At 38.3% G+C, this 144,179-nt stretch overlaps 1 protein-coding gene and 8 non-coding genes across 9 annotated transcripts; 5 read left to right on the forward strand and 4 right to left on the reverse strand.

Moving 5' to 3' along the window:
• The first annotated feature begins 6,119 nt into the window (after nucleotides 1–6,119).
• On the forward strand, nucleotides 6,120–6,193 carry Trnan-guu (transfer RNA asparagine (anticodon GUU)). The gene has a single exon. It is a non-coding gene; the product is annotated as a tRNA-Asn (tRNA).
• Nucleotides 6,194–27,900: 21,707 nt separating this feature from the next.
• Trnad-guc (transfer RNA aspartic acid (anticodon GUC)) lies at nucleotides 27,901–27,972 on the forward strand. Its single transcript has one exon. It is a non-coding gene; the product is annotated as a tRNA-Asp (tRNA).
• A 2,873-nt stretch (nucleotides 27,973–30,845) lies between these two features.
• Nucleotides 30,846–30,917, forward strand: Trnad-guc (transfer RNA aspartic acid (anticodon GUC)). Its single transcript has one exon. It is a non-coding gene; the product is annotated as a tRNA-Asp (tRNA).
• A 238-nt stretch (nucleotides 30,918–31,155) lies between these two features.
• On the forward strand, nucleotides 31,156–31,227 carry Trnad-guc (transfer RNA aspartic acid (anticodon GUC)). The gene has a single exon. It is a non-coding gene; the product is annotated as a tRNA-Asp (tRNA).
• A 4,145-nt stretch (nucleotides 31,228–35,372) lies between these two features.
• Nucleotides 35,373–88,046, reverse strand: LOC129244261 (homeobox protein 5-like). The gene is made up of 6 exons (XM_054881878.1): nucleotides 87,117–88,046; nucleotides 86,560–86,834; nucleotides 80,931–81,329; nucleotides 42,108–43,582; nucleotides 39,832–40,013; nucleotides 35,373–35,422 (listed from the first exon to the last, which is right to left on the reverse strand). Exons 4-6 carry the CDS (start codon nucleotides 43,193–43,195, stop codon nucleotides 35,373–35,375), a joined length of 1,320 nt encoding a protein of 439 aa, XP_054737853.1. The 5' UTR covers nucleotides 43,196–43,582; nucleotides 80,931–81,329; nucleotides 86,560–86,834; nucleotides 87,117–88,046.
• On the forward strand, nucleotides 59,359–59,432 carry Trnan-guu (transfer RNA asparagine (anticodon GUU)). Its single transcript has one exon. It is a non-coding gene; the product is annotated as a tRNA-Asn (tRNA).
• Nucleotides 88,047–125,065: 37,019 nt separating the features above from the next.
• Nucleotides 125,066–125,139, reverse strand: Trnan-guu (transfer RNA asparagine (anticodon GUU)). Its single transcript has one exon. It is a non-coding gene; the product is annotated as a tRNA-Asn (tRNA).
• A 6,527-nt stretch (nucleotides 125,140–131,666) lies between these two features.
• On the reverse strand, nucleotides 131,667–131,739 carry Trnar-acg (transfer RNA arginine (anticodon ACG)). The gene has a single exon. It is a non-coding gene; the product is annotated as a tRNA-Arg (tRNA).
• Nucleotides 131,740–143,920: 12,181 nt separating this feature from the next.
• Nucleotides 143,921–143,993, reverse strand: Trnak-cuu (transfer RNA lysine (anticodon CUU)). The gene has a single exon. It is a non-coding gene; the product is annotated as a tRNA-Lys (tRNA).
• Nucleotides 143,994–144,179: the final 186 nt, after the last annotated feature.

Here is a 144,179-nt window from a genome sequence, read left to right on the forward strand (position 1 = left end):
CCCCAGTCCCATATGTCTAAGCTTGGGTTATGATGTTTAGGCAATGTTAGAATCGACTAGCACACACTGGTGGCGGCATATATTGACAAACAGCGGGAACTTAGTTGAGCACCTAATATAATTCATAATGCACGTCTACGCGAATTTTAAAAAGCCGCTCAGTCTTTTGTCAGCAATATCCTTCAAGGATGAAAATATGTTGATCCTAGGCACATATTTCGAGTCCAACAGAGAGCAGGACAGTGACAAGGTACCCCTGGCATTCGCTTCGTTGCACGTGTTACACGCATCGCTCTGGACTAATCCCATTGTGGCTGTGCCATTGAGGATGTGGAGTGAGACAGTGTCCCGTCAGTACTCCAACCAATCATTCAGTGATAAAATAAAGTTTGTAGTTTTGGTATTCCAAGTTCTTAGCATAATTTAGGTAGTTTTGTACGGGGTTGAGTGTTCCTATATGAACTGCGTCGCTAGAGCTAGTTCCTCATTTAGATCCATTTTCAGAATGGAGAATGATGGGTATATGTCAGACGTGCGTACTCAATCTCAGCAAGCAAATACCTGCCTTAGCAAGCTCATCAGCTCTCCCATCCTTCCTTCCATACCTTTGTGTCCTGGTATCCAGTAAATAGTGACCTGCCCGCTCCGCAGAGTTCATCTCTTTTGGATCGGCATTGTTGAACACATTCCGAGTTAGTGCAAACAGCCATATTTGCTTTAATAGCCGCTTGACTGACAATGAAAATATATTTCCGAACAGCAAGAGAGCTAACGAACACCCAGAGAATACAGCTGCTTTTGTTGCAGCACAGATTTGAGCTTGAAATATACTACAGAAATTTGGGAATCTGAAAGACTTTTGGAGATCAAATTACGCACAAAAGACAGCCGACCCTACTCCTTCCGCCATTTGGGACCCATCTGTAAAGAAACTGTATGAATGGCATTTGGATTGTAGACCTTTCTGCCATCCATTTTGCTCTATAATGACGCTGGGCTTTATGAAGTAAGTGTAAGTTTGAAGCAATTTTTAAATAATTTTGCGTTTACTACTGCTGAGGTATGGATGGTGCGCTGTCGTGATAGAAAAGGAAAATCACTCGACTTGAATCGAGGATCAAACGAATGCCAAACACAAATAAATACACCGATCTGGCTGAAACTTGGTGTGTGTTTTGTTTGGTTTTTGCGTTTGTTTATTTTTAACTGGTCCAAAACTGGTTATTTTAGAAACATATTTGACTAGGCATTTTATGGCTAGCATGAACTGATATTTAAACTGGTATTTAGCTAATGCATGGCCGAACAATTGAAATTTCATATCACATCGCCCGGCTAAAAATACCGTTTGCTAACATGAAAAAGATACAAAAAGAGCTGAAAAGTGAGCTGCTAATATTCTAGTTCACAACCAGTATTTTTTCCTGCAGGGGTGCTTGTGGTACGAAATAAGCGAGGCAGTGCACATAAGCATTTAATGAATGCATACATATTTGTCTGTAATAAAAACATCTACATAAATACAGTAGGTTCTGTTTTTATGCGGTAGATACGTTCCGCAAGAAAGAGCATAAAAAAAAACAGCATAAAAAAAGCTACTAGTTCTATAGTAAAACTATAGATACGTTTCAAATGCTAAAACCGCATAAATCTGAAATAATGTAATAAAATCGCATAAAAAAGGGCACTAGTCCCATATTACATATAACTATAGATACGTTCCATAGACCGCATGAATCTGAAATAATTAAATAAAATCGCATAAACAAAATATTGTATTTTTGAAAATTATATCTTTATTTAAGAAACGTCAGAATCGAAAAATAAATTTAAGTCAGAAATAGAATCAGACAATACCCATATGTTGCGCGTTCGTTTAGGATTTGGCGTAAAATCACTTTCGTCACTTTAGGAAATGTACACGTCTGATCTAGATAGTTATGCAGGCGGTTCCATACTTGTAGGGTTAGCATTTCTGATGTAATCTGTGATGAGTTTTTGCTTAGTTGGTTTAGAATCTTGTTTATATGTACAATTCCCGATAGGTCGACATGCATTTTGTAATTTAAAAAAAAACCGCACTATTTCAAAACCGCATAAAAAAAAGCCGCATAAAAACAGAACCTACTGTATTCGCAAACGAGGGTTGTTGTTGGAAGGGTCAAGCGGACTGCAGTGGATTTTTTGCTGATATGCATGTACCTATATGGTATTCCGAGTAAGCTCAGAGATTAAAACAGCTCGTAGAAGCAGATGAGTTTAAAATTTACGTTCATTTAAAAAATGATGTCTTTATTTTTATTGCAATAAAAGCTGTTTTAAAATATCAAATAATCGCAGGCATACAAATTCGGCAAATTGTAAGCTTGCGTTTAAAGACACAAAATTTGCTGAGGGACCTACTTCGTGCACAAATTCGAAATTCACAAAATTATATGATTTATATGGAGTATTTTACTACTTCTTCTTCTTTTTGATTGGCGTGGTACTACTGTTACTGCTAATTTCACTTAAAGAAAGATCATCCCTTTCTTTGCATACTCCACTTAAACCCTTATAAGGCTTTATAATTGTAAATGAGCTAAGTATGAGATACATCCTTGAAAACCTGAAAGTCGCACTAATTGAAATATTTTTTTTGTATGTGGCTTCCCTATCTCAAAATAAATCTGGATTAAATTTATCCTAACCACCTTTTGTTGGGTACACATATTTCAATAATTTTGTACACAAAGTTAATTCATTTTAGTTTTTGATAGGTGGCAACTCTGTTCTATAATATTTCGCTCCTTTATATATTTATACTTCGCTACTTTTGGCTCCTAAATTTGTATACAAATTTAATTCATTTTAATTTTAGATAGCTGGCAACTCTATTCTATAATATTTCGCTCCTTTATATGTTTATACTTCGCTACTTTTAACTCCTGAATTAGTGAAAAAATTTTATTCATTTTAATTTTAGATAGGTGGCAACTCAATTCTATAATATTTCACTCCTTTATATATATTTATGCCAAGCTACTTTTAACTCCTGAATTAGTAAACAAATTTTGTTCATTTTTATTTTAGATACGTGGCAACTCTATTTTAAAATATTTCGCTTCTTTATATACTTATACTTCTCTACTTTTAACTCCTTAATTTGTATGCAAATTTAATTCATTTTAATTTTAGATAGGTGGCAACTCTATTCCAAAATATTTCGCTCCTTAATATACATATCTGTACTTCGTTACTTTTAACTCCTAATAATGGCAATTCAATTTTAAAATACTACTGAATTAAATTGCCCCCTTAAACTTCTTTTGTGTAATAACCATATTGTAATATTTTAATGAACTACAAATTTAATTACTTTTGCTATTTTTTACATATGTATGTATGTAGCAATCCCATTTCAAAATAAATCTGGACTAAATTTCTCCTAACCGGGTTTAGTACACATATTATTATACATGTTTAAGCAAATTTAATTAATTTTAATTATAAATATATTAGGTGGCAACGCTATTTACAAATATTTCTGAATTAAATCGAATTGAAATACTTGTGAATTGACACACACACTACAATATTTTAATTAGCTAATATATTTGGTAGATAGGTGGCAGCCCCCTTTCGAAATTTTTCTCGGTTAAGTTTCTTCTAACCACCTCGCTTTTGACACTTTAATACATTTTTAAACAAATTAAATTAAATTTCATTGTAAATAGCTGGCAACCCTATCTCAAAATATTTCTGAATTACTTTGCATGGAAATACCTTTGAATTGACGCAGATATTGCTATATTTTAAGTATGATAGCTAATACATGTAATTAATTGAAATTTTGAGATACTTGGCAACCCCTTCACGAAATTTTTCTCGTTTAAATTGCTCTTAAATACAATTTTAACAGAGCTATTTAATACTTTAATTAACAGTAATATTTAATTAATTGTAATTTTTTTAGATGGCAATCTCATTTCAAGATAAATGAATAATTTTGATATATACTCTATTACTGTATTTTTAATCATTTATGTTTAATTAATAATTACCTCTAGGTTAAATTTTTTTTGCTGAATGTGGCAACTCTGTTTCAAAATACTTTTTAGTTGAGTTGACAGACATAATAATTTATTTAATTGAATTTAATTTAGTTGCTTCGAATATACTTTTGGCTAGACAGGCATAATATTTTATTTAACTAACATATTTAATTAATTTAACATTTTAGATAGTTGGCAACCCCCTTTCGAAATTTTTCTATTTTAAATTGCTCTTAAATCTTCTGTCAAAAATAAGAAATACTTAATACTACTGTGTCCAAAAAATAAGGTGACATTGTATTTATTTTGAAAATTCTTTATTTATTCTTCCAAATCAATTTCATCCCCTTCAAAGTAATCCCCTCCCGACACAATGCACTTATGCCAACGTTTTTTCCAATTTTCGAAACACTGGTTGTAGTCACTTTCCGGGATGGCCTTCAGTTCCGTCTTCGTTGCGGCTTGAATCTCCTCTATCGTGTCAAAACGGTGTCCCCGGAGCGGTCTTTTGAGCCTGCTGAACAGCCAGAAGTCGCACGGTGCCAGATCAGGTGAATACGGTGGTTGCGGAACGATATGGGTTGAGTTTTTGATGAAATGATCACGAATTACGAGTCCAAAAAATTCAATGTTTTCGGTACCAGTCGAGATTTGACGCGCTTGAGGCCCAAAACATCCTTCAAAATGGTATTGACTGAGCCTTTCGATATGCCAACATCATCAGCAAGGTCTCTAATCGTTAATCGATGGTTTTTCAACACCAAATCTTTGATTTGTTGGACGTGAGCTTCGTCAGTTGAGGTTGATGGTCGCCCAGGACGCTCTTCGTCTTCGACACGTTCACGACCGGCTTGGAACTCACTATACCACTTGTAAACATTTTTTTTAGACATAGCCTCATCACCAAAGGCTTTCTGCACCATCCTCAACGTATCCGAAAATTGATTCCGCAAACAAAATTTAATGCAAATTCTTTGCTCAACAAATTTCGACATTGCAAAAAACGAGAAACTCACTTTTAGCAGCTCACAAAACGACGCGTATCTCAAACAGTAAATGAATATTTCACATGAAATTTGACATAGATGTCACTCACAGTACTACCAACCTAAAAAAAAAAAGAATTCTCCTAATCCTTCAAAGCGCGCAGTTTAAAATCAAATGTCACCTTATTTTTTGGACACAGTAGTACTTTAATTAACAGTAATATTTAATTCATTTTAGGTTGTTTAATTTCTCTACATTAAAATTTCAAAATTTCTCTACATTAAAGTGTTCTCAAAAATTTTGAAACATACGGCGTTATTTTGCATATTTAGTTATTTTTAAGTGTTTATATAAGTGGCAACCCTATTCCAAAATTTCGACATATGCAAACTTTCCTTTACTCATCTCATTTCATGCCAATGTTGTAATATCTTCTTCTACTTTGTTGAAATCTGTACCCTTGAATTCATTCGATTTTTGAAAACAAGCATTTTCGAAGCATTTTGAAAACATTTTTCGAAAAGTTTCAAAATTTCAAGTCGATCGAACTATACTGTATATACATACATACATATGTCATATATATGTACATATGTTTGCACATACATATGTATGTATATGCGGCTATTTTTGAAAGTTTTCCGCCGACAAATATATTATATTATGCTGAGTTTTTTTATATAAAGATTTAAGAATACTTTGTAAATAATGGACTGATTCAAGATTTCCAAAAAAAAAGCTATTTCAACTTCGAAATTACTTAGAAACTTACTTACTTAGAAAATTCTTAGGGAAAACATAATTATTTTTTAATACTTTAAGCATTAGAGACTTTTGAATTTCATTGCAGTTCATGAATATTTATTATTTCTATCCCTCAGCCTAACAACTTGGCGGCAATTTTAAATGCATAACAAACACAAATACACAAAAAACATATAAATTATGCGAAAACAAGGACAGACAGCACTTACGCACTAATTCCTCGGTTTACGCTTAGCGCTGTTCCAACTCAATGTTCTTGTTGTTGGTTTTGTTATACATTTCTTCTGGCCTGACCTATAATCCGTTGCGTGCTGGGAGTATTTTATTAACAACGCCTCCGTGGCGCAATTGGCTAGCGCGTTCGGCTGTTAACCGAAAGGTTGGTGGTTCGAGCCCACCCGGGGGCGTCGGAAATTTTTTGAATAATTTAAATAAAAGAGGGATTTTAACATTTTTCTATTTCGAAATATTGAAAGAAATAAGTACGTACTTATGAGCAACGACGAGTGCAAGTTGTTTTCATTAGACAAATTTATGTACAGTGGTGTTGGCGCACCAAAATATGCAAATGATTTGCATGTTAATAAGTATTAAAACCTATTGGCATTAACTATAAAAATAAAAAAAGTAAAATACACTCTTCTCGTTGAATATAGGGCAAGTTGGTAGAAATAAGTGAGATTTTATGTGCAAGCTTGTGGAATTTTGTGTGCTGCTGATTGAAGAGCTGAACGCGGGCTGGGCGCACGGCATTGGTCAAACGGACAACAAAGTCATGTTGCAATAACTACGGAGGAATAGAAATCTAAGGAAAGAGAAATCGTTTTACTTTTTTACCTCCTCTCCTTTATCGTTCTATTGCCTCGCAAGTTCTTCAGCATTGGCTGCTTTGATCCTTTTTGAACTGAAGACACTTGCGCATAATACCTTTCGCTTTTTGTTCGTTCTTGTTTTTTGTCATTAGCTTCACAAAAATTTCGCATGAATTTCAAGGACAACCAGTATGCATGAAAACATATCTACGAGTACTATGTATGTATGTATGTGTGTAGCGGTAGTTATACACTAAAATTTGCCAAGGAACGATAACGTTTTTGTACCAAGTGTTGGGTAGAGAAATTTCGGAATGAAAAACGGCAGGCAATCAGTCAAATTTTGGATTTATTTAATATTTATACACTGCGTTAAGCTTATTAACAAGTTTTGGCAATTTATTTGTTTCTCATTTTATTTACATAATTTTTGTATGAAAATATAGTTCATTCTCCCACAAAAACCATGTGGATATAATTTTCAAAAAGTGCAACTTAAGGCCCTCGCCTCATTTGAAATAGTGTTTTTTGGGTGTTTCTTTAAAAGCGTATAAAACGGAAACAAAACAAGAGTTTTTATTTTTGTTTTCAGTATTTTATTTCTTGATCCATTGTTAAAAAATGAAAATATCTTTTTTGGCCATACGAGGTTCGTTCAAAATGTTGTCAGCCTTCAAAAAATGGTATTCACATGGAAAATTGACACAGATACAGGCGGTTTGAGTAATTTTGCCCACCTTTCAAGTTAAAAAAAATGTCCAAAAACGGTTTTTATACATGGAGAAAATGCACAAAACCGCCAGCAATAAAACGAAATGTGAAACTATGTATCAATTTCAGCACACATTTTTGTATTGTAAATCTTGTTCTTTGATTTTCAATTTTTGACTCCTTCGAATTGTTAATTTTAATGTTCTTTACTTAAATCCGCTTGAAATAAGTTGCAGAATTCCTGACTTCTATTTCAGGTACATCGGAATATTTGACCAACACTCAGGGCCAAGAATAAAAAAAAAATACTAGATTATGCAGACTGAAGTGGAATTTTCAGAGTCTACATCGCGCGAGCCAACAATAGATGGATCACGGAGAGTCCACTTATGAGACAACTAGACGAGTTTGGCCAAGAAGGAATGCGCGGAGGTTGCTCGTCAATCTAGACCGGCCTTTCAGTAAAACCGTTGTACCAACCAACCGGGCATTGCCTAATAAGAACAGCTGCACGAATAAGGTGCAGGTGGAAAGCATTGAAAACTTCCTCTGCCACTGTACCGCTCTTGCCACAACGCGATATCGCTACCTAAACTCGCACTTCTTTAGATGTCTGGCAGACTTGGAATCGGCAGTCATCCACAATATTTTATAGTTTATCCGTTAGACGAAGTGGTTTCCCCACATTGGGAATTAAAGCGGACACTTGAATTCAAACTAAGGGTATCACAATGTGCCTTTAGACCTAAGTAAGCCCCTTTAACAGCCTTATGGAGAGCAGCAATGGCAGCAGTCTAACCTGATATACCATGAAATACTTTTCATAGTATGCTGATGCATGAACAGGGTGGTCCATCGAACATGAAAACTGGAATTTGACCAATTGGTTTATTTTCTACTTCGACAACGAAAATAACATCCGTGATGTATCAGAAATTTAGTTTATGGTAAGACAATTACAAAATGTGTCACTTTTCGCTTGAACAAATGTACTCGAGGCGTAGAACGCTCCCACAGCAGTTGGTTCTACGTTACCGGAACGACCAGGACTAATATCCTGGAAAGGATTTTCACACCAGCAGCATTTCTCGTACATGAATTGGGAACGTTTGTGCTGCTGCAAAAACAACAACAACAACCCTTGATGTAAGGTGAGCGTTTGTACCGAAACATTTTTTAAATTTCAGATAGAGCTCGTTTTCCCGTCAGCGGCTTTTTTAAAAAATCAAATGGACCGAATTTGCGGTTGGAATTTCCATTCATGTCATATACAGCGAGCGACTGTTTGGTGCGATTTTGGGCGGGTAGCAATAGTTTTGGTACACTTTTGGTACACAAAAATTTTTTTCAAAAAGAATTTTAATATTCGCCGATAATGTCTATGGCACCGGCATATGCTTCTAGCATAGTGCTCTTGTGGAAGATAGTACCAGTGGTAGAGGTATCAGCAAGAGGTTGAAAAAGTCACAGGATAGAGAATCACCTCGTCGGAAACCTCGTTTGGTATCCAATGGCTCGGAGAGGTTACTGCCAATGCTAACGCAGCTTGCGGTGGCGTTCAACATCATCTTACACAGCCATATTAGTTTTGCGGGGATACCAAATTCAGGCAAAACGGCACAGAGGTGATTTCTATCTGTGCTACCAAAGGCGGCTTTAAAATCAGCGATGTGTTGATGAGAGTTGATGTATGTCGAGTTGTTTTTCATTGGTCTTCCTCAGGATTTGGCAAATATGCTTTCGATATACAAAATATTCCCTGGGGATTTTTTATAAATATTCTGTTTAGTTAGTAGTGAAGGATACCCTACGTCCGTCTGCTAGGTTTAAGCGTCGATACTTGATTTATCTCTATTATGTGGGTGTCATTATTTGTCTAGAACTTACAGCCACGATGGCAGATTGCTCCTACATTTCAAATGGCGAAACATCCGTCACTGCTAACCTCAGAAATCGTTCCTGTCTTCAATGACTAATAGGAAGAATATTTTTGAAAAAAAATTTTTTTTTTTTAATTTTTATTTCATTTTTTTCGAAATTTTTCTAGAACAACGTTTGATTGAAAGTGAACCGATGTACAGAAAAATTTTTGAAATTTCAGATAAAGCTCATTTTCACCTCAGCGGCTTTTTTAAGAAACAATAAGGGCCGACTTTGGGGATTGAATTTTCCATTCATCGTCATGGAGAAGCCGCTGCATTCACAACGAGAGCCTTTTTGCTACGATTGTGGACGGGTAGCAATAATTTTGGTGTAAGGTGAGCGTTTGTACCGAAATTTTTATTTAAAAATATTTTTTTTTCTTTTAATTTTTATTTTTCTAATTTTTTTTTTTTTTTTTAAAATTTCTAAAAAACCGCCGTAAATTTAATAAAAAACTTTTTTGTTTTTAAAACTTTCAAAAATTTTTTTTTTCAAAACTTTCAAAAAATTTTTATTTTTCTAATTTTTTTTTTCGAAAATTTCTTAGAAACCGCCGTAAATTTAATGGCGAGCACCACTGCGCCATGTTAATCGACTTTTGATTTCCCAAAACTAAAGACGATGATAAAGGTTACACTTGGTCGGTGCTACATGGCACGGAGCCAACCTTACATTCCATCTTTTACCCACTGTTTTCGAAAATTGGAAACGACGAAACGGTTATGTTATATGACCACCTGGTATCTACAATTTGATTATATTAGACAATTTTTGCTGGGGATCCATCTAGAAATCATTCAAGGGTTGAAAATCTAATGAAAAGTTGACAGTCCTCGACGGCTGTTATTTGAGTGAAATTGTGCACTATAATTAATGAAAATATTTACTCTTTCCAATAAAAGAAAAATTTACTAAAAAATATTGACGTCTTCTTTATTTATTTTATTTATAAATACCAAACGGTAGTTGGACCACCCTGTATTTATACTTAAAATACCATTAAACAGCTTCTCTACAAAAAATTAAGCCCGCACAGGCACGTATGCACATATATACGTAAGTGTGTAAAGTTCTCAAAAGGGAATATGCACAAATTTCAGGGTCACATGACGCTTGATTATCCACATACAAACTCATACTAACTAGCATGTGCAAACATACACTCATACATACATATGCACGAAATTAAATCGTATGTGCTTTTATATTTTCTGTGGTTTTTGTCAACATAAACGCTGCAATATTTGCCGTCCCGCTGGCTTTGCTGCTGCTGCTATTGTTGTCGCCACCACTAATCAGGAAATGCAGCGCAGTGCGGTAACAAAAGCTTGGCGAGCAGCAAAACGAGATTCAATAGCTGTTAGATGTTTGTTGCTGAGGTGGAGTAGCAATGCGTGCATCCATTCAAAAGCAAACTTAAGAGCCGCGAACTACCTAAAACAGCCGCAAACCGGTTCTAAGTCAGAGTTTTTAGAATGCCTTAGTACAAAAAGGAAGAGAGATAAAAGCAAATGTGCATATGGGATTATATGAAGATCAGTGATACTTAACAATGAATATTTTTAAATTGTAAAAATACGTTAATTTCACTGTGGGATGTTCAAAATTTAGGCAAAGGTTTTGATGTTTGATGCTATTTAATTGGGACCTTCTAAATACAATGGCGTCAGCACTTAAACGGTACCTAAAAATTTGCCTAGAAAAATCTTAAAAAAAAAAACAGCTGAATCTGTTAGAAGAATACCTCTTGGGAGACGTTAATTGGCTATCCGTAATCCTGTGTCATGCTGGATAATATTTCAAGGCCTCTGAAACCAGCTCTAATCTCAACATTTTCTAGGTGTCAAATGTCAAATAACTATTGGGTTGGGGAATCAGTTCATAGCGTTTTTATATTTTCTTTTATTTTACGACGATTTGTTTGCTGTTTGACAAAGGGTATGTATTCATTCGATAGAGCTCTTTCTGCTCGACAAAACTATGCTAATTGTATTTTTGTATTATTTAATTTTTTAATATAATAGTTTTGAGACTTAGAAATGAAATACCCAGGCGGCAAAAAGCAACATTTTCGACACCTGCTCTTCTTTGCTTTTCATCGAGGTCAAAAAGCTGCCGAAGCTGGCCGAGACATTTGCAACGTTTAGGGAAAGGGTGCCGTAGGCGAGTCTACTACTACACGGAAATGGTTTCCAAAGTTCAAAAGTGGCGACTTTGACGCCTTCTGAATTCGATGAAGAACGTCTCAAATCACTTTTGAAGGTGAAGAACGGTCGCCAAACCAGTCGTGAATTGGCGGAAAATGTGAACTGCGATCACAAAACGATTCTCAATCACTTTCGTTGAATGGGATTTACCGAAAAATTGGAAGCCTTCGCGACTCACGAGCTCAACGAGAATCAAACCGGATCTTCATCCAAAGGAGATCATGATATGTATTTGGTGGAAGTGGGACGGAATGGTGCACTGGGAAAGGCTCAAAAAGAATGTCACGGTCAAGAAGGAGCTTTACATTGTCCAGCTACACCGCTACACCGCTACACCGCGTGAATGAGGCTATTCGACATGGTCAAACCATACTCCTTCACGATAACGCCAGGCCCCATGTTGCACAAGTCTCAAGAGCTCGAATGGGAGGTCCTTCAGCATCCGCCGTATTCACCTTTCACTGACCGATTAACATCTTTTCCGCTCCCTGTTAAACCATATTAAAGGCGTTACCTTCAATAACAAAGAGGTCCTTAAAAACTGGCTCAACAACTTCTTTGACACCAGACTAGGCGATTTTTGGCGGAATGGCATCTTCTTCCAGTATTACAGTTTTAAGCGCTGTTCGATTTTTTGGTTGTCTTTCAGCGACCTTTTTCTTTAAATGGACCCACAGATTTTCGATGGCATTTAAATCGGGACTCTTTGCAGGTATATCTATGACTTTGCCGCAGTTATATTAATGGTGATCAGATTGGAGGTACTTTTCCAACAGGATTTTTGTGACAAATCACGCGACACTTCTGTCAAACTAAATACATAATTTTCTTCAGTATTCATTGACATTTCATCATGGAAAGACTTAAAGCCTCAACAACGTTTACGAAAATCGACGCTCTGTGAAAAGAGTTCATCGCGCGCTCAGACCAATAACTGTCCTCAAAGTGGAGAGAATATTGCGGCTGCAAATGAGAGTTTTGCCGAAGACCCGGAAGAATCGATTCGTCGCCGATCTCACAACAAACTTGGCTTATCTTATGGCACTAATTGAGCGATTTTGCGCAAATATCTTGGTTTGAAGGCATATAAAATACAACTAGTCCAAAATTTTAAGCCCGCCGATCTTCCAAATCGTCGTTGGGCTCTTGAAAAATTCGACGAAGATCCGCATTTGGGACCCGAATTTTTTTCAGCAATTCGGCTTAGTTTTGGCTTATTTGATACGTCAATAAGCAAGCTTGCCATATTTAGGCTGAACAGCAACCCGAAGCCATTCAAGAAGAGCCATTACATCTATTGAAAACAGCCGTTAGGTGCAGCCTATGGGCAGGAGGAATCATCGGTCTTTATTTTTTCAACGACGAGGCTCGCGCCAATGTAACAGTGAATGGCGAAAGCCATCGCGCCAAACGACTTTTTAATGCCGGATGTCGGTAATTGAAGTCCGTGATCTTCATACCATTTGGTTCCAACAAGACGGCGCTACTTACCATGTAAGCCGTGAAACAATGGATTTACTGCGTCCTCGTTTCGGTGAGCAATTTAACTCTCGTCTCGGACCAGTGGATTAGCCACCAGGATCGTATGATATCACACCTTTGGACTTTTATTTGTGGGCTATATAAAGTCTAAATGCTTTGTGGTTAAGTCAGTTTCGATTGAGGCATTGGCAGTCAACAGGTTACTAAAGTTATTCACGCGATACCGACCGAAGTCTTCCAGCGAGTCATTCAAAATTGGTGTTTACGACAGATGGACGAATTACGGCGCAGCTGCGGCCAACATTTGAAAGGGATTAGCTTTAAAAAATAAATGTCATGAATACTTTGTTCTTCACAAAAACAATAAATACAGTCTGTGTCAGAAAAAAGGAATCGCAATTATTTATGAAGTATAAAATATATATGTAATATATATTTAAAAATTTTTTTACATGAAAGATTTTGCGAACTTGACGCACGAGTTGCTTTAAATCGAGGGCCGGCTTTCCGGCAAGATGAGTTTTCAAAGTTTCCCACACATTTTCCATAGGGTTGACGTCTGGTGACTGAGAGGGCCAGTCCAATACTGTGACACCATTTTCTTGTTTTGTTGTTTCTCAATGTGTTTTTCTGAGAGCTGTGGTTTTGATGATGTAGGACAGTAGGATATGGTCGCCTCCTTCAGTCGACGTTCGATGGTGTTGATACTCACATCTATTCCCTTTTTAGCAAGAACTGATCGTGCTTGGCGTAGTCACAAAGAAGGGTCCCGCTTAAAAAATTGGACGATCACTTTATCCTGCTTTTTTGTCGTCACTCACTTCAAGCCGCTGATTCCACATCACAACAAACTTTTTTGATTTTTTAATTACTTTTGCAGCGGCGGCGTAAGATAAGTTCGGCCCTTTCGAATGCCTGCATAAAAATATCACCTCAAAACTCTTCGCGTACTTCTCGCTCATTTTTGTTTGGTTGCGTTTACAGGAAAGTTTCGAACGACACTAACCTGAGTTAGCACTAGCGTCGTAGCCCTTGAGTGGGACTATGTATTACGCAGCAAAAAGCAGAACGAAATATACCTTAAAGTTACAAGAAACAAACCGGTTCTTTCTTCAGACACAGTCTGTATTGCCCAATCAATTTAAATTCTCGTTGTTTTATTTCAATTTACAATCGGTTACTTCTAAATTTATCACCCTTTATATTTCATTCTAATGTCCTTTTGAGCTCCGCAGTCGTTTTCAAAGAATTGGGTAAGCTATTCAGAGTTTTTCCACCAAAAAAAATATCCGCTTTGTTCCATCGAACTCAAGTATGTTCAAATTCATTAAAAGTTTATTTTTAAACTGGTAAATTAAGTAAAATTTAATTTAAAAAACATTTATATTTTCAATTGAAGCATTCTAAGTCACTTTTTCCTGCTCCGCTTTTGTTGCCTGCTTAAAATTTTTCTTCAAAATTTCATTGCATTTGTATTAATTTTTTCCTTAGAAGTCACTTCACTTCCTTCTCACAAATATATACGAGCATCGTTACATACACATTTACATATGGAATAACTCCATATTTTTGGTTTTGCGTTCAAAGTGTAGCTCAAATTTCGAGCGCATATTGCCACAACATGGCAAGCATGGACAAGCAGCAACTACAAAAAAGGGCAAAGCGAAGCTCAAAACAGGGGAGCAGTAAATAAGTTGCTCGGCCATAGTCAGACGCAGCTACAAACACTAATTTCAGGGACCTTGAAATTGTATATACACGCAGGCAGAGCGAATTGAGCCGCACACAATTAACTCCATCTAAGACAGAGTCTTTTACGCATTTCGCTTCCTTTTTTTGTTTGCATATTTTTGTGTAAACATTTCAAGGGTAATTTATGCATGCGCCGTTGTGTTGCATGTTGCAGCAGCATTGCGTGGCAATTCGGTGTGGCATGTCGGCATGCAGACGCGCCTAATTGTCGTCCTCGAGAGAGAAGTGACTAATTTATGCGAGCTTTAAATGTTTTCTTATGCTTTTTATTTAAGTTTTTGATTGATTGCATCTTTCTTGTGCCTGTGCCTTAACGCCTTAGCGGACTTCTTCGTTTGTTTTTATCATACCGTTGTTGTTTTTTGCTTTTTTGTACGATTTTCATTAGCAACTTGTGCCCAGTTTTCTTAAGAAAAATATGATTTAACATTTTTTTTTGTTTTTTGTTCATTCGCTTATCGCTCGATTGATTTTCAGTCAAGCCCAGACAATCTTTCATTTGTAATTTGAGCATTTGACGCAAACTTAGATTCACTTACTTATTTTGTTTTTGCAAATTTGTGGTTTGGCGCAACAAATTTACCGTTAGTTTGACTTCCAAGGAAATTACAGCCGCTGGCAATTCGAGCTAATTTATGACAGCAGCTGGAGTCCAGCTATCAACGGAGTCAAATATCAGTAGGGGGATGATGTGAACTTACCTGAAAAAACAAAAACAAAAAAACAACAAATTTCAAATTATTTGATATGCTGAAATTGAAAAATGTTCAATAGATTGGTTTTAAGAACTGGAGGCATTAAATTCATAGAAATGTACAGGCAAATCGCTTTTTTGGTTTTCTTATAAGCTTTTTAATATCGTTAGTTTCCGGCACGTCATCTAAGGGTAAGGTGAAAAATTTTCAGGCTGGCAATGAAATACTGCGGCCGCCGTAGCCGAATGGGTTGATGCGCGACTCTACCATTCGGAGAGAACGTCGGTTAAAATCCTGGTGAAACACCAAAATTAAGAAAACGTTTTTTCTAATAGCGGTCGCCCCTCGGCAGGCAATGGCAAACCTCCGAGTGTATTTCTGCCATGAAAAAGCTCCTCATAAAAATATCTGCCGTTCGGGGTCGGCTTGAACCTGTAGGTCCCTCCATTTGTGGAACAACATCAAGGCGCACACCACAAATACGAGGAGGAGCTCGGCCAGACACCCAAAAAGGGTGTACGCGCCAATTATATATATGTATATATATAATGAAATACTGCATTTTTTGTTTAAAAATGATTTTATTATTCCAAACAATCTGGCGAAGCGCTTCGCGGAAACAAATTTTGTGAAGTTTGTAAACAAAAGAAAGTCTGAGGCTGTTAATGGCGGGCACACGCAGAGCAAACTTAATGACCTAAGCTCCCAAGCCAAAAAGGTTGAACTATGTCTATGTCGGGTAAACTAAGTCTATCGAAATCAGGACCTTCCCACAAAACAGGTTCCCAATTCATGGGGAACCCATTGATAATGTAAACAGCTACACCAACATATCTACGAAGCCAAATTACTCTGGCCGGTAGAGCAAAAAACGATATCGATGCGAGAACCAAAAAAGCCAAACCAGATTTTGCAAGCCTCATACAAAGCAGATTTTGCACGCCCTATGGCTGTGAAACCTGGTTGCTGCCTATATCTGCAATGCGGAAGCTGCAGGCATTTACGAACCGATGTCCAAGAACAATTCTCCGTATCTGGTGGCCCGACAATTGGATTTCAAACGAACAACTCCTCTATGGAAGCAGACAAACACCAATTGACATTGAAATACGAGCGCGCAAATGAAATTGGATTGGTCATACCCTATGACCAGAAAGTACCGGGAATGTTTAAATAAAACAAAACAAAGTTAAATTTCAGGCAAATTTATTTTATCGCCTTCAAAATATGACCCGCCTGAAGCAACACCCATGGGCCAACCTTTAACCCAGTCCTCCTGGTTCGCGCCGCAAGGGACGTCCTAAAGGCTCTTTGCGACGTAGCCTTAATGAAGAATTTTGGAAAACGAGGAATACAGTGCCGCTCAACTGAATAGGTTTGAAAATTATTTCTTCTATTTTTTCTTCTCTCTTTGTTCCTATGGCATTTTTTCCTTCTTTCTTGTTTGTTTTGAACATTCATTTGTTTACTCATAATATGACAAAAAAATATAACGGGTTCTATGCAACGGTAAATCAGAATTTTGCTTTCATCGTGCAACTCGCTAAATGTGTGGTCTATTTTTGGCTCGTCTGATTAGGTTTGACAACTTTCACTTCACTTTTTGATTGGCTGCGTGATTGAAAACATATAATTTCTTTGATAAAACGAGTTATTCGGAGTGCTAAACACTTAAAGAGATTATAAATTAAAAAAAAAAAACCTCATCTCAATGATGCACGGAAGGAAGCTCGACTTCGATTTGCGCGGGATCACATGACATGGAACAAGGAGTGGAAGGCTGTGGTCTTTTCCGACGAAACAAAGTTCAATCTCGACGGACCGGATGGCTACAACTATTATTTTGACGATATGCGAAAAGAGGAATGCTATTGGAGTCGTCATCACTCCTGTACAGGAGGCGTAATGGTTTGGGGAGCCATATCGTTTTATGGAACTTGCGTGCTGCAGTTTGTTTCATCAAAGATGAATGCAAATGTCTACAAGACTGTGTTCCAAAAGGCTTTTGCCCAGTTTTCCGAAATTTTTGGACCTATTCAATGGACGTACCAACAAGACAACGCCCCCATCCATACAGCCCGGGTTACAAAACAGTGGATTAAGGACCAGAATGTCAACTTGCTCGAGTGGCCGCCATACTTCCCAGGCATAAATACTATCGAGAACATTTGGGGGCTTTTATCCAGGGGAATGTATGAAGGGGAAAGACAATTTCAAGACTCGGCAACCCTGGTTGAAGCGATCAAAAAAAGCCTGGTCAACTATTTCACTGAGTGAAATTGAAAAATATTACGATTCCTTATCAACTCGAATGTTTGAAATAATTAAGAATAAGGGTGGTCATACCAAATATTAAATAATGCAGAAATAGTGCCTTTTATTATTTAAGTTACCAAGTGCCATGAAATATTGCTGTGAATAATTTTTTTTTTATAGTTTTGTTGGTCAAACCTATTCACTTGAGCCAAAAATAAGGTAGATTTTCAGCTATGTTTTTGAAAATATAATAAAAAAATCTAAAACCAAACCAAAAAAACAAAAAACTTTTGTATTATATAAATAATTGATCGTTTTACTTAACAAAATTTATTTGGTTTAAATCCGAGTGCTCGTTATGAAGATATTATGTTCTAAGTCTAAAAAAGAAGTCAAACCTATTCAGTCGAGCGGCACTGTATCTCTCATAGACCCAAATAACGACAAAAGCGGGAAGTAGACAACATTAGAGAGCATTTGTTTCTGCATTTTGCGCCCAAAGATGGCGCAATAGCAACTAATACAAATAATAATAGCCCCTTTGTAATCAGATGCGCTGTTTTGCTGAAGAAGTTTTTTTTTCTTTGCCTTCAATCCAGTTCTCTTCGTGCGAATTTGGGCAGTGTAATATTCATCTGCAATTATTGTGACTTCTTCAAGGTAATCAATTAACAGGATCGCTTTTGTATTCCAAAACACACCGACTATGTAAACCTTTGCGGCAGTTGCAATCGACTGTACTTTCTTTGCGATGCGGAACCATGGGCTTCCAAACACTGCTTCGACTGCTTTTTTCTGGCGTGTAGTTGCAGACCTCTGTCTCATCTATGGTGACAAATCGGTGCACGAAATCGGTCTGAGCGCTATTGAATAGATCTAAACATTGCGGCGAAAGTCGTTTACGCACCCATAATTGTGTGTGCGAGAAGTTTCGCACCCTTTGTACCGATATCCCGATGAGCTCAGCTATCTCACCCATTTTCACTCGCCTATCTTCCAGCACGATTTCGTGTAACTTTGCGATGGCTGCCGGTGTGATTGACGTTTTCGGCCGTCTTTCATTTGGATCGTCTCCGAGAGACGTTTGACGACGTTTGCATTCAGCGGCCTAATTTGCAGCAGTTGACTTTGAAGGAGCAGAGTTGCCGGAAGCTTTTGTCAATTTGGATGAATTTCCTTAGGAGAACCCTAAATCTATCCAAAACGAAGAATTTTATGACCGCAAGATACTTAAGTTTATCCATTATCCGCAAGACGTCGACTTATTTCAAAATTCGTTTTAAAGAAACTATTTGAGTTGAAACTTATCGTATTTGTCTCTGTGATAAGCCGAAAATTTTTCACTTTACTCTGTACGTGTGGTAAGTAACATTCAAAAGTAAAATTATTTCTCGATTTCCAGCAAAATTTTTTTTTTATTTGTACAAAAAAAGGATGTAAATCCCACAAATTTGCCGTTGGGTATTTTCAACAGTTTGAAGACTCAGACGTAGTTCCATGGTGACACGCTTTGAGCAAAGTAATTAAATTTAAAAGTTTTTTTAGTTATCGTATTTTTATTTTGTATGCTCAAGGCGGGTCTACCAATAAAACAACAAATTATTAGGTGCGCAACTAAGTTCTCGCTGTTTTTTTGATGAAAATACAACTTTATTCTGAAAAAAATGGTTACAAGTGAATCATTGAAAGTATTGCCCAACGCTGGTTACTACTTTTCCCCATCTTTCTGGTAGATATCGTATACCGTCGCGGTAAAACTGTTCATCTTTTGAGGCTATCCTCGGATCAAGCCATTTTTTGATGTCTTCATATGCCATCGATCGGAATATCTGGAGAATATGGCCGGTGGGGCAGGATTTCTCATTTCAGTGCTTCCAGGTAGGTTTTAACGGTTTTGGCAACGTGAGGCCGAGCATTATCATGCTGTAGAATCACTTTTTCATGCCTCTCCGCGTATTGCGGCCGCTTCTCTCGCAGTGCTCGACTTAGCCGCATCAATTGAAGTCGATACCGATCCCCAGTGATGGTTTTGCTTGGTTTTAATAGTTCATGATAAATAACACCAGCTCGGTCCCACCAAATACATGGAATAACCTTCGCAGCGTGAATATTCGTCCGAGGCGACGACGTAGAAGCATGACCGGGCAGTGCCCAGGACTTTCTTGTCTTTGGATTGCTGTATTGAATCCATTTTTCCATTTTTCATCACGCGTGCGATGAAGAACACCCTTCCTTTCTTGCCGCTGGAGCAGTTGTTCACAGGCGAAAGAACGACGTTCAACATCCTTTGGTTTTAACTCATAAGGAACCCAAGCTCCCTGTTTCTGAATCATTCCCAAAGCATGCAATCGCTTGGAAATGGATTGGCGGAGAACTCCTAATACTAACTAATACTAAAGCAAGCTCTTCTTGCGTTTGACACGGATACTCATTGAGCAATGCCTCCAATTCAGCGTCTTCGAAGGTTTTTGGCCTCCCTTCACGCGGACGTTCGTCAACATTAAAATCACTGTCTTTGAAGCGACGGAACCGATCTCGGTACGTTGTTTCACTGAAAGCAGCATCTCCATAAACTTTTTGTAGCTCTCGATGCGCTTCAGCCGCCGCTTTTTGTTTTTTTTTTTTTCGAATGAAAAAGGAAAATCAACAATTCCCGCAAATGACGATTATTCGGCACGAAATCAGACATTTTCACAAAACCAAAATTTTATGATACCAAAACAAAGTCACTAATGTTTCGAAGCAGTGTATTTACCATATGTCTAAGCTTGGTTTATGACGTTTGGGTTATGTTAGAATCGACTAGCACAAACTGCTGGCGGCATCTATTGACAAACAGCGGGAACTTAGTTGCGCACCTAATAATATTGGCCAGATTTTTAGAATTATTTTTTCATTAACCGCAATCACGTACTCACAGCCATACAATAATCAATGAAAAAACTGTTCAGGCAACAAAAACTTGTATTGCATCAACTTTTCTTTCCGAAGCAGGTCAATGCTACAAAGCTTTCCCACCTCACTTCAATTAGCACGCGACAAAAACCATGACACACTTCAAAATGCCACAAGAGCTTACGCGTTATTGCCAAACACATTTTTTCACCACCCACTGGCACCCATAACCCTATGAATATGACCCAGGAGCAGTCAATCACACCTGCATCCCACCTACAATCGTGCATAGCCAGGCCATATGAAGTGTATTTAATTAAATGGCCACCGTTTGTAGGCGGTCAACGCACTGACGATTGCATGCAGGCGCACTATATTGACAAGAAATCTAATAAAAAGTCTAAATTAAAACGATAACGCCAGACGCGCATAAAACGCATGAATGTGCCGAGCAATAAACTGGCAAGTAGGCGCGCATGTTCTAAATTTATTTACAATAAACAAAAACTGAAATGCTTTAATGGCGCAAACTAATGGCAGGCAGTCTGGCAAGCGAACTCTGCACACACACACACACACGTAATGGCAGGGATTCAATGGTGTCACACCAAACACCAAATGCGCTACTAAAAACGTAAGCTATCAGCTTGAAAGTTTATCAAAGAAGACGCACAAAGTTCGAAACGACCCAATGACCCAACCTGCCGTAGAGAGGAGTTGAATAAGTGGGCGTTTCGCCAGCTTGCCGAGTCACGCGGCGCAAGAATCGGTCAACGACGCAACACAAATGCACAGCTTCGGCATTGGAAAACGGAAAATAATCTATGGTATAAACATAAACACACACACACACACACACGCATACACATACACCTTCATCCTTTGTAGAGCCAACCATCTGTGTCCTGGAAACCGAAAAAGGTTGAAGGCCACCAGACGTCTTTGTCGTCACGTTTAATTGCGAGCTTTCGTTTTATTTATTTTTATTTTGGTTTTTCTTGCCATTCTACGAACGTACGTTGCCATTTAACTACCAACCAGACAGTCACCCTACCCACCTACCTACGTATCCAGCCAGCAACTAGCTGCTACAACAATGCGCGGTCGTTACCATGGTGAACTCCTCATACCCAGAGAGGCTTGAGGACATTATAGACATCAGCGTCAGCACCGTCATCATGATCCACATTCTTACTTTCCATCCCGACAGCTACGCCATTGCGAACCCTATTAAGTCTAAGACCAGCGCAGCAGCTGAGGTATGCAGGCAAAAAACAAAAACAACGAGCATAGCATTTACATACGCAAGTATCTTTTGAGGATGTGTGTTGGGTACTACCATATTTTTGGGTGTTGAAAATCGTGCATAACGGCAAACACGCGATTGTTCAACTTTCCCTTCGGCAAACGCCGACTTTCGCCCAATTTCCTTTTCGTCCACCTACTCGCCTAACGCAATGCCGTGGACGCCTACTCAACCGAAGCGTACGAACCGAAAAACAAGCGCCATGTGGAATACAAAAGTCAGGCGAACCCGCAATGGGGAAACGGGGAAATGGTGGATGATGGCGCCCCCGAGAGCAGTTGATGCGTGGGAAACTCCATGTCTGGGTCATATAACTACTTAGCGAAATATGTATGTATGAATGAATGTGAATGTTTACAGACAACTTCTATGTATGTATGGAATTCGTATATATATGTACAGAACACACACACATGCATACATATGTAAAAGGCATGTGCGCCTGTGTCTGTAGCTGCCTCGCGTCTACACAGTTCGTGTGCCGAAAATATACTCTCCACTGCACCCATCCATGCCGAAAACACGTCTCGGAAGTCATCGTTTCTTGTGCCCAACTCACAATCGCGCTATGTATCGCAATTTATTGAAAGTCCTTGTTTCCCTGCACGCCACCTTTCCTATATTAATTCCTCGTTTGCGTGAAGCTTTCCAACTGGCTGGGTGTGTCTCGCCTACCGACTTCGCTTCGATTTCTCAGCTCAGTTGGGTGAGCTACTCGGGTGTACAATAAATGCAACACACACACACTACAGCGTCGGTGGCGGCGTCAGTGTTTGCCTTCCAGCTGTTCTGTTCCCCGGTCGCAGCGGCAAAACAGTCGATGGGGTTTTTAGTCGGAAATGTCAGTAAAGCAGACGAAAAACAGAAATAGAATTTAGTGGGCCCAGTGGTATGAGTGCAGAGGAGCATCCTAAAATATGCGTATATGTGTGTGTGTGCGCATGAGTACACGCAACTAGACAGGAGGCGGATGAGAGGCAGACATGGGCCGTAAGTCAATGTAGACAAAATACTCAGCAGTTATAGGAAATTATGTGCATGCGTGTGTGTGTGCGAATGATACAGATGATATTATTTATTTATGCATACGTGCACAGAGGAGGCCATAACAAAGGCGTATGTCTATAACTAAATACATACATACATGCATATTACGTACCACCTCCTATGTGCCACATTCTGTACAGTTCATATTTACTTTAACTTTTAGCACAAACATCACACTTTCTGGCCTAAGGCAAATCTGACAGCAGGTGTCATTGTATGATACGGGCCATTCATTTAGTTTTCGATTGAAGTTTTTTTTTCTTTTTATTTCGTTTTTTTTCGAAAAGCTTCCTTTGATGATGATGTTCAGATGATGCGTAACACTCACAGTTGCGGAAAAGTAATCAGTAAAAATGTGTAATAATTGAACATACCCGATCCATCCTGGGACTGCTAAAAGTAATTTCATCAAGGTGGAGCCGTGTTTATGCCTTTTAGACACACCAGGTATCTGTGTCCAGGTTCCTCTCTTAATTGCGTATTGGGGTTATGCGCTATCAATAGCATCAATTCGTTTATCACCAATGGGGCATCGTAAAATTGCAATATCGTTACTCGATATCGACCTGTCGTCTCTTTGGGTTCGTCTTGAGGCTTTATCTCACGCGTTCGTGCTTGTCGTCTGTTCGTGAATACAGTCATCCCCACAGGAGATCTGTTTACAAATGGCTTCTTTGGGCGACGCATCTAGGCATCTTTTGGGTATTCTATGTATATCGATCCCATTCGCTTTGCTTCAGCTTAAGTTTCGCAGTTTTATTAATATCCTTGGTACAAACTGTTTTACTGCTTCCCATTTCTCTTTCAAGTTCAGGATTTGCGTTACAAGGTTATCTGGTGTGGAGACGACGCCGAGGACTTTTGTCAGCTCGAAGCGCTCTTCATAAAATCTGGCGCAGTGAAAAGTCACGTGTTCTGCACTCTCATCTTCGCTGTGGCACTCTGGGCAGGAATTATCTGCTACATAGATTAAAACGGTGGAGGTACGCAAGAAAGCCCCCATGTCCGCTGAGGATTTGGGTTAGACAGTAATCCGTTTCGCCGTGCTTTCTGCTTATCCATTCATTTAGTTTAGGCATCAACTTATCCATCGTCCTTTGGAGGAGTGATCCCATCTATTTTGCCACTTGGCTATCGTACGTTCGCGCTCGGTTATTTTATCTTCAGATGTTGGTTTGTGCCCACGCGAGTGATACAGTCGCTTAAGTTCTTCTGCTCGTATAACGAGGGGAACTTTACTCGCTATAACGCAGATGGCTTCATCAGATACTGTTCTGTACGCGCATGCTACTCTGAGCGTGCTAAGTCTGTTAGCTTGCAGTACCTCCTTTGAACGTCTCGTACGTCCTCCTGACCATACTGGGGCCGTGTATAGGAGAGAAGAGTCAGTAACCATTGAAATAATCTTTCTTCTACTTTCTTGGGGTTGTCCAACGTTTGGTAGCATACGCATGAGTGCGTTATTCAATCTCATTGCCTTGTTACTGATTATTTTTAAATGCTCCTTGAATGTTAGCTTATTACCGATGTGTACTCCAAGATACTTACTTAGATTATGTCGGTCCGTTGTGGTTGAACAGTGTAACACGGGAACATTACTGTTCATTTTTCATGGAACTAGTTAGACTCTCTTATGAAGCGCATGTAAGTTTTTAGCCCAATACCGCATAGTTCCGTATGCGACTCAAAATGGTATTTTCCTAACAACGTTGCTCTACTCTTAGCTAAAGCTGGACAATTACAGAGGAAGTGTTCTACTGATTCGTATCTACAACTGCTGCAGTATTTATGCGAAACTAATCCTAGCCTGGAAAAGTGCCTACCTAACAGACAATGACCGGTGACACAAGCCACGACCTTCGAGATGTTCTCTCTTGAGAAGTTGAACAATTCTCCTAACCTTTTCTTATCTATTTGTGACCAAATTAACCTGGTTGTAACACAAGTATTTTCTTCCCTCTAAGACCTATTGGCCTCCTGTAGAATACTATTTTGTACCCTTAATTTGCAAGTTGCCATCGGAATCCCAATCTCTGTTTTGAAGCAGTGGATGATTAGTAGCCTTTCTGACTGCTCATCGGCCTTGCAATTTCCTTCAATATCTCTATATCCAGGAACCCATATAAGACGGTACTAATATCATTTAGAGCTGTCAGGCATTCTCGAGCAATCTTTGATCTTAGTATAATTGCCTCCATTCATTTGATGGCCGCCTGGCTGTCCGAGAAGGTGTGTTAAGGTTGAGGAAGCAATGGTTCACCCCGGACTGGTGATGACGATGGTGTGTTAAAGAACACAGTTACCTCCTTTATGGCTAAGACTTCTGCCTGGTAGACGCCACAGTAGTCCGGAAGTCGGATAGATAGTTCTAATCTTAATTCCTTTGAAAAAACTTCATATCCCACTTTATTTTCTAGCTTAGATTCATCAGTGTAGAAATTTATTTCCCCTCTTCTCGATGGCCTTTGAGTTTGACACTCTCTTCGTGACAGGACGCTAATCTTGAAGTGCCTGCCGAAGGTGAATTTAGGGAAACAGTAGTTGATTTCTTGGTTATAACTACTCATAGTAGGTAATGTAGAAGCGCGGCCGAACCACCGGGTATTCCATAGCTCCATACCTTTAAGTCACGTGTTTTCTTAGCAGATTTAAGGCAGATAAGTTGACTAACACATCCGGTGTTTTATATGCGGTAGTCTTTAAAGCGTCGGCGATGCATGGAAACGGAGGTCTTTTAAAACTCGTTTCCTGTATTAATTTTTCGACTCGATCAAATGGCAAAAAAAAATCGTAGGGAGCCATTTCAGGTGAATTCGTTGGCTGTTGGATGGTATTCGTTTCGTTTTGGGCCAAATTTTCACGGATAATAATGGCACTGTGCGACGGTGCGTTATCATAGAGCAAAATACACGAATTGCTTTCTCATAAATCTTTTATTTTTTAGTTAATCGCTTTACGTAAACGTCTCATAACGCCCAAATAATAGTCCTTATTAATTGTCTGACCTTTTGGCAAAAATTTCTGGTGCACAATACCGTTGTAATCCATCCATGGTTTTTTTGGTCTCGATTCATTCGAAGCCCTGCATTCACTCGCCTTAAGTCTGGATTGTGTTTCGTACTCTTAAACCCACGTCTCATCTCCAGTAATTATTAGTTTGATGAATATTGGGTCGGATTCCGCCTTGAAAATCACGTCTTTGACGATATCAACGCGGTATATGTTTTGCATGAAACTCAAGTGCTTTGGGACCAACTTTGCAGTAACACGGAGCTAACCCAAATCATCAACTACAATGTCCCGAATGGATCCATAAGCTATGTTCAAGTCCTCTGTCAGCTCTATAGCTCCTGATGGTTAATCTGCGGTTATTGATAAACTTTTCTTTCACTTTATTGATGTTTTCATCATCATTCGATGTCGACGGCCTTCCACTACGCTCCCTCTACATCATCCTCGATGGGCTCCCGATCTCTTCTGAAGCGTCCAATATCATTACCGAAACAGTTTCTCAACATTTTTAAGGTTTTCGCACCATTGAATCTATTTTCGATGCAAAATTTAAGTATAGTTATTATTTAAAGTAGTTTACTTTTTCATCTTTAATGTGAATATCCACAGCCCACACACCTCTGTGCTTTTGGCTTAGTGCTACGAAAATAACTTTCTGTGCAATCAATTTTGCAAAATTCAACCGGACTTAAGAAGATATTTCACTGGTGCATAAGCGATTGGCATGACCAAAAGGAGTTCTCTGCTCATAAGTCAATTTTCAACTGAATTAGCTGTGATAGTTAAATGCCTAATCATAATCCCAGGAAATGCAGTACTCCTATTAAGCACAAGGCCAAGCAAACCACCTACGCAGGCATGTATGGAAAGATGATTTTACTATCACAATGCAAATCCCCAATTCCAAAGAAAAGCCTCACCTACTTACATACATGTTTCGAATACAAAGAATCAATAAATTAGTGCAATAGAAAGATGGGTGGCTGAATTTAAACTTAGTCGTATAAGTCTTGAAGAAACGATTCACGTCAAGGACGTCCAAAAGCAGCAGCAACACCAGAAATCGTATTGGAAACTCGTATTGTGACTGAAAGAGATTTAGTAGAAGCCCTAAGCATTTTATGGGGCAGATAAGCAATATTTTAACTGAATTATTGGGTTTAAGAGAGCTTCGTGCACCATGGATGCCGCATTCGGTAACAATAAAACAAAAACGCATTCGAATGCGATTTTCTCAGCAATATTTCGAAAGGAAAAAGTGACTTTTGTGAGCCGATTCATTACTATGGACGAGACTTGGGTATATCACCATGATCCTAAATCAAAACAAGAGGCTAGAGAGTGGTGTGAACCTGATTCTTCGGCTCCGAAACGAGTTCGTGTCCAGAAATCGGCCAAGAAGGTGTTAGCATCAGTTTTTTTGGGATGCGAAAGGAATTTTGTTTGTAGATTACTTGCAAACAGATAAAACATTGAATTATAAATATTATTGTAAGCTTTTAGACTAGCTGAAGGAAAGCATACGTGAAAAAAGATCCAGTTTCCAAAAGAAAAAATGGCTAACATCCATAAATTGAAGTTCGCACCGTTGGAATATCCACCGTATTCACCAGATTTAACCCCTAGCGACTTCTATCTGTTTAGAGACCTAAAAAACTGCATGCGCGAAAAGCGTTTTTCATTAAATGATAAGGTCATAACAGCTGGCGAAACGTATTTCGCAGCTTCTCACTTCAGGAATGGAATTCATAATAATTCATAAATTGGAATTTCGTTGGAACAAGCGCATTGATGTTCAGCGAGCCTATGCTGAATAATAAAGTGCATTTCAAACTGTAAAATTCTGTTTTTCTTATCGAACTGCAAAACTTATTGAACAACCTAGTACTTTTACACTTCTTGCAAAGATAAGCCAATTTAGTCGCAATTTGTACTATGCCTACATTTAATTCTGCATTTCATAATGTTTGTGGGGTGAGGCAATCATACACTTCTACTGAGCAAGCAATTGTAAGATCCTCGATAGTATAGTGGTCAGTATCCCCGCCTGTCACGCGGGAGACCGGGGTTCAATTCCCCGTCGGGGAGATCTGTTAGAAATTATTTTTATTTTGTAATTGTTTTTTTAAATTTTTTTTTTACAATACTTAAAAACACGGCGAGATTGTGCGATACCCGCTCCCTGGTCCCCAGGTTTGTTATTGTTTTTGGTACGATTAGAAATAAAAAGAATTGAGTTTAGTAATATTTTTTTTGTATATCCTTGTTCACTCCGCTCAGGAGCATAGGGCCTCGACAAGACTCTTCCGTCGTACACGGTTCTAGGCTGTTGTTTTTGTGCCGTCCCATGTGATGTTGGCATCTGCTAGCTCGGCCAACATCGGCCTTCTCGAAGTGATCTTTGGCCAACCGCGAACTTTTCTCTCTTACGGGTTCCAGACCAGTGCCATTCTCGTGCTGCTATCTGGTGGTTTTCTAAGCGAGTAACCTATCCATCGCCACTTTCTGCGTTTCATTTGCCATAGAATAGGTTTCTCATTCCTTGATCTCCAGAGCGCGTAGTTGCTGATGATGTTCGCCCAGAATAGGCTACAAATGATGCGGAGGCATTTGATGACGAAAGATTGTAGTCTCTGTGTGATGGGGTTGGAGACCAGCCACGTTTTACTTCCGTACAACAATACGACTTCACACATGAGCTGAATATTCCTAGTTTAGTGCGTCTGGAGATCTGCGAACTTGCTTATACAGTATGCATTCACGCGGCCCTTGCTTTGTTCAGCCTGCAGTTGTCTTTTGTATCTGGTCCGCCGTCAGTCGTGATAGTTCAGACATAGTAATAAAATTACTCATATGAAATTCGATTTTCTGAGGCTCTTGGAAATCGTAGCGCTTGAAAGTTCAGTGGGAGCAGTACAAGAACAACTGTTTCTGGTAAGACTTTCAGTGTGGCTAATAAAATCACTGACGATTAAAGCGAGTTTCGACAACCATCTTTATATGGCCTGAACCATGGTGTAGTCTCATCTGGTTGTCCTAAGCTTTGTAATTACTGTAAATACTTCAAATTCTTCTTATTAGCATAATTCACGGCATACATTAAAATAAATTTACTCCTCGATAGTATAGTGGCTAGTATCTGCGATTTTTACTCCCAAAAGCTTCACCGATACGAAAGCAGCTCTCAAATTTCGTGAACTTGAAAGTTGAGCTCCCCTAGGCATTGAACTTGTCTAGCAACTGCATAAAAACAAATAAAATTTGCTTAAGTAACAAACGAAATTTAAAATCATTAAAAACTTACTCGATTTTTCAAGTATGCACGAACACATTTGCCGAATGAAAAATGATGTCCAGCGCCAGAAGAGTTAGTGAGTAAACGAAAAATATTACGTCATTCTGCGCCTCTTTTTATGTACATATGTATGTATTAGCAGACATACACATGCACATGTACTCTCCACCAGTCGTAGCCAAAACGAAAACAAAAATCGTCCAAGCAAATTACAATATTTTCTTTGTTATGCGATGCCACATTCCCATGTCCACTGACAAACGACAAACGTCCAACCGTCGGTACGATGCGATACGCCATAACGGCTACCGCCTTCCGTTCAACGCAAGCATATAAACGGCTCATAAAAAGTGAAGCTCGCAATATGCATTAGCAACAAAAACGACAACAATAAACAGAACAATGTCTGGTGGAGGTAGAGCCCACCATACTCATAATTGCATGCAATCGAGTGAATAACTTACTGCCCGGCTTACTGCAGTCAACTTCTCGTTGCTCGTTCATTCGACGACTATGATTAGGAAGAGAGGAAGGAATGAATTGTGCGCGAGCAAAAAACCAAAACCTACCCGAACATTAACCAAAACAGACCAGCAAGCAATAGCGAGCCACAAGCAACAGACATAACAGCAAGAACACGACGAAAACCGACAACAATGTTAATGATGATTTCGGCGGCGACACAATGAAATTATGTGTCAAAACAGAAACAAAAAAGTACAAAGAAAAATAAAAAAAAAACACAACATACACACACAAATTGCAGGGCAAAACCAGACCAGCGGTCGCAGCGATAAACAACAGCGCAGCTTGCTGAATATGCGAGACAGAGAGAGCGAAAGCATGCCTACAAGCGACCATGCGCTTAGCTTCACCTTCGTAAATGTTAATGTTTTTGTTATGGATTTTTTGTTGCCTTTTTATTGCTGTTTTACTTGTCATGTCGGCCATATTGAAAAGTGTGTTTGTATTTCAATGTGTCTCTTGACTCTGACCGGCATTTCTTGTTTGCAGCTCGTTTTGCCTTATTCTCTATTTGTTTGTGTGCCTATGCCTTTCTTCCATCCATCTATGTGCGCTGGCATAGAGCGCAATTGCGCATGTGTAGTTTTTCACTCGCTCTCACACATCAACACTCTCTGTCTCTGCCTCTCTTCGAACATGTTGTATTTCTAATGCTGCGGCATTTGTTTTATTTAGCTAAATTTAGAATATTAGAATAGAGCGTAAACAGAGAAGCAGATAGGTCGACGTCGCTGCTGATTATAACTGATTTGTGTATTCCCTTCATTTTATTCATTCGCGTGCTTAATACGGGTGCAATAACTTTTTATATAAACAAAACAAATAGCGGTGAGCGACCGAAAGCAATGACGAAGATAACGACGACGACGACACTGTCCTAGTAAACGTAGTGGAGCTTTTGCTGAAAGTTCAACTATGACTAAGCAACCAAGAGTAACTGCTGCGAGCGCCATCTGTTGTTAAAAGCAGCGAAACATACAATCGTATTACGTACACTACAGATGTCACTCATATCGCACAATACTAAAGTTCTACTAAAATTAGCTGTGTTGTTTTTCTCTTCTACTGCCGCTGTGATAATCTAATGCCATTTGTTAGAAGCTTTCTAACATTTATGTGTTTTGCCGGTGAGAAATCATCGTCCTCGATAGTATAGTGGTCAGTATCCCCGCCTGTCACGCGGGAGACCGGGGTTCAATTCCCCGTCGGGGAGATTCGACAATTTTTTTGTTTTGTAATAAAAAAAGAAAAAATCTGATCAATACTGCATTTCAAAATCACTTTGCCAGTGATGGTTTCAAGCACAATAAATATTTCCGAAGTGCATAATTTTGTGTCAACATTTAATAAAGATAAGATTTGTTAACTAAAATATTTCATGGGCATTTTTTACAAATATACTACACAGATTTAAAAGTTCATATATGCAAATGTGTGGACATTTTTTAACGTCCTCGATAGTATAGTGGTCAGTATCCCCGCCTGTCACGCGGGAGACCGGGGTTCAATTCCCCGTCGGGGAGAATTAATATTTTTTTTTTTTTAACTTTGACTCAATAGATTAACTCTGTGTTAACATAGTTTTTGATAAATAATTGCAAAATAAATAACTAAGTCATATTTAGGGCAAACATTTATATTTTAAAGTGCTTCACAGTTACGGAATTTCTTTTTTAGGCTTGTTAAACAACTTTTTGTTAATAGTATGGCGACTGTTTACATTTGATTTTTTTTCGTTTCGAAGTTTAACTCGTGGAAACGGCTCTTTTATCTGCATACTGCTTCTCTGTGGTACGTAGAAATGGTCGAATGAGTCGGGGTTACTTGATCGGCAGTAAATTTCTAAGCTATTCCGACAATGTAGAACAAACTAACAGAAGTTAATTATTAAAGCTTTTAGCCTCACCGGAATCTATATGTCTATATTCCAACAGGAGGTAAGAAAATGAGTATCTCGTAAGAGTATCTCGCGGAAGAAACAAGTAGAATCTATTGACTTCTAAAACCAGCACAGTTAGAACGCCAAAGGATATTTCTATTGAAAGACCTCTCTCCTACTGCTTGGCAAGGGTCATCAATCTCTACTGGTTCTAGATATTAAAACGACTCACTCCGCCAACTCAAAACTAGCACCAGTCAAAATTGTTTAACGCACATGATTTAGAGGATAACACTTACAGTACACGATTTCTCCACTAATACCTGGCTATTGCTGTGAACAACATATGAAACTATCTAGGCGGTAACTGCTTATATCTCCCAGAACTCTTTCAAAACTTTTCCGCTCGGAATTTCATGGGGCCTAATTCGTCCACTATGTGGAATAATGACGTAAAGCTAGGCGTAGAAGCCAATCGAAAACCTTTAAAGTAACGCTTGCAGACCTGTCTTTTTCATAGGCGTTCTGGTAGCGCGCTATCCTCAAGTGGCCTTCTAAAGCCAGGCTGAGCCTCTTTATTTCCATCACTTCTCGCCGCTGGACTACCGCATTCCAACTTTTCCTACGAACGCAGCATATGGTGCACGAATGTTTCTGGCGAAGGAGGTTCTTCAAAGGTTCTATAAAGTTTTTCTTTTGCAGAACGGAAGCGGGAGCATTTGAAGGCTACGTGGTGGCGTGCTCTGTAACGTTTTCGCCGCAGTAGTCGCAATAGGAATTTTCGTCGTGGTTAAATCTGTATAAATAAGCTTTGAAGCATCCATGTCCACTCAAAAACTGGGTCAGGTAAAAATCCATTTTACGATGTGGTCTCGTTAGCCAAAGTATTAGGTTAGAAATGCATTTGTGCGTCCAACGCCCTTTTGCAGAGTTATCATGCCTTGTTTACCACTCATCTATGCAATTCTTTCGTAACGCCGCACGAGGAGACGAGCTCATAGGCCTCTGTGTTCTCGGTATTTGGGCAGCTATTATTCTGGGCAGATATTACTACGGCTGCATCGTCGGACACCGGTAGGTAGACTGTAGACTTCGAAAATATGATTCATGATGTGTTTTATTCGCCCAAATTGGTGCACCATACAAAATAAAGCCTTTCATGGCATTAGCCATAAGCTGATGGCGACTTTGTTTAGATCCTCGTATGTACGAAAGCGCCGTCGTATTGGTGGATGCGTTTTCGTTGGCGTACTCGAAGTGCGGTTTGAAAGACGGCCTTTTATTTATCATCATTTCCAATTATTTGACGGCGGGAACGGTCTCCATATCTACGAGAGACATCTTCTCGATTTTTCGACTGGATATAAGGACTGCCTTGGTATTTTGTTGCGCGAATTATAGACTGTTTTGTGCTTGCCAAGATTGTACGTTTGGTACTGCGTGGATAGCGTTGTTGCGGATATCGTCAAAATTTTTAGGCGTTACCACAGGCGCAATGTTCTCTGACATGAATCCTGACACGGAGAACACCGTGGTATATTACACAGTGCTACAAAAAAAAAAAAACGAAATACACCTGACATTTTACACACTGTAGGTTGTTTATATGGTCGAATAATGCATAAAAATATTTTTTGTTATTTTTGTTGTACCCTCCAATTTGTATTTATTTATAAAAAACTGTTTTTTCAGACTTTGCGCGGTAATCTACGGATATCTCGGTCATTTTTTCACATTTTTTCAATATTTTATATGTTTTGAAAATGATGTTGTCAGACCTTTCAAATGATGTACAGCAAGTAATTATTCAAACTAGTAAGTTCTGATTTTTATTTGATTAAACCTGGAGAAAGTGTTTTTTTTTATCATTTTTTTAACTTTAACAATTTTTTATTGCATAATTTTACAACAAAATTAAAGATGTTTGTTAATATTCTTTGAGTGCATTTATTAACGAAGAAATTAATGTATTATCGGACAAAATTGCGTAAACTACGGTAGTTTTCCGTAAATAGAAAAAAATGCCTTGAATATCTATCCATTTGTGGAACCATAGTTTTTGTCTTTAATGATTATTTACTTGGAAAAATCACTGCATTCTTTATGTATTGACAATAAATGAAAGGTTTAGGTGTTTCTACATAATTTTGCGACATAATTTTCGCGCGATTTCTGAGGCGCAGAGACCCTCCTCCTCCCACGCAGTAAATTTACCTCTCTCTAATTCGGTAAGTTTTGAACCGCGTGGCATATTCATATTTATTTACTTAAAAAACGATTTAAATTAAAAGTTGTACTCAGCGAACACATAAATGCACTTTAAAGCTTCAATTCCTAATGCGTTCTATAGTTATGAAACGGCAAAAATAGTAACGAATTGCTCTGACTCGTGCTCAAAGTAACGGTACAAACAAACACAAAAACACCACGATGAAAAGTTGTTGTTTATTGATACTAAGAAGAATAACGGTATTATTCCATATATTCATTTATTTTTACAGAGTACCTACATATTTTTGGAGTAAAGATTAAATATTCATGTTATGTGTCCTATAGTTATGAAACGCACCTTAGTCTGAAGAAGCTATTAGACCAGTCTTTGGTTGGCAGTGCCTTTTTATTTCCTTCTTCCAAAATCGCGTTTTTCTCAAGAGTGTTTTTTTGTTAAAATTGTTTATAAGTTAATTAAAGATGTGTGACAAACGCAATAATTTCTGCTACGTTTGCGGTTTATTTGTTGATAAACAATATCGCCGTGAATTAAAAACAAATACTATCGTGGTTGAAGCATACAATCTTCACTTTGAGCGCAATTATAGTAAAAGTCGCTGGTATGAACCAGAATATATATGTTCCACGTGCTCCATATCACTAAAAAAGTGGAAATCTAGTCAGTGTTGATAAATGATAAAAAAAACACTTTCTCCAGGTTTAATCAAATAAAAATCAGAACTTACTAGTTTGAATAATTACTTGTTGTACATCATTTGAAAGGTCTGACAATATCATTTTCAAAACAAATAAAATATTGAAAATCGGTGAAAAAATGACTGAGATATCCGTAGATTACCGCGCAAAGTCTGAAAAAACGATTTTTTATAAATAAATAAAAATTGGAGGGTACAACAAAAATAACAAAAATATTTTTATGCATTATTCGACCATATAAACAACCTACAGTGTGTAATTTGTCAGGTGTATTTTCAGTGTTGCACCGTGTTATATTCCACAGCAATGGCTCGAGAACCGAGCCCTGTGGCACCCCACTCATTATTTCAACCTTTTTTCGTCCCTGTGATGTGCTGAACCATAGAATCGGTCATCAAAGTAACTGCGCAATATTCTCTTCAGGTACGCGGATATCTCAATTCGCTCTGGGGCGCCTAAGATTTTCCCCGAGTTTGCAGATTTAAATGCATCTGACATCTGGGGTGATAGTCAGGCAGTACTCTTTATCAACGGCTACCGCTGATTGCATTTGTTGCGAGCTGGATTGCTGAAGAGACTGCATCTAATAGATTGGCTTCCCCTTTCTAAATTGGCAGACCTGTGCAATTAGCCATTTGGTTGAGAGGCACCAGTGTAAAGCGGAGAAGAAACAATAGATCACCGTTCTCATGACCAGGGAACTGAAATTCCATTCGTCTGTAATCATGCCAACACGCCAGCGTTACACTTCCAATCAAAGTTAACGAAAATTTATAGCAATTAACGGCAATCCAATAAAAGAAATTAATTAATAGCAAAATCGTATGCAAAAAAAGTGTTCGAATTGTCCGAGGCCTATCATCACGGCTGGGCGAACGGGCTAGTGGGCACAGCTGAGGAGTAACGTACGTCTGTAAGCACACAAACAGAACTACATGAAATACTAAGTACTCGATTGTAATTCCGCATCCAAAAAAGTGTGTCGCTGATTGTAAATGAGATTATGTTGCTACAGATGTCGACGTGTTGCAAGCTGATATAGTACGGCCGCACATACAAAAATAGTCCATACATACTTACATTTGGACGGCACACACCGCACACACGGCACTTGTTAGCTGGTGCGTTAGTCGGTACAGCCTCACAGCATAGCCGCTTAATGAATTTCAATGCGTGTGTAATTTAATGCCAACACTCAAGGATAAGTCGAACAAGCAGCATAGAAATTAAAGAAGAATACAAAACGACAATACACGGAGCTGTTGTTACTCGCCCGCTCTGTTGTATACTCGCAGTTGGGCATGGAGGCCATGAGACGCTATATCACGTCGCGCAAGCCGGTAAACTAATACTCTTACTAAACGCACGTGTGTGTGTGTGTGTGTGCAGATAAAATCGACAGCATTAAGGCGTTACTGTGGGCAATCGGCGTCGGAAAGGGAAGTTGGCGTGGAAGGCTGGAGCCAGAGAAACTGGTGTTGTTGCTACATGAGCTCGGTTACAAGTGTTTTCATATGTACTACACATGTAAATATGTCTGCTTATTTATGTGGGCTGTGTGTTTATGCTGCATAGGAACATCGGTGCGCATTTATCATTCTCAGTGTAACAAATTGACGTCTAGGTTAGTTAAAAAGAATGAAATTGAAGTGTGAATTGAAAGAAAAGAATGAAACCTAACTTCTTCCCATGTAGATTTACGATATGGCTGGTTGATAAGAATTGGTACCAGTACCTGCTAGTGGTGGTCATTTGTTGTAGCGGAGCTTTTCCGAATACTTCAGGCCTGGCATTTGATGCTCTGGTTAGTTTAGCACCGCTTGATGTTTTCCCTAAGGAGAGGCCAGGAAGGCCATTTGCAGGCTGAAACACAATGGGACTTAGTATGGCCCCTGTCCGGCATTAAGCAACAGAGGAGAAGGCAGGGACTTCGATCCAACGATTCTTTCCGTGCGCCTTGACTCCATGCCAATGGGAGTAGTACTTAAAAAGAGATACAGAGTGGTGCTGCCAAAGGCTCAATCCTGGTCAAACTCCGAAAATGAGCGCGGCAAACACTGTTTTCGCATTTTCACGGATGGCTGCAGACCGAGCACGGTTCCGGCTCTGGTGTCTACGTGGAATCTAGTGGCACAAAACTACATTTTGCTCTTGGAATGTACGCATCTGTGTTTCAAGCGGAGATGTATGCTGTTCAAGAAGCAATGAACTTTGTTGTGGAAAACAGGTGAACAAGCAGATCTGTATGTGTCTGCAGCGACAGCAAAGCTGCACTCATGGCCTCCCCAACCACTTCTAGGGTAGTTGAATCCTGTAAATCCAGGCGGAACTACCGACATAATATCTTGATGCTAACAGGGATCCCGGGACACGTGGGTATCGCGGGTAACGATACCTTTAAATCTTTAGCTAGGACGAGCTCTGACGCCAACTTCTCTGTTCCGGAGCCCATTTTGCCACACGCTTCTGCAGCTATCAAAACCACGGTTAGCAAACGGGTTACTTCAACCTACAAGCGAGCTTGGCAGGCTGGCTGTAAGCGGACAAAACTGGTGTTACCTGGCATGTCCGACCGACTGTCGCAGATCCTCCTGTCATTAAGCATAAGGGGCTGTAGGCAGCTGGTTAGCATGATGACGGACCACTTTCTATGGGCAAAGCACATGGAAAAGGTAGGCATCTCAGACAGTGCACTCTGCCCAGCATGTGGAGAGGAGAATGGAGACGGCGGACCACTTTCTGTGTGTATCCCCAGCCTTCGCTCGACTCAGGCTTGAGGTCTTTGGCACTGATACGTTAAGAAACGACCACTTCGGCTCCTTGTAACCACAAGATCTACGCAGATTTCTTCGGAGGTCGGGCTAGTGGTAACAGAGGAAGAAGAAAGGCTTACTTTGCGTTGGAAAGATCAAATGGAGCAGAACTTGGCATCACTTGGTGCATCTAACTGGTACCGGTTAGCCCGAGGCAGACACGACTGCCGCGCTTTGTTAAACACGGCCAAAATCGCTTTGGCTTTTATGGCGGAAATCAAGAAGAAGAAAAATTAAGGTAAGAAGATGTTACCTCCTGCCATGCAGATGTGTTCGTGATGGACTGCAGTGTAGAAGAAGGGATTTTTTCTAAACATGACTTCTTCTTTTTCCGGTTTCCAGACTGACTTGCTAGTAACTTGCAGGCAGAAGCTAGAAAGTAGGGTAGATGGAGTTTCTCTCTGTATGGAAGGGAGGATGGTACAATTTCTGAGTATCTCTGATTATTTATTTACGATGATGGGCCAAGAGGTCTTTGAGAATGCAGAGAAGTCAAAATAAGTCTGATTTCTTAGCACACTCGTTTTTAAGCTTGATACACTTCATCGAGGTCACACAAACACACATGCGAAGCGCGCTGCGAGTAGCGTGCACATATAGAACCGTATCGGACGACGCAATCTGTGTCATTGCAGGAAAACCTCCTTTGGATCTGCTCACAGAGGAAATGAGCCGACTGTACAGTATGCAGAGAGCATCGGATCAAAAAGCCTCAGAACGGGCGTTAAAAATTAGACGATGACAGTAGCGTTGAGAGCTGTCTCAAAACGGGCGCTGGACATACAAACTCATTCCGTGCATCAACGAGTGGCTTACAAGAAAACACGGGGACATAGTCTACTACCTCACGCAATTGCTGAGCGGACATGGCTGTTTCCAAGAATACCTGCATCGGTTTCAGCTAGCGGACACCCCTTTCTATCCATACTGTCCCAACACGGTGGAGAGTGCGGATCATGTAATTTTGTACTGTGACCGCTTCAAAGAAGAAAGAGATGCACTACAAATTGTTCTGGACCATCCAAAAGCCTTAAACAAGTGGGAAGTGGGAGTAGGTTCGAGCTTTCACAAGAAAAATCGTATTGGTACGACCGTAATCTATGGTAGCAGCACCAGCATCTCCATTAGCAGCAGTTCAGTGGAGGCTGACCGAAATTGACGGGCCGACGACAACCATAGACACTTGAGTCATTGACTCGTACTACTTGACGTAGAGACACAAGAAGACGAGCCTATAGCTTGAAGCTGGCTACAAATATGGTGGACCCAGACGAGCGTGAATAGAATTGGTCCTTTTTATAAATGCCGTTCTGGGCCTTCCCGAAGTAATGTAGAAAGCGGTTCAGGGAAGGGTGTCTTCCCAGAAGAAGAGGAGCAAAAACAAACATGAAGTCCTTATCCAATTTTTCTTAGCTCTCCATAAGCTCTCCAAATAATAATATAAAATAATTGCTTATCCGCATCTCGCCTCCCATCGAGCAACACGCGGTCATAAACAGCGTTTTTGTACCGAATCGCCACGGGAGATGAGAAATGGTGTCAATACATCAAAGCGGAGGAAGTATGGGTTGCTCCAGAAGATACGCCGAAGCCGGGAGTCAAGCCGGATCTTATTCCAAAGGAGATCATGATATGTGTTTGGTGGGACTGGAAGGGTATGGTGCACGTAGAAAGGCTTAAAAAGAATGTCACGGCCAAGAAGGAGCTTTACATTGCCCAGTTACACCGCTACACCGCTTGAATGAGACTATTCGACTGAAAAGACCTCATCGACATGGTCAAACCATACTCCTTCACGACAACACCATGCTCCATGTTGCACAAGCCGTCAACAACAAATTGGTCAAGATGTGGGAAGAGGTTGTAAATAGCAACGAGGATGATGAACTTATTGGTATAATTATTGTTTAAATAAAAGTCTTCGGTAAAAACGCTACGAATTTATTCCCCAACCTAATATTTTGATTATACTCTAAAGAATAGCCCCAATCATATTTGCTGTTTATTCTAGAGCTAGCACTAAACGATTACTACTTTTTCAAGAGAGATTTGTGAAAATGAGTTCATCAAATTTTTCGCCAATAGCGAGAACTTCTTTAAACACCGACTTATAAAATTGACTTCAAACGAACAAAGGTTATCGGAAAAATGGTGCATATTTGATCTAAATGATAATTTCATCGTTGAAACAAGGCAGAAAAAGTCTTAAGAAATTTGGGATGTCAACCTTCAAACCAACCAATCACTGAGAGTAGTAGGTGTATGAGGTGACCTCTGTTGATCGCAATGATAGAGAAAATTTCACTCGAACGTTTAAAATAAGGAAGGCTTGGCTAGGCGTTTTTGAACGCGTTTTGTTGACAATATTACGGGATCGGGCACTGCTTCATTTAGGAAGATGAGCCACTCCATGAGAGTCAGATTCGATGTTGTCGTGAATATAAATTAATTCCACTTTCATATACTGAGCATCAGTAATACGTTTCTATAATATTTCTTTAGCTCACCTGGTTTACCATTGGGACTATATGGATCGTAACTGCCAGCCGACATCGGCGATGCGTAGCCATTTGACATATTCGCGCTGTAACTATGGTTTTGCGAACCCGGTGAAGGACTTAATGGTGGCGCTGAGCTGGGCACACTACCCGGACTAGAGGTGGAAATCCATTCTTCGTTGCTCGGAGGACTACAATTTAAAAAAAAAATTTAAAATGATACATTTTATAAAAAAAATGTAAATAGATAAATTTGATAAAAAAAATTAAAAAAATTAAATTGATAAATTTGACAATAAAAAAATTAAAAAATTTCAATAGATAAATTTGATAAAAATAAAAAAAATTTAAATAGAAAAATTTGATAAAACTAAACAAAATATTATTTATCTATCTACAAAAAAATTTAAATAGATAAATTTGATAACAATAAAAAAAAATTTTAAAAGTTCAAATCAAATTTATCTAATTTGATAAAAATAAAAAAAAAATTTTAAATTTTAATCAAATTTATCTATTTGATAAAAATAAAAACTCAATTTTAAATAGTTAAATTTGAGAAAACTAAAAAAAACTTAAATAGTTAAATTTGATATAACTATATTAAAAAAAAATTTAAAATAAATAAATTTGATAAAAAAAAATTATTTATCTATCTAAAAAAAAATTAAATAGAAAAACTTGATAAAAAATAAATAAATAGAAATATAATAGAAAATTTGATAAAACTAAAAAAAAAGTATTTATCAATCTAAAAAAAAATTAAATAGATAAATGTGATAAAACTAAAAAAAAATTTGAATAGATAAATTTGATAAAAATAAATAAAAACATTTAATAGAGAAATTTGATAAAATAAAAAAACAATTTAGAAATTTCACTCAAATTTATCTCTTTGATAAAAATAAAAACAATTTTAAATAGTTAAATTTGAGAAAACTAAAAAAAAATTTAAATAGATAAATTTGAGAAAACTAAAAAAAAATTTAAATAGTTAAATTTGAGAAAACTTAAAAACAAATTTTAAACAGATAAATATAAAAAAAAATAAAGAATAGTTTTTAAATAGATAAATCTGATAAAAAAAAAATTAAAAAATTTTTAAATAGATAAACTTGCTAAAAAATAAATAAAAAAAGTTTTGAATAGATAAATTTGAGAAAACTAAAAAACAAAATTTAAATAGATAAATATAAAAAAATAAAAAAAAATTAAATAGAAAAATTTTATAAAAATAAAGAAAAAAATTTAATAGATAAATTTGATAAAAATAAAAAAAAAAATTTTATGATAAAAAAAAAATTAAAAAATTTTTAAATAGATAAACTTGCTAAAAAATAAATAAAAAAAGTTTTGAATAGATAAATTTGAGAAAACTAAAAAACAAAATTTAAATAGATAAATATAAAAAAATAAAAAAAAAAATTAAATAGAAAAATTTTATAAAAATAAAGAAAAAAATTTAATAGATAAATTTGATAAAAATAAAAAAAAAATTTTTAATTTTAATCAAATTTATCTATTTGATAAAAATAAAAACTCAATTTTAAATAGTTAAATTTGAGAAAACTAAAAAGAATCTTATATAGTTAAATTTGATAAAACTAAAAAAAAAATAAAATAAATAAATTTGATAAAAAAATTATTTATCTAATATATCTAAAAAAAAATTAAATAGAAAAACTTGATAAAAAATAAATAAATAGAAATATAATAGAAAATTTGATAAAACTAAAAAAAAAGTATTTATCAATCTAAAAAAAAATTAAATAGATAAATGTGATAAAACTAAAAAAAATTTTGAATAGATAAATTTGATAAAAATAAATAAAAACATTTAATAGAGAAATTTGATAAAATAAAAAAACAATTTAGAAATTTCACTCAAATTTATCTATTTGATAAAAATAAAAACAATTTTAAATAGTTAAATTTGAGAAAACTAAAAAAGAAATTTAATAGTTAAATTTGAGAAAACATAAAAACAAATTTTAAATAGATAAATATAAAAAAAATAAAGAATAGTTTTTAAATAGATAAATCTGATAAAAAAAAATTTAAAAATTTTTAAATAAATAAACTCGCTAAAAAATAAATAAAAAGAGTTGTGAATAGATAAATTTGATGAAAAAAAAAATTGTAATAGATAAATTTGATGGAAATAAAAAAAATCGTAAGCACCAATTTTGGCACAGACAGAAGTGGTAATAAAACAAAGCGTGAGCACAAGCGCGTTGGCCAGGTCAAGGTCAAGACTGCGAAATGCAACACAACAGCAAACTTACCATTCCAAACGTGCACGCTTGGGCATAAAGACCAGATGCCCATTGGCAGCACTGCCACTACTGCTACTTCCCGCTGCCACAGAAGAGGATGATGAAGCGGCGGCATGACTGCCACCTCCAGTCGTAATAACCAAAGTCCCGCCCGCACTGCCGCTAGAGGTGGAAGCTGTGCCGGAAACACCACCAGCGCTGCCACCAACAACCAGATTTATGGTATTCACATTATTGAGCGGACTCACAGCTATGGTTGTTGCAGTGGTATGATTGCCAGCGCTCACCGCAGAAGACTTCTTTGCAGCAACGGAAATGGAAGTACCGCTTGAGGATGCCGCTGGCGGCAGTGTGTCGACAGTGAGTGCTATTATATTGTTGTTATTCGAGTTGGGGCTTGGGTGGCCGTGATTGTTATTGCTATTGTTGCTGTTGCTGTTCCTTAGAGTATTATTGCTCATGTGACTAATGCTAGTATTGCTGGTGTTGCTGTGAGTGCCACCATTGTTAACTGCAGTTGACTGCATTGATGTTGACGCATTTGCCGCCGAAGTTGTAGTCAGTGCAATGACTTCATGCAGCGGCTCGGCTTTAATGGCAGTCGAAATGATTTTAATTTTTTCCTCCACCGATGCAGCCATCACATTCGTAATGATTGTGGGCGTCTCACCCAACGCAGCCGAACCAAGGCTAATGCTGGTGTTGTTGGCGTGCAGACGCTGCTGGTGCGCATGTGCTTGCCGCGGTTGATGGATTAGTGCACGTTGCTGTTGTTGGTGGTGGCCGCCATTCAGATCCAAAGCGCTACCAACTTCACCACTGGCAATGGCAGCAACGCTGAGTAAATGCGTAGCAGCAATTGTAGCCGGTGGTTGATTGATGCCAGCAGCAGCAGCAGCTGCTGCAGCGGCCAATTGTTGCTGCAACAAAATATGACTGGGTATAACTGTTGTGGTAGTAGAGGTGGCAGCGTTGGAGGCCAACAGCTGCGTGGAGGACTTTGCAGGCGCCGATGACGACGACGACGACGACGCCGCTCCCGATGACGATGGCTGCTGCTGAGATTGCTGTTGTTGGTGTACATTTAAGCGATACATTGTGTGTGTTGCTGGGTTAAGCAACTATTCGACTAAGGAGAAATCCGTTGACGGGTGGCAAAAGTTTCGCTTTTCGTTTAGTATGATTGTATATTGATCAATTCGGCCCGCCGCAAACTGGATTTCACACAAGTGTGCTTTTCATTTTTCGTTTTGTTGTTGCGCTTTTTGGGGTTTGTGTAATCAAGAGGGCAGTCAAAAGTCGCATATTGCACGACATTTTGCTCTTGCTTCATTTACATTTCCGTTGTAAAGAATAAATACACAGTTAAAGATGTTGCGGAAGTTCTATGTGGACGCCATCCAACGGTCGCTCATTCACTCATGCCATTCATGGTTGACCCAGTTAAGTGGTCAAACGGTTTTTAAGATATACGAAAATACCAGCTGCAAAGAAAAAGGAAGAAGACAATAAAACGGGTGCTAAGCAAATAATAAGTGATGCAAATAATACTAAAAATACAAATACTTTGAAAGTGGCGTGAGGTCACTTGATTAATATACCAATAAAATTTATCCTACTTAAATGCGAATACATAAAAGCACGAACTTATGAAATAATTAGGTCATTGCGTTCATCTGTCATAGGTCAGCAGACGCAGGGTTGCAATATGCGATCCGATACACAACAGCTACATACATCCAACATCTTCGTCCTAACCCTGCGTTGCGCAGGCTTACCCCACTTGCCTCTCGCATTTCGTCATGCAAATACCTCCCACTCATTCACTTACTGCTACTAAACTCATTCACAGTCTCCTTTTCCACTTTACTGCCGTTAGCACATACACATTTTTTTTTTTTTTGCGCCTCACATTTCACCGCTCTCCTCCGCCTTTCTTGCGCGCCACCTCGTACACCTTTCTCCTCGTACGCCTTTCTCCTCGCTCGCTCATTCTCCATTGACTTCCTATGTCAACAACCCACAACAACAGCAGCTTATGTCGCCATTTTTGCAGCCTCAAGGATTCCAGGTCAACAAATTCTGCCGAGTACATAGGCCCAAAAATGGCTGCAGCCGTTTGCGGTGGCGGAAGTCGAGGCGTTGGTGCATTAACGCAAATCACCGAAATCGCATATGTTGTGTTCGTATACTTTCGTTTTATAGTCGTCACCACATAATACAGTCGTTCAGTAGTTCATCGCTTGTAAATGCAATCACGTCGTATCCCCCAACCCACCCACAACATGCCACGCACTCTTCGCTCTCTCCTAGTCTTTGCTTTCAATTGTTTGCGCCATCAAAGCTTGCGTGCACATGTATGTGTAATCATATACCTAGTGTCGCCACTATTTCAGCCTTATCTACGCCTATTTTCTTTTGCATTCTCACGTCTGCTTTCTCATCTCACTCACACATCTTCTCACACTCGTCTCACACTCGTCACACAGTTATGCATTCTCAATCTCATTGCATCACAAACAACGAAACTCTCAACAACGCTACTCTCAGCTAACAGTGCACTCGTTTATCCTTTCACTCGTTCATGCAATCGTTGCTTTATTCTCGTCATCGCAAAACTAGTTTCACGTTTCGAAATTCGCATTCGGCAACGCCTTACAAATATTGCACGAAGTTTTCACTGCCTCTACATTTGGCTTTGCGTAATTTGGAAAAGCTGCATTGCATAGCTTCCCTTCGTTGGCTAACGAGGATGTGTGTGAGGGAACAGCGGAAGTTCGACACCCGGAAATGGCATTGAAATTTCACTTAAATTTTTCCGCAATGCTGCTAGTGACCCGAACGCAAGTGTTTGTCAACATGAAAGTGTCCAAAGCACCAGTTAAGCAATCGTGCACGGATGTGTGTAGACAACTAAGTTGCAGTGTGAAAGTAATACAAAATTAAATTTTGCTTATGAACTCAGTCTATAAAATAACTTCAAAGAAAAGTGAAGATGTTTCTAAAATTTACACCCAACGCTTCAACTTTTGGTGGTAAAGCTACATCGCTCATAAATCGTGGCCGCACTTCTCTACAACACAAATTTCATGAAGTTCGAACAAAATCAGTTGCTGTGCCAGAAAAAATCGATGCCTGAACTGATATTACCAGGTTTACAACGTCTCGTGAGATTGTGGCATGTGAGATTGGACGGGCATTTGTTCCATTCGCATGAATTCTATATTGAATGCAAAGTCAATCGTTTCATTTCATTTCATTTATTGCCCAAAATCATTTTAACATAGGAGTTTACAAAGTTATGATAAAATTAGATTATTTAGCATTATCCTAACATACAAAGTCAATCGTCAAAAGGAGTTGTTCGCGTTATTCCATGTTCACTCCACTCGGGAGTTGCCTGTAGGCAACAAGACTCTTCCATCGTACACAGTTCTGCGCGTTTTTGCGCCGTCCCAAGTGATGTCGACATCTGCTAGCTCGCGCAACATCGATCTTCTTGAAGTGATCTTTGGCCAACCATGACATTTGCTCCCTTGCGAGTTCAAATCCAGTGCTATTCTCGTGATGCTATCTGGTGGTTTTCTAAGCGTGTGACCATGGATAGACCACTTTCTGCATTTGATTTGCCTCCTCGTTCGTTGATCTCCACAGCGCGTCGTTGCTGATGGTGCTCGGCCAGAATAGTCTACAGATGATGCGGAGAGATTTTTGTTGACGAAGTGCAGCCGGATAGCAGAAGCTTTCGACAAATACCACCGGACACCCGTCAGCCACTATATATCTTGCTTTATTGTGGTTGACTCTCATAGCTTTGGCCTTGACGTTGTTGACTTCCATTCTGTCCGCCTACGCTTGCATGTCTGTGAGTTTGTGAAAGAGGAGGGAGATTTCATCGGCGAAGTCCAGGTCCTCGCGATGTCTGATGAAACTCCTTACGATACCTCTTTTGTGCAGGGTCAATTGGCCTATAACGTCGTCTAGGACGATGACGAAAAGAAGAGGCAACAGGGGGCAACCTTGCCTTAGGTCTGCATTGGTGGCGAATGGGTCGCTGATGTTGCCGTTGTGAAGCACTGCCAGTCCGGCGTTCTCGTAAAGGGTTCTGATGGGATGGATTGTATTAACAGGAACTCTCTTTCTACTCAGTGCCAGCCATATTGAGCCTCGTTTGATTGTGTCGAATGCCTTCTTAAAGTCGACGAACTGCATATAAATCGGGGAGTATCACTCAACTGATTGCTCTACTATGTTGCGAAGAGTGTTGGCGTGGCTACACAGCTTCGGTGAAGGCGAAATCCAGCTTGTTCATCCCTTAAGGAGCATTCGATACATTGGAGTCTGCTTTGTATGATCGGGGCTAGAATTTTGTAGGTGGAATTGAGCAGGGTTATTTCTCGCCAGTTGCCGCAGTCACGTAAATCACCATTCTTGGGCAGCTTCACGATGATGCCTTTTGTCCAGGACGAAGGCAACTTTTCATTGTCCCAGACGGCGCTTATGTAGGGATGCAAAATTTTCGCTAAAATTTGCGGGTCGGCGATCGGTAGTTCTGCCTGTATGTCATCTTCGCCTGCGGCTTTGTTGATCTTCAGCTTCTTGATTTGCTGCTGGTTGTTGTGCTGCCCAATACGAAACTAGATTCACTGCTAAGAGCGATGTTACTAATTGCTTAAACGTTTTCCATCTACGGCTCTGGTCATCACTGGAGGTCAGTAAAGCACCTTTCAGATCTCTGATTCTCTGGTTACTACTACTGTTGTTCGCGTTGGATGCCGCATAATTTGACAATCGATCAAAAAAGACTCATTACGATTGGACTAAAGGAATGTTGACAAAATGCAATTGCGATGAATCAAAAAACATCGCTAAGATCGTGACAGACATCATGAATTAATCAAGAGTCTACATATGAACATGGACCTAAAACCAAAGACAATCGACGCAGCGATCTTTCAAGGCGAGACAAGTTTGAAAAAGTTTTACGCTTTGAAGAAAATAAAAATCCATTCCGCAATAGTCGGAGCAGACTGGTGAATAAAATTTGCATTTGGATTGAGCAGAGCACTCTTAGATTCCAGTCGAGAGACACAGTCGCATATTCGCGTATATCCTGATTAGGTTAGGTTAGGTTAGCCAGGTTGCTTGTTTGGACGAGACACTCGGTGGCCCTAAGGCCCATTGTGATACCAGCATTTGATTTCCATCCCCTAACTGAGATGCTTAAGCTACTTAGATCGTTCTAAGAAGGTATCTAATCCCTCCAGTGAGACATTTTGCAAATTTTCCAGCTCTTCGTAGAAATAATCACCAATATATGTATATAGCATGGCTTCTTTGATGTGCAGGACATTCACCGAGGCGGTATTGTACCGACTCAATTTCTTCTTCACCTCTGCAACTCCTGCAGAAGTCATTGTGAGGTACACCCATTCTACCGGCTAGGGTGCCAATAGCAGCTGTGAGGACGCTTCCAGTTGATCTAATGGCCCCAAGCATACATTTTGTCCTTTTAAGATTCAGTTTCGGCCAGAGCGCTTTGGAGACTCCACAGTTAGTAGTCAGTGAGCATCTTCTATTGGCTTTCGCGATTACGCTCAAGTCAATTACAGCAGACAGTTCGTTTAGAGGAATGCTCATGTCCTCTACCACTCTTTGAAGTTGAAGCTCAGAGCATTTCCTTGCACATTCATCCGCTCTTTCATTTCCCTCCACTCCCGAGTGGCTGGGGACCCAATAAAGTGTGGTGTTGTGTTGTTGAATAAACGAGAGGGACCTCCTACATTCTTTAACACATCTGGAGTTGATGCGCGCTGAGGCCAGTGCCTTGATCGCTGCTTGGGTATCAACCCAAATGGGAAGGCTTCTCGGAGGTAAGGCTACTAGTCTTATTGTTTTTGCTGCTTTGTATATAGCATAGATTTCCGCTTGCACTGATACCACGCCATTGATCAATAACCGCAAACAATCTAAATGTACTTGGTCTCTCAGTAATCTTACCAACTCAGCTGTGGTCGATACTGCACTATGATGAGCAGTAGGCCCAGGAAATAAGTCGCTTCGACGAGGCGGGACCAAAGAGAAAGGGTCGCTTACACGGCAGTCGGTTCTACGCTCCCTCTGTTGTTGTTACTCCAGCAGCATTCCGCGTACGTGTACGAAAAGGTGTGTAAGTTGAGGTGCTTTAAGGCTGATATAGAAAGGTCATAAAAGGTCGAAGCTTACGTTTAGCGATAGGGATGCGTCACTTCCATTGCGTTTACCAGGTTTTGCCGCCTTATAATTCCGATCTTGGAAACGTCTGTAAGCCGTCCAACATTCGATTGCGGCATCATAAAAGGAAGGTATATGCGATTTAATAGCTGATCTTACAACATGATTCCTCTCACCTATCACTTCCCATCTCCTCATTTCGTTTGCGCGTGGTGGTGGAGGAGGCATGAAATATGAAATAATGGAATACTCTTTTCCAAATAGCAGTCGTTCCGCAACGGGCAATGGGAAACCGCTGAGTGAATTTCTGCCAGCAAAAAGTTCCTCATAAAAAACACCATCGGCTGTACGGAGGCGGCATAAAACTGTAAGTCTTTCCATTTTTGAAACAACATCAAGACGTAGCAGAGCAAATGGGAAGAGGAGAGCGGCAAAACACGAAATTGGGGGGCTCGGAAATGACTCTGGAGAATTTTATGAAGAATCCGAGTCGGTTGGAAGCAAATGGAAAAAAAACGTTTGATGCAAAATGGCCCACCCTAATGTACACTTATGTATGTACATAAGTATTATACTTTATATATTCCATCGATCAGCATCTTAAGGGGGGGGTAGGGTCACAAAATCGAAATTTTTTTTCTTCACTCATCTTATAGTAAATCATTTCAAGAATGTTGTGTCAAAATTTTAAGTGGATCGGAGCAGAACTCTCAAAGTTATAGCCTTTGTAGGCACTCTACCTCGAATGCGGAGCATCGATAATTTCTCAGAGTCATTTTTTCAAACGCGTTTTTCCCGAAACGACTTCTTAAAAGTCGGTGCCAATCACAACTCCGAAACTATTCAACCGATTCTGTTCAAATTTGGCACACGTTTTCTAAATCAAAAATACCTCCCCCCTACACTGTTTTTTTTTTATTTTTTGTTTTTTAAAGTTGTTTTTCACTTACAAATATGGCGAAATTTTTCGCCAAAAATGCTCGTTTTACGTTTTTTTGCCACCAAAACTACAAAAATGAAAAAAAAAATTTTATTAATGTAGGGGGGAGCATTACGTCATACTTTAACTGAAAAATTCGACTTTTTTAGTTTCAGATGATTCTACGACGAATGCCGATTGGCACCGCAGAGCACCTCTCGAAAAACATATCTCCAAAAAAACTCTGTCATGGGCTTATTTGTCAATATTTTATTATAAATATTTTTTAAAAACTTATTGAAAAGATGTACAATAACATGTAACTGATTTTATTAAAGTATCTTAAGCCATATTTCTGTAAAAAATTCACAAAAAAAGTGTTTTTTTTTAGCGCTAAACCCTACCTCCCCCTTAATCTATTTTCCCTTTTTCTTTTCCCCTTTTAAAAAATTTGTTTCTGTTCGTTTTGAATTTTTTTAAAATTTATGTGAGTACTTCTTTTTTGTTATATTGGAACATTTCGTTTCATACTATTTCATTTTTCAGGCTCCTACCTTACCTGCATATTCGACGACGATGCACCGCAAGCGGGGAATGCGACTCGATCGCCCGCGCTCTCTCGTTAACGGAACGAGCTAGATTTATGTATATCAGGCCAGAGACTCTCACTCCGCAGCATTCACCGCATATGTATGGAGAATGTTTATGCTGCTACAAAAACAACAACTCGGTCGCTTACACGTGCCACCTTTCACGCCACAAATGGCATCACCCCTTTCAAAACCATTTACATCTCAATGTTAAATTTCATGTCTAAGCCCAACAAATGCTTCGAAGTTCACATCTACATAGATACAAAATATCAAATGCATACAAATCTATGCTTTAGATACATGCATACATACATACATCAGTTCTGTATACGCAACCTTAAAGTACCTCCTCGAATCAACGGTTCTGCCGGCAGGCACAAGAAGGCCGACCATAATTTTACACATTCATCAATGCAGATACGTAAGCAGCGCTTTAGGCGAAAGTTCAACAGCCTCGTGAAAGGTGAAAAGACGGTAATTGGTGCGCGAAAATGCTTTATTGGATTAGAAGTCAAAAGTGTAGTGGGGAAAAATGCGACAAAAAGAAGGCAAATGCTGGCATGTGCAGTGCGGCATAAAAAAGTTGTTGTACTAAGTGCAAGCGGTGAGAACCTTGGCGAATTTGCACATGCGTATCTAAGTGTGTGTGTGTGTGTGAAAACTGAGAGTGATGGTATTGGAAAGTAGCGGCAATAAAATGCATTAGCAGATAGCAGATAGGTGAAAGGTTCACAGATTATTTACCAGTAGGAAAAGAGAATGAATTGTTAAACTGAAGAATGAGAAATTACGAGAATCATTCTATAGGTACCGGCATATAAAAGCAGTTGGCAATGCGGATGCATACTGTGGGCAAAAAGGAAGGTGAATTTATTTGTCAAACTTCGCGGGATTAAAATTTCGCACTAGTTATTTTTTTCATGAGTTGGCAGCACTGCTAATAACATCTGGGCCAACTTTCATGTGAATGTCATTATCAGTAATATATTTATGCTTGTGTTTACCTAATGACCAAGAGTGCATTTTTCGATTTTTACAATGTCTGATTTGATTGAGCAGAGAAGTGCCATCAAATTTTGTTTGCGGAATGAAATTTCGGCTGCGGAAACGTTTAGCATGTTGCAGAAGGCATTTGGTGATTCGCCCATGTTGCAGAAAAATGTTTATGAGTGGCACAAAGACTTCAAAGAGGGTCGAGAACGTGTTGATGACTTGGAGCGCTCTGGACGACCATCGACGTCAACAGATGACCAACACGTCAATAAAGTAAAGGAGTTAGTGCTCAAAAATCGTCGGTTGACTGTTAAAGACCTTACTGATATGATCGGAATATCAGAAGGATCTGTGAAAACCATTTTGAAAGACCATTTTGGTACCGAAAACTCTTAATTTCTTGGAAAAAAGTCGTCGCGTTGATGTGTGTGAAACACTGCTTTTAGACTATCAGGACAAGCTCAAATGCATCATTACGGGAGATGAAACTTGGATTTATGCTTACGACCCTGAAACAACCGACCAATCAAGCGAATATCGTGCTAAAGGCGAGGCCAGACCGAAAAGAGCACGTCAAAGTCGTTCAAAAATAAAGGTCATGATGACAGTTTTTTTAAATTTTCGTGGTGTGGTGCACTATGAATTCCTTCCACCTGGCCAAATTGTTAATAAGGAATATAATTTGAGCGCTATGCGTCGTTTACATGAAGCAATTCGTCTAAAAAGACCAGAATTATGGGCCAACAACTCTTGGTTTTTGCATCACGATAATGCACCGTCTCACACTGTACTCGTTCTTCGTGACCATTTTGCCAAAAATTCCACGCATATCGTTCCGCAACTACCGTATTCGCCTGATTTGGCTCCGTGTGACTTCTGGCTATTCCCAAAAGTCAAGAGACCCCTCCGGGGAACGCGTTTCGAGTCGATTGAGGAGATAAAAGCTGAATCGAAGAAGGTGCTGATGGCTATACCGGAAATGGACTATTTGACATGTTTCGGGGATTGGAAAAATCGTTGGCATAAGTGTATTTCATCGAGAGGGGATTATTTTGAAGGGGATAACATTGATTTGCAAGAATAAATAAAGATTTTTCATTTTACAACCAAATTCCCCTTACTTTTTGCCCACAGGTAGGAGGATCTGCGACAGTCAGTCGGACATGACAAGTAACATCAGTTTTATCCATCTGCAGCCGCTCTCAGCCTGCCAAATTCGCTTGTGAGTTGAGTTGAAGTTGGCCTCAGAGTCAGAGATCTCGTTACCCGGAATACCCACGTGTTCCGGAACCTATGTTAGCATTAAGATATTATGTCTACCGACATAGTTCCGCCTAGATTTACAGTACTTAACTACCCTATGTGACCTTCAACAAAGATCTCTCAACAGATTATCACTTTGGTGTAAAAGTCGAGGACTGGAAGTAAATCCGGAGAAAACGGATTTGATACTTTTTAGTAGGAAACACAAAACACCTGCTCTTCAATAAATATTCCTAGGAGGGAAACCACTTAGAGTAATAGAAAGGGCAAAATGTGTAGGACTTGTACTAGATAGGAAGCTAAATTGGGGGCTCACAGTCGCAGACAGAGCACGTAAAGCTATGACCGCAATGTACTCCTGCGGAAGGGAAGGAATGGGGATTGGAACCCAGAATAATACATTGGCTCTACACAGCAGTGGTTAGGCCAATTCTCTACTATGGTATTGTAATATGGTGGGATGCCCTTCAGAGGGGTGTGAACATCAAGAAACTTGACAAGGTGCAAAGACTAGCATCTATTCTGATAACCGGCGCCATGTCAACCACACCATCGAAAGCATTATATGCGACATTAAACCTCCTTCCGGTAGATCTGCAGACAATATAAAACGTACGCAGTGCGGCAATAAGGCTGAACACTATAAACAAGTGGTCAAACACGGATTATGGTCACGGTAAAATCCTGGCTGGCACTTCGGGGCTTCCCGGACTGGTGGACTATGCACTCCCGCCTATACTTGCCATTACATTGTTTACGACCCTCCTACCCTCAAGGGAAGAGTGGGAACGGGACGATGTGAGACAGGGCGAGTCCATCCATGTATACACAGATGGCTCAAAGCTCGAGGGCAAGGTGGGCGGAGGTGTATACTCCGAACATCTGGGGATCTCCTTCATTTTTCGGCTCCCCGACTACTGTAGTGCCTTTCAGGCTGAACTGATGGCAATAATAAAAGCTGTAGAAGTTATCTAGATGAGGACGAGGAAGAGACAATCTTGCACCTACTGTGCCACTGCCCTGCTCTACCCAGACGCAGGTTTACTATTCTGGGTAGACAATTTTTTAATGAGTTAGAAGATCTCAGTTCTACAGAAATCAGAGATATTTTGAAATTTTTGAAAAGCACACACTGGTTTTAGGAGAGATAGGGATAGGGTGTCCCACAGGACAACCGTTTCAACCTAACCTAACCTAACTACCCTAGAAGTAGTTGGAGGTCTGTATATGGCCATTAGCGTAGCTTTGCTGTCGTTGCAGACACATACCGATCTGCCTCTGCACCTGTTTTCCACAACAAAGTTCATTGCTTCTCGAACAGGATACACCTCCGCTTGAAACACAGGTGCATACATTCTAAGAGCAAAGAGTAGTTTTGTCTCGTTTGATTTCACGTAGACACTTAAAGCCGATTATAATGCATTTTTTTGGACGGAATTCTAGCCGGTATTCCCAAACCTAAGCTGAAGTTAAAACTGTTTGAAATAAATGCCATGTTCCCGATTTTGGAATTCTTTATTGGTTGCAGTTGTTATTGTGGCAGCAGCATAAACATTTCCCATGCATATACGGGGAATGCTGCTGGAATGACAGTCCTTGACCGAATATAAATCCGAGTCGATCCGGCAACGTAGAACCGACTGCCATGGGAACGAACTGTTTTGAATTCTATAATTAATATTCCAAAGCTATCTACCCTTAATTTCCAGCAGAATTCATTTAAAATCATAACATGAAATGCTGAAATGTTTTTAGTTTTTAGTGTTTACAAAAAATATTGAGCTTACTGAAGTTTTACTAAATTTCAAAAAGTTGGAACTCCAGATGAGTCCAGCAATTACCGGATTGAATTCAAATGATCTGAACGATAATCTCGGTATCAAAAATTATTACTAATAGTGGCATCCCTAAAAAGTACCAACCTACAACAACCGTCAATGTGAAAAAGCCGACGACCAGCTACTAAATCAACAAAAGCCGATGTCGATAGCAAAAACAGCAACAGCAACAGCAACGGCAATGTGAAACGAGAGGTGTCTGGGTGGCGTAGAACGATGCTAAGTGCAGCGAGAGCGCAGAATTACAATAAATGTAGGGGATTTCGTACCTACAACAAACCTTGCTTCACCCAACCCCTACTCACTAGCATAAAAGTCAATACAGAGCGCGTCTGATGATTATTGTTATTATGTAGGTAGATGTGTACAGACATACACATACACACATACACATGATTATGTTCATCCACATTTGCTGTTATTATGTTGTTGTTAATAGTTATTCTGTTACACATCGCTTTTGTGTGTGCTTTGATTTTTACAATGTTTCTTCATTGTGTTGTTGTTTTTGTTGAGGTAGTGCTACGTGCCGTACACTGTGTCAGCCTACGCCTACGTCAAATGCAACACTGCAGCGCATGTTAACATGCATATTTTTCACAAACACATACACATACTTACATGTATATGGATAATAGTTTGTTTGTAGTGCATTAAACCACTGCATTGACCCAATTTTTCGAGGGTTGCTTGCAAAAGAAATACAACCACACTTATGGGTATGGTTTTGCTATTTCTTTTTTTTGCCAGTTTTTAAGTGCAAGCAAGCGTGCGACAATTGGAAAGGGTTGGTCCGCTCCGACCGGCTAAAAGGCCGTTTGCGCAATTTTACCAATTTTTTTTGTTTTGTCTGCCTCTAGTTTCTTAATATAGTTTCAGATAGCCTGAAGGCGACCAAAGGTATTGGAAAAAAAAACTAAGTGAATATTTGTTCGAACAGAAATATAACTTTTTTCGTAACCCCTCAACAGAGGATATCTCAAAGCAAATAAAGATGTTTTTACATATAAAATGGTTAAAAAAAAGGGAATGAGTAGAAAAACTTGTACGATCTTTAAAATAAAAAATTTAGCATGATCTGACATAACCTCAAATGTTGCCAAAAATTTAGTTTTTTGCACATTTAAGCCAGAATATCGCGAAAACGTGACGTGCCATTGTAGTCTACATTTTGATTCTGAAAATTACATCAAATTTTGCCAGCCTGTGCAATTAGAAAGAAATAACGCGGATATCAGATTCGAGTCGGCACTGACAGTCAGGCTGCAAAAGGAGAGAAAAACGCTCAGCGTCGACAAAAATTATCCAAGAAGTAAGTTAAGGCTAAACTTCGTCACAAAGAAGAATTGTTTTTTTGTGAGTAAGTTAGGGTTCAAAATGCCTACGACTCGATTCAGTATCCCATCGGCTGCTTGGTTTGGTATCTCCGTTCCGCGACATTAGCATATTTTCCGAGAGTCCCACGTATCCACTCATTCTAAGGCCATAAGGTAGATAGGTATCTTCTCGCTGACCACAAAACAACTGCTGCGCCTGAGACAGTACGGCAGGCTGAAGCATCTCTGAATGCCGCTATTCGTTGTACAGCCTCCAGCGTGGATCTGCGGATCACCCATGGGGAGCAGAACCAATTACACTGAGTGCTGTTGTTTCCATCACTGCAAGGTTTTAGAAAAGTGGAAAGTGGAAAGAAAAACATCGAAAAACACGCTTTTATAAAAATTTCATTGGAAAACAATAATCAAAAAACATTAAACATTAAAAAACTGAATTTTATAGGCCTCTGTTATCGAATTATTTTTGCATCCAATAACCAAAAGATCGTCGGTGTAGCCGCAATATCTGCCTAACATTTCAGCGATATTTATTTTCAAGTTGAGAAATAATGAGCTTGGATTGCTTGTTGGATTGATGGATCGGCCGCAGTCTATGGAGCCTCTATATGGTGAAGAGGATAGCAATAGAGATATTATTCAAAAAATGTTATAAATTATTGGGTTGCAAAGTTCAAAAGTGGCGATTTTGAGGTCGATTCTAAATTTGATGAAGAACGTCTCGAATCACTTTTGAAGGGGAAGACCGGTCGCCAAACCAGCCGTGAATTCGTGGAAAAAATGAACTGTGATCGTAAAACGATTCTCAATCACCTTCATTCAATGGGATTTACCGAAAAATTTGGAGCCTGGCTGCCTCACGAGTTCAACGAAAAAAACAAAGAAAGTCTCCTTCAAATTGCTTATCAGCATCTCGCCCGTCATCGAGCAACCTGCAATCATTAACAGCACTTTTTGTATCGAATTGTCGGGGGAGATAAGAAATTAAAGAAAGGAGTGGGATCATACCGGATCTTCATCCAAAGAAGATCATATGAAAGAATGCCACGGTCACCAAGGAGCTCTACATTGCCTAGCTACATCGCGTGAATGAAGCTAAAGACCTGATCGACGTGGTCAAGCCATACTCCTTCACGACAACGCCAGACCCCATGTTGCATAAGTCGACAAAGCCGCACTCCATGAGCTCGAATGGGAGGTCCTTAAGTATACGCCGTATTCTCCGGACCTTGCACCGACCGATTACCATCTTTTCCTTTCCCTGTCAAACCATATGAAGGGATATTCCGCTACCTAGGATAACAAAGAGGCCCTTAAAAACTGGCTCAACAACTTCTTTGACAGCAAACCAGGCAATTTTTGGCGGAACGGCATCAACCCAACAGATTGGTCGAGAGGTGGGAAGAGCTCATTCCCCAACCACCATTTCCACTATAAGAATTTTATTGTTTTTGTCCAAATTTCGCTAAACCAAGAAGGCGGATTTGTGATCAGACGTATTGAGAATGAATCATCTAATTTACAAAGGAGTCATGGAAGTTTGCAGAGAAGCTACCAAGTAATATCTACCTTTCTTTCCCGTTTCTGTTGCTTCGGCTTTCTTGCTCCTGAGTGCTTAGGTTTACGATTATTATCTCTCGACCTATTTCTATTCCAACACCTCAGTTTTCCTATACTTTTTCATAAAAGACTCATGCGATATTCGATACGGGTGCTAAAATTGTTCTGAGTTTTTCCGCACTCAACGCCCAAAAGTCCAAAGAGTTCAGGTTGTAGCCACGAAGGCTGCCAACTGACGTTATCCAGACGGCTGGCAATATTTTTACTGAATTTCTTGAAATTTTTACACTTTTTATATCAAAGAACATGCAAGCGGTTGTCTTCAGTCAACAAAATGTTGATAATCTTAGCCCAGTCCTGTTCCGCTTTGGAATGACTGAATACAAGATGACGCCCCTTAGAGAGGTGCGACGTCACACTGATGCAGTTGCCTAAAGGAAATGGGAAAATATGAATAAGAACGGAAGAAAAAGAAATTACACGAACAACACCTGAATATATTGCACAAGCGTGACGTCACACGCACAGCGGCAGCATTTTGCCAAGAGTAAACGCAAAAAAAGAAAATCAGTAATGGATTTCAAACGTAATTGTGTGATTGCATTATATTTGGCTTGCAAATCACAACCAGCGATTGTTCGGGAGCTCGAGCGCCTTAGAGTAAATAAAGGTAGCATCGCGAAACGTCATGGAGGTGGTCATCAAAAGACTGCAACGTCACATGAAATGGTTCAAAGCAGCGACTTGAGCGCAATCCCCGACGAAGTGCCAATCAAATGGCGAAAGAACTGTAAATATCTGACCGTAGCATCCGCCGCATACTAAAAAATTATCACAAAGTCAAGCCTTACAAGATCCAAAAGGTCCATGACATCACACCAAAGCAGCAAAGCAGCAACAAGTCAGACTTGAGAGAGCGAAGGAGTTACTTCGCTTGGCCGAAAGCGGTCATTTCCCGAATATTGTGTTTTCTGACGAGAATATTTTTTAAATTGAACAATTCGTAAATTCCCAAAACAGTAAGGTTTATTTGACTGACCGTTCATACGAGAATTCGAGTCATCGATTGGCCACCAGGAAGCAGCAGAGGTCCTGGTTTGGGCCGCTGTAAATGCAGATGGGCGCTCTCCAATCGTTTTCATCGATCCTGGCGTCAAGGTAAATGGCAAATATTATCGAGAAAGCATTGTGGAGGTTGCTTTGAAGCCGTAGTCAAACAAACATTTCAGTGGCAGACCATGGATTCGGCACCAACAGGACTCGGCACCGTCTCACAAAGCTCGAGTGCACCAAGAATGGCTAAAAAAAAACGTTCTGAATTTCATAATGTGCACACAATGGCTCTCAAATTCACCAGACGCGAATCCGATGGATTATTCTCTTTGGGCCATATTGGAGAGCAAAATCCGAACTAAATGATTCGCCAGTCTCAAGGTGCTGTAGAAAGCCATTGTCTGCGAGTGGGCCAAAATACCTGCAAGTCACATTCGGGCGGGTTGCGATTCGTTTCTGGACTATAGTCAATGTCTCTAGGCAAAAAGTGGTCAATTCGAGGAAAAGTAAATTGATTCTTAATTTTGTATTATTTTCACACATTTTTTACTTTGAATTGAATGAAAGTAATTTTCCAAACTAAATGTATGACCTTTTTAATTGCTTACAGTTCAAGTGCCGGACCCTGTATTTCAGTAACGACTTGTCTGCTTGTGGTATTAGCTTGATCTCCCGTGCAAGGGCCCCTTAAATCGTCCAAGGCCTTTTAAAAAAGTAACTTCTTCCGCATCATCCTGCGCATACAAATTTCCGTTGTGAACATTTGATACTAAAAGCAAAAAAAAAAAACAAAAAAAAGTGTCCAAAATATTTTTTAAACACCCCTACATAGTCGTATGATCTGTTATTTATTATTATGCCATTAAACAACAACAACATTGGTACCACTGGATCACCCTTTATACTTAATGAACGTGAATGAGAGCTTAAAAGCGACCGTACTATGGAAAATGGGCCAGAGAAAATAGTTAGCCAGTTTGGTGTGCAATCAAAATTCAGATATCGACTCTATTAAGCTGTCCACAGCTGTATGTATGCAAGCAAGTATGTGTACCACGTTTTTTTTTTCTCAAGGAATTGTACTATAAATGTGTGCATTGTTACAAAACCAAAAACAGAAACAGAAATACAAAAAATAATCTCTGCAAAAAAGCTTCTAAAAATATAAATAAAATTTAAATTAAAAAATGTTAAATCAAATGAAAATTGATGACTGTCGCTATTTAAAGCACCCTGCTTTTTTATTTTTGTTGCTATGTTATTTATATTTTACAACAAGGTAACTCTATATTTAATTCATCTGTTACACCTTACACATCCATATGTACATACGTATACTAACAACAATAAACAATGTTTGCGCATTTATTTCTCTTATCTCTTCAATTCGTCGTCGCTACTTGAGAACGATTCTGTTATACTCATTTCCGATTGTTATTGTTTTTGTTATGCACTGTTGTTTATGTTACGTTCTTGGCAAATGTTTAGTATATAGCCTCCGTGGCGCAATTGGCTAGCGCGTTCGGCTGTTAACCGAAAGGTTGGTGGTTCGAGCCCACCCGGGGGCGGAATTAGATATTTTGTCAAAGCAGTTAAATAAATATTTGTAAAATTTGAAGGAACTGTAATCGGTATATTTTTCCTTTTGAACATTAACACTACAAAATATATTTAACCGATTAACGAATTTAAAGAGCAGTGCAGTTCGTCGTACTTTTTCAGCATTTAAGGGACTCATTTCGAAGAATTCTAATATTGATGTAAGCTTCCGATTCAAGATTATCATAAATAATTTTAGTAAAGGAATCAATGCATTGTTTCAATTTAAAGAAAGGAGTAAATACCGCAAATCTCTCAACAGTTGGGCGAAGCACTTCACATCAACCTAATAAATAAAGTACCCATGGTGACAGAGATACTAAGGGTAATTGAAAAGTGGATGAGTTGGCAAGATAAAGCGGCCGCCTAAATCTCTTTGCTGGGACCGCGATAAGAATGCCTCTTGGGTCGATCAAGATCTCACTACTAAGGCTACAACAACTCTCACAGCAAACTAAAGTTGATATCAGAGTGGACGCTTGAAGCAGTGCGATAATAAGGCGCCACTGCCAGCTGTAAGCTGCTGCATTTGTATTTTAATGGAAAAGCGCAAAAGACGTCAGAGTGGGAGTGAACAACAAAGCGATTTTTAGCGACTTCCACAAGGCAAATCAGCAAAGCAGGTTAGGGAAGGGTTAACCGCTTGAACTCTCTTTAATTGGTTTTCTGTTTGGTGACGTTTTTATGCTTTGAAAGTTGAAATTCGCAGATGTACGGTCAGATATCAATAGAAAGGAGCGGCATTTTTTGAAACCTCAGCATGAGTTTTTGGATTTTTTTCATATTTATTCTTAGTGAAAAAACATGATTTCTTAAAAACTACAATAGAAACACTTAACGATGTCGGTAGTTCATACTTTTCTATATAATTCATTCAGTGGCAATTGAAAAGTTTACTTAGAAGACGAAAAATCCGAAGAAGAAAGAAGAAGACGAAAGCCCAAGCCTTCGAAGTTTTATTAAACTGTTTCAATGTGCTATGCATTAGAGCATAAGAAGCATAATCCGCTCGAGGAAGAATAAATTATTACTTCGCAAGTGGCTCTGAGGAATGAGAAAACAAAAATTCGTCCTAAAAGAAATGGACAGTCGACTACTCCACTGATGATATTACAGATAAAGCAGAGTGAAAGGAAGCTCCATCTATTTTTCGATAAAAAAGTGGATCTTCGGCCAACTTTCCAAGAGCCCATTCACCAAAAATTCTGCGTTGCGGTAAGTCATTCGGCTTCAATTCTTGCACCAGCTGTATTTTGAAAGGCTTCACACCTAAGTCCTTTCGCAAAATTTTCCACGTTGTTGAGTAACAGAGGCCCAAATTACAGGGGCTATGAAAACATGTCCCACGGATGCATTGGGTGTGCTCCTGAACATACCATCGCTTCCAATCTTGATTGAAAGGGAAGCTCGCTCGAGTGCCTTAAGATTAAAAGGTATATATGAACTTAAAAGTGGGGATATGAAAGGACATTTAAAGATCTTAGAAGACTTCCTACATAGTCCCATTCTTCATAGGGATGATATATTATGACCCAAGCCAATACTCTTCAGGAACTTCCAAGTTATAATTAATGAACGAACAGCCTGGAGAACTAATTCTATCATTTTCAAACCTGGCGCTCAGCTATGGTTTACTGATGGGTCCAAATTGGAAAATGGTAGAACAGGGGCAGGAATCAATGGGCCTAAATTCAAAAAATCGATTCCGATGGGACTCTACCTAACAATATTCCAGGCAGAAATACATGCCATTGAAATATGTGTGAGAGAATGCCTTAGCAGGAAAATGAGAGGTACTCACATCTACATACTTTCAGATAGCCAAGCGGCTCTAAAAGCCCTTCTATCAACAACTATCACCTTTAAATTGGTAAATGATTGCCTAAACCTTCTCAAAACGTTAGGAAACCTCAACATAGTAACACTAGGGTGGATTCCGGGACATGAAGGACATGAGAGAAATGAAATGGCTGATGACCTTGCAAAACAAGGAGCAAATATGCAACTTACTGGTCCTGAGCCTTTCTGTGGACTCACAAAAGGCCACATTAATGAATTCCTTAGGCAATGGGAAGAAAGACAATTTGCTGCACACTGGCTAAACTGTGCCGGTCAGCATCAAGCCAAGCTATTCCTAAGTCCCAACAAAGGAATATCTGACAAGCTTCTCCCACTAAGCAGAGTAGATCTGCGTCTTTTAACAGGATATCTTACAGGTCACTGCAGCCTGAGGTATCATCTAAATAATATTGGTCTATCTGAAACCAATGTATGCCGCTTTTGCGAAATGGACATAGAAAGCTCAGAACATGAGCTTTGTGAATGTCCTGCGTTGGGCAGACAGAGACTTCATCAGCTTGGTGGTATCGTAGTATCTCCATGCAATCTTAGGAACAACAAACCCACAATTGTGCTAAAATTTTTACAAAACCTAAAACTCTAGGGTTACAAAAATAGAGCTTTCACAATAGATCAACTCTCGTCGCAGTGCGTAATGGCCTTCTAATAATAATAATAATAATAACAGAGGCCCAATTGCTGCGAACGGCGACGAATCAATAACACAGGCCGACAAAATTTAACCAACATTCAGACCCAGAAACCAGACTATATATTTCCGAAGGTTTATGATGCGCTGAATCCAAATCTGGCCTCAGAATTGCTCTATCAGCTCTGGTTTTCGAGATATCCTAACCTAAAGAGTGTTTCAGGCCATTGACCGGTATGTCCTACAGGATGTCGGTACGAGCCTTTTGGATGACCTCTATGGACGCAAAACGTTTTCCTTTCATAGTCAAATGCAATTTTCCGAATAGGTAGAAGTCACAGGGAGCCATATCAGGCGAATGAGGTGAGTGATTGATGGTTAAAATGCGATTTCTAGTCAAAAAAACAGTCACAAGTGTGGATCGATGAGATGGCGCATTATCATGCAATAAGCGCCAGCTTCCTTCCTCCTTCGCGGTATTCAGAGCGATTTCGACGAATGCCAAGATAGAAAATTGCATTGACGGTTTGGCCCGTTGGCACGAACTCTCTGTGGACAATTCTCTTGGAATCGTAAAAACAAATTTGCATCGACTTGATTGTTGACTTCTCCAAACGCGATGGTGGCTCGTCACCGTTCCATTCGGGACTTTGACGCTTAGCTTCAGGTTCATGTTGGAGATACCACGTTCCATCACCATTTGCAATGTTGTAAAGGAAGTTCTCGCCTTTTCTCGCCTCTTTAGTGAGGTCTTTCGAATGTTGAATTCTGAGCAATTTTTGGTCCTCAGTTAACTTGTGCGAAAGGAAACGTGCACAGACCTTTCGTAAGCCCAAATGATCAGTTTAAATGGAGATATTCAACCCCGATTGCATGAATTTCAACGCCTTCTAAATTGATAAATTTACGAACAATTGCAATGGAGTTTTCCGTGATTACTGATTTTGGGCGGTACATATGCTCACTGTCGTTTATGTTCTCACAACCATCTCTGAACTACTGTCATTGGTTGCTGGCTCCATAATTCTTTATGCAATACCTCTCTGGGTTGGGACCAAAAATTCTAATCTACGGGAAGTCACTCAGACATACAGGCAAGGCGCGCTGCGTGTAGCTTGCGCATATAGAACGGTGTCTGATCATACAATCTGCGTAATAGTTAGAAAGATACCTCTGAACCTCTTGGCAGATGAAATGTTTCGACTCGGGCAAGGAACACGGCCCACACCAGTAGAAAAAGCAGTTGAACGACTGCTGACAATAGGCCGGTGGCAGCAGCGGTGGGATGAGTCACAAAGCGGACGTTGGATCTACAAGCTCATACCACGTGTTGATGAGTGGTTAATAAGAAAACATGGACACACCGACTCATCTTTCGCAGTTGCTCAACGGACATAGCTGTTTTCAGCCTGTTCATACCTGCACCGTTTTAAGCTGGCAGACAGCCCTTTCTGTCTAAAGTGCCCGAATACTGACGAAAACGCAGAGCACGTCATGTTTTATTGCGACCGCTTCAGAGAGGAATGAGCTATCCTGGAGCAAGCCCTGGGTCATCAACCATCCCCCAGCACCCATATACGAGATATGTGCGCAACCAGCGGTAAGTGGGAGACAGCGCAAACGCTCGTAGGTAAGACGATGACGCGACTTCGCCGTATTGATTGGGAAAGCAAAGCGTTTCAGTAACAGAGAAGGCGGACAGTTTCGGATGAAACGACAACAAGCACGGACGTTTGAGTGAAACACTCAATACAGTATCGCACAGAAGACAAGGCGGTAGTGAGTTAAGATAACGCTACTGCAAGTTTTCCGATGTCTCGTTGACTTTGTAACCTATAAACACAGTGGGAGTAATTGGAATTATCGACGGTGTATAGACTTCATATGCCTGCAGGAGAGGAACCTGGACACAGGTACCTGTTGTGTGTTCGGACATAAACGCGGCTCTATCCAGAAGTTATACTTTTGTGGTCCCAGGGTAGAATTGGCCGAGGTGGAGGACTGTTATAGCATCAGTATTTTTCATCAATTCAAATGTTTCAAATGTAGGAAAGCAGAAATTGCTTGATATACCTCTAAACGCATTCTTAGAAGAAGATGGGGTATTCAATCTAATTATAATTTATAGTTATATAAGGCGATTATACGACTAATTTTATCGTATGGCTCGGTGGTTTGGTGAAAAGCTCTAGGCAGAGATTACAACATCAAATTACTTGGCAGAATACAAAGATCAGCTTGTGCCAGAACAGTCGTTCAGGAACAGATCATGTCCTAGGGAGGACAACGCACTGACACACGTTATTCCGGTTGATCTACATATAAAGAAGATGGCAACCATGAGCGCATTTAGGTTGAATAAAGCGAGTTTCTGGAAGAAAAAAACTTACTATTATTGCGACAAACTCAGTACCCTTCGGAGAGGACAGATTATATCGTACCGACGGTAACACTCAACAGGAATTTTGTCGCTATCTTTCCATCTCAGGTGGAACAAGAGATTCTCTTTAAACAATTTCGACACTACAGTCTATACACAGATGGCAGCAAATGGACTGTGGTTTTGGAGCTGGTATATATTTTCACATACTTAAAAGTGAGAAATCTGTGCGTCGCCCTACTACCAGCAGTGTTTTCCAGGCAGATGGGAAGTTTTTAGGCTACTAATCGCAGACTTCTTTTTTAAGGGCAATATCGCTATTCTTTCGGATAGTGAAGCTGCAATCCAGCCCCTGGAATCGGATATAACAACCTCTCAACTGGTGGAACATAGTAGGTACCACCTCAGGCGAAAACCATAAAGTAACCTTAATCTGGGCCCCAGGACATCAGAACAATGAAGGTAACGAAAAAGCACGTGAACGGCAATAAGGGATCTGCCATGAATAACGCTCTTGCAGAATCGGTATTCACACCACTGCGTGCGGTATTCATACCTCCGAATCGCGGATTGCTGATGGAAAGACCAGACGACTTGCAAAATTAGCAGAACGTTATCGCCCATCTACAACCTCAAACAAACGTCATTATTGATGACCATGAAACAGCGGGACGCTTGTAGACTCACGGCAGTCATAACGGGCTTTGGGTTTATCGGGAAACAAGCGGACAAAATGGGCATCCCTCACAACACCTTCTGTCACAGTTGTAAACAACCAGAGAAAAATTAAACTTCCATTTCCTCTGTGAATGTCCTGCCTCATGGAGGGAGAGAATGTCAACCCTAGGCAAACCTCTGTTCGAGAGTCCCGAACATCTGTCTGACTTACATGTCAACAACCTAATAAGGTTCCTGAACCGCACAGACTAAATATAGTCATGTTGTAAATAACTGTTAAACAAGTTAGTAACGAGGATGTAGCAACAAGATGGTGCGGAAGCGCTAGTTGGATTCTGAATGAATCACCACTTCAACCAATTAACCAACCAAGACGAAAAGTAGGACGCCCCCAAAATATTTCCTTACGGTACCGCAGAAGTGGCAATGAATGAGGCGTGAAGATTCACTCTCAATTGTAGCAAAACAATTTCTTTCACTTAAATAAGATTTTAACCATTGTTTCTGTCAAAAAAGTACGGGAATTGTTCAATAACATGCAAAGTAAATGTTTAATCATAAAAATTTATTTTGTCGCCTTCAAAATAGGCTCCATTCGAGGCAATACGAATTAGTCCAGTCAACGATTAGTCCAATCATCAAAACCCCTTTTGAATGCGTTTGAAGAGATCTTCTTCAGCGAATTCTGCTTAATGGCCTCTATCGACTCAAAGCAGCATACGCGAAGTGGCAATTTAAGTTTTGGGAAAAGGGAAAAGTCACAGTAGGCTCCGGTGGTTGTTCGATGTCGATATTTGTCGAGTTTTTGGTCAAAAAAATGTTCACAACATGAGCCTTGTGAAACGGTGCGTTATCATGGTGCAAGAGCCACGAGTTTTCTTTCCACTAATTGGGCCATTTCCTAGGCACGTTCTCTCTCAAACGTCGCATTACATACAAATAATATTCTTTATTTACCATAGAACCATTTGGAACGAATTCCGAGTGCACAACTCCATGATCATCAAAGAAAACGAGTAGCATGACTTTCACTTTTGACCGACTTTGACGTGGTTTTTTGGGTTTCGGCTCATGTGGATAGCGCCATTCAGCCCCCTTTGGACTGGTTTGCATGTCAAACTCATATACCCACGGCTCATCATCTGTTGTGAAGCGCTAGATAAACGTTGGGTCCGAATTTACTTTCTCAAGCATGCCTTCAGCCACTTTTTTCTGATGAATTTTTTGAAAGAAATTCAACTCTCTTGGAACGAGTCGAGCAGCCACGCGTCGCATGCCCAATTGATGTTGTTGCGAATTGATTCGTGAGACACGCTAAGGTCACGAGCTTCCTCCCTCGAGCTTAAATGATGATTTTCCAGCACTATTTCCTTGACTTTGTCAACGTTTTCATCCGTTAAAGAAGTTGATGGGTGGCCAGATCGGGGCAAATCTTCCACGACTTCTCGGCCTTCTGCAAAAGCCTTACCCCACTTGTGTTTTTTATAAAGCACACTCGCCATAGGCTTTCTGAAATCCCGTGCAAAACACAAAATTTAAGACAAATTCTTTGTACGATATTTTTATCCATAGTGAAAATCGCAGAGCACACCTGCCGTTGACTGATATAATTAAATGCCAAAAACAAGCTAATTGACAGATGTTGACAGACACTATAGAGGACAGTTGTGCCAACATTCAGACAAAAAAAATTTAGTCATATGTGTAACGCGCACTTTTTAAATGAATAATTCCCTAATTCCAGGTTTATAAAGGGTGATTTTTTAGCTATTATCTTTTTAAACAGTTGGTTTAAACAGCTTATGTACGTTTCGTGTTTTGTTTCACTGTCAAACATCTTCAGTTTGGTCTATAATTTAACCATGAATCGTCTTACCATCGAACAACGCTTGCAAATCATTGAATTTTATTATAAAAATGCGTGTTCTGTTAAGAAAGTTTAAGATCCACTTTTTTATCGAAAAATTGTGTTCAGCGACGAAGCTCATTTTTGAATCCATGGGTACGTAAATAAGCAGAATAGTCGATTTTGGAGTGAAGATCAGCCAGAAGAATTGCAAGAGCTACCAATGTATCCAGAAAAGGTCACAGTTTGGTGCGGTTTATGGGCTGGAGGTATCATTGGACCGTACTTCTTCAAAGATGCTGCGAATCGTAACGTAACTGTGAATGGTGAGCGCTACCGTGAAATGATATCCAACTTGTTTTTGCCCAAAATGCAAGAGCTTGACTTGCATGACATGTGGTTTCACACAGCACGCATAACAATGGACTTGTTGAGAAGCGAGTTCGGTGAACATTTTATTTCACGTTTATTTATTTGGGGCTATGTTAAAGCTCATGTCTATTCATACAAGCCTGCTTCAATTAACGCATGGGAAGACAAAATTAAAGCATTTATTTGTGAGATACCAGCCGAAACATTGGAAAGAGTATGCCAAAATTGGACTAAGCGGATGGACCATTTGAACCGCAGTCGGGGGCAACATTTGCATGAAATAATCTTCAAACATTAAATTATATGGACTGTACTATCGATTTAAATAAAAATTTCATGCATTTTTCTGAATTTTACGTGTGTTTTTTTGAAAAACTTTCCTATAGCTCTTAAAAAATCACCCTTTATTAGTACTAAGTCTTGACTATTGACTAAGAAATTTTGTTTTTTTTTGCCTAAAATTAAATAAATAAATAAATAAAAATAAAATTTCGGTCACTTCTTAAATGGGAGTATGACTCGTGTTTTGTTTTTTTTTTTGCAATATTGTAACGAAAAATTTTGCTTCACCATCTCGTTCGGTTCATGACCCAATTCAGTGGTTTAGATAATCGCTCATTCCAGCGAGTTTCCCCAATACAGCCAAAGCGTTTCACTTGTTCACTTGTACTAAATATTCTCACCAAACTGCCAAACTTTTTCAATTTCCTACTACTCGTCTAATGTTAATCGCCACTTACTTTTATTGCATTCCCCCGAGTTGTTGTACGACCACTCAGATATGTATCTCGTGTCATTGTGCAATTTTCGTGCTCAGGGCATTTTTCTTATATCTTTTTTTTTTTGTCTTGAACAAAATTATCCACTCTCTTTTCGTGCGTGTAATTTTTGATTTTTTTTTTCTGTTCGCGGTTGCTTATTTTCGGTGTTAGACAATTGAAATGTTAAATAAAAATTACAAAAAAAAAAAAAAAACAACAACAAAAAAATACGAAAACCAAGAATAGAGTAGATAAAAACACAGAAACTGAAATTGAAATTGCAAACGGAAGTGGGGTACGAAAATACACACAAAACCAACAGCAAAATACGCGCCACAAACAACAAAAGCAATGCACTTGCAGTAGACGTAGCAGCAACAACAAATGCACAAAATTAACCGCCACCGGCAAGTGCTAAGCATACAATGTAATTGAAAAAAAAAAAAAAAGAAATTGTAACTTTTGTAAGCGCCCAGCTTTGGTGCGGCTAGCGTGTGAATACGCCTGGGTAGTTGGCTGCCGCAGACTGGCATCTCTATTAGCCGCCCTTGCCACCGCTTTTGCCGCCTAACTGCAGCGTCGCTTTCGTTTGTAATCTTTTTTTTTTGGTGTTTTGGGCTTATACAAGTGCAGCGCAGCATGTATACATATATCGCATACATACATACACACATACATACATATGTCCAATTTTTATTCAATTTGTTTTTTGTTGCATTGCAGCATTTCATTTCATTTCATCTCTTTTTTTTGCATTTAATTTCATTTTCAATTTCATCCATTTTGTAGTCGCTGTGCTCGCGTTTGGTTGTCGTGTCGTTACGTCTCGTCGCATTTTTCGCATCGTTTCGCATGCAACATTCTATTCTAACCGTCGCACTTTAACCAGCGCCGCCGCCGCCACCACTTGCCAGCATCGTGAATGCGCCAACACCAGCACATCACCCATCTCCAATCGCCATTAGCGCGCAAGTGTTTTTTGCTTTTAATGCGGCGGCCTTTGGCGGTAAGGTAGGTTTAGCCTGGTCTCGTCTCGTCTGTTCGAGCGCGTCTTCGTTTTATTGAGTTTGCGTGCTTGCGTTGGCTTCTGCGTTGTTGTTGTGGCTTTTGTTTTAATATGTATTTAGTTACTTTCTGAAATATTTGCGTTTTTATACTCAGTTTGTTATAATTTATGCGCATATTTTGCATTCAATGGAAAGAGAACCGAAACAAAAGAGAGGAGTTTTCGTCTGACCGAATGATTATAAGAAGTGGCGAGTTGCTCAAGGCGTTAAAGTTCTGCATTAAGAATGAGATGCAAGCAACAAAAGGTATATAAAAATTTAAGTGAAACAAAATACAAAACGATATTTTCAAATTGTTACTCCCTTGCCTTCTGTCATCATCGGTTGACATTATGGGGGCAGTCGACAATGCTTCTTTCATCAGCTCTATTGAGGAAGGTATGCTTAGGAAGGAAATTGATAGACTAATCATAAAGTGGGTTCTCAATATATGAGTATTCAATACTATTAAGATACTAAATTAATTAGGTAACAAGACCAGCTAGATTATTTTTTATGCAATGTGCTTAATCCAGCCAAGTCATAACTCGACAGTTCTTAGGAGAAAAGGAAGGGGGGAAAAAATATAATATACCAAACAACCTTATAAATATAAAGCCTATTCGTTGACTACAAAATTTTTGGTACCTTTGTTAGCAGGTGGACAGTGGAGATGAACTGTTTTAGACAAACCGACGACAGACACAGACGCTTGAGCCAAACACTCACAACAGTACCGAACTGAAGACAAGACAATAGTTTATGAGTATCGGACTATTGCATTTTCTCCGATGTTTTACTCCCCCCACATCCGCTTTCGAAGCCAGTGGGAGAAGTGAATACTATCGATGGCGTAAAATCTCTATACGCCCACAGGAGCGGAACCTGGACGCAGGAACCTGTTGTGTCAATAGACATAAACGCGGCTCCACCTTGAAAAAATGCTAACGCGGTTCCTCAGCCGAGGAGGAGGAATGTTATAGTGCTAGTGGGAGTGTGCCCCACATACCATTGGTGTGACGGCACCTTTGATGAAGTTTCAGACATTTTGATTTACACCTCCTGACTAAAAAAAAAAAATATGCTGAGGAATAGATCGGCAATCTTTGAAACTGGGCCAAAAATATTATGTGTCACGTTAACCAATGGATGCCCCCAAGGAGGCGTTTTATCACCGCTCCTTTGGCTATTGACGATTGACGAGCTCCTACAGACTCTCGACGATCTCGGATATGAAGTTCAGGGCTTTGCTGACAATCTAGTCATCATGATTAGAGGCAAATTTGACTCTACTATAACTGATTGCAAGCAATTATGTAGCTCTCGACATTAAGCAAAACTGGTTTCGGGAGAAAGGACTTTCGTTAAATCCGGAGAAAACTTGTGTGGTACCCTTCACTCGAAGAAGGAAATTAAGTTTAGGGGCCCTTAAACTAGGGGACGTCGACTTAACTCTATCTGGGGACATGAAATATCTGGGAGTAATTCTTGATAAAACCTTGACCTGGAAAAATCACTTATCGTACATCACAAAAAAAACCTTGAAAGCAATATACGTATGCCAAAGGTAAAACATGGGGTCTGCGGCCAAAGATGACGGCATGGTCTTGGAAGACAATAATAGTGCCAATGATCACCTATGCCTCACTGGTATGGTGGCCAAAAGTAGACCAAACTAAGACTCAGATAACACTTAACAAGGTATACAGAATAGCCTGTCTGAGCGTAACGGGAGCAATACGAACCTGCCTCACAGCGGCTTTAAGAATGATCACTGGACTCATTCCACTCTATCTTGTAGCCATCATGCAGTGCAGCCCAACGTCTTCCCAATCTATTCCATCTCAAAGAAGACAACCTTACAGGACATGTAAGGATGCTGGGTTCAATCCTGAACTCTCCCTGCCTGACAGTTCACGACAAGATGGAAAGACAACTATACTTCTCCAAGAAATTCAAAGTGGTCATTAGTGACCGCTCAGTGTGGAGAAACAATGAAATATTATTAAAACAGGGCGCACAGGTGTGGTTTACTGATGGGCCTAAAATGGAAGACGATAGTGCCGGGGCTGGAATTGTCAAAAAAGCAATTGCAATGGGGAAAGCCAGTTCCATTTTGTAGGCGGAGGTCCACGTCTTAGAGCTGCGTGCCAGTGAATGTCTACGGAGAAGCACGCGCGGTGCCAATATTAACTTTGCTCTCTGACAGTCAAGCAGCTCTACAATCGCTGGATAGCTTCTCATTCCAATCGAGGTTGATCTAAGAATGTTTTAACACCTCCTCAACACCCTAGCATCAAGAAATTCTGTTACCTTAAAGCGGATTCCGGGACATGAAGGGAATGAAGTTGCGGGCACTTTAGCGAAAAGGGGGCAAACATTCGCTTCACAGGTCCTGAACCTTTCTGCGTGGTAAATAACAGCTTCAAAAGTGCCTTTCTACGTGAGCAGGAACAACGCGGCCTAATGGATTACTGGAGAGCCCAATGGGGCATGCGGCAATCGAAAAGACTCATAAATGGATAAAGGCAGAAGCAATCCTTAATCTAAGCAGAAAGACAAGTTTTACATGTAATCATCTGCCTTTCACCCCTTCTGTGGAGGCCTAAACCTGCTTAACTTACTGACAAACAATGGAATTGTAGTTATAGCGAGAGACAGGCTCGACGACCTTCTATGCGATGTACTGAAAAGAGCTTTAAACCTAACGAAAATAGCAAAAACAGCCTTTCCTTTCCTTACATAAGCAAAAGAGTCTTACCAGGAATGAAAAAGAGCACCATAAACGGGTTTGCTATTGGTTTGGTCAGGAAAATTAAGTATCTTGGCCTTGTCCTGGATGCCAAGCTTAGCTGGAAGAGGAATGCGGACGCAACCTTGTCCAAAACAACAGAGGCGCTCATGATCTGCAAACGTTTAGCAGGAAAATCCTGAAGCTGTAGCCCAAGAATCCAGAGATGGCTGTACATCATAATAATAAGACCAATGGTGACGTATTAAGCGGGCGTTTGGACATTCAGTGTCATTCTCTCGATGGTGCGTGCAGAGTTAACTAAGCTTCAGCGCTTAGCATGCGTGTCCTTGACGCGGGCGATGCGGAGCTGCTTCATGTAGTTATTCAACAATTAGCCAAGCGTACCCTGCTTAATATTACCAGGGAAGGCTTTGGGAGAGGAAAAGTCATGCCTTCTAAAAACATGGAAGTGCTGAGACTGCAGCTCCCACTTGCCCAACTACCCAGAGATGATATCACTAAAGTAATTAAATTCGAAAAAAGTTTAGAATAGAACTGAACAATAAGTTACACTGGAGTAGGCCTGCATTTGAGAGAAAGCGGAAGGAATATACCTTGCACAGGTACACAGATGGCTCGAAGACCCCAGAAGGCATAGGCGCTGGAATTTACATCCACTTGGTTCTGTCATGTGCCGATGGGCAGTTTTCCAAGCATCTTCCACGCAGAGACGTACGCCATTTGTCTATGTGCGGAGCTAAACTTAGACAGACATTTCCGGAATAAGTGAATTGCCATTCCGAGTGACAGTTAGCCGGCACTCATGGCCCTATCGGCCTGTGAGATCAAATACGCACTTTTCCTTGAGTGTATCGAGAAACTTAATCTACTAGGAACGCACAATTGCATCCAGCTAATTTGGGTCCCAGGACACAGAGATATAACTGGAATCGGGCGCATTGGCAAGAGGGGCTGCAGCCTCGCCTTTAATAGGACCCGAGCTCTTCCTTGCTATGGGAACCATCAAGCAGAAGCTTAGGAGTGAGAGCTAGGTTTGCTACCACCAAATTCTGGGGCTACGACAGGCGAATTCGCTACTGGGAGGGTACAACCAAAAAATAAGTTTTTTAAAACTAATAATAATAATAAACTGAGAATGCTCACGGGAATTCTCACAGGCCACTGCAGACTGCGAAGTCATCTGCACATGATCGGGATTTGGTCTACGGACTTTTGCAGTTTCTGCGACCAATCTCAGGAAACTTCAATACACCTTCACCTGGAATGCAGCGCTATAGCGCGGGGAAGATTGAGACATCTTGGCCAACTGCAGCCCGAAAAAAGGCTCAAACGCTCAATCCAACCCAGCTCTGTCCTGAGTTTAATAATAAGGGAACTGGGTCTGGATAAGGTACTGTGATGCGTAAAGGGCTCAGAGGACCATGAGGTCGAAGGGCAAGTATTATATGGAATCTAATCTAATCTAATGTAGTGCTTTTAATATTAGCTTGGGAGCGCATTTAACTTAGACACGGAAATGAGCTGTCAGTCATCAAAATGAGTGTCACTACGAACTGTGCCGCTAAATTAAAAATAAATTTTTTTGAAAGTCCTTTCTTTTCTATTATTAGCGCAACGACTTATGTAGACTGAGTTGAACAAAGCACGGCAGTGAAACCAAGTCGTTCTCAAGTTGATCATTCCTATGCCGAGGAGGGATCGAAATTGAAATGAAATTGAAAAGGAGATTTGGTGGCTCCTAAAACACTCAGGCTGAAAAGCCCATTGTATTTAAAGCTCTAGAAAGGGGGTGGATAGTCAAGGAGGGAAGGAGAAAAGTATCAGAGAAAGAAACAGAGATAGAGATAGTTTGTCCTGTGGGAATTTTCCAGATTCTTTGGCAAATCTGTAAATATCCTCCAGTTTTAGAGAACGAATATTACTCATTCTCATGACATCGGAACCCAAAACTCGTAGCCGTGCTCTAGCAAAGGCAGGACACTCACAGAGAAAGAGATCAGTGCTATCCGCCTCCTCCAAGCATCACAGGCACACCGGGTCCTCAATGATTCCAATGGTGGTCATATGCTGACCCCATGGGTTGTGTCCTATAATGATGCCGACCATCAACCGAATGTCTTTCCTTCTAAGTTTTAGTAGAAAGTTTGACAGTTTTTTGTTCGGATTTGACACAAAACACTTTGCAGTTCTGCAGCGTTGTAGACCCGACCATCGCTCTTTATGCAGATTGCCTACATAATCGCTGATCCAGTTCAGAATTCCTGCGGAACTGATTCCGATTATTGGCTGATCCACGGTTGGCCAATTCGTCGGCGATTTCGTTTCCTTGAACACCGGAGTGTCCCGGAACCCATATAAGTACAAGCCTGTTTCGTCTTGCGACAGAATTTAGCTTCTTCTTACATTAGGAAGGATCAGATTTATATCCAAATTTATATTCTTTTCAGAATTTCTTGATCTACAAACCGGTACAAAAATTAGCAGATTCTCATTAGAAAAGTGATTACTAATATTTAAAATGCATCATCCCTACGCGCCAAGTCTCAAAAAGATTCATCTCGAATAGAAAGCCTGGTACCCAATCAAAAATCCGCCTTTGAGTTACAAAGTAGTGTCTGCTGCGATCAACAGATTTCTGCTGGCACTTGCGCACTTATTTGCATACAACCGAAGAGTTCATACGAAGCGCGCACATGAATAGCCGCCACCAACAGCAACCTAGGAATATGTAAATAAAATAGTAAAATAATAACAACAATACGTTTGTGCATTTGTTCAATAACAAAAACAACGGGAAGATCATTAAACTTTTATCAGTAGCGGTATTTATGCGACGACCGGTACTGACAATTGCCCGCAAATATTGCAAAAGCTTCAACGATAGATGGTGAGTAAGAATGGTTGCTGAGGATGAGGGTGAATGCAAGAGCAATAAAAAACTACTACAATTTACGGTAGCCACAGCTGAAAGCAGAAAAGAGAGAAAAAAGGCGTAAGACAGTTTCGAATAGCGACACGGAAGCGCTGAAACTAAATCACGTGCATACAGTTAACAGAACTCCGACATTCACCTACCTACCCCGCCAATGCAAAAGCACAACCACACATTCACGCACAAATGTATTTATGTTTTGGCCCACTGACTGAGTGAGTGGTGGTGGTGGTGGTGGTGGTCGGTCATATGGCAGAAGAATTTTTGATTGAATTCTCGCAGCCATACTGGCTGCTTGGTCTCGACTCGTCTCGTCTCGACGGTTCGTCGGTTCATCGATGGTCAGTCGGGCGCAGACGACGCCGAAAAGCGCCGATTTTTATTTATTTATTATAATTGTTGTTGTTTTTTTTTTTCATTTTTGGATGATGACGGTTGGTCGGTTAATAGGTGCCGAAATAAACGCGCCAGCAAAAGGGAGACAAAAGTGGAACGAAAAAAGCAACAAAATGACAGCACAAAAATAACGTTTTGTGTGTCACTACGTCAAACCGCAAAAAGCGCCCAAAAAAAGAGAGCTGTGAAAAAATTAATGTGCTGTAGAATGTAATAAATAAAAAACAAACGATTGAAAGAAAATATACTCATATGAGCGTAAAAAGCGCCACTAAAACAAAAAAGAAAAAACAAATAAGGAAGTGTGTGTATGGAAGAGAAGACAAAAACTACTATAAACCTGCTCGCGACACTAAATTTGGAAGCTGTTTTGTAAAACTTTGGCTTTTATGCAGTTCAAGTGAGTTTATTTGGTTTAGTGAAACTAAATAAATATTGGCTCACAAATGTGATAACACTTTTATAGCGTATTTTCAGCTAAATTTGTTTTCCATGCCTTTAAGCGCATTGAACGCGTAAGAAATATTGAAAAATTCCATACAAATATTAAAAAGGTGCAATGACAAATTAGGCAAGCAATTAGGAAACTTAAAATATACTATAAACGATGTGCCACACCCTCTTTGCAGTAGATTGTCAATTTACAGCTGCATGAGATACGAGTGCATATGCATGTAGCTATATATACATATATGTATGTATGTATGTATGTATGTGTGCATGTATATTACATCAATTACTGTAACTCAGCGTGCGCTCACTGCATTGCCGAACGCATTCGAATTGCAGCTGAGAGCGCTCGCCATGTGCTCACTCTCTTGCTTAGGCTGATACTTACTCGTACATGCACATACATGTGTATGTGTATATGTCTGTACATACCTTCACCTATGCCGGAATGTAATGGATACATAATACGTAATTGCGTGGGAGATTCTTTACTTATTTATGGATGTTGGCTGCCAAACCATTGCGACCCCAAATCGGAAGAAATAATAACAATAAAAAAGCAACATTTTAAAAATAACACAAGAAGAACAAGCAGGGCATGAAGACGGAAGCTGAAATTTACTGCTACAAACAATGTCAAATAACTTCCAGCCAAGAAAAGTGTGATAAAAGAGAATATAGAAAATTATATGAAGGCAATTCGAGCCCACAAACTTCAAACACAAATATTTTCTTTAAATATTTCCTAAAGTGTAGAGTAGTTTTCACTGCTTTAAACAGTAGCTTTAATGGAAAATTCTTAGACCACACGCACTTCAGAGGAAAGAAGATGATGGCAAGCAAGCAGTGCCAGAAAACCCACGCAAAGTTAAAGTGAGATAAGCTGCAGAAAGGCCCCAAAAGAATTAGAAAAGCAGTGAGTTTTAGCCAGCGACTGAGCTTAGCAGCGGGCATCAATGTTATTTACATGCATATGTACATAGATATGTATGTCCCATGGTAGATAGCAGCAAACGGAGCTGCAGTGGCTCTCATTAAAGTGGAACAAAAAACGTTCACAAAATATTCGTTGGTGTTTTTAAGTATCAAACCTGAATGGACTAAGGCATTATATAAGATTTTTGTAGTGTATAGGTCTTTGAAATCACTAAGGACCAAAAAATTATAAGAAAATCAAATCAGCTGCTCTACTGCTACTTCCTTTTCAAGGCATTTTTGATTGAAAGTAGGCTCTTGCTTTGAACGATTGATTGATTACCATATCCGAGAGCACATCGAATCCAAATTATCTTCAGCCCAACACGCTTACCTGAAAGGGAAATCCACGGAATCAGCCTTACACGAGGTCGTAGGTACTGTGGAAAAATCTCTGGAAGACAAACAATTCAATTTGGCGGCCTTCATAGATATAGAAGGTGCTTTTAATAACATCAGGGCGGAGTCAAATGTCACTAGACTAGAGGTAGAAAGACCTATCTGTCTCTGGATCTCGTCCCTGCTTGGCTGCAGGGAAGTTAATGCGGTCGCAAGAGGGGCTAAAGTCACTAGATTCGTTCACAGGGGGACGCTGCAAGGTGGTGTCCCTTCGCCTCTACTTTGGCTAGTTCTGATAATGCTAAATAACGATAGGGTTAAGGTGGTAGCATACGCCGATGACTTGGTCCTGATGGTATCGGGACCGCTTCCCTTAGTCATGGCTGAGATTTTGGAAAGGTCACTGGCTGTACTCAGTCGCTGGGCTGCCACTTGCGGCCTCCGAGTCAACTCTGACAAAAAGGAGCTGCTGCTATTTACCAGAAAATGTAAACCTCCACCCTTTCGACTTCCCAAATTAAACAACCGCGTTCTTCCGCTCTCATCGTAAGTTAGGTATCTTGGAGTTATACTTGACTCCCAACTCCATTGGAAGGCACACATTGAATTACCCGATTTTCAATGTGTAGGCCAGTATAGCCTTCTACTCCTGCAAATCTATGTTCGGTAAAAAATGGTGACTCAAGCCAGAGGTCGTGCTGTGGATGTACAACGCAGTGGGTCTGCCAATTTTAACGTATGGATGCCTGGCTTAGTGGGAAGCTCTTCGGAGGGGCTATAATATCACTAAACTGAAGAGGGTGCAAAGGGCTGTATGCATTGGCATCATCGAAGCATGTAAAACTTGTCCAGAGCTGCCCTGAATGTTCTTTTGCACTTACTTCCCATCGACTTTTCCGTCATTTTCATCGCAGCTCAAAGTGCAATCAGCTTGACGGAGGTTGGCCTCATGTCTCAACAGACATGGTAGCATTTTCGGACAGTTAACACGGTATTTCTCCGAACTTCGAACAGATCTCTCTATTCGCAAACTAGAGGTTGAGCTTCGTGCTAGGGCGATCTTTTCAAATAAATAGGATTGGATCGAGGGGAAAATTTGCTCTGACGCTTGCACCTCTGTCTTCACTGACGTTTCCAAGAATCGTTCCAGGAATCGGGAGTCGGAGCAGGGGTTTTCTCTAAATCAGCCAATTTATCTATCTCCTTTAAACTGCCAAACACTGCTAGTGTTTTTCAAGCAGAAGTCTTTGCGATCCTGCAGGCATGCAAAATGCTTAAGGAACGCGGGCGCGAGGGAGATATTAACCTTTTGGCCCCAGTACAATATACGGAGGACTCAGAAAGACTTTTGATCTCCACGCCATTCAATTTCCAAACTCATAGCTGCGTTTATTGGTCACTGGACGATCGGCACACACGCGGAAAAGCTAGGGTTACCATTTAATCCCCATTGCAGAAGCTGTGGATGGCTTTCAGAGGAGACTATTGAGCACTTTCTCTATAAATGTCCGGGTTTGGCAGCTAGACGACTAAGGTCACTGGGCGCTCCTTTCTTCGACAGCCTGAGGCAGTGCGCAAACCTAAATCCAATTCATCTCCTCCATTATATCAACAGCTCTGGCGGACTGTAGATATCTGCCTGTTGGAGGTCTCATAATGGTATCAAAACGGCGCTTTAGTGCTCTGGCACTTCAACCATTTCACCTAACTTCCTACCTGTGTGAGTCTAAAAACTAGCAAAAAGTGGCATAAAATTCTTATAGTCTGTATTCTAAGGATCAAATTAGCCCAAAGGCCATTTCAATGTCTGGGTTAATGGAGAGTAATGCGTATTTCGCAGAACCTAAAGTGTTAAAAATGTTAAGAATCACAAGTTTGGCATAATTTCACAAATCGTAGACGTACGATGTCCAGTGAGGATACCTACCAAATTAGATAGCTGTGGCTTTTAAAAGTTTATTTACATCCTTTGCTGTAATTACAGAATCCCACAGCCAATCCACAGCTTCCTTAATTGTGGCTTCTTCTGCTTGAAAACACTACAGTGGTCCGAAAGCCTAAATTTGAGCTTGATGAGGAGTTCCTTGCAGAATACTCACCCACCAACTCTTCCGTCCAAATTCGAGCCATCCGTAAACATATTTGCCGTGCCCTGTTTCCAAATGCAACGAAAAAGCAAAGAAAGTCGCCTTCAAATTGCTTCTCAGGATCTCGCTCGCCATCGAGCAACCCGCAGTCATAAAGAGCACTTTTTGTATCGAATTGTCACGGGAGATAAGAACTGAAAGAAAGGAGTGAGATCAAGTCGGATCTTCATCCAAAGAAGATCATATGAAAGAATACCACGGTCACCAAGGAGCTCTACATTGCCTAGCTACATCGCGTGAATGAGGCTAAAGACCTGATCGACATGGTCAAGCCATACTCCTTTACGACAACGCCAGGCCCCATGTTGCACAAGTCGTCAAAGCCGCACTCCATGAGCTCGAATGGGAGGTCCTTCAGTATACGCCGTATTCTCCGGACCTTGGACCGACCGATTAACATCTTTTCCGCTCACTGTCAAACCTTACGAAGGGCGTTACCTTGACACCAGACCAGGTGATTTTTGGGGAAACGGCATCAACAAATAGGTCGAGAGGTGGGAAGAGGTTGTAAACAGCAACAGCGAATATATAATTGATTAACTTGTTGATATAATTATTGTTTTTTGTTTAAATAAAAGTCTTCGGTAAAAACGGTACGAACTTATTCCCCAAACTCAATTAATTGGCTGTAGACTTTTGTTTAATAAATTTTTTAAGTGAAATAAATAGAAGTTGTTATGTTGCCCTCCTTATATTATACAAAAGTGAATTTTCATATCTTCTTCTTAATTGGCGCGATAACCGCTTGTGCGATTTTGCCGAGTTTAACAAAGCACGCCAGTCGTTTCTTTCCCGTGCTAACCGGTGCCAATTGGACACAGCAAGTGAAGCCAAGTCCTTCTCCACCTGATCTTTCCTCTGCTACCACCAGCTGATACCACATCGAATACTTGCAGAGTTGGAGCGTTTGTATCCATTCGGTCGACATGACCCAGCCATCGTAGCCGTTGGATTTTTACTCGCTGCGCTATGTCTCTGTCGTCGAAGAACTCATACAGCTCATCGCTCCATCGTCTGCGATATTCGCCGTTGCCAACGTGCTAAGGTCCGAAAATCTTATGCAGAATCTTTCTCTCAAACACTCTAAGCGTTGCGTCATCGTCCAAGCTTCTGCGCCATACGTTAGGACGGGCATGATGAGAGCCTTGTAGAGTGTTAGTTTTGTTCGTCGAGACAGCACTTTACTACTCAGCTGCCTACTTATTCCAAAGTAGCACTTGTTGGCAAGAGAGATTCTGCGTTGGATTTCAAGGCTGACATTGTTATCGGTGTTAATGCTGGTTCCTAAATACACGAAGTCTTTTACAACCTCAAAAGTATAACTGTCAACAGTGACGTGGGTGCCGATACGCGAGTGTGCCGACTGCTTGTTTGAAGACAAGAGGTACTTCGTTTTGTCCTCGTTCACCACCAGACCCATTCGCTTTGCCTCTTTATCCAGTTTGGAGAAGGCAGAACTACAGCGCGGTTGTTAAGGCCGATGATGTTAATATCATCGGCATACGCCAGCAATTGTACGCTCTTATAAAAAATTGTGCCGAGCGATTAAGTTCTGCGGCTCGTACGATCCCCTCCAATACCAGCTTAAAGAAGCCACACGACAGCGAGTCAGCCTGTCTGAAACCTCGTTTGGTATCAAACGGCTCGGAGAGGTCCTTCCCAATTCTGACGACGCTGCTGGTGCTGAGCAACGTCATTTTGCATAGCCGAGTTAGTTTTGCGGGGATACCAAATTCAGACATCGCGGGATACATACCTACATATATTGAGCTATAAATGGTTTAGAAAACTTTTGATGGTACTAATTTAATGTCTAAGTCTACTTTTTATTTGAAAATATATCTTTTTTTTTTGCAATAAAATATCCGAACTAGATAATAGGACACAAATTTACACACCCACCTTCCCGTTTATTGTAACCGACATTTGCTTCTACTCGTAAATCCTGCGGCATCAAAGATTAATTCGAAGAAATCGAGGAGTTTTTTTTAGCAAATTAACACTCAATGCGTAGAAAGTTGCATTTTCTTCTTTTACTTGTTTTATTTAATAAAATTTCTTGTTGCTATTTTAGAATTTGATTTCTGAACACAAACTCATACCTTTTTACACTAGACACAGATCGCATGCATTTTTGTTTTTATTTACAGAATCAAATGGAATAATTCATGCTTTTTTATTGGATGTTTGATTCACATACATTTGTATATATTTTTACTTTTTTTCACTTTGCACAAATTTAGCTTCGTTGCGTTTATTTTGTCTGTTCATTTTTTTGTTTTCTTTTTAAAAACGGATTGCCTATACAGTCGAATAAGGGATAGAAACATACTAATGATAGCACTTATAAAAGCAAAACAGAAGTGATAGCAACAACAACAAACACACGCCTCTTTGCTGAGAACACCAGGACGAGACGAGGAATGTGCAGAAGAACATTTCAGTGATCTGCACATGAAAACGATAGTACCAGAAAATTCATGTACACTTTACGACGGCCGAAGCAACTGCATAATAATTGCGCACACGTATTTGTACGCATTTGTACTCGTATACAGAAAAACAACAGCACACAAAACGATTGCGTGCATACAAATGTCAAGTATGAGAAAGAGACATGCAGAGATGAATGCAAGTGCTTGTGAGGGAGTGTATGTAAGTATGTGTGTATGTGGCTGATGAGAATGATGTTGAGCATGAGGACGCGTACGCGTACGCAACCGGCAGGGGTAGTGACGATGACGGTGGCGACAGTGACTTCGGTAACTCTTGCGACTACTAAAACGCTATTATGCGTTTTGTTATTGCTTTTGTCTCGAGTAGTGAATGTTGTTGTTGTTGTTGTTGCTGCTGTTGCTAAAACTTCTGTGCGTTGATGTGGAGGAGCTGCATTTTATTGATGTTGTTGTTGTTGGTATTGTGATGCGCGTGCGAGACAATACTGGTGGTGGTGATGGGCACAGCGACGGCGGTGTAGCGGGAGGCTAAGGCTTAAGTGCAGGCGATTACATATAAAACATAAGTCGCCTTGTTGTTACTTTCTTAATGATTGTTGCTTTTTTTTTTTGATTGCGCTAAAAACAGCAAAAACGCGCGGTGAATTCACAATCACTAAACACACAAAATTCAACACGCGTACGCCAGCAGCAGCAGAAGAGAAAAAGAAGGAAAATAAAATTGCTGTGTTGAGCGGTCAACGGCGACGTTGCTTAACTTTTTTGGCCGTTTTGCACTTTTTTTCATTTTGTTTTTATACACAAACATACCCATATGTAGGTATGTGTGTATGTGTGTACGTATTATTATTTTCTTTTTCAAAACTTTAGCTGTGCTTTGCAAAATTTGCTGTTTTATAACAACTCTTCCACTCACTGCACTTTTTGACATACTTAACTACTATTTTGTGTGTCTTCTTTACACCGTTACGATGAATTTGTTAACTTTATTTTAGTTTTAATTAGCCTAAGGTTGAAGTGAATACTCCGAAAATTTCATAAAAATTGCGCGCAGCAAAAGTTTTTGTCGTCGTGAGGAACCCATTTGAAGGAGGTGTTAGATGAATTGGTTGGAGTACTCAAGCGGAGTCATTTTTGGTATTTTTTTGTATGCACCTAACGACTGTTGTGCCAACGATCAGGGCTACGTTCCTGAGACCTTTTGGATTTGAATCTAAGGTTCTGAAGTTTACTATTTTGAGCGGCTTCCAAATGCATTTATCAGCAAGCGTGTGGCGGGAAGAAATGGAATTAATCCTTGAAGCTTAGCTAATGCGATTTTTAGAGTGAATTTTCTTAGTGAAGATGAACGATCAGGTGGCCAAAAGAGCGGCTAGAAACCCTCTAGAAAATATCGAAAAAGCGCAATTGCATTGAAAAAAAGGGGAATTATTCTGTTGCCCCACCAGATTTTACATCCTGCGACAATTAGCTATATCCGATATTACTTTGAAAGATGAAAGCAAAGCGTCAGGCATCGTTTAAAGGCATTCAGGCAGCTGTGGCCACCGTCCTAAACAACATAGCGGACGGCCAAAGTAATTTAAGCCTTCATGGACCTGCAAGAGCGAACCGGTAGCTCGAAAATATCGCATAGTCGCAAATTTGGCGCACAGGCATTGAAACACTTATTCCGTTGCGTAGGAATTAAAGATTAGTCAGCAAACTGTTTGGAATCATTTGTATCGGGTGTTTTTTTACCTGCGTGAGAACTACTGATGTCGATAATCCATTGCTTGACAGCTGAGAATGGCAAACTGTGTTGGCATTTCTGTTAAATAAGGTTTGATAAGTCGTCAAGAATCGTTAAACGCTTCTAAATTGTCGAAATTTATTTTGAAAAAAAAAAAAAACAAAAAAAAAATTGCTTGTTCGTGAAGTTCATACAACGAAATGTTGCAGAAGACGCTGAAATATCGACCCGTCGAGCGGTTCTCAACTTGTTGGCTTTTATCCTACGATTACGTTGAAAATTTTACGTAAGCATCTCGGTTTGCGAGCCTATAAATTACAACTCGTGCAAGAATTGCAGCCAAATTACCATCGTTTGTGTCGCATTTTTGCTGATTGGACTCATTTAGATTTATTATTAGGATTTATTGGAAATCTGAAAAAATTCCAGAAGAATGTAAGAATCCGATTAATTTACAGATTTATTGGAAAAATTAGTCAAATACGGGTGGGCCATATAGCGTTAGCTTATTTTTTTGAGAATGGTAACACAAATGACATATCAAATGTGTTCATAATTTACTTAAAGGTTTGACATTTACGAAATGGGACGCTTTACGCTTGAACAAAATTGGGAAATATTGAAAACCTATTTCCAAAGTGGTGAGTCTTCTACTCAAACTGTAAGAAATTTGAAAAAAAAAAAATCAAAAAAAAAGATTTGCCAACAAGACAGTTTGTGGATCAATTTGTTAGTCGTGTTCATGAAAGTGGATCGTTAATGGATAAAACAACACGTGAACGTGCTCCTACAGTGCGTACACCCGAAAACATTGCTGCTGTAGCCGAAAATGTGCGTGAACATCCAACAACCTCAACTCGTTATCGTTCTCAAGAATTGAACATTTGACGCACTTCTTTGAGGAGAACTTTGCATAAAGACCTCGGTATGAAGGCTTACAAAGTTCAATTGGTGCAAGAACTGAAGCCTAATGACCATCCAATGCGTTTTCGGTTCGCTCAATGGGCAGAAAATCGTTTGACCGAAGATGAGCATTTTTACCGAAAAATCATATTTTCTGATGAAGCTCATTTTCACATCGGTGGCTACGTCAATAAGCAAAATTGTCGGATTTGGGGCTCAGAAAATCCACACTTTACTGTAGAGAAGCAAATGCATCCACAACGAGTCACTGTTTGGAGTGGTTTTTGGTCTGGCGGCATCATCGGGCCAGTTTTTTTCGAAAATGAGCGAGGAGCCGCGGTTACAGTAAATGGCGAGCGTTACCGTGACATGCTCAACGAGTTTTTGTTTCCAAAAATTGAAGAGGATGACATGGACGACATTTGGTTTCAACAGGACGGTGCAACTTGTCACACTGCCAAAGTTACACTCGAACTTTTGGCTACCGTTTTTGAAAACCGAATAATCAGCCGAAATTCCGATATCCATTGGCCGCCTTGGAGCTGTGATTTAAGCCCGTTGAACTATTTTTTGTGGGGAGCCGTTAAGGACAAATGCTATGCGAACCATCCAGAGACGATTGATGCTTTAAAACACGAAATCGAAGTTGCCATTCATGAAATTGGAGCCCAAATAACCGAAAATGTGCTTAAAAATTGGGTTGATCGAATGGCCTACTGTAAAGCCAGTCGTGGAACGATATTATTTTTTATTCATAAATGACAATGTTCAATCTTTAAAATAAAAAAAAAGTTTGAAAAAATATTGATTGGTTTTTTTTTATAGCCGATTCAAAAAGCAAATTTTACATGGCCCACCCTATATTAGACTGCTCCAATGGATCATTCAACTCATAACCGCGGCAAACAAAAGTGTGCCGAATATCATATTCAAAAAAATGAATGCCATGAAATTATCTACCAGATTATAATACAAATCAAAAAAAAAAAATTCATTTCAACTAAATTTCTGTTTTTTATTATCATTTTAAGTTATCAAGCTCTTAAAAAACCGACGATGTGCCAATCAAATGGCGAAAAATTGAAAATATCTGACCGTAACATACGCCCCATACTGAAAAATGATCTGAAAGTCATGCCTTACAAGATAATGGCGCATAATCTCACACCAAAGAAGCAACAAGTCGGACTTGAGAGAGCGAAGGAGTTGCTTCGCTTGGCCGAAAGCGGTAAATTTCCGATCTTTGTGTTTTCTGACGAGACAATTGTTCAAATTGAGCAATTTGTAAACTCCTAAATCGATAGGATTTATTTGATTTATACAAGAATTTAAGTCATGGGTTGGCCACCAAGAGGCAGCACCCGCCACAGGTAATATTGTAGTTTTGGCCGCTGTAACCGCAAATGGGCGCTCTCCAATAGAATTTATCGAGCCAGGCATCAAGGTAAATGCGAAATATTATCGGGAAAGTATTCTGGAGGTTGCTTTGAAGTCGTGGACAGACAAATATCTCGTTGGCAGAACATGGACGTTTTAACAGGACTCGGCACCGTCTCATAAAGCTCGAGTGAACCAAGAAAAAAAAACGTTCCTTTGCACACAAAGGCTCTCAAATTCACCAGACGCGAATCTGATTGATTATTCCCTTTGGGCCATTGTCTTCGAGTGACCCAAAATACCTGCAAGTCACATTAGGGCGGCTTGCGATTCGTTTCTGGACTATAGTCAATGTCTCTAGGCAAAAGGTGGTCATATCAAGCAAAAGTAAATTGATTCTTAATTTTGTATTATTTTTACATATTTTTTACATTGAATTGAATAAAAGGAATTTTCCAAACTAAATGTATGTCCTTTTTAATTGGTTACACGTCGAGTGCCGGACCCTGTATTTTTCAGGTTAGAGCATAAACTTATGAAATGAAATGGCTTGCCGTTTATTTATTGTTGTAATAGCAAAAAGTATCGCCTCATACATTTCCACAGGATGCTGCTGATGCGACAGTTCTCGGTCGGATAAAAATTTCCTAAGCGAAGTTCTTAACAGAATTGACAAAACGACGCTGACTGGGAGCCAACTCGAAATAAGCGTAAAGCAGTAGAGGCCTTTTCGCTTGACAGATAAAACCTAAAACGGGCAGCACAAATTGTAACGTGAAACTTGGCCCAATTCAGTCAACACTTATGCACCTGTATAACCAACATTAGTATGAATATTAGGTTTTAAGTCTGCGGAATGAGCGCTGGGAAGGGAGAAGTAATTTACACTACACTTTAGGCTGATGCGTAGCTGGAGTAATTTTTTTTTTTTTTTTTTTCACCACTGTTTTGTTATTTATTTTATTAATAATAGAATTTTAACAACATAATTTTCCAATAATCATTTCCTAATATTCATTTTCCTTTAACATTTCGCACAAAACGTTTTATTTTTAGCACTTACACTATAAATATGCAGTCTATTCAAGAATTAGCAAACGGCTGCTCAAATGGAAGCATAGATTTCGATGGCTGAATATTTCGTGTTAATAAATTTCCACATACATGCACTGTATGTAATGTACATATGTATATATTTTCCACAATCTCAGCGGAAGCATTCTATGTATAAGCACCACTTCAATTATTCCAATAAGAGTTTCCTATTTAATTTATTTTTCTATTCACTTCACTCAGCATTTGTGGTATTTTCCTCGTATATTTCTTAATGAATTTTGCCTGCAATGTTGTAGGATTTTTCATTTTTTCACACACACATACACATGCACTCGCGTTGGTGCCCGCACAGTTTGGTTTATAAATATTGCATTTTGTAGACTTCTAACTACCATAAGACAACATTCCACCAAATGGTTATTGCCAACTAATACGAGCAAACATTTTTCTGCTGCGCGACTCTCACCCAGAGACCAACGAAAATAACTAACTAAGTCGTCGAGCCAGCGATTTAGTTTGTCGGACAGACAGAGTAAAGGCGGCCAACTACAGCAAAATGCATACCTACTTTACACAAATGCACATATATAGTTAAGTACATATACATATAAGTGTGTGTGTGTGTGTGTGCGTGTGTTTGGCTAACTGAAGAAGAAATCCTCAATAGCAGCTCAGAGCGGAGTAATATCACACAAACACTCTTGCATTATTCAACTGCGCTCGGCCATCGATTTTACTGTTTTGCTACACCGTTTCACTGCACGTTCGCGTTCCACTGTCCGTCCAACCGACCGACCGTTCACTACCAATTGGGCTTTATACTCGAGCATTATTATTAGGGCTAAGAGTTGCAGAGTCGTCGGCCGTTTGGCAGTGCACTTGTGGTTGCTCGCATACAGAAGTTATATGTACATTTGTGTGTTTGTATGTGTGACGGTGTGAAAATGCATTCCATGCAGTCACTCTCGGCGCTATACAATTTTAGTACTCAATTCGCTCTCTCTCTCTCTCTCTCTCTCTTTTTCTCAATTTCAAACAACTGCAGTTTTAAATTTTGTTTTGTTTTCATTTTCCTCTGCACGCGGCAGCTATTTGACAGTTGTTTAGAGAGAGTGAGACTGCGACAGAGCGCCAATTGCTTTTCAAATAAAATTTGCTTTGCTTTTTCATTTATCTTTCGCAACTTCATTCGTTGTTGTTATTATTGTTACTGCATGGTCAGATCGCCGCGTCTGCCTTTACAGCTTGTTCTTGCTTATGCCTTCTGCTTTTATTCTACTTTCTATGTTGCTGCCAACAATGATGCTGACTGCGCCGTCACAGCCACCACTGTTCTATGTACAATAATGAGTGCATTGCATGGCTGCATTGCCCACTGTTGACTGCGCCTGCTGCCGATTTTTCCACCATCCCAAAAATTTCTACGCTGCACTTTAAGCCCGTACATCTCATTTTTTTCACATGCATACATTCATATGAGTGTGTGAGAGCTTGTGTTTTTATTCACTTACATACAACTGTATACAGCCAACTGATTTCCACTTTTTCCTCAGCACAAATTTTCACTGATTTTTAACACGCCACATTTGAGTTTCTGCATTTTCAATTCATTCATTACGAGCTTTCAACAGATTTTCCGTTTATTTATTCGTTTGATTGTTACATTGTTTATGAAATTTTTTCACTTTGTCGCACAACAAAACACACGAAATTTGCTCCCATTTCCATCACTCGCCGCAGCACAATAACTACAAACTGCCCATTTGCTGTCATTTGGGTTATTCTCAGTTTTTCTTTGCTCGCCTCGTTTGCCTATTTCTGACACATCTGACATTTCGTCTTGTTCGCAGCAGTCGACCGCAGTAGTCTCTGTATGTTTGGCTGTTGTTGCCGCTGTCGCTATTGTTGCAACATTCTGCTGGCCGCATTGACATAAGAGCAAGCACTGCCAAATCTCTCTCTTCAGTTGCTTCGACTCTCGCGAAAGTATGTCATTCAATGTAGTTGTTATTATTTTCTTGTTTAGGTACTTGAAAGCGCAAGCGCTTTTTTGTGACGCACAGCATTGCCAGCGTAAAATTGAAAGTTAATATTTATGAATAAAATTTATTAGAAACAATGTGCCGCAAAAACAAACAAAGAAAAAAAAAACAAATTAAATAAAAAGGAAGAGTAATGAGAAAAGTTGAAAACATGCAATGGAAAATGACGAAAACATGAAATTATTAGTCAAGAACACTCTGCAACATTGATTTTTTCACCAGAAAGAGGTTAACTAATTTTGGTGGATCACAATTTAGAGAAAATTTCGGTCCAAAAGTATAATATAGGCATTTTTCACAATCGTTTGTAGATAAACGAAAGGCCGCTGAAATGTGGGAGTTATTGAGAAATGAATGACAGATATTTTCACTTAGTCAAAATTGGTTCACAAATTCTACAGTGTGCCTAATTGCTATGGCACAAGAACTTATTGACAAGCTTGGACAATTTATTTCTTTCTTATTTAATTTTCAAACTTATTTTTATTAAAATGTAGTTCATTCTTAAATTAAAAAAATAATAAAGTCAACAAATTATCGTCGAAAGTTACATTTACTTTTTAAGAAATTTTTTTAGAAGAATTTCGAGTACGCAAGATTACATAGAACTCTTCAAAATAACAGCTGGGGCAAATAGTTGAAAGTTCGACTAAAAAAAAGTATCTCAGAAAGGAATTTCACCTTCCGTGGTCCATAGTCGAAATTTGTGCTGGAAAAAAATATCTCAGAAAGAAATTTCAGCTATGATTTTTATTTTATTTTATTTGCTGATATTTAAGTTTATATGGAAAGCAGTTATTAGCAAAAAATACAGTACTCACTTTTATATTAAAATAGGCAAGTGAAAAAAAGCAGAAAGTAAAAATAGCAGTAGTCAGCGTAAAACACAAAAACAAAACTCAAACTAATTAGTTCAACGCAAAACTAACACAAAATAAGGTCTAAAATATTTTTATTTCATCGAACGACCCTTCCCAGAAAGTTCTGCTGCGCAGCTATGTATGAGGCATTGAGTCCAAGCGCCTGCACTTCTCAACATCTTTCGTAGAGTCATCCAGAGCTTTGTGATATTTGTGTGATTTTCTTTGTCTGCAGTTTCTTTGCATCTGCTGAAAACTTTTGAATGACCATCCCGTGATCCCCACCCGGTTTAGAACGAACCAATTTCTGGGTCCAACTTGCTAGTATGCATTGGAGCGCTGTCTTTCATATACACAGCTCAGAGACATCTTCCACTCCACATGTAGTGGCATGTTGGACTCCATTATCGCCAGGTGCAACTTGTCATCCTCGCTTTCTTCTGGACAGGTGTCATAGTAGATGAAGCAACCACTTACGTTGATTTTGGCGTTTTCGTGCTTTATTGACCATATTTCTGATTTCTGAGAGAAACATTCTTTGGCCTTCGTACAAATTGTCTGCGGCTTTTGAAACCAAATAAAACCATTTTGCTTTCGTCGGACTAAAAAATCATCCGCCATTTTTTAACTGGCTAATGTACAGTTACAAATTTTATACTGTCCTATGTTGTTTTGCTACTTTTCTTGCGCTTCTTCCATGCAGTTTAGCTGCAATGAGCTTTTTTCTGGTTGTAGACGAGTTAACATTAAAATTAAACTTGCCTCTAATCTTTTTAGAAGCATAAATGCATTTTTTACGCACCAAAGGCAGTAATTTTCTCAGCTTTGTCTTCGAAACAGCTTCTTGGCGACCTCTTTTTTCGCGTTTTGGCATACATTTCTTAACGTTAGAGATAATTTTTCTTGAGCAGCCGCGTAAATCCTGTATAAACTTATAAGTTTCCCCTATAACAGCAGATTCTGAATAAGTTTTCCGAGGTCCTCCACCAATTTGGAGGGCGTGCGGTTTGATGCTATTTCGTAAATCGTTTCTTTGTTGTTTCTGCCAATTCAGTATTTGGCTCTATTTATATACCCGGTTTAATAACTATGGACATTTTGACAGAGTTTTGAAGTTTATTTATTTTTTTTATGATAATATAAAAATATATAAAATATTCTCCTACAAAAGCCACATAAATCCAAGTTTCGAACTTTGCGCGACTTCTGCAAAAATTCAATAAATTCTCATCAAAATTTCGCATTTTTTAATTAGAATTTTTTTGTAGAAATTCGAGTATGCAGTTTTTGATGCTCTGTGCCCCACGAGGGATTAATGACCTGAAGAAGCAGTTTTATGGCCCATTAGGTTTTTATTCAGTGCAAGTTGCAGTAACTCAAAAATTACGTTGATTTTTGACAATTTTTTTTTTTGGCTGGCAATGCATTTTCTTTATAAAACGAACGCTCGACATTTTTTGATATGGAAAAATATCCATAAACAAACAAACCTTCAAAAATCATTGCGATTTAGGAGCAACTTCACACTTGCACTTCATTATAGCGAAATCGAATTGACCATGAAATGGCATATAGTACACCAATTTTTTAGCAACTCTGCTTAAGGGGTTACATGGGTTTCTTCGGGTAAAAAAAGGCCTATTTTCAATTTTTTTTTCTATGTAAAAAATTATTTATTTAATTCAAACTTGTTTCTGTCTTATAGATACATGTTTAAAGAATAATTTGTGAAATTTTCAAAAAACAAAAAATTGAAACTCCTCCATTGTGACGTCATATCCGGTGACCCCTCGAAAATAAAGGTGCGTCCACGTTGTCAGCATAACTCCTGACAGGCTCATCAAAAATGAAAAAACAAAAATAAGTGTTTCAGTTAAGACCATAAACTCGTGCTTGAACGAAGGAAAGAAAAAAAGTAAAAATTGGAAATGAAAATTTCGGTCAAATTTGCTTGACATTTTGTTTTTTTTTAAATAGTTGTAATTGAAAAAAAAACAAAATTCTTCGTTCAAGCACGAATAAATTGTATTTCGAACACCTGTGTAAAATTTCATCAAGATCGGTTGAATAGTTTTCGAAAACATTTGACAACCGACTTTGAAAACACGGTTCCGAGAAAAACGCGTTTAAAGTTTTGAGTAACAATAAAAGTGGCTTGGAGCGCACACATTCCACATTGGAGCGTATCTCCGAATTTATTATTCGGATCGACTTGAAAATTTAGGATAATATTCCTGAGATGTTGTAGAAATTAGTAAGCAAAAAAAAAAAATAAATCGATTTTTTTAACCAACGAAACCCATGTAACCCCTTAAAAAGTTTGAAATTTTGATGAACATTTTTTGAAATTGTTTTTTTTTTTTCTTTGTTCACTCCTCTCGGCTGCATAGGGCCTCGACAAGACTCTTGTCTTGCGTTGGTTTCATTAATCTATTTGATTGCTGACAGGGTAGGTGATTAGCCTTGTTTTAATTTGCACCATTTCCGAAACTTGGATTTATGTGATATTTGAGGAGAATGCGGTATTTTCTAAAAAATTTCAAAATTAAATGAGAACAAAAAAATTGGCCAAACTTGTAAATAAGTCCCTGGGCTATAATTTTTTAATGCACTGTATATTCTTACAACTCAACATATTTGCACTGCGTGCCTCTCCAGAAATACCAAAACACCTCTGGCACTATTTATCTAAACAAACAGTCACTTTTATCAGGAAAAAGTAGGCCGGTAGCAAGAGGAATTCACTCCACTATCGCATATTCGTGTGATTATTTCCATAAATATAATATAAAATAAATATACTAAATAAAGTGGATTATTGTTTTTTTTTGTTTTTTTGGACTTCATTAATATCACCTCTTGCAGTTTTTGTTGCTAACTTTTGAGAGCAGAAATCTGCAGACTCTCTTTCCTAGAACGACTCACAAAAGTGCTCTCCGTTAGTGGTGTTTTGCGTGCAGAGACGCTTTTCCTATAACTATAATACTATAAAGTCTACCAACTTAATCGTGATTAAACCAGCTCCTTGTAAATGGCATGGTCTCCTATTACTTAAAAACAAAAACACAAAAAAAAAAAAAAAAAAATTGGCATGGTCTCCTATTACTTAAAAACAAAAACACAAAAAAAAAAAAAATTGGCAAATGAAATATGCAAATTTTCTTCTATAGTCAGCGAACGGGTCATGGAAGGTATATGAAGTCAGGCTATATTTGAGAAATATTTTGCAAAAACATTCTTGCATTGGTATGTGAATGGCCAGTAGTGCTGAAGCATCAGTTAGAATACATGGAAGGAAAACAATTTCCTGCCACCCCAACCATGGCATACGCGCACTCTCTTATATGAAGGACTTATCTATCCAAATAGCCAATGGAATAGAACGAAATCCACAATAATGGAAAAGCGTGAAACGATGCGTAAAGCCAGTTCTAGGCTCATAGCACCGAGATTGCCAATCCGAAACCAGTTGGGTCTACACAAAAAGGAGAGCAAATAAAATGAAAAGTTGTATGGTTGTAACTAAAAACCGAAATGGCAGCAAAACAAGTGGTGGCTCGGTCGGAAAAAGTATGTTACAAAGTCAGCAGAAAATACAAAAACGCAAAAACCACAACATTACCAACAAGCAAAACAAGCAAAACAACAACAAGCCATGCTCACTTATAAGGCAATATGTTGCCAACACGAAAATTAAACAGAGCTTAAAACCGCAAAACAAACAAACGCAATATTGGGAGATTCGTTTGTAATAACGACGACACCGACGGCGACGCCGACGACGACAGCGAAGAGTACGAGCTGGCATCAGTAGCAGTAGCAGCGGCGAGCGGAGAGCGGCTACAGCAGCAAGCAAACGATCGTGCGAGTTAATATGAGCACAATAGAAGACCGTGAAAGAGTTAGCGAAGCACACGCAGAAGGGAAGTAAAACCAGTTTTAGTGAGCAACAAATCTTTTGTGCCGGCTATTTTTAAAGCAGCAAACAGGCGAATAAGCGCCAAGTCAAACACCAAGCAAACAACCGATAGAGGAAAATGTGATAAAAGTAGTGTAGGAAGAAAACAGATGAATGAATATTAAAGGCAAAAAAAAAAAATAAATAAAAAGAGAAAAAATGCTTGAAAATTAGAAATACTAAGAAGAAGACGCCGGTAAGTAAATAGAATTGTTTGTTTATATGTTTTACATGCGTGTATGTATGTACATATGTACGAATATGTTGTAAGTATATGAGTGAGTGCGTGTGATGTTGGTAAGTTGTTAACTAGCGAAGAGCGTAAGTTGTGTCGGAAAGCTTATTATGGGTACGCGCTCGACTGGAGTGAGCTGCCAGATTAGTGCAAAGCGTTTGGGAGAAGTTATACGGAAAGTATTTTAACACTGGTTCAGGTATAGTGGCATTACACCTTCCAGAAAAGTTGTTTTAGTCGCCACGTTAGTATTCACGCTGCTTAGTTTTTTGTTCTAATACCGGTCTTATGTATATGTAGATGTAGATATGTGTGTAAATATTCATGTATATACCTACATATGTAGATACATATGTGTGCAAGTACTTCTGTATGTGTGTGCTCTTCTATCTTGTAAGCTTCTAGACGATCTTTAGTGATATTTTATAGCTTTCTATGCCATAAACCTACAGGTATGTATAAATTCAAGTATATATATGTACATATACATATGTATGTATGTATGTACGTATTGATGTTAGAAGTTCGTAAATGAGATGAGCAAACTAACCAGACCATGTAGCATGGCGTTGGTGTTAAGGGGGAATGATCGTGTCCTCTCCACATAGTTACCTTTTGGCAAAAGTGCGAGCTCATGAACCAGCCACTCAGTATGAAATTTTTCTAGTCGTAATTGTGTGTGAGAATACATAGATCATCTAAGCGTCGGCTCTTAAACTATGTAACCTTGTTTACATTTGGTGCTGATTTTATTACGTTTTGAATGAGATTTAATGAACTGTTTTGAAGCAAATATAACAATTAAAATAAACTGAAACGTAGTTAACTGCAAAAACAATAGCACAAACAAATCTATAAATATCAAATAAGTATAACTTTGTTTATTACAACCCGTAAACTGCTGCTATCTCTTTACGCTTCTGCTAAGGTGCTTTGCTATTTGCTCATTTGACATTCAAAACATATAAACTGACGTCACGGCCTATAAACTGACGTCACGGCCTATAACGTCACGAACGGAAAATAAATTTTTTTTTCAAAAATAATAAAATCTAGAAAAAAATATTGTGCACACAAATTTTCGATTTTCTTCAAGTCCAAAAGACCTCTCCTATAATAATCTTGCAGGTTTTTTTTTATTTTTCTAACTTTTTGGTTCATTATAACCTTTTTCATTCATTTTATTATAAACTTTGGACAGTGGACTTTAATTTTTTGGTCAAATAATAACTGTTAAAAAGTCACATATTTTTTCCGAAAAAAAAAATTAACAGAAGTCAAAAAATAACTTTTTTCTCGAAATTTTAAAAGCCCAACCCGCCGTTGCGTTCCTGATTCTAGCTTATTCATAACTTCTACGTTACCGGGACGGCCTGGATTTATATCCGGCCAGGAACTCTCATTCCAGCAGCATGCCCCGTACATTTTCTAGAATCAGACTTAGGCTATGGGAGTGCGGAGTACTGAGCATGGCTCAAGTTTATACTCTTGCTCTGCCGGACTTCTTAGGATTCAGCAATGAATCCAAAAGATCCGCGGTGAAGTGATCTCAAAAGAATTTTTCAATCGTCATCATCATCACCATGGAATCAGAGTTCGGCGTGAACCATTGCTTCCGTTACAATTCGCTTCCATATCACTCGGCCATCAGCTTTTCGTTTGATATCAGATATGCTCACAGCTCTAAAGCCGCCTTCGAAGTCATCTCCCCATCGTTTTCTCGGCCGACCTCTTCTTCTGTCGCTTGGTGGATTTGTTTCGAAGAACCTTTTTAGGGTTCTATCATTGCGCATTCCAGTACCATCAAATCCTTTGCGCTTTAACGTACCTGATTATATTTGCACCCCTGATAAATGTGTCTAACTCGTCGTTGTATCGAATGTGGTAAGTACCGTCTTCAAGTCGTACAGGACCATCTATTTGTATCAGAATCTTTCTTACAAAACAATTTAACAAATCGATTTCACTGGATTTCAGCACCCAGACTTCGCACCCGTATGTGAGTGTCTTATGTAGTCGCAGTTTCGGGTTCCTGGAAGTAAGCGCGACATATAAATGTTTCTTGTAGAGCCTTTTTGTATCTGGCTATAATTACGATGTAATCCGCATAGGCACAAATTTGTGTAGATTTGCAAAAATTGTGCCATAGTCTTACCATCCATAGAATATCTATCCTATCTCTCTATTCCTTCCACTGTAATTTGTCCGGGTGTAGTCTTCAATAGTTTTCCTGGGCAATGGTCAGATCTAACCTAATGCCCCAAACAAATATATCTTCAATATTATCACGAAATCCTCTTAAATCTTCCCGTCTTTTGGCGAGACTAATCAGCTTCTCCACGAGACAGTGCCAAAACTGTTCAGATCCTCGAAGAAGTGATTCTCCGGAAGCACGAAGAGCAGTCTTGGACGAAGTTTGGGACCTTCGCATGGACTCTATGCCTTGTAAAGGATGTATGGATTCCACAACTTCCTCATCTCTATAGCTCCTATAGAAATCATTATGCGAGCGCTTAGTACCTCGCGGTCATATGATCAATGGTACAGTGCATCGCAAGCGTTTAGTGCTTTTCGTTCATTGAGTGTTGGTCAAAGTAAACATGCAACTCTGCAGGTGTCCAAGTACGCCTGTCTCCAGAATATGCCTGTTAATCTTCAGACTATTATACTTACTGTTAGTAGTTGTTGTTGTAGTTTATGGTGCTACAGCAACAACAGAAAGTGTAATATTCTGGACACTCTCTGTTAGCAGCTGCTCTCATCTTCTGCTCAGCTTGTGAAGATAGGAAACCCAATGGATGCTTGCATGCTTGAACTCGATCCCCGAAGTAGAGTCTTAGATCCTTTCCTCGTGCACCCGCCCGCTTTCTCATTTTCCGAAAAACCACTACGTCCAGGGGCCTAATAGATTGTAGCCTTTAGCGTCTTCAGCATTATACATATATAATTGGCGCTTACAGCCTTTTTTGGGTGTTTCCTCCTGCTATTTGTGGCGTGCGTTTTAATGCTGTTCCACAAATGGAGGATCCTACAGAGCCGAGTACAGAGTATTAAGACGAGTCTGAACACAGATATTTTTTTTATGAAAAGCTTTTTCATGACAGAAATTACTCGTAGGCTTGTCATTGTCTGGTGTTTCACGGAGGTTCTCCGAATGGTAGTTACGCACCAACCCATTCGGCTACGGCGGCCGACGTATTATAAAATGTCATTTGAGTTGCCGACTCAAGGATCTTGACCACAGCTTAACTATCTTAAAGCTTCTCTATCAAATGTGGTGGGTCTTAAACGAGCGAGCTTCATCATACTCAGTAGCTTTTTCGCCTTGTCAAGGACTTATTTGTATGTACTCAAAGCTCCACAGTTTTTCTCTATGCATTTGTGCATTTCGAATTCCTATGAGAAATCATCATGTCGGAGCTACTTTCGGCAAGCACTAAGTTGTTGTTGTTGTTGTAGCATAAGCATTCCCCATATACCTATGTACAAGGAATGATACTGAAGTGGCAGTCTTTTTTTTTGGTGGGTGAGGTTGGGTTCAAAATGCTCTCGCACGTACAACGACCGTCGTCTATTGCGGCGTGTGGTTTAGGCCCTGAAACAATCCTTCCTCCTCTTCTTGGGAGACTCCGTTCTCGGAACTACTTTCTGCATTACTTCGCGAGAACCCAGGACGGCGTCAATAAAATGGACCAATTCTATTCACTCACGTCTGTGTGCACCTTGCATGTAGCCAGCCAGCTTCATGCTATAGGCTCGTCTTCTTATGTCTCTGTCTGTGAGGCTACGCTTTGTTGTGCTGCGTCAAGGTCTATCTTTTTTCTCCGTAATACGCCTTCAACGTATCTTTTAACCGCATTCCAGTTATCCTCGCGTTCAAGCATCTTGCCGATCACATTGGTCAGCGCGATGTCGCCAATCTGCTCCCCACAACTAAAAAAAAAGTGTATCCGCCGTCATCGCTCGGTGCCTCGCACTATATGTACCTGGGTCACTTGCTTTACCCATGCGATATAGGTAACTCCGAAAGTATCCGTGGCCCGGAAGGAACTGAGTTAAGAAGCAATTCACTTCCCCGAAGTTCCTTTGAACCCATTTGCCTGTTGATGGAATGAGTTTCACCATCCATCTACCGCTCGGTTCAGTGTCGCATCAGCTTTGCTGGCGCAGCATGGTTTGGCATCTTTGTTCCATGGCATTCGTGGTGGCGTCCTTGACCACATAAACATCCAGTAGCGTAGAGCCGACTGTCGTGGAACGGGGGAAATTTGTGTCGACATGGTTGCTTACCAGTCATCTTCTAATGCTTGGAAAAAACACGTACCGCCGTCTTCGCTTTTCTGTTTCATACCAGCACTGATGCCAAATGTCTACTGAATGGCCTTCACTCTGAACCATCCACTTTCCTTCTAAATACCCATTAGGTTCGGGTAACCGTATATAGGCTCATTTCGTCTGATGCGCTAGGTATCTGCCCAGGCCAGAGCTGCACAGTTCAGATGTCAAGGCCTTGTCAATCGCCAAAGGTGGAGGCCGTAGGACGGTGCTTTGGTCGGGGAGACCAAATCAGAAATAGCTTCCCAGCTGCTTAGATGAGGCTTCACTACTAACTCTTTACTATGCACATACAAAAATATGCTCATATTTACGGTCTGAAAATTATTTGTATCAAACTCTTTAAAAAACTTTGAGTAGTCATTGACTGATTTCGGTTGCATGGATGCACAGGCATACATATTTGCATACACAAGCATATTTCCAATCCCATGCACATCTACATATGCAGATTCTTACACGCATAAGAGAGCACGTAATTTCTTATGCGCAAAAATTTCAACTCCTCTTGTTGAGAATGCCTCATAAAATGTGCGACTACAACAATACGCCGCATCGTTTCGGAGAATGCAAATGTGCAACGTAAATATTGGTGAGCTGAAAGTGCATATGTTGATATGTGGGTATGCAACGAACCCTAATTCATGGCGCAGTGAGGCAGGTCCCGCCAAGTGCCGATCAACTACAATGGCATGTAAATACACGACAACACACATTTGTATGTGTGTATGTATTTCGGGGTTGCACTGTTGACGTTTTTAATTTATGGATTTAATAGTATGTGCATGCACGTTCCCGACAAATGTATCCCATCAGTAATTTAAGGGATAGAGAGAGAGAGAGAATGAGAGAAAGTTTTTGTCAGGTTTTAACAAAGTTTGAGATTTAAAACAGCAAATTAGGCTAATTGGGTTTTCGTTAATTTTAACAGAAATATTCATTTTTTATATTTTCTTTTGTCTTTTTCAGGCAAAGTTCGCGAAAGAGGCGGATTCCTCTTAGAATTGTCCATGGCACCTTTTTTTTTGGTGGGTAGCGTTCAAAATGCTTTCGCACTTACAGCGACCGACATCGAGTTTTACGTTATTTCCATCGCTGCTCAAAGTGCAATCAGGTTGAAGGAGGTTGGCCTCTGGCGGCAATCTCTCAAGGGACATAGTAATAGCATTTTATTACAGTTCACAACGTATTTCTTCGAACTTCCAACAGATTTCTCTATCGGCAAACTAGAGTTTGAAGGTCGTGCTAGGGCGATCTTTCCAAATAGGCAGGATTGGATCGCGGGGAAAATCTGAAGCTCCGAAGCTTGCACCTGTGTCTTCACTGACGTTACCAAGATGGCATCGGGAGTCGGAGCAGGAGTTTTCTCTAAATCAGCCAATTTATCTATCTCCTTTAAACTGAGATATGGTGAGTGATTAAGGACCTGAAGAAGGACGATAACTTCCAGTTTTATAAAAATGTTTATGTTTTATAAATGAAATATTTAAGGTATTTTTTTAATGCTGGAAACTTTACTTATTTAATTGTTAAAGTTTGTGTTTTGGACATTTTTTTGAAACCAGTTAGCGGTTCGACTGTAGTTCCTTCTTATGCAATATTTTTGTTTTCTTGTTAAAAAATAAATAAATAATATTCAAAATTTATTTATTTTTAAATATCAGAACAGTTGATTTATCTTTAAAACTTGGTTTAGTTTGTTTAAAAACATACTGGCGCATTACGTCTCATATAAATTAAAAAAATGAATGTTCTGGGACAATTTTCGGGATCCCGAAATTTCGCGATATTTTTTGTTCTTGCATCATTAGCTCCTCCTCATCAACCGATGACGGTAAAATTGCACTGAAATCATATAAATTTCATGTTTGTTTTGACGGCTGTTCTAGTTTGCTGTAACTCCTTTTGATATTTATTAAGTAGAAAATCTCCAATTTATTAACATGAGTTTAATTTTCCTCAAGAATTAAAATCTATCAGCGTTAGTTTTGAGGAGAAAATCATTTTATCCGAAAAAGCTTATTTTCATTCGAAAGGGTACTTAAACGGGTACTAAATTGTCATATGTGAGAATCGCCAAGTCCAAGCGGTATATTAAGAAGTCTTTAAATTCCTCACGTTCTCTTGTTCAGTGGACCTTCTAGGCTGGTTTTGTCATGCTGGTGCAGGAAATGCGCTTGCCGGCAAGAGATTGCGATATCGGGATATGTTAAGAATGTTTTGTGGCCTACTTTTAATGGTAAGATATTGACGATATGAGATTTCAACAAGACGGCGCGCGACATGCCACACAACCAACGAAATAATCAATTTTACTGCAATCACAGTGCGCAAGAAGTAGAATTCACGTTAATATGCAAAATTTTGGTCGCCAAGTTCGTTCGATTTAACGCCTTTAGACTATTTTTTGTGACACCATTCCAAAGATGGAGTCAAAGCAAGCAAAAACAATTAAAGCGAATAAAAAATTGTCCGGAAAGAAATTGTCGATTTTTAAAAGAAAGTAAATACATTTTTATTAAAACTTAGAATGAACTTTAATCAATTATATATTTTCCATTTTGTTTGAAAACTTTTTGCCATCTTTCCGGCAAATTCATTATTCCGAGCTCAAAGAACTTCTGGCCTTTATTTGCAAAAAACTGAACCAAGTGCGATTTTATAGCCTCGTCATTGCCGAAAGTTTTACCATTTAAGGAGTTCTGCAAAGACCGAAACAAATGGTAGTCTGACGGTGCAAGGGCAAAGCTATATGGTGGATGCATCAAGAGTTCCCAGCCAAGCTCTCTCAGTTTTTGGCGAGTGGCCAAAGATGTATGCGGTCTAGCGTTGTCCTGATGAAATATGACACCTTTACGATTGATCAATTTTGGTTGCTTCTCGTTGATGGCTGTATTCAAATTGTCTAATTGTTGGCAGTAGACATACGAATTAATCGTTTGGTTCCTCTGAAGCAGCTCAAAATATACCACACCCTTTCAGTCCCACATAACCTTCTTTTGGTGAACATCAGCCTTTGAAGTGGTTTGTGGCGCTTCATCATGCTTGGACCACGATCGTTTTCGATTGGCGTTATTGTAAACAATCCATTTTTCACCACCAGTGATAATCCGCTTCAAAAACGAATCAGCTTCATTGCGTTCAAGATGCATATCACAAGCGTTGATTCGGTTTGTGAAATGAATTTCTTTCAATTCATATGGTACCCAAACATCAACCTTTTTTACCAGTCCAAGACTCTTTATACATATGTATGCTCATGAACGGTTGATTTTGGTATATTTAACTTCTCTCCAGTCTTACGCACAGTTACATGACGATCCATTTCGATTAAAGCCTTGATAACGTCTTCATCGACATCACTTGGCCGACCTGAACGTGGCTCAACTTTAAGTGAAAAATCTCCAGAACGGAATTTGCTAAACCACTTTCGACACTGTCTTTCTTTTAAGACTTTATCACCATACAAATCACGCAACTTTTTAGCAACTTTCTCTGCGCTTTTTCCTTTATGGGGGGGGGGGGGTAAGGGATAAACGCTAAAAAACACTTTTTTCATGAATTTTTTGGAGCGAAACGGTTCAAGTGAGTTTATTAAAAGTTGTTGCATATTATAAAGTAACATTTCAAGAATATGTGATAAAATTTTCATGTAAAAATATTGCAAAATGAGCGAATGAGAGCACATTTACGTAGACGTCTTTTCAAAAATACATTTTGCAGTAGTCAGCATATCTCAGCGTAGAATCATCTGAAATCAAAAAAATCGAATAATTTAGTTAAAGTATGAGTTAAACTTCCCCCCCAACGTTTATTTTGACGATTTATTTTCATTTTCAGCCATTTGGTAGTCGTTTGAAGTAAAAAGTGATTTTTGACGAAAAAATGCCGCCATTTTGTAGGTGTAAAACCACCTTAATATAAAAAAAAAATGGCGAAAAAAAACGTTGGGGGGAGGTTTTTTATATGTAAAATATGTGTGCACAATTTCAAAAGGATCGGTTGAGTAGTTTTCAAATGCCAATGACTACGCACTTTAAAAAAAAGGTTCGAGAAAACCGCGTTTAAAGTTTTAAGTTATGAAAACGTCAAGTCAGCGTCGCACGACAAGCTGATGCTTCTCTCTGCTCCCTTTGAGATTTACAGTTGTTATATAGGTATAATACATAGTTTGAAGCATCAGCAGCTGTTATTGAATACAAAAGAATGTACTAGAAATATTTTTGGAGCAATAGACAGATACAAAAGTATACCTGAGTCCGCACGCAGGTATACGTTTGTAACGGACTACGCGCGCAACTGCTGCGTCTCGGCAGATGTTTGAGGCGGCTCGGCTTTATGCTCTATAACTTAAAAAGTTTTGCTCGGATTGACTTAAAATTTTAACACGGTATTTTTGAAATGTTTTACTACAATAACATGCAAAAAAAAAAATCGATTTTTATCCCTTACCCCCCCCCTTATGGAAATAAGTAAAATATTACGAAAATGCTCTTTTGAGGGCTCCATATTAAAATTTACGCCAAAAAAAAAAATATAAACAAAACAACGCGCACTTTTTTTCTAAAGCAAGCTAAAAGTGATAGCTAATAACTGTCAAAAGAAAATAATTGTTCAAAGCAATTATGAACGCCGTCTATATGTAAAATCGTCAATTACTTTCCGGGCAACCCAATAAATACTAAGCGCGAAAGTTGCCGAAATATTGCCCCAATTATGCTGAATAGCAATCGAAAATTGACCAAAATAAGCGACATCTGTAAGGGTGCACGCGTGAGTATTTTGGAAAATATAATTTTTTAGCGCCGGTTAGCACGAGAAACAAAGGACTGGCGCGCTTTGTTAAACTCGACCGAAATCCCGTAAGTAGTTATCGCGCCAATCAAGAAGAATAAGAATTTATCAATCATAAATTGAAAAAATGTTGCCTTCAAAATATGTTTTTAATTTCAATTTAAAAGAGAAGCTGAAAGGACCCCGCAAATACTTTACTCTCCATATTAAATATTTCACCTTTTCGATTCTTACAGATATTTTACAAGTACATACATACATGCATATCTCGCTTTGAAATGCAGCCCTACAGCAGCTTTTCGCGGTTCTTTCGCCTATTCATAGTTCACGAAAAGCAAACACAACAACACTAAGGTGAAAACTAAGAAAAATATGGCTAGTAAAAGCAAAGATCGCAAAGAGCGGACGATGCACAGAATGTTCACGCGACTTTGTAAATTTGTTATGAAAATGTTTGTAAGTCAACGTATACACACACAAACAAGCATGCCGACATAAATGGCTGTGTACATATCGTACATGAATGCATAAGTGGGAATGTAGGTACTACATAAATGCATGCATACATACATACAGTCATACATACATACATGTAAACATACATACATACATTCAAACATACATACATGTAAACATACATACATACATTCATGCCTGCTAGTTGGTCCCAACCTGTTTGTCTGCGCGCGCTCATCTACTTTAAACCCCTTCGCACTCTCCCACTCCCCTCTGACTAAATGTGCTCAAGTATTGCATGTTGTGCAGCAGCAGCAGCGGCAGCAGTAGTAGCGACAACAAAAACAAAATTAGCAAGCAGACGAAATTTGTACACTTTTCATTTTATTCATTTTTCACTTTTGCGCCGTCAACTCGTCTTCCTCTTATGCTGTCTCTCCGACCGCCTTCCGTCACCCAGCCGTCACCGTTGCTGCTGCGCTGTGCCTTGCTTTGCTGTTGCTTTGCTCAACATTTGTATGCAGTTGCTTGTCTTTTCGCGTGTTGTTGCGGATCTTTTTTATTTTTATTTTAATTTTTCATTTTATACTTTTTTTTTTGTTTTTTGTTGCTCTTGTCTTCCCCCACTAAGGGTTCAGTCGCAGAGTTGAAGGTCAATCGTTGTTTTATGTCATTCAACTTGTCCGTCGCCGTCGTCGTATGCGTTGTTGTAGTCAAGTCGTCCGCGGTGTGCCGTCCGTTGTCGGTCGCTTGAAGTTGGTTCATGTTGCTGTTGTTGTTCTATTGATGTTACTTTTCGTATGCATACATACTACATATATACAAATGTTCATATAATATATGCCTCGCATGCACTTTTCGTTTTTTTTTGTTGTTTTTTCTGTTTGTTTGTGGGCTTGTATGTTACTTTTGCATTTACATTTCCTTCGCGCTTAGTTGTGAATTTTGATTTGTTCAACGTCTTTGGGCGTTTTGTTGTCTATGCAGCAGATGTTCATACACGTATGTATGTATGTATGTATATTTAAATATTTATGTATGTACTTAGATGGTACGTGAATGCATAAAAGCATACAGGGTGGTCCATTAGCACTTATAAAACTACTCAGAACGACGTGGCAACAAAAAGAAAACGACTTGCACTGCTGATAAGTTAATTGTGACTCTTGCGAAGGAGACCATTTTAAGTCATTGAAGGCCATTGCAGCTGAAATAAAATCCGTAGCATCAGCGAGAACTCTACACCGTCGATTGCGCAACATGAACCTACCAGACAGAATAGCGCGTAAAGTTCCTCTGTTGAAACAAGCAACTTTAAGGAAGAGGAAAAATTTTGCCCAAGAGCACAAGTTATGGTGTGGACCAGAGATCATGAAAAAGTGGTACAAACGTTGGAGCGGTGAAAGCAAAATAATTTTATTTTATCAAACGCGCTAAAGGACAAGAGTTCTCACCGCGGTTCACAAAACAAAAAACAGTCAACCACGGTGACGACAACATAATGATTTTTGGATGCTTCTCTTAGCAAGGAGTAGGACCTATTCACTATAAACTGGATAAAGAAGAAAAGCGAATGGGTCTGGTGGTGAACGAGGACAAAACGAAGTATCTCCTGTCATCAAACAAACAGTGGGTGCATTCGCGTATCGGCACTCACGTATCGGCATCCACGTCACTGTTGACAGTTATGATTTCGAGGTCGTAAGAGACCCCGACTGCGGCCGCCATAGACGAATGGGTTGGTGCGGGACTACCATTTGGAATTCAGAGAGAACGTAGGTGCGAATCTCGGTGAAACACCAAAATGAAGGAAAAGTTTTTTCTAATAGCGGTCACCCTTCGGCAGGCAATGGCAAATTTTCGAGTGTATTTCTGCCATGAAAAAGCTCCTCATAAAAAATATCTGCCGTGTGGAGGCGTCTTAAAACTGTAGGTCTCTCCATTTGTGGAATAACATCAAGACGCATATCACAAATAGAAGGAGGAGCTCGGCCAAACACCCAAAAAGAGACTTCGACGAACAAAACTTACCTTTACAAGGCTCTCATCATGCCCGTCCTAACGCATGGCGCAAAAGCTTGGACGATAACAATATCCGATAAGGCGTTACTTGGAGTGCTGCGGAAAATTTTTGAACATTTGCACGCTGGCGACGGCGAATATCGCAGGCGATGGAACGATGAGCTGTATGAGCTTTACGACGACATAGACTTGGCGCAGCGAATAGAGATCCAACGGCTACGTTGGCTGGGTCATGTCTTCCGAATGGATACAAACGCTCCGGCTTTGAAAGTATTCGATGCAGTACCAGCTGGTGGTAGCAGAGGAAGAGAAAGGCCTCCTCTGCGTTGGAAAGATGAGGTGGAGAAGGACTTGGTTTCACTTGGTGTTTCCAACTGGCGCCGGTTAGCACGGGAAAGAAACGATTGGTGTGCTTTGTTAAACTCGGCCAAAATCGCATAAGCGGTTATCGCACCAATTAAGAAGAAGAAGAGGACCTACTCACCTTATAACCACGAAAATGAGAAAATGGACAGATTTATTTACAAGGACATACTTCAAGAAGTGATGCCAACATTTGCTGAGGATGGCATACTCACCTGATCCCCTCATCGGTGAATTTTTATGCAAGGTAATGACCCAAAACACTCCGAAATGTTGGTACGTGAATGGATTTTACAAAATAATGTTAAAGTTAAGGTTTGGCCAACCAGTCACCCGACCTTAGTCCCACTGAAAATCTACTTATCCAGAATCGACTCCGATATACCCAATTTATATTCAACATGTAAAAGCACACCGCACGACACTAACCAAATATTCACATGCCCTATCAAACCTACTCACCTAACACTCCTCTCTCTCTCTCTCTCTCTCTCTCTCTCTCTCTCTCTCTCTCTCTCTCTGGACCCTTTCTCTCTGGACGAAACAGCACGTCTGCTGGTTCTAACGTTAGATGAGTTAGACGAAGAGAGCCTGTGATTACACCACACTGAGAGGGTTTAGTAAGCTGCTACAACAACAACAACAACAACAACGAGTGTGTGAATCCGCGAGTAAGGAGCGGGCGAAATTCTGCTGTCGAGTACCCGATGACGTGGCAGCCGAAGTTACTCTCACATTTTTACTTCGGTGTGTAATGGTAAAAGTCGTTGCTACTAAGAGGCAGCGAAATATTTCTTTAAAATTAAGAAGAAGCGAATTATAAGAAAGCGAATCGGAAAGGAAACATTAACAAATAAGAGGGATTTATGGCAAAAGTTCAAGAAATTATGGTATTCCACTCCCACTGAAACCTGTCGTAGGATTATCAATTCTATGCCAAATCGAATGCAAAAAGCCATTGGAAATCATGGTGGCCACGGTGGTTATTGATTAAAGTTCGATAATTTAAACAGCATTTTTAATAAAATCACTGCGTTTTTTATGCATTGTATCTACTTCTTTTTCGTACCTATTTTAAAGACCACCTGAATATTTCCTTTTTGTTCCTATTGTCACTAGTTAAAGTTTTAAAATATCCTTGAATTAATATTTATTTTTTTTTGTATTAACCCATCAAATAAAAACCGTTTCGTAAAGCAATTTGATATCGATCTTTTTATTATTTATTATTAATTTAAAAACCTTGCATTTTCTGTATGAATGTGGCTGGGTACCTATTTTAATGATCATATCTGTAAATGCATTAATTGATAATTCTAGTTACTTAATTTTGACTGCTTTTGGTCAATAAAAGAGTGTACTAAGTTTCAGTTTTTCTAGTGCTAAGTATCAAAACTTACCTCCAGAAATATTTTTGGCAAATTCGAAAATTAAAATTGTGTACATACATACACACAACTGTCAAAACTAAAACGTTAACAATTCTACGATTATTCAATATTTTAACAATTTGACATTAACCAGCCCAGACTTTAAACTAATTTAATTAAACTTAAGGGCAAGGTGACCACAGCAGAAATTAGAGCTACTTTTCACAAAAATTATCTGAGTATTTAGCTGATGACTTTGATGTATTTGCTACTGATGCTTCGGTCTTGGCCAACTCGGTTGGCTGCGGAGTCCGACATCAGAGTAAAAAAGAAAATTTTGGTTTTAAAATAGAATTTCGCACGTTCTCTACCTTTGGAGAGTTATGAGCATTGTTAAAGCCATCAGGTGCACACGCGCAAAGTAGTTATCTTCTCGGAAAGCCAAACAGCTTGCGAGCTCTTAGAAAGTAATTGTTCTAGTATTGTTCTCCGGACCATTCTGGTAGACCAATTAATGAAAAGGCAGATCAAATTGCAAAAGAAGCAACAGTTAATGGCACTAAACTTGTGAACATAATATTGTTTGACCACACTTAGGTCGGCAGTTACTTGCACATGATTCGTGCCATCGGCTCAGAGCTACGTGAGTGCGAAGAGGTAAATTCTTATACACACCAAGTTTTTCATTGCCTCAGACTTAATCCAATAAGGAAGAAAGATAAACTATTCGATAACTATAAAGTCTTTAAATCAGTGTTGTCACACGCAAATGAAAAGTACACTGTAAATTTGCATTCGTTTATTAATGAAGCTAGCACTGACTTTTAGCATTCTCGTACCCACCAGTGATCTCACAGATGGTGAGTATTTTCATGGTGTGTATTTTCATCCCGCCATTTAAATAAAAGTTAGCTTTCAAAGTTCAAAAGTTAAAAATTCAACTTAATCCAACTTAACTTTAACAAGTTTGACTTAACTTAGCTTAACTTATCTAAACTTATTTTATTTGAACTTAACGTTACGTAACTTGAACTTAACTACACTTAAGGGGTTAGGGGTAGTCAGAGGCCCGAAAAAATGATGATTTTCACGAATTTTTTTTTGCTACTTAATTAATTTATTTAACAAAAATAAAAACATAGCATAAAAACATCATGTTTTAACTTGACTTCACCAAAATTTCAAAAAAAAAATTAATAATTGCAAAAGTTATCGCTGTTTGTGTGAAGCCCGTTTCTCCAGAAGTCCCTTGCGGTGAACATCACAAGTCCTTGCAGATTCATCTAAAACCAATCGGACAAGAAAAATTAGTTTTATTAATAGATAATCTTGTGCCTGATCGAAGTTTTTTTTTTTGTTTCAAAATGAACAAAATGGCGGCCTCAGAAAATTTTTTCCAGATTTTAGAGCAAAAAACCAACAGTTAATTGTTAAAAAAAATCGAAATTTTTGAAAAAAAAAAAAATCCTTCGATCAGGCACAAGTTTTTTATGTTTTTCAAAAGCTGTATAAATTTTATTGAAATCTACGTAGCGGTTTTTAAGTTACAGTGTTCACCAGTTTGAAAAACATAGTTTTGAGAAAAACGCATTTAAAGTTTTGCTATCGGCTCCGGAGCGGCCGAGCGCCCTTTGTTAATTGTTGAATAACTTGAAAAGTGTTTGTCGCATTCACTTCAAATTTTTACACAATATTTTTAAAACATTATACTTTAAGAAAATGCAAAAAAAAAAATTAATTTTTTGAAAATTCTGACTACCCCTAACCCCTTAAGAATAATCTAAAAAAATATGTAGCTTTTAAGTGTTTTGCGCTTTTCAACTAAGTATAAAGTATTTTAAGTTGTGCATATCTAACATAAAAAGCTAAATAATCCTTAAAGCTATTACTAAATATGTCAACTTTTTTGATATTAGCTAGCCTAGCCTCAACTTAACACGACTTAATGCAACTTAATACAATTTAACTTAACTTTGCTTGGATTAACTTAACTTAATTTAATTTGTTTTGCCAATTTAGATTGACTTACATTAGTTTGACTTTACTTATTTTGTTTTGAATTAACTTACCTTGACTTAACTCAACTTAGATTGACTTAACTTAACTGGACTTAACTTAACTTAACTTGACTTAACTTGTGTTGTGTTAACTTAACTTATCTTCACTTAACTCAACTTTGATTGACTATATTTAATTTGTTTTAACTTTACTTAACTTTACTTAACTTAACTTTTCTTGATTTAACTAATTTTGTTTAAACTTAACTAACCTGGACATAACTTAACTTAGCTTGGCTTAACTTATTTTGTTTTAACTTAACTTACCTTGACTTAACTTAACGTAGATTGACTTAATTTATTTTGTTTTAACTTATCTTAACTTAAATCGAATAATTTATTTTATTTTAACTTAAATTAACTTGACTTAATTTATTTTGTTTTAATTTAACTTACCTTGACTTAAGTTAACTTAACTTGACTTAACTTATTTTCTTTTAACTTAACTTGTCTTAACTTAACTTATATTGACTTAACTTAACTTGGCTCAACTTAACTTATATTGACTTAACTTAACTTGGCTCAACTTAACTTATTTTGTTTTAACTTAACTTAATTTGACTTAACTTAACTTTGATTGACTTAACTTATTTTGTTTTAACTTAATTTGACTTAACTTAACTTAGATTAACTTAACTTATTTTGTTTTAACTCAACTTAATTTGACTTAACTTAACTTTGATTGACTTAATTTATTTTGTGTTAACTTAACTGGGCTTGACTAAACTTATTTTGTTTTAAATTAACTTAGCTTGACTTAGCTTATTTTGCCTTAACTTAACTTACTTTAACTTAACTTAACTTGCCTTAACTTATTTTGTTTTAACTTTATTTAACTTATCTTGACTTAACTCAACTTAGTTTGACTTAACTTATTTTATTTTTACAGTTCCAACTCTAAGTCTATTTTATATTTTTTATAAAATCGCAAGATAAAATCATTGGAATTTAAAATGTTTAAACGCATTTTCCTCGAAATGCTCTCGTGATTAGATCAACCAATTTTAATAAGTGTTGATGCCCTTAATTTATTAACTTACCCTGAGTGAGCATCATCACGATTTGGTCAAAGAGCGTAAAAAAGTATTTTTTTTTTTAATAAAATAAACTACTGGAAAATATGAATTTTTTCATTTTCTTTGAAACTGTCCATGCTTATTTAATCAAAATTTTTAATAAGGTTGGTGTATTCCCTAACGAGAAACTTAAAACTGCTTTGATTTGTTTTTCTGAATTTTTCAATGTTTCAAACTAAAAATGCTGGATTCCCAACAGAGAAACCTAAAGCTGCTTTTTATTTGTTTTTCTAAATTTTTTTTAGGTTTCAGACTTCCCAACACTTCGATGAAGTGCCCGCCCAGCGCCGAGTATTTTTCAATGATTCAATTTTGACGCTCTAAAAGTCAAAGCCAGAAAGCAAAATACATTAACGAAACCAACGCAAGACTGAGTCTTGTCAAGGCCCAATGCTTCCTAGTGGAGTGAACAAGGAAAACAAAAAAGTCAAAGCCGAAGAAATGTATTTGTACTCGCGAAGGATGTGAAAAAGGATCTAAAATTGAAGAACAAATTTTAGGAACAAACAAAAAAGCAAATTAGGAACAAATTTCTTGAGGTTTTCTCATCTCCTAATGGTTTGTTGTACCTTAAGACAGCTATGTGATTTTTTTTACTTAACACAGCTATGAACTTAAGACAATCTTCGTCCTCTGTTTAACTGGCAGAGCAAGCCCCAGACAGAATTCATATGAGAATAGTAATTGATTAAATGAAAAGTGCTTAACCTCAAAACTAATCAGGCGCTAAGAGATATGAAAAGAGCAAAGTTTACCCAAAAGTAATAAGGCATTAAAAATGTACGAATTTCGTTGTGAAATGCTCGTAAAGAACGACCAAACTGTCTGTGAACACATTGTTACTTCTTTCACTATTTGCACGCCTTTGTAGTAGAATCCCGAATTTAGATCGATAAAAGGTCGCCCACCTGTGTGGGAATATTTACACGTAGTGTTTTTGTTTTTACTTTCACAAATTACCGTAGACAGCCAAAAACCAACGGAGGGAAGGACAAGGTCCGCCAGCCAGACGAAAAGCAAATAAATATGTGCACACAAATACTAGCGCAATATAAAATACAAGAAGGCAAATATGAAACTAAACAAATATGTGTGCGTGTGTGTGTATACACATATTGGTATTTGTGTGTAGCCAAAAAAGCCAACGCCAGACGCCATGACGTGAGTTTATGAATAAATTAGTACAACACCAGCAACAAAAACACCATCATAGTATTTTCATTGCTTGTATTTGTTTTTAGATTTGTGGCTCGTATTTGACTTTCCATTTAAAAGTGGCAAGGACGCGTCGCGCACGACACGAATGGCACGGCTGTCTGTCTCGGCGAAAATGTAAGAGTGTGTGTATATAGCTGCATGTAGGTATGTCATTGTCCTTGCAGACAATATTTGTATTTGTTTTTGGTGCGCAAACGAACACACACCCCGAATTAAACTTGATGTGTGAGGCAGGATTTTGGAGTTCATGTGAAGAGGCAAAGAAAAAATCGTGACATGTTGGTTGCGAAAATGAAATAACAGCAACACAAATAACAGCAATTTTTGTGAAGTTTCTGTGTCAGCGTTTATTTGGCGGGTGAACGCGAATTTCTGCTGTGGGAGGACATGTTGAAGGATTTTATATTTTCTAGGAATCGCACGTTTTGTGAGAAGTCGGTTAAGTGCTTGAGAATGTGGAAAGCGTATGTTTGTAGTGGTAATTTTAAAGCACATGCATAGCTATGTATGTTGAGAACGACATGGACAGGGAGGGGCGTATGATGAACTTTATACGTACTTGCCCTGAGCACCATTAGGTGGCGACGTTGGTCTAGAACCCGAAAATTTATCAGGAAACATTTTTTGACAATAAAAAATGAGAAACGATGTTTAAATTTTTTAGGCTTTTTATTTAACTTCTTTTACATACAAAAATGAAAAAAGAAAATTTTTTTATTTTAATAATTTAAAAAATGGCGCTGTAGTTGACCCTCTCGAAAAATTGGACTTGGAAGGTTTTGCTCATTTTGGCTCTTCTATTTGTCTGAAACACAATAACCAAAAAAATTATTAATCTGTATGACTGTAGCTATGTCCCGCTACTAGAATACAAAAACAAATTTGACAAAATGACGGGGTTTTGAATTTGACACTCTAAAAATCAGTTTTTTAATAAAAAATACGAAATAATTGAAAAAATATGATTCCAGTAAGCGCGATAGCCATTGATAGCCAATATATTAAAATTTCAGACGATTCGGTTAAATAATTTTGCTTTTTTTTGCCAACACCAGGCCGAAAAAAGTCATTTCGATATAAATGAGTTTAAAGTTTGAGGGACAGGAGCGCGCGGACCGCTCTCTACCTAGTAAATGGGCTGTAAAAGCCATAATATTGGAAATTACCGCATAGAAATTTCGCAGTATATTCCTAAGAAACTATACTTTTGAAATATCGAAAAAAGAAAAAATCGCTTTTTTTTAATTTCTAGACAATCGGTTCCCCTTAATTTATAGCACTGCCAGTTATTCTCATACACACCCTGTTGCAAAAATATGATTACACCAGTATTTGTTTCTTTATTAAAATTTAGTACATACCACAACCAAAATCAAACTTTGTACAAAAGTTTTGAAAATTTTCCAAACTTTCATCGAAACTTTCAAGTATTTACCAGAATTTCTAGACTCTTTCTGGGTATGCAGTCTAATAGCCCATTGAGTTTTAGAGCAGCAAACTTCAAGCGACAACTTGACTACAAAATATTGTTGATTTTCGGCATTTTCTTGTTTTTTTTTTTTTCTTGAGAGTACTCGGTTTTTTCATGCATATAAAAAATGCGGGGGTGTACTTTGTGAGGGAGAAAAGGTGTGAGAACTCAGCGAAAAAAGTAGATAGGACTATGCACAGCAATGGGCATCAGTGGTCACCAAGTGAACTATTATGCATCTATTTTTTAATATCTTAGCATTCAGACTTCACTGTAGCGCTAGACCTGTCAAAGGCTTTCGATTCCGGCAGCCACTCTACGCTACTTCTTTTTTTTTTTGCCGGGACAAACTAGCAAGTACAGCACTCAGACAACACTAAGTCCTGTGTACTGTACTCGGGTTCCCTTTTTAATTATCTGTAAATCTACTTGATCTCCGAAGAAATTTGAGTAGTCTTGTGGTGCCAAGGTGGTCGCTTCTTAACACATCAGTGCCAAAGACCTCAAGCCTGATTCGAGCGAAAGCCAGGCAGACGCACAAGTGGTTCGCCGTTTCATCCTCCTATCCAAATGGTTTGCAGAGTATACTCTCTCACCTTTTCCATGTGATATCCAATAGTCGACCCCCGCGCCGGGACTGAAGAGTCGGTGTGGTGTGGTCTCGAGATCATAGCTCAGAGGAAGATAAAGCAAGGCTTGCCGCAGGGTAATGTCCAGCTTCTATATCTCGAAGCCTCGCCAACCATCAGAGAGAGTTTCACTGGTCTCCTATGCTGACGACTTTTCGATAATGGCGTCCGGCAATGGTATCGATGACTTGTGCTCCAAGGTAAACGTTTATCTCGTGGTCTTCCCCACTTTGCCACCGCGAAGAATCCCAACATTCCCCCAATAAATTCACGGCGTCTCTATTTACCACCTGGAAAAATAAGGTCAAACTGCAGCTAAAGCTGAAAGTCGATAACTCACCAATACTGATCGTTGACAACCCTAAAATTTGGATGTCATCTTCGTCAGTTTCCTCTCCTTCTCAGCGCACACAACCGCTAAGTTTCAAACCCGCAACAAGATCCTCAAATCGCTAGCCGATAGCACTTGGAACAAATACAAAGAAATGTGTTTGGCGGCATTAAAGCAATTAGCCAGTCGGTACTAAATTACGCTACGCCCGTCTAGTGATTCGCAGTGGACAAAGCTCCAGACCTGTCAACATGCAGCCATCAGATGGCTCCTGATATCTCCTCTACAACACCTTCTCAACGAGGCTTCCATGCTCCCGGCCAAGGGGCATAGCAAAACGCTCAGCAAGTAATTTCTGTTAGGATGCTAGCGCAAGAATTATCTCTGCAGATTTGCTAGAACCTGATCCACCTCCCAGGCGAGTCAGAAGACTTCTCTTCAACTATACCGATAATATCCAAGACCAAAGATAATTGCAACTACCACCTGCACCAGATAGTATGTAAACAGATATTAAAAAACATTCATCGCGAGACTATGACCGCCTTTCTAAACTCCCGACTCACGAATCCTATTATCGGGTCTAAGACATTAAGAAATAGATTTACGAATATTAAGTTAAGTTAAGTAAGACGAGCTACTCTAGAAAAGAGTTGACTTGATGCCCACTGATGACCAGTTTTATCTCTACGTATCTCAAAAACAATCCAGATCGAGAAACTGTGTCCAAACTCTTGAGATCATACCAATAGAAATAAAGCATTAATATATTCGGACAGAGACCTCGATAGTCTAGCCTAATTGCACTAGCCAGCCATGCCAGAGGTTGTGGGTTCGAACCCCTCTTAAGGAACGGTCCTCGCACTTTTCTAAATTTACCCACTTTCCCTGTTTCTTTACCTGGGACCACGACCATAGAAATCTTCGATGGAAATGCGAACCTCTTTCCATGAATCTGTAGAATTTGTCAAGACAGCCCTATCAGAATGGTGAACAGATTTATTTACTTGAGTTCGCATATGAAGTTGGTACTTTTGAGCGAGAAATTACTTACCGAACTCAATGCGGATGGCAAAGCTGGAGAGCAGCTTCTGGTTGTCCTGTGCGACAAGAAAATACTACCAAAGCTGAAAGAAAACATTTACAACAGCCTGATCAGGCCAACTGCAGGTGGCAAAAATGCGGATGCTGAAATGGATCAGTGGCGTAACACTGTTCAACAAGATTTTTATTTTGACGGGTCAACTGGTAAGTACTCGTACAGCACTCAGATAACAGTAAGTCTATTGTACTGCACTCGGGTTCCCTTTTGAATTTTCTTTAAATCTACTCGACCTCCGAAGAAATCTGAGTAGATCTTGTGGTGCCAAGGAGCCAAGGTGGTCGCTTCTTAACACATCAGTGCCAAAGACCTCAAGCCTAAATCGAGAGAAGGCTGGGCATCCTCCTCTCCATATGCTGAGGAGAGTGCATTGTCTGAGATGCCTACCTTTTCCATGTGCTTCGCCCATAGAAAGTGGCCCGTCATCAGTCCAACCAGCTGCCTACACTACCTTCTGATTAATGGCAGGAGGATCTGGGCCGGTCATGACAAGTAACATAAGTTTTGTCCATCTGCAGCCTCTCTCAGCCTGCCAAGTTCGTTTGTGGATTGAAGTACCCCGTTTTCTAACCGTGGCTTTGATGGCTGCAGAAGGGAATGGCAGAACGGACTCGGGGCCAAAGAAGTTGGCCGAAGAGCCCATCCTAGCTAAAGAGTCAGAGGGCTCGTTACTCGCGATACCCACGAGTTCCGGGAATCATGTTAGCCTCAAGATATTGTGTCTACCGACATAGTTCCGCCTGGATTTACGGGATACAACCACCCTTGAAGTGGTTGGAGGGCTGTCTAAGGCCATGCGGCAAGCTTTGCTGTCATTGAAGACACATACAGATCTGCCTCTCCACCTGTTTTCCACAACACAGTTCATTACATCTTGAAAACCTGTACATACCTGCGTTTGATACACAGATGCGTACATTTCAAGAGCAAAGAGCATAGTTTTTTCCCGCTGGATTCCACGTAGACACTAGAGCCGGAACCGTGCTCGGTTCTGGAGCCATCCGTGAAAATGCGAAAACAGTGTTTGCCGGGCTTATTTTCATAGTTTGACCACAATTGAGCCTTTGGCAGCACCACACTGTATCTCATACTTCAAGACTTCTGATGACATGGAGTCAAGGGGCATGGAGAGAATCATTGGATCGCAGTCCATGGCTTCTCTGTTGTCCAATGCCAGGCAGGGGCCCTACCAATTTCCATTGTGTTTCAGTCTGCGAGGGTCCTTCAAGGATTCTCCTTGGATGAAAAGATCAAGTGGTGTTAGACTAGACCAGAGCATCTTATGCCAAGCCTGAAGTAGTCGGAAAAGTTCCGGCAACAGGTGGCTACAGTGCGTTGTAGTCTCTATTCAAGTACGTACTTAAAGTATTACATATTTTGTATAATCTGTAAGAAACTAGTAAAAAAAGTTATTAATATATATATATAATGAAAATGTATTGTATATACAGTATCATCTAAAAGTATTTGCACAATACTCACAAGTCGTCACTTTTAATCCACTGAGGTGCTAAAAAGAAACAAAATATTGAATTTAGTTAAGTGTTTCTTTTAACTTGTTATTCTTTTTACTTATTATTTTCCTGATATTTTTCATTCTACATATGTATGTGTGAATGTATGTATATATTAGTATGTTTACGTATTTCATATGCACATTAAAAGTTCCATAAAAACTTCTTGAGCATTTACCAATTATAGTTATGACTAAAAAAGATTTATGAAATGCATGAGAAGATGGACGGACCAACGGACAGACGGACGAAAAATTGACCAGTCCGTTATCATCCACGCAACCGACCCATTCAACTTGACACTTAATTAGTTTCCCAATTAAAAAATGACCAATGAGCTGAACAAAATCCAAAGAAACAACAACTAAAGTAGCAACACCAACAGAAAGGCAGTAAAACGAATCGCGTCGTCACGAGCACTAACAGCCCGACATTGCGTCTCGCTCGTGTGGGAGTGAGTGAGTAGTGTCGTGTTGTCTCTTGGCACCGCTACAGGAGAACGAAAATAAGACAAATGCATTTTTTTGTGGGTAATTAAATTATTTGTGTTTGCGTGCAATGGAATTTAACAATAACAATAATAACAACAAAAGCCAAGTGTAGCATACAAAATAAAGGAGAAAAAATTCATTTTTTTTATCGCTCTCTATTTGTTAAACTGACTACGCAGGCGACTTGTCGCTGTCATTTGATGAATTGCGTCGCAAATAATAATTTCGTATAGATTAATTACATACAAATTATTTGTACGCTCACTCAACATGCCGCAAGTTCAATGTACTTTATGAAAATAACAGCGAAAATGCATTTATGTGCGATTTAATTTTTCATTCGTGACAGATGAGATGTTGCGATGAAAAATAAACAGAATTTTTTTTTGTTTGAAAAAAGGTGCGCTTGAAAAATAATAAGAATAAGAAAAAAACCAAAAAAATGAAGCAAAAAATTTTATTGGAAATATTTTTTTTCTTTTTTTTTTAACAAACTACATAAAAAACAAAAAAAAATATAGTTCTATATAGTATATACGTGCATATATGGTATATATATTGTATATCGTCCCCTTAGTATTAAAATAGCTTATAAATTTTTTGATGTTTTGAGAAAATGAATTTCAAACTTTTTGTCGAAAGTAGCTCTCACTCAAATCTCGTTATGTCTGTAAATATTTATTATTTTTTGACTGACGTTTTGACCCACTTTGTGGAACTAGAATTTGACAAAATTTTGACCACATATAAAATCGACGATGGAGAATCCAAAAATTCAATAAAAAAAATAGCATATGAGCACATGGCTATTGTTATACTAAGGGGACGATATATAAGGTGCACTTGAAAAATAATAAGAATATAAATATATAGAAAACAAATATAAGAATATAAGAATATAGAAAACAAAAAAAATAATTTTTAAGCAAAAAGAATTTTATTGGAAATATTTTGTTTTTCATTTTCTTTTTTAATTAAGTTATATAAGAATAAAGAAAAAATTATAATAAAAATTAAAAAAAAAAATTTAAGCAAAAAGAATTTTATTGGTAATATTTTATTGTTTTTTTCGTTCTCTATATTTTTTAGTTTTTTTATATGTATATGTAAATTATTTTTTTTTATTTTAATTTTTTATTGCAACTAGTTCATAAATATTTACAAATGACTAACAAGCAACTTAATTATGATAACATTACACAATTTTCACTCTACATGACATAAAGCATTTCTATGGAGGTATGAGATCGCTAGGTTTAGTGCGTCTGAGCCTTCGTATTAATCCTTTTTTTTTCAATTAAATTAAGTGCTTCTTCATTGATGTGGTTTATTAGTCTTTCTTTATGGTCAACTGCAATCTTTGCGATTTCAGTGTTGACGGAGTTTAATTTAAGGTTGCGCTCAATGTCGGAACTTCTGCAGTACCATGGTGCTTTGACAATGCACCTCAGGACCTTATTTTGGAAGTGTTGGATTTGGTTTTTCGTACTTTGACTGGCGCATCCCCATAGCTGCGCACCATAACTCCATACTGGCCTTAGTATCTGCTTGTAATTTAACAGCTTGTTTTCTATCGTGAGAGCTGATCTGCTACCCATGAGCCATTGCATGTTTTTGAGTTTGATGTCCAATTCTTGCCTCTTTTTCTTGACATGCTCTTTCCATCGAAGTTTGCAGTCAACTTCGCATAGTTTGAGTATGGGACCTGTTGATCATCTATGTATAGTGGTATATGTTGTATTTTAGTGTTTGTGAAAACTACATGTACAGATTTTGTTTGGTTAAGTTTAATTTTCCATGTATTAGTCCACTGGCAGATCTTATTTAACGCGGTTTGTAATGTGCCTGTCGATTCGTTTTCAGTTTCACCAACTGGAATCAAGACGGTGTCATCTGCAAACGTTGCTGTGACTTATTAATCGACAAAAAAATATTAAATAATAAGAATACAGAAAAAATTATAAGAATATAAAAAAAAAATTAATAAAAAGTAAAAAGAAAATTTTAAGCAAAAAAAATTTATTAGAAATATATACTATGCATATATATTTTTTTTAATTATTATTAAAAATATCGCAGAGTCTTGTTCGAACGTGTTCTTTATTATTTGAACAACCACGAAGCGAAAAAATGTGTATTTAATGAATTTACATAAATGACATTTAAGTCTAAGTAATATGGGTGATGCCAGATTTGTGATACATTATCCATTTCAACACTTTCCCTCAAATCTGACATCGCTTACAAATTTATTTTATAAATACTCAAGTGTGTTAAATTAGTAATTAAATTAAGTACATATTCCCGAAATATAAATCTTAAATCAGTTTCATTCCGAGATTTTGTATACAATGAATGTGCTTGGTTGCTGACAAACTTTTTGTCAAAACGTCCGCTGGCATCTCTTCAGTGCTAATATATTTTATAATAATGTCTTTTCTTTCAACAGCTTCACGGACAAAGTGATGACGTATATCGACGTGTTTGGTGCGGTTATGGAAAATCGGATTTTTGCTTAGCTTACCGGCGCCTTGGTTGTCATTGTAAATGATTACTGTTCTGTCTTCGCCGGTTATTTCTCTGACTAACCTCTTCAGGTGTATTGCTTCTTTGGTTGAATCAGAAAGCGCCATGTACTCAGCTTCGGTGCTTGACATAGCCACTGTACGCTGTTTTCTGGACTCCCAACTTATTGCTCCGTTCGCTAATTTAAATGTGAACCCGGTATATGATCTTCTATCGTCAATATTTGACCCCCAATCGGCATCGGCGAATCCTTCTAAGGTGCTGTTTTTGGTTGAAGTGAAAGTCATTCCAAGATTCGGTGTACCTTTTAAATAGCGCAATACTCGCTTTGCTGCCACCCAGTGTGCACTTCCGAAGTTGGTGTTAAATTGACTCAATACGCTTACGATGTGTGCGATGTCTGGCCTTGTTGAAACAGCCAAGTACATTAGTGAGCCAACTAGATTCTGGAATGGCAGTTTGCTTGCAGAATTACGTTCTTCTTCGGTTTTCGGAGACATTGCCTTAGACAGCTTTATGCTTGCGTTTGCAGGTGTGGCGACCGGTTTGCATTCTTCCATGTTAAATTTTTTCAGTAATTGACTTACGTATTTCGATTGACACATTGTAATAGTTTTTGTGTTTATACATTGATTAAATTCAATCCCGAGGCAAAACTTTATCGGGCCTAAATCCTTCATTTCAAAAGTAGATGCCAGTTCATTTTTTATTTCTTCTAATTTTTGCTTGTTGTTCGACGCTACGATTATGTCGTCAACATATATGGCAATAAGAGCAATAGTGCTTTTGCTTCTGTACATATATAAACACGGATCACATTTCGATGCTGTCATGTTCATATTTTGTAGCTTCTGATCTAGCTTTTGGTACCACAATCTACCCGACTGCTTTAAGCCATAGATTGCTTTTTTCAATAAACAGGCGTTGTCTTTCGTGTATTGAGATGCTTCAACATCGCTCAATATCTCATGCAAATCGTTGGGCAAAGTCATGTATATTTCGTTTTCTACAGTTCCGTTTAAATATGCGCTTACAAAATCGAGCTGGTGGACCTCTAAACCCATTTCTGCTGAAAAAGCCATTAGCAGCCGTATGGTGTTTAGCCTAGCGACAGGTGCAAAGGTTTCATTATAATCAATTCCAGCCCTTTGAGTGAATCCTTTTGCTACCAGTCTAGCTTTTCTGGTGTCAACACTGCCATCTGATTTGTATTTAGTTCGAAAAGCCCACTTAGATTGGACAATCTTCTTCCCAACCGGTCGATCTACGATTTCCCAAGTGTTATTTGACATAAGCGTTCGGTATTCTTTTATCATGGCTTTCTTCCATTCGGTTGCTTCAGGACTTGAGAGGGCTTCTTTACTGGTTTCTGGGTCGGTACTATGGGCTAATGCTGTACTGTGATGTTCATTTTCGAGAACCGCTTCCGGATCACTGGTAGAATTTTCGTCGCTTGATGACATTTCGAAAACTGGTACCATATTGTATTCTAACCGTGGTCTACCGCGGGACTTAATCTTAATTTTCTTTCGACGGCCTCTACCTCGTTTAAGAGCTCGTGGCGCTTGAACGCCCAAATCTCCAGTTGATTGGGGTTGTTGTTGTTGGTTTTCGGGAAAATTTACCGGTGCCTTTTCTTTCGTTTGTTCTAACTGCGAATGTATTTCGATGTCTTTCGTTAAAAATTCTTCGTATGTGTCTATATTCTGTTGCGGGACAAACACGACGTCTCTACTTCGACGTATTTTTCTGGCTACGGGGTCCCAAAGGCGGTAACCCTTCGACGTGTCGCAATAACCTACAAATATGCATTTTATGGACTTCGAATTGAATTTACACTTACTTGCAGTTTTGTCTAACATGTACGCTGTGCAGCCGAACTTTTGTAAATAGCTGACATGTGGAGTCCTTCCCATCCATATTTGGTAGGGAATTTCATCATTTAAACTTTGTGACGGACAGCGATTGCGTAAATAGTTTGCGGTATTGATAGCTTCTGCCCAATATGCTGGAGGAAGTCCCGATTGTATGAGCATGCATCTGGCCATTTCTACGATGGTTCGGTTTTTCCGTTCGGCTACTCCATTTTGCTGTGGAGTGTATTCGATAGTAAACTCATGTCGTATACCTTGGGCTTTGAGGAAACTTCTCATAGCATTGCTTGTGTATTCAGTTCCATTGTCACTTCGCAGACATTTAATTTTCTTACCAGATTGATTTTCCATTAAACGTTTATATTCTTTGAACTTTTCTAAAACTTCGCTTTTATGTTTTAGAAAGTAAATTTCGCACCACCGACTCTTGTCATCAATGAATGTGAGAAAGTAACGTGAGCCAGCAAAAGATTGCGTTTTCATCGGCCCGCATACGTCACTGTGTACTAACTCTAAAACATCCATGGCTTCACGAGTCGACTTCTGGAATGGTTTCTGTGTCTGCTTTCCCTGAATACAAGTACTGCATGAAGTTAAGTTTGTTTTCGTATTTGCGTTTATTCCAATAACTTTTTTCTTGTCAATAACTGCCTTTAGATCTCTTTCGTTTAAATGGCCAAAGGCTTCGTGCCAATCTTGAAGTGAAGTTGGTTTCATGTTGGCAATCGCTGTAAATTCAAAGGGTTCTTCAACGTAATACAGATTCTCTTTTCGCTCCGCAACGAAGATTCTTGCGCCTGTCGAAGCATTTTTTACAATAGCTTTGTTTCCGGTAAATGTCACTTCAAGACCATGCTGAGTCATTTTTGGCACTGACAACAAATTTGTTCGGAGGTCCGGCACATACAATGTTTCGTTAAGTGTAACATTACAACCGGTATTCGATTTGATTTCCACTATTCCGCGCCCTTCTATTTTCGTAAAGCTCTCATTCGCTAACGCTAACGTTTTGCCGTTTAAGGTTTTAAAATGTCGAAATTTTTCACGCAATGCACACATGTGCGACGATGCCCCTGAATCTAGACACCATCTGCCACTCATATTTACGCTGCTTGCACCTAAAACGATTTCTTCAACTTTGCACGACGAATGGTTTTGTTCTTGCCTCTATTGTGGCTTTCTGTGCTTGAAATTTTTGGATTTACAATCTCTTGCTTTGTGGCCTATCTTTCCACATGTGTGACAAGCGTATTTGAAAGATTGTTTCTGTTGATCTTCCCTTGCTGTGTTTGGTGGTCGACCTCTGCTTTTATTTAAGTTACCTCTATTCGCATACAATACGTCTTCGGGATCTGCTTCTTCATGTCGTTTCCGTGCTTCGAACTCTTCTAATAATTTCACTTTCAACATTTCTAGTTTCGGTAGTTTTTCTTGCGTCTCAATTGCAATTCTGAACGTTTCGTATTCGTTAGGAATACTATACAAAAGCAGGATGGTCAATAGTTCATCTATGACGACCATATCCATTTCTACAAGCTTATCAACAATGTCGAAAAATTTTCGCAAATGTTCGTGCATATCATCACCGGGTGTCATTTTGTGCAATATGAGCGATTTGAGCAACATTGCTTGACGTGCTGGTCCGCGGGATTGATATACCGAATGAAGTTTATCCCAAATATCCTTCGATGTACGACATTGTTTAATTTGCTGTAATTCGGTTGGAGAGATTGATAATACCAAATCTGACCTTGCTTTGGCATCGCTATCTATCCATTCGTTCACTGCTTCGGGTGGCGCTTCTGGTTTTATACAGCTGCCATTCACGTATTTCCACGTCCCATTTTTTATTAAAATGGCCTCAACCTGTATTTTCCAGGTATCAAAATTTTCTCTATTCAGACGTTCAATATTAATTGCCGAAAAACTCATTTTTCAGTTTTCACTTCACGTTTTTTTTTTCTTTTTTCGTTTCTATGGATTTTTATTTTCTTCTGTTGTCAAGATCTTTTCTTTGTTTCGCAGTTGTGGTTAAATGGGAACTATCCAGGCGCAGTGGAAGCGTGCTGGGCCCATAACCTATTAAAAATATCGCAGAGTCTTGTTCGAACGTGTTCTTTATTATTTGAACAACCACGAAGCGAAAAAATGTGTATTTAATGAATTTACATAAATGACATTTAAGTCTAAGTAATATGGGTGATGCCAGATTTGTGATACATTATCCATTTCAACAATTATAAGAATATAGAATATATAATAAATATATAATAAAAATATATAACAATTAAATAAAAACCAAAAAATTTTAAGGAAAAAACTTTTATTAAACTAAACAAAAAAAATTGTAAGCAAAAAAAAATTTTATTGGAAATATTTTTTTTTTTTGAGTTTTATATAACTTCTAAAAAGGTTTATATATTTTATATAACTTATTAAACAACAAAAAAATGATAATAATAAGAATATATATTAGAAAAAATTATAATAATAATTAAGAAAACATTGAAGCAAAAAACATTTTATTGGAAATATATTTTTTTTTTTGTTTTTTTTACATAACTTATTAAAATATTTTTTATACAACTTATTAAACAAAAAAGTTATAATAATAATAAGAATATAGAAAAAATTGTAAGACTATAAAAAAATAATAATAATTAAACAAAAAATTTAAAACCATTCGGAATTCACAGAGAGACCGTTGATTCGAATCTCGGTGAAACACCAAAATTAAGAAAAACATTTTTCTAATAGCGGTCGCCCCTCGGCAGGCAATGGCAAACCTCCGAGTGTATTTCTGCCATGACAAAGCTCCTCATAAAAATATCTGCCGTACGGAGTCGGCATGAAACTGTAGGTCCCTCCATTTGTGGAACAACATCAAGACGCACGCCGCAAATAGTAGGACGAGCTCGGCCAAGCACCCAAAAAGGGTGTACGCGCCAATTATATATATGTATATATATATAGTTGCAAAGTTATGGTAGAAAATGTAACTGCCCGATGAGAGTTTGATGCGCACAGGCAGCTGGCCGTTAAACTCGTTTTTCTCGAAACTACTTTTTCCGGCACGGTCTGCATGATGCCTCATACAGTTTTTAATATTTTTTGATACGGTGTTTATTTTTTGAAATATTCGAAAGCGTTTTCTCTATAGATTTGATTTTTAATATTTTTAGTAAAAAAATGTATACATTTTATAAAGTGTGACATTTATGACGTAAATTCAAAAATCCGGCTCGACAGACTATAACTACTACTAACTCTATTTTAGAAGATTTTTGGTCACGTGATTTTTTATATACTCATTTTTGTAAAGAAAAATTAAAATAAATTTGTTTATAAATTTGAAGTATCAATAAACAGTGAATACAATTTTTTTTATTTATTTCTATTGTTTTCCCTTCTAAACACAGTTTTTCTTTTTGCGCATTTTTGGCGCTGCTGGACGTATGTAACTCCTCAAACAAAAATACTAACAATCTAAAAAATATTGAAAAAATCTGGGCAATGTTTGAAACTTTGAGTTACATATTTTTTGTTGTAGCATAAAGTACTACATATTTATAGAAAAAAATAGTTTTGTGCTTATAATTTCAGAGAACGTAAATTCATGAATTTCTCTGATAATTTTGAAACAGGGTGAGTAAGAGGATAATAAAAAATGGTAGGCACACGAATTAGTAGCGCTTAGAATAGGTATAATAAAAATGTTTACAGAAAAGTACAAATTTACAGCAACTAAACAAAATAAAAACTCAATTAAACAAAAACAAAAAATTAATGCGCCCCCGGGTGGGCTCGAACCACCAACCTTTCGGTTAACAGCCGAACGCGCTAGCCAATTGCGCCACGGAGGCTTATGTTGATATTTTGACAAACGCACGTTTTATCGCTAGGTGCAGCAAAAAGCTAAGAATTATAACCAATGGCATGCCAAGAATTTCTGTGAACGTCATGCAAAGGCGATTAACCCTTCACTGGGTGAGTCACGTAATCAGCACCTGCCATAGTAACTAGTAATTTTCTGTTGAATAAAAATTTTTTATGAATGAAATGGATTTAATGTTGTGAAAAAATTATATAAGTAAATCAATGAGTGCATATTTGTGATAAAGAATTTAAGATAATAAATTTTCTAAAATTATACGCACGCGCTCGCAGATGCAATGCAGTTATTAGTGTAATAGCAGCCAAACGGATCGCATTAGCAGAGCTAAGCTGACTCATAGATTATAAAGGCCGACAAAACTCCTATAGACTTTCAAAACCAAGAGCTGGTTGACAATAATTTTCTGCAAATTCTTGATATGCTGAACTCGCATTTTGCCTTATAAAACTCGCAACACTTCACGTTTTGCACTCTTTACCTCTTCTTGGCCTTTAAATTTAATTTCTATCGGTCTGTGTTAATGCCAAACTCTACTTAGTTAACTAAAAGTGATCTGAGTAGAATCGAGTATTATGTAGTTGAATTAACACATTCGCGACGAGGCGTTGCTGGCTGTGCTTACTGTGGGCACGGGACCGTTTTTTGTGAATTGCTACAACCGCGCATAGGCTTAGAAAATTTTTTATAACTTTTTTGTAATTAATATTTCTGTATTAAATTTTAAAGAAGCATAGGACTTGTTTATACACAAAAATGAGGGTTTGAAATTATACTTCAAAATATTTGTATTATTTATTATAAACATATTTTTCAATAATTTTAATAATTTTCAAATTTCGATTCATTTCATTATATTAGGTCAGTCCATAAGTTCGTGCGTTTTTTAAAGGTCGTTTTGAAATTAATAAAAAAGATGTTTAAAGTATTTATTAATCAAAAATATATTTTCCTTCATTATTTACAATGTCTTCCCAACGTTTAGGCAAATTTTTAATTCCCAGCCCAAAAAATTGTTTGTCCTTGGAGCCAAAAGATGCTTTCATATCCCTTTTTATAGCTTCTTTTGAGGAGTAGTTCTTGTTACTCATTTGGTATTGAAGTCCACGGAAAAGGTCATAATCACAAGGTGCAATATCCGGAGAGCATGGTGGATGCGGCATTGGCTCCCATCCGAGCTCGTTCAGCTGCCCAATGTTTGCCTTGCGGTATGAGGTCTTGCGTTGACGTGGTGAAACAAAACTTTGCGTCTATTCACTAAAGACGGTCGATTTTTTTAAGTGCCTCATTCAGGTTTAAAAGCTGATGGGAATAATAATCAGCAGTTATCTCCTGGTTTGGTTCCAGAAGTTCATAATAAACAATACCGGTCATATCCCACCAAATAGACAGGAGAATCTTCTTGGGGTGAAGGCCATCTCTACATAGGGTTCGGTTCTGGTGTTTCATCTTTATCTAATCATTGACGTATGTGAACAGGATTATTGTAAAGGACCCAGTTTTTATCACCAGTAACGATACGATTCAAAAAACTTTCATTTTCAAGCCGTTGCAGCAGCTGAGAACGCACATTCACTCTCTGCTGAAGGTTGGCGACGGAAAGTCTATGCGGAACTCATTTTCCCCAGCTTTGAAACTTTTCCCAACTGAACCAGGTGCCTGTGAACTGTTCCATGCGATGAATTTAACCTCTGTCAAATTTGGCTCAGCTTCCACGAGTTCGAGCAAGGCGTCGGAGTTAAAGACTTCAGGACGACCAGCGCGCGGGGCATCCCCCACGTCGCAGTTACCACTTCGGAATTTCGAAAAACACTTTTGCGCAATCCTTACACTCACGGTGAACAGTGTTTATTTCTGCAGCAGCAGTTGTTGCATTTTTACCACTCTTATAAAAAAAATACAAAATATGCCTCTTATACGCGTTCGAAGATTCCATTTTATTTTTTAACAACACGTGCTTCTATCCGCGATTAAAATCACTTGTTGAATGCACAATATATCAAAGAAAATATAAAAAGTTCCGTTATATTCCGCGAATAATTTTTGTAAGCAAAAATCGTACAAAAGTGAAATTAGGATTAAAATACGCACTAACTTATGGACTGGCCTGATAATTCAATATCCCTTGTTTGTATGGTATGCTTGAAAACATTTTTCAACATGTAGGGGAACTTTACAGATCTTACACATATATGACATATCTCGACGTATTTTGAGCGAATTTTATATTTCCTGATAACCTTTTAGTTGAGTCAAAATAGGGCGTTTGTGTAGGAGTTGAGGGCTCACTGGTTGCTTCTTCAGTATTAGAATGTGATATATCAGGGCTTTCTTTTATCCAACTTTCCGCTAAGCTCAGCATGAATTTCTATGTGCGAATTCAGTATTTGATAAATACGGAATGAATTAAATATGGCGCCGTGAAGAAGGTAGAAAAAATTTTAGTCCATTTGAGAGTTTTTCTGAGGATGGGATTATAAGCAAGATATTGATCGGCAAGGTCGACATCATTCATGTATTAGATTAGATTTGTGGGGGGCTGCTACACCCGGATAAATATCAGCAGAAGGAATAGAGATAGGAAAGATAAAAGGTGGATGGTAAATACGGATAAATTAGTTTGAAGTTTGAGGTCACTCTTCCACAAATCTCTTGGATTCATTGATGAACTTTAAGAGATCCGGAAGAGGAAGAGTATGAACTTTGTCCATACTCAGTGTACCACAACCCAATATCCCAAGTCTGGTTCTGGAAAATGCAGAACAGCTACAGAGAACATTCATGTATTGCTTGTAATCAAAGATGTAGTGCGGTTTCTTGATGAAAAGTGGCGCATTTCGGTCGATTTTATTAGAATCGATCATGTCAGCATTATGAAGAGTTGAGATCATTTGATTATTGCGTTTTTGTTTTACTGGTCCATACTTGTATCATAATTTCACCCCTTCGCTTGTAACGTGTCTCTCCATCCCGCAATTTTATTCAAATATGGATTCAAAAGTTCCAAGATGATGGTTTCCGACTAACGCTCTTTTCACAATATAAAATAAAACTGTAAATATAACCTTTCTTTGATTCGCAAATTATTTAATTTGAGAATGCTATATTTTACAATTTTATTTGGATTGCCAGTGCGGAATCGAAGTCTTCCCCTCCATGGGTTTATCCCTACATCGAGCGATAAATTCTGTCTTGGTTCGTATACACTTTTAAATTTATTGCTAAAATAATCTATAAACTCTTGCACTTTTATTAACCTGTTTGCCGTTGAATAAGCAATTGAGTTATCGGAGAAATTTGGGAAAGTACAAATACTTTTTTCATTTTCGAAACTGTGACATCGACCCATCCATGTTCAAGTTTTTTATACTTTAGGCTATTTGCATTATGATATCGATTTGTTTCGTTAACGATTTTATCAATTAGGTCCTCCCCAACGCATAAATATGTCACAATGCTCATTACATCTTTCTAGATCAAAATCCGACCAATCCTTATCACTTTCTTCAACTTCTACTTCTTCTTCACTTGATGACGATGAAACAGACGTAGTGCATTTGCTCTTCTTCGTATAGGTTGAATAACAGGCACTTTCATTTTCAGCGGTATTTGATAATGAATTTTCATAGGCCTCCGAAAGAAAGTCTTCCTCCATTTTGAGGGATTTTTAAAAAAAATATCATACTTAGTTTTTATTATTCAGAAATAGGAAATTATTGAATAAATTTCTGTAAATTGTACTTTTTAGACTGCATTTGTTCTTAAATCGTTAGAAGGTTCGGAGAGAATGTTTCAGTTTCAGTAGCAAAGCAAATACTGAGTAATATTACATTACAAAAATTATTGTAAATTACAGTAAACACAGAGCACGTACTATGTGGCTTCTACCTCATAGTCAATAGATGCGTCTGCCGGTATCCACCACTTTGAGCGCTCTCTCTCCCTCCCTCTCCCTCCATCTTTCTCTATCTCCTTTTATTTTTGCTATCTCTTTTTATTTGCCTTTTTTTTACTTTATTCTGTAATAGTTTACATTTTGCAATTTGTTTTTTCTCGTAGTTTTTTCAGTTACTACATTTATGACTAGTCGTTTGTTTTTTTTAACTAAATATGTTTATTGTATAGTATTGAAAAAGATCTCTGATGTTAGAAACCTATGCCAGAATAAAGAAATTTGAATTTGAAAAGTGACAGAATTGTTAAACGATAACTTAAATAATGGCATAAAGCGTCATCCGTCGCGAATGTGTTAATGAGTCCAACCAGATCTCATCTCTTAACGAGCTTGAAATTTCGTTGGTTAATCATATTTTCGTAAGCCTTCTGAAATCTTGTGTATAATTTTATTTAAGTTTTGTTAGTAGTCTGTAAGAGTTTGTTGTTCATAGATTTTAGAAAAATAAATAAATAAAATATTAATAACACCGGCACAAACAAAAAAAAAAAATTGTCTGTACACCGGGCGCCACCTATCTACGGGCATATTTTTCGACCTGCTGAATACGAATTTTAAGTCGGTTTGGGCCGTCCAGGCTTCACTTTCGAGTAAATTGCAAAAAACCCCAAAAAATAGCGAAAATTCGATCTTTTGGCAACAAAAAAAATTTGAGATCTAAGCAAAGCATATTTTCTATGTATTTTGAGCCGTTACGTTTCAATTTCGATCGTACTTTAATCATAAACTTTTTTAATTCTAAAAAAATTGTAAAATATCCTTAAAAATTGCAAAAATCGGAGAAAATTGGGATTAATTTGGTATAAAGAATTTTGTGGATCCGGATTGACGAAGATTTTCATGTAATTTAATCTGCTCGATCTGATTCTGCAATGAATTTGGCCCATAGTCCCCTCAAACATTCATAAAACTGCAAAAAAACCGCCCTGGGTTAACAGCGTGTGTGCCGTCGTGGCAGGTACAAGTGATGAGTACTTTACGATGCAGGGATTCAGAAACTCAGTATTGGCGTCTGGTCAGGGTGAGAAATATCCTTGCTATCTATGTTTGTGGGATAGCAGAGACAGAAAGAATCACTATGTGAAAAAAGAATGGCTTACGAGAGTGCAATTAAATGTCGGTACTCAAAATGTAATAGGAACACCATTAATTCAGCCTTCAAGCTATCTGCTACCGCCACTTCACATCAAATTATTCCTCATGAAAAAATGGTGATTGTTTTCAGTACTTGAGAGAAAAGTTTCCGGCGATAAGTGTTGCCAAATTAAAAGAGGGAATTTTTAATGGACCCCAAATTAGAACTCTATTTCAGGCTGCTAATTTTATAGGTAAAATGAATGATACGGAGAGAGCTGCTTGGGTAAGTTGAAAAAATGTGTGTCATAACTTTTTAGGAAATACAATATTAAAAGTGAAAATTACAGGACAATAGTCGAAGAATTAGTGACAAATTACAAAAACTTAGGATGCTTAATGAATCTAAAATTACACTTCCTAGCTTCTCACATCCACTACTTTCCTGAGAATCTTGGGGAGTACAGTGAAGAACTGGGAGAACGTTTTCATCAAGACATACGTGAAATGGAGACTAGATATCAAGGAAATTGGAATATCAACATAATGGCAGACTATTTCTGGACACTCAAAAGAGATATACCACAAGATAATAGCAAACGAAAGAAAAATCCTCTCCGTAGATGATTTGAAAATAAAAGAGTTCGATACCACCGGATAACAGTTTGAAAGTTAGGAAAATAATTATTCTAATTATTTTTATACGTCATTTTCATAGATGTTAGAATTTTTTTTGCATTTTAAGATTTTAATCTTGTATTTTGTTAATAAACAATACAATCAATTTATTTATATTAATTGTGTTTAAAAAAATTTTTTTCAATTTTTTCAGCAGCAATTTTCTGCTATTTTATCCATTTATTGCTATTTTTGCTGTATTACTCGAATTTTCGCTATTTTTTGCGGTTTTTTGCAATTTACTCGAAACCGAAGGCTGGACGGCCCAAACTGACTTGAAATTCATATTAAGCAGGTCGAAAAACATGCCAGTAGATAGGTGGCGCCCGGTGTACAGACAACTTTTTTGTTTTTGTGTGCCAGTGTAATTAATATATCGGTGGTTTTTGAGAAAAGTGACATAATTCAAAAATACAAAATACTGAGGTGGGTCAGTTTTCTAGATAATTGACGCACCATTTCGATCACCTGACAAAACGACATTAACGCCATCTCTCAGAATTGCTTCACGATTCGCTTATGATGCTTTTCCAGATAAAAATATACATATAAACTCTGTAGTTGATTTTTGCTTTTAACGGCAGAACTCCGAATTTGAGTTAATTTTGAGTTGTGTTGCTTTTCTCGAAAACTATCGATATGAAACCTCAAAACCAAATTGTGATTTAAAGGCATCAAAACAAAGGTACGGTTTGGTGTGCAGGGTTAAGAGAGGGATTAAAAGATTTTTTTAACGATTTATTATTAAATATAATATTAATGAAAGGGGAAAAAAGTGAAAAATTTCGAAGCGACCCTGCCAGGAGTCGAACCTGGAATCTTCTGATCCGTAGTCAGACGCGTTATCCATTGCGCCACAGGGCCAATTATACAAAACTCGCCAAAGTGCTTATATTACACAATCGACTTAGAAAATAAATCTCCAACAGTAAAATAGAACAAAAAAAAAACAAAATCGTGTAGGTGCCAAGAGCTATCGAGCAATCAAAGTGCGGTGGTATTCAATTCTACTGGATAACAAAGTTGCAACAATTTTACTGAATTATAATATAATATATTTTTGGTTTGTATGTATGTATGTATGTAATACATGCAAATGCTAATTTATAGATTTGCAGGCTAGACGCAATTCAAGTTCAAATATTTTCGCTGGTGTGAGCAGTTTAGAAAATTCCTGTTCATAGCTGATTAGTTGTCACTGACTTCCACAGCGCTTTTGTGCGCAATTGGCAATCGCAGTATCTGAGGCCACTTTCATAAGTAATTCTAATTCTTTCTTGATTTAAAATAAAATATTTAAAAATTTTGACTATTTCAGATGTCACTATTTTTGATTCAAAATACGGCTCTCATCAATTGTATGTGAAAAATCACATCATTTAAATGTTCACCATCAGCACGTCTACTGTAAAATCCGCCAAGCAGTCGATTTATGAGTGCCTAAATTATGAGAACGTCGAGATATCGGTTTTGAAGGTTATTCAGCAACACTTTGCGCTACAGCAGCAATATTTTCAACAGAACGTCCAGTTTTTCCTTTGAATTATCGGCTTATTCGCATAATTATTTCCTCGAAAAAAAATCACGAATTTTGGGATATATTTTTACAATAAATTTCAATAATTTGAACGCGTTGTTGTTTCGTGTGAAATTGTACATCCTTCTTACTTGACAGATGTAAAAGATGACATAAAAAAAAGGTACCATCTGGGAATTACTCACTACTGACATCTGCGCGTCACTTTCGAAAGATAATAAAAGATTGATGAAAATGATGATTTTCAATAATTTTTTTTTGCTAGTCAATTGCTTTATTTTACAAAAATAATAACATAGCATTAATAGATCATGTTTCGACTTGATTTTAGCAAAATTTCAGCAAGAAAAAATAATAATTGTAAAAGCTATCGGAGAATTCCATGGTTCGTACGGGACAGATCGTACAAATTTTTACAGTTTACAACCTTAATTATAGACAAACCATAACTTTTTAAAACGAGTTATTTAGTGCACTAATACTGTGTGGTAGTTTTCTAAACGAAACCTATAAACGTGCTTTAAAATATTCACATATCTTTGCAAAATTAAAAAAAAATTATATGTTCGTACGGGACAGCTCCAGTCTACCACTACTCTGAGTTATAGTGAATTAAGTGAAATTTCAGCGAAACTAATAATATTAACAAGAAAACGAAAATGGCATTTGATTGTGATTGTATTACAGTTTATTAACACAACAAACACATTTAAAACATATTTAGTTTAATCCTTTCGCGATATTGTTGCCATATGGCAACAGTAAACTTTAAAAGGCCGTCAACACTCTCTTGTAATAAGTGTAAAGTTTGTTACATATTTTTAAAAATTGAAGTTTAATGGTTAAACAGAAATAAAATAAATAATAACCGCCCATTATATATCGGTAATACAACATTTTTAAAGAAAGCCTTCTGGCATATAGCACTTCACTCTAAAATTTGTATTTTGCATTTTTAGATTTTTGAGGCATTTTGGGCAAATGTTTCAACAATTTTTGAATAAAGTATATAGAAAAATGTTCAATCTGTCATTTGGCATATAAATATTTTTTCGCTCGCAGCTTTAAAAGCTGTGCTAATTTTTAAAACTAAGCTTGTTGCCATATGGCAACAAATTTCTCGTAAGGTGTTAACTTGCATTAGATTGCAGAAGAAGTTTATTTGCGATTGAAACTGGTAGCAGAGAGACGTGTTGTTGTTTGCGGAATATTATTTTCAAATATGGCAAGAAAAATTAGCGACAGTGTTATAGAAAAGATTTTGGAGAATTTCGAGGACTCAGATCTCTCAGACTTTGATAATTCGGAATCCGAAGAAATATTAGAGGATTTATTTGAGACATTTGACAATAATGAAACTTTTATGATGGAGGAGCTTAGTCGTCAAGGTCCGTATGATATAAGCATTACAAATATCAACGGGGAATGTAATGACGAACTAGTTTTGGATGAAAATGGCTCTAGCTCAGAAGCTGGTACTTCGAACTATCAACCAAAACAAGTAAATGAATTTCGATGGAAAAAGACTTCGTGGGCTCCTCCTCAAGCTGAGTTTTCTGAGTGTTATTCAAGTAACGCTGTAAGACTTCCAGTACAGTACTTTTTGGAGTATTTTACTGTAGAATTTTTTTAAGAAGTAGTGCAGGCGACAAACCAAGCCTCTCTTTTAAAAGACGGTCATCATTTAACTTAACGAAAGAAGAATTTTTTAAGTTTCTTGCTTTGGAGGTTATGATTGGGACAATTGGTTATCCCAGATTGTCTATGTACTGGACAGCGCCCACAGATATTCCGGCATTTCGTCAAAATATGACAAAGAATAGATTTCATGACAGCCGATGGCCTATGCTGCTAGTGCTGCTGCCTTCTTATATTTGTATAACTTGTTATTATACAAATTTAATAATAATAATAAGATTTCATTCCTGGCGAAACAACTTGAAGTTCACAACAAGTGATCCAGGCAATGACAAACTTTTCAGGATTCGTCCATTAATAAATATCTTTACTAAAAAGTTGTATACTACCCCCAAAGAAGAGAATCTTTGTGTGGATGAAATGATGGTACCTTTCAAAGGAAAGACTGTCCTTAGACAATACATGCCTAAAAAGCCAATAAAATGGGGAATTAAATTATTTTGTCCATGTAGTTCAAATGGCATGTTGTATGACTTTGAAATATATCAAGGAAAAAATACCGTTATTTCTGGACCAAAACTAGGGTTTTGCTCCGATATTGTAGTTCATCTCACAAGAACTATTCCCGAAAACAAAAACTTGAAGCTATTTTTTGACAACTATTTTTCTACACTTAATTTGATACTGTACTTACAGAAAAAAGGTATTTGGGCTACGGGTACAATTAGAGGAAATAGGTGTAGTAAAGTGCCTTTGCAATCTGAAAAGGAACTAAAAAAGGAAGGTTGAGGTAGTTTTGATTACCGCATCGAAAGGGAGGACAATCTTTATGTCATAAGATGGCTTGATGGAGGTGTTGTCCAATTGATTTCATCAATATATGGCAAAGAGCCGCTTAAAAATTTGCAATTATTTTTAGTTGAAAAAAAGACGAAAGTTGAAATAACTCAGCCCTACATTGTGGCTGTGTACAACAAGAATATGGGAGGAGTTGATAAAATAGACTTCCTTCTTTCATTGTGTAGAATATCGATACGGTCAAGAAAATGGACACTTAAAATATTCGACCACTTTATTGACCTGACCATATGCAACTCATGGCTGGAGTACAGGAAGGATCATGAGGGTAATAATAAAGGCCAAAAGCAGAAACACATGGATCTTAAGTAATTTTTATAGCTATAGTTTTCTATAATACTTTTTATGCTAATATTTTATGTTTTTAGTTTATATCCTTGTTCACGTTTTAATATGTATGTACGTGTATATTTATAATATTGAATGGATTTTTTTATTTTAAATATTTTGTTATTGTTGGAACTTTAGTTTAGAAATCTTGATTTATAAATAAATTGAAATTTTGATGTCCAACCAAATTTTATTAAATGTACGAACCTTTATGCAAAATCCAAAAATAAACTGTTTTTCTTTACCATACAAAACATTTAACATTAAAAAAAAAGCACTTAACAAAAAAAAAAAAAAATTATTTGTATTGTTATTGGTCCTAAAATAAATACCCAGACAAAAATTTGGATTTTGTGGATGGCGGAATAAAAAGATGTAGCGAAAGGGTTAAATGACTTATAGTGTAAAAATGAAAATGTTCGTACGGGACAAATTGTGTTCGTACGGGACGCGTACGAAATTCAGCTCTTAAATTTTGATTTTAACGTTCTCTAAAGGGGAAATTCGAGCATGGCTTTTACATGTAACTTCGCGCCCATTTGCTAATATTTCGTGAAATTTGGATATTCCGGGTATCGTGTATGCCCGGGTGTGAGTAATCGGCTTTTTATTTTTATTTTGCAGATTAGTATTTAGATTTACAAAAAATGGAGGCTTGGGATACCGAAAAGAGGATTTGGATAGTGCAGCGGTACCATGCTTTGCAGTCCATCATTTCGGTCCAAAGGGAATTTAGGCGGGAGTTTGGCGGCACTCCCCCGAGCAGATGGACCATTATGAGGCTGGTGAACATGTTTGCTGAATCTGGAAGCATCGCGCGCAGACCGTACCATCGAGATCCCCATGTTCGGGTCGAAGCCACAATCGCGGTTGTAGCATCGTCAATTCAGGCAAATCCAAGAGTTTCGACTCGTAACTTGTCGGCGCAAATTGGAGTTAGCAGACGGTCATTGCAGCGGATAGTTCATGATGACTTCAACTTGTTTCCGTACAAAGTTCAAATCACAAGCAAATTAAACCCTCTGGATTTGCCTATTCGCCTGGAATTTTGCCAAAAAATTATTGAAATGGCCGAAGAAGACCACAACTTCATAAATTGCTTGTTTATGTCTGATGAGGCCCATTTTGATCTAAACGGCAATGTAAACAAGCAAAATTGCCGTATATGGAGTCAATCAAATCTGCAAATACTCCATGAGATGGAACTGCACCCAGAACGAGTCACAGTGTGGTGCGCAGTTTCATCAAGGTGCATTGTCGGGCCATACTTCTTCGAAGAAAACGGTGTAACAGCGACTGTAAATGGGGACCGTTATTTAAACATGTTGAAGGAGTTTTTTTATCCAGAACTGCGGCGAAGACGTATCCCTTTTAACAGCATTTGGTTCCAGCAAGATGGAGCAACTGCACATATAGCCAGACCGGTTATGGAGGAGCTCCAACGAAAATTTAGAAATAAATTGATATCCAGAAATTCCACTTTCCGCTGGCCCCCAAGGTCACCTGACCTCACTGCACCAGATTTTTTTTATGGGGTTATCTCAAACAAGAGGTGTATAAAGCAAAACCAAGTAATTTGACTGAATTGAAGCAGTCCATCACAACAATAATTGAGGCGATCCCGACTTCAACCCTTCAGTGCGCAATGAACAATTTTCTCATCAGGTGTCGCATATGCGTGAATGAGCATGGAGGTCATTTACGTTCTATTATTTTCAAAACTAATTAGTTACATAAAATAAAATTGAATTATCTATACAATAAAAAAACAAAAAGTTAAATACATTGATTAGAAAAAAAGTTATTACGTTTTGTATAAACAATGTATAAACAATGTCTGGACGAAAGTAAAAATCTTTCACCATTTTGGTGGTTTCGTCATCGTTAATTGGTTCATTTATAGATTTATTCCTAACGTTATCAATACTAAGTCCAAGTTTTTTTGCCACAACCGCTACAGCAGCCTTTTTTTAGTGGGTGAACTGGGTAGACTTCGCATACATTTCTGTACAGCCTTAGCATACGTTTGCTTACATTTGTATGGAAAACATTCAGATTCGCAATCACCAACAATATTTGAACCAGCCTCCCTGTCTTGGGTTTGGATCAACTTTTTGGCTCTTTGGACTCTCTTTTTTTCTTTTTCGTACTTCTTCCTCTTCTGTATTTCTTCCTGGGTCATGGCTTCAGTTTTTCTTTTCCTCCCCTGTTTCAATCTTTCTTTTTCGTTGTTTTTGAAATCTGGACTTTTTTTTCGTTTCTCGTCTCTCCATTTTTTAGTTAAAAGAAAAACTTATATGCCGTGTTCGTACGGGACAAAATTTAATGACTGAATATTGAACTTATTTGCGATGCAAACTGAAATCAATGCTTTACAAGTAAAAAGAGCACCAGTAGTTTGCTTTAAATGTAAAGTAATCGAAACAAATAAGTTGAGAGCACAAAAATAACTGTACAGTGTTAAGTGCGTTCGTACGGGACATCATCGAACCATTTTTTTAAAAGAGCATATCTGCGTTGTTCATAAATAAACTTTTTTTTAATATTACGTTTCAAAACGTAAAGGTTTGTTCATTTAACACCAATTATCAATTTCACGCTATATGTCACACATAATGAGAACTACATAAGCGCTTAAACTTGACCAAATTTCGATAGAAGAAAATAAAATTTTTATAAGTTGTTTTTGTTGTAAAAAAAGATACTTCAAACTGAGGTCAAGTAAAAGGTCGATGTTTATAATGAAGATTGATATATTTTAAATACATTAACACTAATATAATCATCCGCAAATGCAATTTGTTCGGCGGTCGAAATTTACCATTTTCCATGGAATGCTCCATATACACACTCTGCTTTGTTTTCGATGTTCTAAATGGGGCAGCTGGCTTGCCTTTACTCTTGGAGTGCATTTTCACATACCGCCAAAAAATCTTCGGAGTAATGATTTATTCTCTCTAGAGCGGGTTAGAACTGTTCAAGACTCGAAAGCAGCTTTGATTAGAACATTGAAAGTGTTTAACCAGATTTCAAGTTTTCAAGAATTCACTTGCAGCAAAGAACGTGGGCAGAGAGGAAAATTAGTACCCTTTTGAGATATTTTTTTCCTACATTTCGTGACATTACTGCGCTAATGGCAGTTCATAGCTTCTGATTCGTTAGGAATTTACCAGTTGCTCTCCGTGCACGTGCATCCAATTTAGCACATTTGAGTGAACCTAAATGGACAGACGGACATACAAATTGATGTCGCTTCGCATCGAGTTTGAGAAGTTCGAATTCAACAAAAATGTCACAATAAATTGATGATTTGTAAGGCGAAACAATGAATTGAATTTTACTAATAAACGTTCATGAAAGCGTATGCTTGTTTGCACTGTAAATATGTACATACATATATAGGGTTTTTCAGTAAGAGCGCTTCAACTTTTGAACTTTTTTGAATAAAACACAAACGATTTGACTTTTTTAACTAATTTTTTTTTTTTTATTATCGAGTTTGAACATATACATTTAAGTATGAAATTCGATTTCTTTTGCATGACCACCGCGTGCACGTTTTACGAAGTCCAATCGTTGAACCCAATTTTCGACTACTCTTTTGCATAAATCGGCCGAAATACCAGCAATTTCGCGTTCAATATTGGCTCTGAGCTCACAAATCGTCGCCGGCTTGTTACTGTAGACCAATGACTTCACATAACCCCAAAACGGGACGGCTTGTTAAATGGACCGTAAAATGGCCGTGATGCTCTTAAAGTAGCAGCAACAGAACGATTATTTTCATAAAAAATTTGCACGATTTGCAATCGTTGCTCAAGTGTGTAGCGTTCCATGATGAAATGTATACTAATGAAGCTTACAAATGACAAGCGAAAAATAAAAAATATTGCGTCGTTCGCCCTCCCTATCCGAAAAAAGTTGAAGCGCACCTATTGAATAACCCTATATATATGTCCCTTTGCATTACTAACATTCACATAAATATGCGCATTTACATTCTTAACGTCTCGTAACTAAATTTTTGATGTTTTTCAACGGTCGGTTTCAATGAAATTGCCAATCGAGATAGCAAATTGAATGAAGTTGGCAATTCATGTTACGCAGTATTTTAAGTCATGAATTGCCAACATCTGTGAAGCAATGAGTTGTACTTTTGCATGTTTGACAGCCTTTTGGTGTTGTTTGTGACGCTCACAAAGGCAGAAATTTTGATAATTTTAGTTCCAGGTTGTGCATTTCGCTTCTTTGCAGAAAGGGATTCACGCAGAATCTCGGCGTTCTGCTTTCCCCTTCACTACATGAATCAAAGAATGCTTTCAAACAATCAAGAGCGCGAACACAACGCACTGGCTTAGGTGAGAGGTGAAATGGTTGAAGTGGCACTCTGGCACTCTGGCACTAAAGCGCCGTACTGGCTTACTTGATGACATTTTCAAAATGACGATAACAGAATATGGAACTGCCCCCACTTCAATCACTTCAATCTAATTTGAGAGTTATTTGTATAGTTGTTTGTAATGAACAATTAAGTGCCGACATGTTAAGCAACATACACACATACATACATATGTATGTATATGCATGTGCAAGTGCATAGCTGAGTATGCAGGAAGAGAGCCGCATTGTTTTGTTTATTTGCTTCTCTACAATAATAACTTTTGCATTTTCATAAAATTGCTTTGTTGTTGTTGTTTTTCAGTAGGTTAAGTTCAGTCATTCGCCTCGAATAATTAGCAAACGCACAACAAAAACAATAAATAGAAAAGCGCACTGGCCACTACGGCTAGTTAAACTGATTAATTCAGACCCGAGCAAATCAAACAAATAAAAATTTTAAATAAAATACAAATAAAACAAAATTGAATCGAATACCATAGAATTGGCTTGCTTTGAATTGATTTTGTAATGAAAAACAAAAGGAAAAAAAAAAAACAAAAATAAGAACAAAAACCAAAAACAAAAAAACACAAAAAAATAAACGGAAGGCAGCGTAATCACTTTGAAATAAAATTATACATACAACAACAATAGCAAAAAAAGTTATGGCACTGAAAGCAACAAAATATAAGCCATGCGAAATTAGCAAAAATCCATAACTTTTAAATGGCAATGAAAGTGTTCGTTTTTTGTATATATTTTTACCTTTTTTATTTTTTATGTTAATATTATATTTTTTTGATTTATTGCATTCAATTTTTGATTAATTCAATTTTGCAAAGCCACCTAACAATAAAATTTCAATTATAATTTAAATAAAAAAAATGTGCATATGACTTTAAATAATAATCTATTTTTTATATGGGGTGGTATTTTTAAAATAACAAAAAAAAAAAAAAAGAAAACAGTAATATTGCAGACATTTTTTGTTACTTTTAGAATTTATTCAATTTTTCTTTGTTTTCGCTAGTCACAGAGATGAATGGACGTCCGTGAGGAGACAAATCATCAGCCAGAGCACGAACGGCTTCAGCTCTTCGTACATTTCCGATATTTATTTATTTATTAATCTTCAAAAATTTAACAAGCAAGCCAAATTGAGGAGTTAATGTAACGGGTGTTTATTTTTTTAGCTGCATGGGAACTATCGATATCGATAACCATGGTTCGACAGCTGAGAATGGAAGACTGTGTTGACATTTCTGTTCAGTAAGGTTCCGCAAGTCATCATGAATCGTTTAACGCCAGCACAACGTTTGCAAATTGTGGAAATTTACTTTGAAAAAAAAAAATCTCTTCGAGAAAATTGTAGAGTACCAGAGGAGGGAGCTGCCGTTATGGTGAATGGCGAGCGCTATCGAGCTGTGCAGACTGAATTTTTACTTCAAAAAATTAATCAGCTAAACATCGACGACATTTGGTTTCAACAAGACGGCAACTTGCCACACGAAGCATTTAATAATCAATTTATTGCAATATTCCTGCCCCCATTGAAGTCATGAAAAAGTAGTCAAAAATTGGACAGATCGAATGGGCTACATAACTCGTAGCCGAGGCGGACATATGCCAGATATAGGTATGTAATATTCGAAAAATAAATGTCATGAATTTATCTACTGCATTCCAACAATATTTTTGTTTTGTACTAACATTTTAAGTTCTCAAGCCCTAAAAAAACATCCGATACATATTACATATTTAAGAACTTAAATTTAGTTCACAAAATTTGACTTTGAGAAAGCAAAATCAAGCAGGTTCGAATTAGCAATAGGTTCATCCCTCGCAAAAATGTTATAAGACGAGTGTTTTTGTTGTGCTCCTGAGTTTTACACTTTTATCTGAGTATTTTTGCTATTAAAATTGGCTGTATAATAACAATAACTTCCTTTTACTGAGTACCAAAATGTGAGATTGTTTTCTGTGATGCCAACAACACGCAAAAATCCACAGCGCAAAGTTTCATCATCACCTCCAAAAACACCAAAAATCTCCACATCGGCTGTAATAAAACTCGAAGAGCAGCGAATCGCCATCTTCGAGGAGCTAACAACCATAGTGAAGAGTAATAAAAAGCTATGGGGAAAGAGTCATGCAACAAATCTGTGAATTAAATTGGGAAATATCAATTTTAAAACTTTCCATAACCGCTATTGAGACGAGAGTGACTGAGATTGAGAACTCTTGTGCCAAGGTTAAAAATATGCATTAAGAAATTGTTGCTGTCGCGCTCAGCTCACTGAATTACAAAGCAGCGCAGTCGCCACAGAAATCGTAATAAATGGTATCCCTGAAGTTGTTGGTGAGAATTTGCCAACATCTTGGCGAAACTGTGCGGTGCAGTGCAATACATAACACCGCCACTGCGGGAGGCGGTCAGATTGCACGCACCAATCGTCGTTAAAGGGGTCTCTTCATATGACCCGACACAGCTCTTTAAATAAATTGCAGCCTTGTGCAAGTCCTGCAAAAGATCTCTCAAACTCTCTGACATTGATCAGCCCGGATATGAGAATGTATATCTGCATGAGAGTTAACGAAAACTCTGTGATGCTTTACGATTTTCGATGTGGATCATCACGATAGGAATGCATTGATATATCGGATTTTTGGTATATCGGACTCACTCGCTCGATAAATGATTGACAATGGTAAAAAACCTACAACTTCTTATTCAGTTGATATATTTCTTCTGTAGTTGAAAAGTTCGAGATTTTGATACTTGTCTTTCTTGGCCCAGCATTAAAACAAAAATGATCCATATGTCATGTGGATGGGGCCCGATACGAGGGGAATGGAAGAGCGCAATCGTTGGGTTTATTATTATTATGCATTGCTATACCTAAGCCGTGATGGCAAACCGATAGAATTGAGCAAGTTTCATGGTCACTTATTTCCGCATCGTTACACATCGAAATTGCGGCAATATTTAAAAGCAAATTACAGTGGCTAACAATGAAATAATATTTCTACCAAATTTAAGCTGTATTGACAGGTGTATTGATATGTAATACCTCAACATACGAGTACATATGTATACCCCTTTTAAGCGTTCGCTCTAACTTCCCCTCCAAATTGTTGGAACGGTTTGAGAAGACTTATCATGCACGGAACGTACTCGGCGATTCGGCATTGGCTTTTAAAGAGAAGCTCTGCCTAGACATCTGTCAAGAATATGTGAGTCTAACTACAGTGAAAGCTCGATACAGCGAACCTTGATAAAACGAAAAAAATCAATATAAACAAAATGCTTACTGTGTCCCCGGAAAAAACATTTTTTTTGCTAAATTTCTAATACAAAAATGCTCCATAGATATATTATATATACATAGTTTATATTTTATTGCTCTGAAATAATGCTATGTTGATATTTAGTTGATTTTGAAAATGGTCTAAGTCATGTAAAGCTACAAGCAATTTTGTAAAAGATTTATACAAAACTTAATAATAATAAAAAAATTTTACTATTCGAGACCATAAAAAGCTGAAAAAACACATATGTATGTGTGTTTGACAAAATTGAAAAAAAAATACGATCGGTCCATGTAAGGATCCGGAGCCCACAGTCTTCGTGGTATCAGCATGACGCGTTGATCAGTATGAGCTTATACATTAGGCCGGGTCGATTTGTGGGGAGGCAAAAAATCGCCCATTGCTCTGTGAAAATCATATTCTAGGGATCAAAATAAGAAACTTTGCCGAAGGAACCATACCTCTAAAACGAATTCTGATGTCCCCCAATTTGGGTCGAACTTTTTAGTTTCTTTTCTATAACTCACTTAAATTAATTTTTTCATTTACATATGTTCTGACTAAATAAATTTCTTAAGAGAAAAAATAGATATTATTATAAATAAATAATAAATATTATTATAAAAAAATAAAATAAAGAAAAAACATAGCCATTTAGCTGAAGGCAAAAAATGGTGACATTTTTAAATTGGGGGACATCAGAATTCGTTTTAGAGGTATGGTTCCTTCGGCAAAGTTTCTTATTTTGATTCCTAGAATACGATTTTCACAGAGCAATGAGCGATTTTTAAATCGACCCGCCCTATTATACATAGAATAAATATTGAGCCATTCCATGTGTATGGACCGTAGTATCTTGGATCACTACATTTTCTGAGCAATTGCTTCACCCCTTTACTAACTAAATTTGATTAAATTTTTATATTTGTTGATTATGTGTTTAAATATATAATCAATAGCACTTGTCTTATTTCGTATAAAAGAAAATACTTGCGCCCAACGTGGGGCTCGAACCCACGACCCTGAGATTAAGAGTCTCATGCTCTACCGACTGAGCTAGCCGGGCAGTTGTGTGCTTGGCGGCCAAAAGTGCGATTGCTTCGGTGGCGAAAGATAAATTTTTTAGGACCGGATCAAGATATATAAATCTGATATATAACACAAATATACATACGAATACATATCTTATTTATATATGTGTGCGTGTATGCATATAAATGCGAACATTTGTTTATTGTGCTTAGTTTACACA

Source organism: Anastrepha obliqua, chromosome 4 (genome assembly GCF_027943255.1).
Source record: "Anastrepha obliqua isolate idAnaObli1 chromosome 4, idAnaObli1_1.0, whole genome shotgun sequence".
Lineage (NCBI taxonomy): Eukaryota > Metazoa > Arthropoda > Insecta > Diptera > Tephritidae > Anastrepha > Anastrepha obliqua.

Coding starts and splice junctions, on each gene's coding strand:
- LOC129244261 (XM_054881878.1), bottom strand. CDS start 43,195: ATGTATCGCTTAAATGTACACCAACAACAGCAATCTCAGCAGCAGCCA. Junction 40,014..42,107: donor AAGCGTGCACGTTTGGAATG/GTAAGTTTGCTG, acceptor TTTAAATTGTAG/TCCTCCGAGCAACGAAGAAT. Junction 35,423..39,831: donor TAGTCCCAATGGTAAACCAG/GTGAGCTAAAGA, acceptor GTGTGCTTACAG/ACGTACGTTACTCCTCAGCT.